At 43.6% G+C, this 144,179-nt stretch overlaps 1 protein-coding gene across 1 annotated transcript; it reads left to right on the top strand.

Annotated features, from left to right (window-relative positions):
• Positions 1–28,967: 28,967 nt before the first annotated feature.
• On the top strand, positions 28,968–138,723 carry ERP29 (endoplasmic reticulum protein 29). Its single transcript, XM_069214821.1, has 3 exons — positions 28,968–29,122; positions 99,188–99,326; positions 134,017–138,723. The coding sequence occupies exons 1-3, from the start codon at positions 28,997–28,999 to the stop codon at positions 134,517–134,519; spliced, it is 768 nt and encodes a 255-aa protein (XP_069070922.1). The 5' UTR covers positions 28,968–28,996; the 3' UTR covers positions 134,520–138,723.
• Positions 138,724–144,179: the final 5,456 nt, after the last annotated feature.

Here is a 144,179-nt window from a genome sequence, read left to right as displayed (position 1 = left end):
CCTGGCACTTGTTGTGCCCACTGAGCAGTCGAAGAATGTACAGACAAAGTGGCTGCACAGCAAGTGAAATTACAGTGTGTTTCAAAACAATGGCATGAAGAAAAAATGTGCAATGTACACCAATGCAAGGCAAAGACATTGTGATTTCTAGAGTGCTAAAAAATAAGACATAACTATAATGAGTCCATGCACAGGCCTTATGACACTGCAGGTAAGGCACTGACTCCTTCCTTCTCTACTCTGAATTGCTGGATGAGATCAACTATTTAAATTATCTGGACATATGGCTATGGCTGCCTTTTGGACGGAGGCCCTATGGGGTCTCTCTTACAAGCATTTGTTTGCCAGCCTCTTAGATGGTGCCTTCCACATTTGTGTTTCTTTACAGACTTGGAGTTCATTCTCAGGATCCATATGGGATTCTGTCAGCTGCTTCATAGATAGTATTAAAGTTTCACATGGGTGTTACATTTGAATTGGTTTCTCCTCCATGTTATTCTTACCAAAGCTGCAATTTATTGTGGGCTTGTCCTCTACTGTAATGACAGGAAAAAGGGTAAGAAAAGAGGAGGTAATGTTCCGATTACCTAACAGTAATCCAATTTTTTTAAGTTTTTCTACTTCATCTCAGGCCTTACAACCTCCCTCCTCACCTACTTTACTCTTGTACAGCTGTATCTGGAAGATGGAGGGGATCAGAGCCCTTCTATAGGGCAGTAAAGAACAGGGGTTGGTCAGTTTCTTATTCAATTAAGCCTTTAAGGGTGTCTGCAAAAATGTAGAGGCTCTTCTAATGTAAGGCCTATGACGGGGAGTAGAAAGCTGCAGTAGTAGGTTCTATATCAATACGGGGGGGAGACAGGAGCTGCTATAGAGGAGGGCTTATCCTTCTTACTATGAATAACACAACACAAAATCATGAGCCTTACTCAAATGCATGGGCCAATTCTCCCTTTTTGAGAAAAGCAAAAAGCTTTTTGTAGTATAACCCTCACCCACCAGGGTTACCCTGTAAAGGCATGCTTCATCATTGGGTTCTTTCTGTTCCGCTTCGGAACAGGGCTTGCTCCTACCTGTGTGTTACACACGAGCACTGTATAGTATCAAACCACAGAATACTGGAGAATAGGACTTGGAGCGGTTCTCTTAGGTTTAAAAATATCTGCCTGGTACAAAGTGTTTTATTCAATCCTCATGTCAGTATGGTTAAAATATGGGAAAGGAGAGGTGGAAAGTTTGCTCAGGTTTAATGACCCTGCTTTCCTTTTTGAACTTGGTCTACATGTTTCTTCCACCCTTCCCTGTGGCTTTCGTCAGGACCATGAATCTCAGTCCATGACACCACTCCTTACTGTGATTTACAGTGTGCACAAAATGCTATACAATCATGTACTTTGCGTACCAAATATAAACCATACACCTTCTTGGTGTTTATTCCACATCATCTGCAACACAAAAGGGAGAATTAGCTTACAAATAATAATTGGCACTGTATAAAATTCTGTGCACCCAAAAGCGGTGTAGCAGTCATAAAACTCCACTTTTATCAAAATCCAAAATCCACTGTATTGTGTTTTCCACTACTGCATCTAAAACAGAGCGTCCAATTGCTGTGTAAATAGAAGAATATGTGAACACATCTAGCGCATTCGCTGGACGTAACCTTTAATCAAAAACATTCACACAAAACATACTGCATGCATACTAGACAGTACAGACATAAAGAAACACTAATTAGTGCTCCATAGGTCCTACGATAACGAGGCAAGGCTGTAGTCGGACTCTGCATGTAAAGAGGGAGGGAAAATGAGTCATTAAGTATATCAAGCATGATCCTACATTGAGGATTCACCCATCTATGCCATACTTAAGCGGTCATTCCAACTTTGGCGGGCGGCGGTAGCCGTCCGCCAGGCGGGAACCGCCAATCGGCCGCCATGCGGCCAAAAGACCGCTGCCGGCATTCCAACATTCCCGCTGGGCCGGCGGGCGCTAACAAAGTTAGCGCCCGCCGGCCCAGCGGGAATGAGGATGCAACACAGAAGCCGGCTCCGAATGGAGCCGGCGGTGTTCCGGCCGTGCGACGGGTGCAGTTGCACCCGTCGCGCTTTTCACTGTCTGCTAGGCAGACAGTGAAAAGCTGGACGGGGCCCTGTTAGGGGACCCCTGCACTGCCCATGCCAGTGGCATGGGCAGTGCAGGGGCCCCCAGGGGCCCCAGGACACCCCTTACTGCCAGCCTCTTCCTGGTGGTGAAAACCGCCAGAAACAGGCTGGCGGTAAGGGGGTTAGAATCCCCAGGGCAGCGCTGCCCTGGCGGATTCGCCCAGCCGGGGCAAAAACGGCGGGAAACCGCCGGCCCCGGTTTTCCGACCGCTGCTTTACCGCCGCGGTCAGAATGGGCTTGGAAGCACCGCCAGCCTGTTGGCGGTGTTTCCGTCATTCTGCGCCCTGGCGGTCAGAATGACCCCCTTAGTCTATCAAGGTCTCGCCTGGTTTAATAACCTAGATTGGCATACCCAGTACCTGCATGTTAAACGTATGAGCTAGCTTACCAAGCTTTTAAACGCTTGTGTCATGCCGACAGCAGCAGCATGCAAATATCGCGCATGTGTCAGCTGTGAATGCTGGGTGCCGGTAGTCTAGACCTCACCCCCAGCGACAATGGCAGGAGTTAGCAAATGCTAGTGTCATGCATGCGCGTCATGCATGTGCGTATTTTGCGTGTGTCCCGCTGTTGATGCTGGGTGCCAGTAGGCACGACCGCTCACCCAGCGGCAAGGGCGGGTGTTTGTGGAATTACTTCTGGTTCCTCTCCTATTAGCAAGGCTTGCCTACACAGCAGTGTAGAGGAAATTCATTTGTCGATCAGGCATCTTGAATAAGAAGGCAATAAGCGGAAAAAAGGTTATGAAAGGATGGTGTAAATGTGAGGGCAGACCTTAAACATGTGCCTGCTTGTACCTTATTAGAACAGGTTGATAGAGGTGTTATGGAAAAATTTATAATCATATGGTCAGATAACAATGTGTGTAGATGTATATGCTTCAAAGACATACAAATGATGGACCATGAAATTAAAGAAATAATAGAGTCGATAAAAAACATAGAATAAATAAAAACCTAACAGAAAGAATGAGGGACAAAACTTGGTTGAAGAGGTGTTCAGATCCTCTTAAATAATGCATATATGGAGAAAATGACTACATATGTGAATCACATAAGGCCTATTCCTCTAGCTGTTGCCACAGTGATAGAACCCATGGTTTCAGAACCAATTTTTCTCTTCATAGATGGAATAGTGAACTGTTTATGTCATAAACTGGCCCCAGGGGATATTGTCATTCAAGCCCTCATGTGTGTTCAGCCTGGAGACCTAAAGCTGTTCTCTCATGTGTGGTCTTTGAACACATATCTGACAAAATGAACTGTGAGAGGTAGTCATGAACTGTGTGTCTTTTTTCAATGAAATGTGCAGACATCTTGGCCGTATTTTGGCCACATCTCAGATTGCTGCAATGTTCACCATTCCTGGTTTGACATTATGGGGGTCATTACAACATTGGCGGTATAAGGCGCTTACCGCCGTGCAGAAGACCGCCAATACACCGCCGCGGCAGACCGCTACAGCTATTATGACACACATCACGGAATCCTCCGAAATTCAGACACCCACACAACACCGCCACACCAAAGGTCAGCGATAAACTGGCGGAAACAAATCCTCCACCTCCACACCAACAGAAACACGCCCATGCTATTACGACCCACAAATCCACGCGGCGGTCTTTCAACCGCAGTATTCCATTGGCGGTACACACCGCCGCCCTCAAAATACACACACATATACAAAACACCGCCACATTGGACAATTCCAAATACACACACCTGATACACATACACACACCACTCCCACACACCCAACACAATATAAAATACACACCCACATCACACACAAACCCCTACAACCAGAAATTCCGAGAGAAGGCCAGAGACACAGCACAGCTATTGACAACCCCATCACACAGAGGCACACAACACCATCACCCACACAACATCCACGCACAAAACACCACATACCACTACACTCACCACATTCATCAACACATACACCACCCTACACATCACACATAACACCCCATGTCACGCCAAAGACACCCCCGCTTCTCCAAGGATGAGCTCAGGGTCATGGTGGAGGAAATCGTACGGGTATTTGGCTCACAGGTACAGCACACATCAATAGCCAGGAAGATGGAGCTATGACGCAGAATAGTGGACAGGGTCAACGCTGTGGGACAGCACCCAAGAAATAGGGAGGACATCAGGAAGAGGTGGAACGACCTACGGGGGAAGGTGCGTTCAACGGTCTCCAGGCACAACATCGCGGTGCAGCGGACTGGCGGCGGACCCCCACCTCCTCCCCCACAACTAACAACATGGGAGGAGCAAGTCCTGACCATCTTGCATCCTGAGGGCCTCGGAGGAGTCGGTGGAGGATGGGACACTGGTAAGTCAAATCTTAACTATCACATCCCCCACCCTACCTGCATGCTATCACACACCCCCACCCTCACACCCTCCCCTATCACCCCAAATCCTCACCAATCTACCCATGACACCAAGCACCCATCCCAACACCAAGCCCTGCATGACACAACTAAGCATGGGCACCCCTCACTAAAGCATGCCCACTGCACATACCCAGAACACCCCCCCAACCATCACCACACAAGCCCCCACACAGGAATGCCTGCACTGGGGATCACGCACACCCAACCACTGCACACCATTACACACACAGATGCAATAATCATGTGCTTATACCCCTGCAGGAACCCGAAGGAACGTCACCACACCAGAGGGTCCAGACAACACCACTCCACCCCCAGAAGAGGCCCACAGTGACGACAGCAGCTCTGCCCCACTGGATCCTGATGACCAGCCCGGACCATCGTGGGCCTCAGGACAGTCGGTTCCCCTTGCCCAGCCACAGCCCAACACCGAGCTGCCACCCTCTGGTAACACCAGCACAGCACCCACCGAGCCCAAACCTCCCTACCCAGGACAGGTCAATCAGCGGTGTGTCCACCACTACAGGGCACCCAGGCTAACCCACCACCCCAACAACAACAGGGACCTGGGGGCAGTGGTAGTGGGCACACGCTCCAGGGGACGGAGGCAGAGGAACACCGGGGAACTGGGAGGGCAGCTGTGCGACAGAGGGAGGACAGGCCAAGGGAACCAACTCTCCACGAGGCCCTATCCTCCATCATGGGAGCATACCACCACTCCCAGGAGACGATGGCCACGGTCCTTGACAAGTTGCAGGAGACCCTGCGTCTGCAGGACGAACTGTATTTGGGGTTCAGGGAGGAGCTCAGGACCATCAGCTCCGCCCTGGGCACCATCGTAGGGGTGCTGACGGACATTCAAAAGACCTTGAGGGACACCGTGGCACTCCAAGGGGCCCCTGACACTAGCCAGGACGACGAACTGCCCACCACCTCCGCCGGCGCTAGTGGACAGGACGCCCCGCCACAGGACCAACACACCAGCACCCCATACCCTGCAGACGGACAACCACCACGCAAGCGGTCCCTGAGATCCAGGAACAGGACAGAGCAAGATGGCAAGACCCCCGCCAGGAAATAAGACCACCCTGATTGTCCCCCCACTGTCCCACTTTGTCACCCTGTCCAGATTGGAACTGCCCCAGCTCCACTTCCAATGCCCAGATGGGCAGTGCACCTGTGAGACGAATAGACTTGACTCTGCCATGGACATTCCTCCACCATCACCCATCACAATTTTACAACCTTCCTTGATTTTTTTAGCACTTAAATAAACAACCTTGAAAGCCAAAAAAATCTTGAGTCAGTCTATGATTTGGAACTTTGTATTATCAATTACAGTGTCATAATGGGTTACCCATTGTAAGGCTAACATACCAATGTCACACATCACAAGCCCTTGAAGGATGCAAGCAGTTGACACGTAGGTTACCACACTTGTGAAACTGAAATGGAAGGGTACAACTCAATTAACAAATAGTGAGTAAAATGTAGGTACAGGATAGAGGTAGACGTGTGAAAGTTAATGTAATGTTAAACCAGAAAATGTTCTCACCTGTGTGTCACTGGAAATATTGCTGTATGACTGACTCCCTGTTGTTGTTTACTTCATCTTCAGCTTCATCCTCATCACTGTCCACTGGCTCCACAGGCTCCACAGCTGCCACAACACCGTCATATGGATCATCCTCCTGCAGAAAAGGCACCTGGCGTCGCAATGCCAAATTATGGAGCATGGAGCAGGCGATGATGATGTCGCACACCTTCTTCGGTGAGTAGAATAGGGATCCACCTGTCATATGGAGGCACCTGAACCTGGCCTTAAGAAGGCCGAAGGTGCGTTCGATTACCCTCCTAGTCCGCCCATGGGCATAATTGTACCGTTCCTCTGCCCTGGTCCTGGGATTCCTCACTGGGGTCAATAGCCACAAAAGGTTGGGGTAACCAGAGTCCCCCAAAAGCCATACACGGTGCCTCTGGAGTTGACCCATCATATCAGGGATGCTGCTATTCCACAGGATGTATGCGTCATGCACAGAGTCAGGGAACATTGCATTTACCTGCGAGATGTACTGGTCTGCCAAACAGACCATCTGGACATTCATGGAATGATAACTCTTCCGGTTTCTGTACACCTGTTCACTCCTGCGGGGGGACCAGAGCTACATGGGTCCCATCAATGGCACCTATGACGTTGGGGATATGTCCAAGGGCATAGAAGTCACCTTTCACTGTAGGCAAATCCTCAACCTCAGGGAAAATGATGTAGCTCCTTACGTTTTTCAGCAGGGCAGACAACACTCTGGACAGCACGTTGGAAAACATAGGCTGGGACATCCCTGATGCCATGGCCACTGTTGTCTGAAATGACCCACTTGAAAGGAAATGGAGCACTGACAGCACCTGCACGTCTTGGGGGATTCCAGTCGGATGGCGGATTGGTGACATCAGGTCTGGCTCCAACTGGGTACATAGTTCCTGGATTGTGGCACGGTCAAACCGGTAGGTGACGATGATATGTCTTTCTTCCATTGTCAACAGGTTCACCAGCGGTCGGTACACCGGAGGATTCCGCCATCTTCTCATATGACCCAGCTGACGGTGCCTAAGAAGGACAACAGCGAAGAACGAGTCACTATTCCTCCAGGTATGTACCCACAGTTACACACAAGACTACACTAGACAAAAAAGCCTTCCTGTATGTGTGTTGAGTATAGGCCTAGCTATGCGTGACGCAGTAGTAAATGAAGCCATGTGGGCCCCTGAAATGGCGGCTGCCTGACCTCTAAACTGGGACAATGGGATTGTGGGGTAACTGCGCTGGCGTTGCACACGGTCGCGGTAGGCGGTCGTAGACCGCGGCGCAATGCTGCATTGGTTAACATTGGACCCTATGGGTCCCAGGAGCCAATGAACAGGTGCGCTGGCGGTGATGATGCGCACCGCCGCGGACGTCACTGCCATTTTCTGTTCACTCACTAGATACCTGACCTTCGACAGGAGAGGACCTACACTGCTAGTGCTGCTGTGACCTCAGTCTGGAAGCGACAATGGCTGCTGCGTCTGGGGAAAGGACCCCTGCCTTCACTGCACAGGAGTAGGAGAAACTTGTGCATGGGGTCCTCCCCCAGTACACGCTACTCTACGGTCCTCCAGACCAACAGGTTAGTACAGAGGGAGCACGTTGTATGGGCTAGGCCTGGGTGGAGAGGGCTGGGTGGAAGAGGGAAGGAGGCAGAGTACATAGAACAGTTATGCATGGGAATGAATGGGCCACATGGCCAGAGTAGGGAGGGGGCCACACACATTGACGGTGCAGTTGGTAATGACTCTTCCTCTTTCCTTGTGCATGTCATGTAGGTCAGCGCCCACCAGAAGAGGGACATTTGGCGTGCCATCGCCAAGGAGGTCCGGACCCTGGGGGGCCACCAGAGACGGAGCACCCACTGCCGTAAGAGATGGGAGGACATCCGCCGCTGCAGCAAGAAGACGGCGGAGGCTCAGCTGGGGATGGCCTCCCAACGTGGGAGGGGTGCCCGTCGCACCCTGACCCCCCTGATGTTCCGGATCCTGGCGGTGGCCTACCCGGAGTTGGATGGGCGCTTGAGGACATCACAGCAGACACAAGGGGGTGAGTACAACCTCATTCAGCGGAGTTTGCGTGCAGTGGGGCGGTGTGGGTGGGGGAGGTGGGCTGTGGGTGTCCCTAGGCCAAGGCGAGTTAGGTAGGCAAGGCCCCTCCGTTATGTAGGCCATGTGGCACTCAACCCCACCTCAGCAGAGTGCCAAGTTGAGGTATAGTTGCCCCTGTGGCATCAATGTGTGCAGATTCCCACCATTGCCATGTAGGCCATGTCCCAGAAATTGCATGTGCAGAGGTCAGGAGAACGGCGTAATGCAGGGGGCTGCTGCGTCTGTCTTGTCCACCAACGGTAGCGGTATGCCATGCACTAAAACTCTCTTTGTTCTGTCTCCCCCCCTTTTCCTGCTCTCCCTGTCCATTTGTACATCAGCATCATCAGGCGGAGGTACAGTGGCACCGGAGCACGAGGGAGCTGCATCCCACATGGCCATGGAGGGCCACACCACAGACTCTGAATGCACCAGTGGGACGGAGGGCGAGGGGAGCTTCACATCGGCCACCGGATCACCAACCAGCGACACGGACTCGTCCGCCGATGGGAGCTCCCCTGTGGTGGCGGCACCACCTGTGCGCCCCACTTCTACAGGTACAGCCGCCACCCCCCCTTCCAGCACCGCCCTCCCAGCAGCCCCTCAGCGTTCGCCCCGTGCCCGCTCACCCAGGAGGGTGGGCATCACCTTCGCCCCAGGCACCTCAGGCCCTGCCCCAGTCACCCCTGCTGCCCTCAGTGAGGAGGCCATTGACCTCCTCAGGTCACTCACTGTTGGGCAGTCTACCATTGTGAATGCCATCCAGGGTGTAGAAAGGGAGTTGCAACACGGTAATGCATTCCTGGAGGGCATTCATTCTGGTCAGGCTGTCCTTCAGCGAACCCTGCAATCTCTGGCCTCAGCACTGATGGCAGCCATTGTCCCTGTGTCTAGCCTCCCCCCTCCAACTTCCTCCACCCAGACCCAATCTCCTGTACCCCAGCCCATCCCAAGCACACCTACAGACCAGCATGCACACAAGTCAACACACACAAGTAGCTCAAGCAAACATAGGCACCACACACACCACAGGCACTCACGCAAGCCTCACCCACATACAAACACAGCAACATCCACTGTCTCCACTGTGTCCCCCTCCTCCTCTTCTCCCTCCTCCCTCCCAGTCTCGTCTACACACACACCTGCATGCACCACATATACAGGCACTAGGACTCGCACCAGGACACCCAGCACCACAAGCCGCTCACCTGCACTCACCACCTCCACTGCCATTTACACATCCCCTGTGTCCTCTCCCAATGTGTCTGTGACGCCCCCTCCCAAAGTACCCAAACGCCAGCAATCACTCACCCAACATCCATCCACCTCACGACAGCCTCCAGTACCTGCACCTGCACCCAAAACACCTAAAGTGACACCTCCTACAACCACCTCCTCTTCCTCCACTCCCAGACCCCCTCCAGCTACCCATCCCAGTGTTCGTCAGAAACTGTCCATCTGTCAAATTGACCTTTTTGTCCCCCCCACCCCTCCAATTCATCAGTCCCGTCGTAGCGCCTCAGCCAAAAAGCCTCCAGTACCAGTGGTGCGTGTTCCAGGTTTTTGGAGTGCACCGGCCACCAGGGCAGGCAGTAGGACCCAGAGCCAAGGCAGTGGCAGCCCACCCCCTGTAAAGGCTCTGAAAATGGAGAGTGGACGACGGGACCGTCTTAAGACTCCTGGTGGGACAACAAGTGACATGGGATCGAAGGCGATTGGTGAGTCAGCTGTAACTCCAACAAAGGTGTGGAAGGTCCAGAGGAAGTCTGCCCAGCCTGTTGTGAGTGTCACGGCGGAGAAGTGCGCCATCATATCCGGCGGTCCAGACACAACCGCCAGCACCGTCGTCACTGGTCCAGAGACCACCGCCAGAGTCACAGCCCAGGAGGGCCCAAGTATCGTCACTGGTCCGGAGACCACCGCCGGAGTCACAGCCCAGGAGGGCACAAGTATCGTCACTGGTCCGGAGACCACCGCCGGAGTCACAGCCCAGGAGGGCACAAGTATCGTCACTGGTCCGGAGACCACCGCCGGAGTCACAGCCCAGGAGGGCACAAGTATCGTCACTGGTCAGGAGACCACCGCCGGAGTCACAGCCCAGGAGGGCACAAGTATCGTCACAGGTCAGGAGACCACCGCCGTAGTCACTGCCCAGGAGGGCACAAGTATCGTCACAGGTCAGGAGACCACCGCCGGAGTCACTGCCCAGGAGGGCACAAGTATCGTCACAGGTCAGGAGACCACTGCCGGAGTCACTGCCCAGGAGGGCACAAGTATCGTCACTGGTCAGGAGACCACCGCCGGAGTCACAGCCCATGAGGGGCCAGGATGCCACAGCCCCGCTGGGCAATGATGGAACGTCATGCCACACACCAATGCCCATTGTAGAGATCGTCATGCCACACACCAATGCCCAGTGTAGAGATCGTCATGCCACACACCAATGTCCGTATCAGAACCGCCATGACAAAGCACTGCTGAACAGTCCTGAAACGCCATGTCAAAGCACCGCTGAACAGGGCAAAGACCGCCATGGCAAAGCACCGCTGAACAGTCCTGAAACGCCATGTCAAAGCACCGCTGAACAGGGCAAAGACCGCCATGGCAAAGCACCGCTGAACAGTCCTGAAACGCCATGTCAAAGCACCGCTGAACAGGGCAAAGACCGCCATGGCAAAGCACCGCTGAACAGGGCAAAGACCGCCATGGCAAAGCACCGCTGAACAGGGCAAAGACCGCCATGTCAAAGCCCCGCTGAACAGGGCAAAGACCGCCATGGCAAAGCACCGCTGAACAGTCCTGAAACGCCATGTCAAAGCACCGCTGAACAGGGCAAAGACCGCCATGGCAAAGCACCGCTGAACAGGGCATGCACGGTCTAGGAATGAATGGACCGCCACATCAGGCATCCTTATCCCATGTGCAGCTGGGACAGTGACAGGACAGGTACTTTCACGTGGAGACTCATCCAGTATGGGCACCAGTCCCCCTCCAGAACCAGTGGAGACCTCCATCTACTTGAGAGACTGTGGCTTTGCACTCCCCAGGATGGCACAGTGGGCAAACCACCCACTGTAGTGACTTGAGAGACTGTGGCTTTGCACTCCCCAGGATGGCACAGTGGGCAAACCACCCACTGTAGTGACTTGAGAGACTGTGGCTTTGCCTTCCCCAGGATGGCACAGTGGGCAAACCACCCACTGTAGTGACTTGAGAGACTGTGGCTTTGCACTCCCCAGGATGGCACAGTGGGAAAACCACCCACTGTAGTGACTTGAGAGACAGTGGCTTTGCACTCCCCAGGATACATCAATGGGCATGGAGCCCCGTCGTGGATCTGGCTTCGCATTCATCTGGCTGAGGTGCCCCCCCTTCCCCCTGAGGTGCCTGTAGTGTTTCTATCTGATGCCCCGGCAGTGTTCGCTCCGATTTTGGTCAGGTATCTATTGTGGGCCTCGCCCATGCTTTTTTGGACTGTTGGTGCACGGACATTGTTGTGTACATATCTGCACTACTTCTCGGATTGTATGTGTAAATAAGAGTGATTTTGAGATATGTATATCTGTATATTTTTGTATGACATGTATATTGGCACATTACAATGTTTGCCCGATTTTCGCATTGTCTTTGCATTCTTCCGGGGGGATTGTGGGTTGTTACTGTGATTTTTGTGACTGCATTGGTGTGTATGTTGTGATATGCGAGGGTGGGGGTGTTTGGTGGGTGTCCCCCTAACTTTTGCCTCCCCCCTCCCCCGTGTCGTAGGTGCAGTACTCACCGGTATCTTCTGCACCTACGTAGCTATTGGTCGTAAAGGAGCAGAAAAACAAAGGCAGGTAGGATTTGTAATTCGGGCTCCATGGTGTCCTCGTTCCTCGTGGGATGTGTTGAGGTGAGCGTTTTCCCATAGCAAACGCTGTTTCCGCCGTGTTTTTATCCGCGGTGCATCCGCCCCGGAAAAGGTGGCGGATTGTAATAGTGTGGGCGGTACATTGTCTCCCGCCTGTCTGTTGGCGGTAACCGCCGCGCTGCTTGTCTGTACCGCCGTGGCGGGCGGTGTGTTAAAGTGGCTGTCTTTGTTGGCGGTTTCCGCCAGGGTCATGATTCCCTTTTTTTGTCCGCCGGCCTGTTTGCGGTATTACCGCACCTTTAACACCGTCCGCCAGGGTTGTAATGACCACCTATGTGTGGTCATTCCTATGTATCGAAGATGGCAAGGGCATGTGACCATGTATATAACTCTGGGAGCATTGCAATTTGTGAATTGTCTTAGTTTCCACTTGCTGTTGTTGCTGAATTCAATATTTTGGTGTTTTTTTTTCAGATGGCATATCCTACATCTTCCACAGGGATAATGACCCACAACCTATAGGGAAGACCATTGAATATCATCATTGAGTCCTATGGTGTCAGCATGTAATCTCCACACCCATCTCTGTTGGTAATATAACAGTTCTAGTTTCATGTTTGTATTCGGGCTGCTCAATTTGTCTATAACAACCCATCCCATATCATCGGGGAATGGTTGCGCCGAACGTAATGATCTGTTAAACGGGTTGCATCCCGTCGGCATCTGATGGTACTTCTATGTTCGCATTTGCGTGTGCCCACTCTCCTTGTAGTCATGGCGATATACATGAGCTGGCAGGGGCATTTAATCATACTGTATAGATGACATTTCTGCTATTGCAGTTTGAGAGTGTCCTCAATTCCAATGGGGTCTTGTAGTATGCATAGGAATGTAGAACTCTTGAGAGTGAATTGGAATCTGGTGATGTCATGGCTGAGGTGAGACAGAGAGAGCTTGGTGAGGAGAGGCTGACAGTTGTATCTTGGCTGGATGGGACCTCCTATATATTGGAATAAAGCTTCCTTGTGACTACATGCCGTTGTACATCTTTATTTCATCTGGAAGAACATCTTGATTCATTACACTGGCGACGAAGGATGGGATGGGTTTCTTTTAGCCTTCTACATCATCTAAACGGCTGGTTACATGGAGGTCTCAACAAGGGATTTTGATTCAGAACTCAAGGAGTACTAACGGGAGAAGGTGACTTTTGTTTTTATTGTTCTCCTGTTTTTCATTTTGTCCTTTGAACGCTTGTTTGTTGAGAGGAAGGACCGTGCGCGTTGACTCCCAGCGTGCGTTGTTTTTTTTCTTTCTTTCTTAACTAAACAGCTGAGTGCGCGCCGGCTCCACGCGAGCGCTTCGTTTGATCTAATCAGCTGGCCTGTGTACGCGTTTCTATAGAAACCGTACAGCGGCGAAGCTTTGGACCTGCACATGAGCTTAACAACGACTGTAACGCACAAGCACTGCGCGCCAGTTTCTTCAAGATATAAATATATATAAACATTTGTATCATAGCCCTAATCCTACGGAGTTATCTGGATCGGATCAGCTCATATTAACTATAAAGCAACCAGTCAGCTACACGGCAGCTTAAATGCACACACTTCCGCGTCAGTTGTTTCAAGCTCACCAATAGTTTGGCCAATGTATAATGCAGCTATTAAAAGATTTTAAAAAAAAGGAGACGATTTTTTTTCTACCAAGCACAAAGATACGTTTAATATAACTATTATAACGAACTATTTAAGACCTTAAAATTAAGGATTCAGAGACAGGAGTTTGTGAGTTGGAACACACAATTATGCAGAATGTTACTGCGCCCTCGTTTTTCTTGGCTTTGCCAGGAGAACCGCCTATAAAATGGCAAAAGTGGAAGAAAGTTTTTGAGAGGTACGCAAAAGTGTGTGGTGCATCACTTAGCGTTGAAAGGAAAACTGCATTATTGTTACATTGTTTAGGATCAGAAGGTCAGGAAGTTTTTGATAATCTTCCAGACATATTTGACGAGAACCTAAATGAATATGAGACGTGCATAGAAAAGTTGGATAGACATTATCTTCCAAAGGTTATCACCATACACGAGAGATACCACTTTGGCAGGAGAAACCAGGAAGAGTGTGAAACCGTAGAGAGCTATATTACAGCCCTTAGGAAACTGGCATCATCATGCAAATTTGGGCCACTTTTGGATGAGAGATCAGTTTATGCTGGGCTGCAACATTGAGGTCAGAGAGGAAATTTGGCAAAAGGATGATCCGACACTAGATGAGGTTGTAATACTGGCAAAGAAAATTTAACATTCCCTCAAATGTGTCGAGGCAATTAAGAAAGAGGAGAACAAATGTGACTCTGTACATCTCATCAAGAGTCATGGAGACAAACATGAAATCTCTCTGAAACAAAATTATAGAAAGGAACAGAAAAACTTTCAAGGGAAATGTTTTCGTTGCGGTAAGCAGGGCCACATGGCGAATGATAGAAATTGCCCTGCCATTAAAGTAACATGCAATTTGTGCAAAAAGAAAGGTCATTTTGCCAGTGTTTGCAGAACCAAAAGTAGGAAAGGAGGTATCTATGAAGTTAATGATGATTCAAACAACATGGATGGAGATGATTTTGAGTGTGGCCAAATTATTTTCCAAGTCGGCAATGGGAGGCGAGGGCCCATTGATGGAATTCTGGTAGATGGTGAAAGAACAAAGGTTCTTTTTGACTCTGGAGCGAAGATTACCATCATATCAAAAGAGTTCTATTTCGAAAAACTCTTAAACAAAGTTAAGTTATACAAACCTGATATCACTCCTCGTGCGTATGGTGGAAAACCTATCAAACTGTATGGTTACTTTAGAGGTTTACTGGAATTCAAACACAAGTTGATCAATGCAAAGATCTATGTTTCAAAAGAAGGAGACAGTATCCTGAGTTGGTTTCATCAGAAAGATCTTGGAGTGATACTTGATCCTAATAGTGATCCTCCTGTGAAGATCAAAGATCAAGATGAGATAAACAAAATTAAGGAACGTGATGAATCTGTTGTCCAGGAAATTAAAAAAGACAATGACTTTGTGGAGAAACTAAAATTGAAGGTTCCTTTCGTGTTTCAAAACAAATTAGGGTGTCTTCGGAACTATTCTCATCATATACACCTCAAGGAGGGAGCTAAGCCGGTGTGTAGTAAAGTTCGTGGTGTACCTGTGGCCTTGTGTGAAGAAATGAAAGTAGAACTGGAGAGACTTCAGAAAGAAGGAATTATTGAAGAAGTTGAAGGAACTGAATGGTTGGCACCAGTCGTTGCAGCCAGGAAGGCGAATGGCAGTCTACGTTTGTGTGTGGACTTGAGAGAACTGAATAAAAATGTGATTGTGGATAGATATCCCCTACCAAACATTTCAGATATGTTAATGTTATTGCAAGGAGTGAGGGTTTTCTCCACCATAGACTTAACATCAGCATATCATCAAGTCAGACTAACTGAAGAATCTAAAAATCTTACTGCCTTTGTAACTCCATTTGGAACATTCAGATACACAAGATTGCCATTCAGGCTGATTTCTGCAGCGTCAGTCTTTCAAAGAATGTTGGAAAGGGTTTTGAAGTTTGAAGGGATTTGAAGGTGTAAGAATATATCAAGATGATGTTTTAGTTTTTGGGAAAGATGATGCTGAACATGAAGAGAGGGTATGTAGAGTTTTGATGAGGCTGGGAGAGTGTGGTCTAAACATAAAAATGGAGAAGTGCAAATTCCAGAGGGACTCCATTGAATACTTAGGTCACATGGTCACAGGAGAAGGCATATCACCGAAGAGAGAACTAGTAGACACCATTAAGAATTTGCAATCTCCTTCAAATAAGGAAGAACTGATGAAGTTTATTGGAATGGCTGAGTATTATGTAAAGTTTATTAAGAATTTTTCAGATTTTTGTGTGAATATGAGGAGGTTGTTACGAAAAGGTGTGGAATTTGTGTGGTGTAATAATTGTGAAAGATAATTCAGAGACATCAAAGAGAAGTTACTTTGTGCTCCTAAGCTAAAAAATGTCAACCCTAATCTTCCTTCAGTTCTGATTACTGATGCCAGTGCGAAAGGTCTTGGGGCTGTGCTTCAACAAGGTAATCATAAGTGTGAGGAAGTGGTTTTATTTCTGTCACGAGCTTTGAAAAATGCTGAGCTGAATTACTCTGTTATAGAGAAAGAAGCTTTGGCAGTGCATTGGGCAGTGAAGAAACTAAAAAATTTATTGTGGGGCAGCAAATTTGAAGTCAGGACAGATCATAAACCACTTTGTGAGATATATAAGAGGAAAGGGGTTGATGCGATATCAAGCAGGATCACAAACTGGGTGATATCGTTACAGGATTTTGATTTTGAAGTAAAATACATTCCTGGAGTACAGAACATGGTCGCTGACACATTATCAAGGTTGGTACAGTCTACTGGTAATAGTCAGGAAAGAGAAGGAAGTGATGATGATTCAGACGGTGAAGCGGTATGTGAAATAGAAGGCAGTAGTTTTGATAACGATGTGGTCACAGAAGAGAGATGGAGGAGAGAATGCGATTTGGATAATACAGTAATAGAAGTGCTTTCTTTGCTAGAGAAAGATTGGTGGAACAAAAATAATGGGAGTGCAGAGACACAGACGTTTTGGCATGTAAAGGGGGAATTATCGAATAGAGACGGCCTACTGTTTAGGGGCACAAGGTTAGTTCCTCCTACCACGCTTAGACAGGAGCTTATTTCTCTTGCCCACTCGGGTCATCAGGGAATTTCTAAAACCAAAGGGCGTTTGCGAATGACATATTGGTGGCCAGGAATGGATAGGCAGGTGGAGAGGACCATTAGGGAGTGTTTGCAATGTGTGTTGAGTGAGAAAACAGTCAAACCTAGAGTTCAACCCATGGAGATTAGAGAACGCCCCGCTCAACCCTGGGAAGAAGTTGCATTAGACATTCTGGGACCCATTCGTGGAGGGGGTGTGGACGTATATCTCCTGGTGCTGGTAGATGTTTTTTCAAGGTGGCCGGAGATCAAATTTACCAGAGGTATTGAGACGAGGCATGTAATTGAGTTTCTGAAGGAAGTGTTTGGGAGAGAAGGGTTTCCAAAATCCATCCTCACCGATAATGGTGTGCAGTTGGTGTCTAGGGAAATGGAACGGTTTTTAGCAGACTGTACCATACAACACAAGAAATATGCACTTTACCATCCAGAAACCAATGGCATGGTAGAGCGTTTCAACAGAGTTTTGAAAGAAACAATTGTGTTGGCCAAAGACAATGGTATGGATTGGAAAAAAAGAAGCAATTAAAAGGATTGAGGCATACAGGGTTTCCCCGCACTCCACGACGGGAAAAACACCTTTTGAATTATTTAGAGCCAGACACCCAAATACCTTAGTAGCTCCCAGTTGGGTGAATGATGTGGAATCAAGATCAGGAATGATTGTGTCAGATGACAGCTGTAGAGAGTGTGAACGAAAGAAAGTAGAAGGTAGGAAGAGATATTTCGACTCAAAAAAATCAGCACGAGTAACCAAAGTTAAAGTAGGAGATTGGGTACTTATTCGTGGCCCGGTCAACAAAGGCAGAAGTACACATAAATCCAAGCCTGTAAAAGTGGTGAAGTTATTTAAGAATGCCGTAAGAACAGAAGATTCAAAGATGTGGAATCTCAATCGAGTGGTGGTTCTCAAATGTAATATGTTCAAATAGTTTTTTGGCTCTTTCATTTTATTTTGCTCTCTTAATGTATTTTATTGTTTAATTTTTTTTCTTTGTTGTTGTTTGTAAAAGGGGGAGGTGTGTAGTATGCATAGGAATGTAGAACTCTTGAGAGTGGATTGGAATCTGGTGATGTCATGGCTGAGGTGAGACAGAGAGAGCTTGGTGAGGAGAGGCTGACAGTTGGATCTTGGCTGGATGGGACCTCCTATATATTGGAATAAAGCTTCCTCGTGACTACATGCCGTTGTACATCTTTATTTCATCTGGAAGAACATCTTGATTCATTAAAGGTCTGTAGTCCCAGTTCTAGTTTGGTGGCTTTTTTTGTGAAGCGGCAGACGCAGCAGTTGCCGCAAGGAAAGTGCCCAGTAGGGGGCGTTATCTGCCATAGTGTAGTTTGTTTGTTCACTGGGGCCCCAGCACCTGGGCGCATGTGAACTACCAAGTCACAAATGCTTTTAGCTTTTTTTAAAACATTGAGCGGGGGATCCAAGGGTAGCCCTCCAGATGTTAGAATCTTCCAGTCTTCATTAATTATCTTTTTGACTGTATTAGATAATGGGTTAAAGGCAGTTACACAGATTAAGCTGTCATTCTTTTCGGTTCGTTGGGATGGTTGCAGCAACAGGTCCCTGTGGCTGTAGCAAGCTCTTTTCTCTGCTCTTCTAGTTGGGTGGGCTGGATAGCCTTTTGCCCGGAGTTTGTTAGTGAGCTTCTTGGCATGTTTGGTGTAGTCTACCACCTCAGAGCAGTTACGTCGTAAGCGGAGAAACTGACCCACTGGCAGGTTCTCCTTCAGGGAGCACGGGTGAAAGCTCTGAAATTGGAGAAGGTTATTCCTGTCTGTAGGTTTATAGAAGACTTCAGTCTTCAAGAGGCCATCCTTTTCAGATATAAGGAGATCTAGGAAGGAGAGTTCTGTACCATCTATAGTTGATGTGAATCTCAGGTGCGGGGTTAAGGCATTTAGCCATTCCACGAATGTTGTTGCATCATCTCTTGTTCCTGTCCAAATCAAGAGGACATCATCGATATAACGTTTCCATAACTTAATATGTTCATAGTAGGGATTTTCTTCATTCAAGACTTGTTGTCTCTCGAAGTGGTCTACATAGAGACAGGCCAGACTAGGGGCAAATGTACTGCCCATCGATGTTCCGTGTACTTGTAGATAATAATTACTATTGAATTAAAAAAAGTTTCTCGTAAGTGCTGTATGTGCAAGGTCTAGAATAAACTCTGGAGGTGTTTTTGAGTTCCAAGTGCTGTTTTCGAAAAGTTCACAAACCACCTCAAGGGTGGCTTCCTGAGGTATGTTGGTGTACAGGGACTTAACATCCAGAGTTATCATGCACTCATTTTCCCTATCGAATTCCAAACCATTAAGCAGGTTGAGTACATCTTTTGTGTCCTTTAAATAAGTTGGTATCTTTTTTTACAAAGGGTTGTAGGAAAGAGTCGCAAAATTGTGAGAGGGGCTCCAGGATAGACCCAATCCTGGATACTATTGGTCTCCTGGGAGGTGGGTGTTTGGTTTTGTGTATTTTCGGCACAATATGTAAAAGTAGGGTGTTTTGGGATTCTCTTGTTTTAGAAAAGCTGCCTCGTGTTTAGTGAGTCATTCATTTTCTTGTCCTTTTCATATTAAAAAGGCTATTTCTTCTTGGATCTCAGAGGTGGGATCTCTGGAAAGTTTTTTATAATGATGGGTATTCCCAAGTAGGCGCAAACACTCCTCATTATACATTGTTGTTGGCATTATCACTGTGGCACCACCTTTATCTGCTGGTTTAACATTTATCGTGGTGTCTGCGGTGAGGTCCCGTAGTGCTGTTAGTTCCTTGGTTCTAATGTTCTGGAAGTTATCTGAGGGGGTCACACATAGGTTGTCAATTTTACAACTAACTGATTTTTCAAAAGCTAAAACCTCAGGTGGCATTTGGTTGCTGAGAGGAGTGAATTTGGATTGGGGTCGTAGCCCCGTATTCTTGTCCAATCCAGTATTGGAGATAGGGTGTTCAATTAAGAAGGTCTTGAGTCTTATTTTCCTGAAAAACTCTGCCAACTCGATTCTCAGTTTGAAGATGTCTAATTTTAGAGTCGGGACGAAACCAAGGCCCTTCTCTAGGCCTCCTAATATATTGTCCTTTAGCGTTCCTTTGCTTAGGTTGATAACAATGTTTAACCCGTTTGTCAAATCTTGCTTGTACTGGGGGTGTTTTCTTTGTGGGTTTCAGTCTGTACTAGTTCCTCTCTTGATCTCCAACTGAGTCCCTTCTTTTTCCCTCTCCCTCTTTCCTGGACTCTTTCTAAAAAAGGAGCATTGGGATAGGCCCTGGGTGCAGGAGGCAGAGGGTACATAGGAGGTTGAAGGTGGGTGGGGGGCTCATAATGGGGGGGTCCATCCAAATGGTTGATTACTCATTGGAGGGAACTGAGGCATCATATGTGGGTGATTCCATCTACTCCTTCGAGAGCCCCGCAGACCACGTCTAGGGCGCGATGTTTGGGCGGAGTCGATGTCTGAGTTGGAGCTCGTATAACCTCCTGAGGATGTGTTGGAGGGGTTAGACGATTTAGGGACATAGTCTTCCCTAGTGTAAGGATATATTCTCTCAAGCGAGAATTTTTGCAGGTCCTTTTGAAATTTTGCGTTGTGTTAAATATTCTTTGAATTCATTAATAGTCTTATTTGTTTCTTCTAATTTTAAAAAAAATATATAATGTCGTTAGTCCTGCTTTGAGGTTATTTTCTGCTGTCTTTATCTGGATTTCTAGGGCCTCAGATAATTATTAAGACAGCGACCAGATTAAGATCAACCAGTCTCGTGTACATTTCCAGGCTATCATAGACCAGTCTTTTCTGAACTCCCGATCTTCCATGAAGATCTGGGGTTCGGTAGTCCATTGGGTGCCAAATTGTTACGCAAGTATACTGTCAGGATTGCTCCGTGGAGAATGGTTTTCCTGTGTCCTTTTTAGTTCTAATAAGGCGTCCCAATCACCCATTTGGGCCATTGTCTTAGATATTGTGAAGTCTCCTAACATGGACAGTTTCCCCCCCATTTGTTTTCCAACTTTCACCCCCTTTCTCCATTCCCTTCATCCCACCCTTTTTTCTCCACCCTTTTTTCCCTCCCTTAACCCACCCGTATACCCCTAGTTCATGTTCATCGTCCGGCACCCACACCCAGCTGAGGACTCAGCAGGCTGCCTAGTGCTCAGGAACTACAGTTCCCATGAGCCTAGGCGTCAGCGCGCGGTCACCGCGACGCGACTATGCCTGCAATTAGCTCTTCAGCAGGTGAGGGGCACACGTGATTTCAACGTGGCACAAATGATCCCACAGGGATCTCCTACTTAAAGATCACTGCGCCCCGGCACTGCTGATCAAGCGGCTGGGACGCAGACCACGTAGGTGAAACATTGAGATGCCGCCTTTGGAGTAGTAAGTTAGCTACTCCCCTTAGTGGGAGTTGTTTGATCCACCACTAAGATAAATACCCCTATATGTTTGTTAGTCTGATACATGAAAGTTTCTTTGTAATGTCATCACCTATTTTCACTCTGAAAAGGATGTCATAAAATCTATAAGTACCATTTGTGTACGCACTGAACTACCTAAACGTATTGTCTGAGTCTTTGCAAGCCCTCCAATTATACCTCTCTAGCCTCTCTTAAATCTACTTTTCCCTCATAGAGTGTGACTACAAAGGGCAACTCCCCTCCGCTTGTCGCCAGACCAGAGGCTACCCGCCTTGTTTATATAGGGTAAGACAAACATGAGCCAGCAGCCCATGCTATAGACATTGTAACATTTGCATGTAAGTATGTATTACCCACGGCATGAAGATTACATCTTTGTGTGCAGTGTTTTGGAGTGATGTGGCACATATATCTCACTTTTTTTTAACTCCGATCTCATTTCTCTTTTAGGCCATACCTCTAGAGCATAACCAGGTAGGCCCCTCGTTCCTTTGAATTTCCACCTTTTTATTGCTAGTACAGCACTCTAGCCCCACACGTATTAGGGATCCTTGACCCTGAAGAATGCCCCAGACCGATTAGGCTCTTAGCGCGGGCAGAAACATGTTGGTCCCCACTTTTTTAGACACAATGAGTCATTAAACTCAAAGGTGTCCTCACATTTCTTTTAAACCTTACCTAAAAACACCTATATTAAATTCTTATATCGAACAGGTGATTTGTAAGGTAATTTCATTACCTATCACAGTTTTCAACTGGATCCCTTGATTTATCCAGCAAGATAAAATCTCAGCACTCCCTCTGAGTTCTTTTAACAATGAGGTTGAGACCACCCAGGTAGTATCATCTTACCTGGGTGGGGCTAGGTGGTCATATGAATAAGCATGATACTATAATGTGTGTGAGACCACCTAGTCCGTAAAGGTAACTCCCTCACACACCCAACTGCCACTCCCGTCCCTCCATGTCCACGAAGGCAATCGCCTAACTGGCGCACACTGAATACGCTATAAGAGACCTATTCCCTATACCCCCACACACTTTTTGTGTCTACAAAGATCCTACGTACTGCATACTAAGCATTGTAAGCCGCCTTGAGTGATTAGACAGAATTGTCTCAACATGAGAATTTCTACTTAACATAGAAGACTAAGTGCACCAGGTACTAAGCTATGTACATGTGCACATTTTCCTTCAGAATACGGCTGCAGGTGGTATGATCTTTAATGCCTTCAGGCCTTGCTTATTTTAAGTGTACAGTCGCACTTTGGACAAGTTTTGCACAGAATGTACACTGTACTTAGATACTTTTTAATACTCCATGGTGTATTTCTTATGAGAGTTTTACTGTCTGCAAACAGTGTGGTATAGAGCAAACTCTCTCCATAGAGTAAAAGGTGGTAACAGTACCCACTTTTCTACTCATATCCACTTCCTTTCTCAGTGTACATTCAGTGACTGTCAGGAGTTTGATACAGGTAAAGACTGTCTGTAGTAATGCATTACTTATGTAACAGGGCTTGGGTAGCTGGAGAAACTTAGTTTTCGCTGAACAGTTATGTACAGATTGAACACTGTGCAGATGATAGGTTACATTACCTATGGCTGTCACCAGTAGGTAGTTATATTTTAAACCATGTTTCCATAGAAAAAGTGTTTTTTGACTTGCCTATATCTTTGGCACCATTTGACGAATCTTCACGAAATTCTCCAAAAATAAGTGTGCCGGTGATTCTTGTTATGCAGTGAAACTTTTGAGGTGATCCGTGAAGCGGGATGCGAGAAAAGGGGGGGGGAGAGGAATCAAAAAAGTTAAGTTCCCCTCTGTTAATTCCCCTAGGATCTTTCAACGCGACTACAGCCCAAACCACTGGACAGAATAACACCAAATTTGAAAGAAAGCTAGCTCCCAATACGTAGATTGTGCTTTTACTTATTTGGTGTAAATCTGTTCAGTAGTTTTTGAGAAATTAAAGGCAAAATAAATTTGGATATCGCTGTTTGCGACAACATCGCAAATAATGACGAGCTTGTGCAGGGAAATGCAGAGCTCTGATTGGCTGCCAACACAAGTGGCCAGGGGAGAGTCACCCTGACCCCTTAGCTCTGGTGTAGGCCCCCCAACCCCCAGGTTAAAAAACACTTTTTTAAAAATTGCAGCTATTTTGCGACGATGTCGCAAATTTGTGGAAATTACAAAACTTTTTTTTTAAAACAAGCGCGGGCTCCCGTGCTTTGTTTTTACAAGTTCCCGACTCCACCCCCGCGGCCCTGGGAACCGCCACATACAAAAACATAGAAACTCACCTGTTATAGTTAGAGTTATCTCAAATAACTAGAACTCGTGCCCTAGGGTAACTATAACTTGTGCCCTTGCCATGCACTGCTAATTACCCGACAAATTATGGCGCTCATGACATCTTTGATAGGCTCACATTTTATTTATTTTATTAGTGATGTTAACTATAACGTCCCTGTAACCTTTGGTTTTTTAAATGAATTTCTATATTTTTTTTATTCTATTTCCTAACTATGACGTCCCAGTAACCTTTGTTTTTTTCAGTAAATATATATATATATACATATATATATATATATGTATATATATATATATATATATATATATATATAATAATAATAATATGTATGTATCATTCACATCCGCTCCTTAATCAAAGAAGGAAGCAAGCACTCTTGGTTGTGTGCATATTGTGTGTTTATTTTGCGTTTTATATATATATTTCCTGAAAAAAACACAAGGGTAAAGGGATGTTACAGTTAGGTGAAAATGTCAGTTAAACTTAAAGTTTAAAACTTACAAGACCACTGAAATTCACCAGTTATAGTTATCTCAATTTAACGCATACCCTAAAGTAACTATGCCTCGTAACCCTGGCTATTAGGTGCCTATTACTGGGGACTAAATTTGATTCTGCCAGACTGGTGACATTCACAGTGTCACAAACCAATACTGCAAACATTCCACTTGACAGCTGATAATGCTAAAGATTTTGTTTTGTGCTGAGACCGCTCAGCTCTTGATTAAATCTTTCAAAATTACTTACAAATATAAATTACTTTATCTCTCGGTCCAGTGACCTAGAAGCTAAAAGTCTTTTCTGCTGGTCTTCCTAAACCCCCACTCCCCTCACACACCTTTCCCAACTGGGACCTCACAAACAGTCTCTCCAAAGACTAAACAAATCTAAGAAATCACAGGTGAAACAGGATTCTTTGGAGGACCTAAAAAAGGCATACATAGAAGCCCTAGTACACAAACCAGATGAGACAGAGGAGGAAGACATGACAGATAGTGTAACCTCTTTTCCAAACGTTGTTAAGACAGGCTGGCGTCAAGCGTGATGTCTCTGAGGATGAAAATTTTCGTTCTTGGCTCCCAGTACCCAAAAAGACAAGACATGAAGAAAGAGAAGAATTACACTGGAGAGGGTCATTGCAATCCTCCTTCACACCTCTTGAGGGAGGGGAGGCATCTGACCCCGAAAAAATAATTCATCCATCTTTTCCAGAGTGGATGCTGTCCCCGAAGACCTCTGCTTTTTTACAAAACAGATTACACAAGCCATATCTCAAAGAGGTTTGTAGTAAACTCAGGTCTTCACTTCTCTCTACCAGGTAAAATGAGCATGACCTCAGGCATAAATTCGAAGCTATCTACCTCTTTAAGGAAGTTCATAAAAGACCCCAAAAAGAGCATTTACAGGTCCTAGAAAGCTTGTCGGGATTAACTACTGGTCTGTCAGGACCCCTTGCTAACATACTGAGGAAAAGCATGTACTGCAAAAGAACAAAATACTCCTTTTGATCAGGTTATCCTGACAGGTTGGGATCAATGTGACATTTGTCTCCTTGGGAATGCAAGCTGTGCGTTGTCATCCGAATGTCACTGATTCATTCTCCTTGATCCGGATCCTAAACTATGTGATTTGGTGACTGGGCCAGGCCTGTCGGCTGATGGTCTGTTGTTTGGCAATTCTTTTGTAACTAATTTAGCTTGTTCTTTTAACACTTTTACATCACTAGACAAAGCCTAATCGGCACTGAAGAAGGTTTTCCAGCCTCACCTTTCCTGCAGCGATAGCAGAGGAAAGGGCTGCTTCACCTATCAGGCTCCTTCGTACAGAGGGAACTCACAGCATCAGTATGGCTGGAATGATAATCAGAAGGGATCCCCTTCTTTTCATCAAGAATCAGGGATTGTAGAAGCCCTTTCCAATGCAATACCACCTTTCAGGATAAGTATCTCCCTTCTTTCAATCCAGAGTTGGGGGAGGGAGGATACAAAACTACTTTTATGTTTGGAAGCAGATCATACAAAATGCATGGGTCCGGGTTTCCACCTAGGATTTTATGCAAAACCCATTTAGACATCCCCCCTCAAACAGATTATAACTGTATCAAAAAAATAAACTGCTCATAGATTAATAGATCTCGTCTCTACTCCAAAAACTAGCCTTAGCTACTTGTCACCCCATACCTGGGGTTTTCTAAGCAACATTTTTCTCATAGGCAAACAAGGCAAAGGCTCTTGTCTACTTATCAACCTCAAGGAGTTCAATGCCTGGATCTTTACAGGCAGTTCAAGATGGAGGGAAAACAATTGTTGAGAGACCTCTTAAGGGAAGCTGACTTCATGTTCAGGCTAGACCTGGAAGACGATTACCATCAGTCACAATTTTAACTCCTTATCGCTGTTTTCTCCAATTCAAACGGCAACAGACTCCATACAAATGCCTGGCATTGCCTTTTGGATTCTCTTCCTCTCCTTCGTAATTTACCAGGTTGCTCAAAAATGTAACAAAGTGTGTACGAGCCAGAGGTCTTCACCTCATTATCTACTTAGACAACATCCTTCTCATGGCATCAGATCCCCAACTACTAAAGAAACAACTAGCTCTAACTACTCTCTTGGAGGGTTCGTCCTAAATTACCCCAAATCAGTTTTAAATCCTTCCAGGCAAATTACCTTCCTAGGTTTTGCAATAGACTCTGTCTGTGCCAACCTAGCTTTTCCAACATACAATCTCCAAACCATCAAGAAAGAGATTCTCAAAGTCCTGAAAAAAACAATCCTCTAACCAAACAATCCTTTCGGCCCCACTACATTACTGGGCTCTTCAGTGGCGCAAGATACACCAGTTATAGAAGGGACTTTCTTACTCAGCCCAGATTCAATTTACCACAGAAGTGAGACAATAACAGAAGTGGTGGCTCAATCACAAGGATGTTGGAAAAGGAGGGACATTTTCAGTCTTATTCCGTACATGGTGACAGAATCAGACACAAGTCACATTGGCTAGGGCGCGAGGTGTGGAGATCTATTCACAGGAAGCAGGTGATCCAAAGAAGAACTTTACCTGCCTATTAACTGTCTCAAACTTTTAGCAGGATCTTTTGAGATCCATTCATTAGCTCCTCAGTGAAGCAGCTGTTGCATTATTTATAAGTGTGCAACGTCTTAGTGGTCTACTATGTCAGTGGCCTTGGACAAACAAAGTTCTGTCTGCCAGCAAAGATGATCAGACTTCTGGCAATACTTCCTGACTCACAACCTCCTGATTGTAGTTGTGTATCTCCCAGGCAAAAATAATTCTTTGTCCGATTGGAATTAATTTTTCCTTAATTATTCCAGTGGATGGAAAATGAATTCATCTTTGTTTTCCATGATAATGTTGAAATGACGCACTTGTCGTACACACCTCTGTGCATCTCGACTGACTTTCCAGTTACTTCTGTTCTTCAGTTGTAGATTGTATTCTCTGGGAGTAGCAACAGATAACTTTCAAGGGTTGGAAGGGTTTTGAACTATGTCTTCTCACCCTTCTCCATGATTCTAAGGGTAGGGCTCATAGTCAGGAAACAACAAGCAGAACTGATCCTGATTTCACCATCGTGGAGAAGACAGAGTTGGTTCACCCTTCTCCTGGAGCGCTGATGCAACCTCCTGTTATTCTTCCATATCTCCTTCTGGATTCTCTAGGCCAGCCCCATCCATTGGTCAATCATCATTAGCTGACACTGGGGCTTGTATGCTGGAGACTTTCCAAACACATTGTCAAGTCCCAGGATTTTAAGAACAAGCTCTTGAGTTCATTGATAAGGCCTGTTCATATGCAACTCACAATAGGTACAAATAATTCTGAAATAGGTGGTCTCGCTGGTGTGTGAAAAGAAGTTTGGATCCCATGGCAGCAGATATAAGTGCTAATTCAAATTTCCTTGTGTCCTTACTATCAGAAAGACTATCCTACAGGACTATAAATTCCTATTGATCTGTATATTTGCAGGCAAATTCCAATTGCTAACAGACCCATGGGAGACCACCCTTTTTGTGCCCAACTTTAAAGGGTATCACATTTTCTGCTCCTCCTCAACCGAAATACTGAGCATATGGGACATATTGTAGTGTGTTAATTTCTTCAATTGTTGCCTTACAATAGTCTATTATCTATCAAACAACGTTCTGCCAAAATGGCTCCTTCAAGAGAGTGTTGAATGTTTGAGCACTAAAGCTTCCAGGTAGGTCCTTCACTCCAGAAGGAGTTTTATTTATAATTCCCAAAAAGACGAAATCAACCTCGAGACATGTCTTCCTTTCTACCCTTTTAGGAGACCAAGAACTATGTGTACTTCATTGCCTAAAAGAATATGAGAGATTCGCTTCACCTTTCAGAACCTTTCCTTCTGGACAATTGTTGATCAATACACTGCAGGGGCCTGTTTCTTGTCTACCCCTAACTCTTTGGTTTTGATGGATTTTGGATGAGGCGGGCATTGAAACTTTAATGTTCGTTTCCCACTCTATCAAGGAAGATATGGGTTCAAAATCTCTTAATATGGGAGCTTGATCAGAGGATATCATACGCATGGCAGATTGAGCTTAAATTCACTGTTTAAGAAGTTATGTTTAAAGTTAGTAAATAACCCTTTTAAAATGATTGTTGATAAGCTTTGAACTGGCAAGATCGAAAGCCTGCGGTCCTGACATAGAATCAAAAATTTTATCCCAGAAATGAACTAGAGTATTCAAATCTACTAAGAACAGGGAGGTGCAAATTATCGCACCTGTATCTGTTAAACTGAATTTATGGGATATGTTGTTTTCTTCTTGCACACCCTACAACTACCACTGTAATATCAATATTGTTGAATGGTCACAGAGTTTGATATTTCTCAAGTTTTAGAAGAAAAGCAAGAATGGTTGGTTTATACAAAGAAAGACTACCTTGCAGTACGAAGAGGCGAGTTACATAATGTTACAAGTGTTGTTTATACCAATATACTGTCCTTACTGATCCTAGATCTTATAGTTTTGTTATCAATGTACCTTAGGTACTATAATCTGTACATGTATTTTTCTATGGCTGTGTTACAAAGCCTTAAGAATATAAGAGAATGCATCCTCACCTTTATGGATTGCTGTATAAGGTGTGTCGGTATGCTATCCATGTGGAACATGAAAATAAAATGGGTAAATTCCGTTTCTTGTGATTTCACAGTTTTCTTAGTATTCTAGTAATATAATTGTAACTCATGGTTGACAACTGTCTTTCTCTGCATGGTTGCTGAGAGATCATAGAGTTGCCGAAAATACATGATGCACGCGTGATGTTGCCCATCCTCCCACCCACCAGGCATCGATCTGCTCATGTGACTCATTCTCGCCATGGCTGCGTCAGGCAGAGGTGCTGCTGTGTCTCTCGCGCTACTTATATTAGCGTTATGTTTCAAAAGCAGCTTTGCTCTACATACCAAGGGAGCCTTGCCTCTAGACACCATCACCTTCTCAAAGGTAAACGTGCCGAGATAATCCTTAATTGTTTCCGCCCTTCCTACTTAATGCTTTTGTTTTCATCGCAATCGGTTTAGGTTTGTGCGTCACGGCTCTTGTTCTACCTCACACCGTTATAAAAAAATACTGATTTAAATTCACTCCTTTCTCACGTTGTCGCCTCACTCTGCTTAGTGAGCTGCCTGCTGCGGTTGCGCTCATGTTTTAGTACAAAATGAGTTGCTTAAATCTTGCCGCTCATTCTTGACTGACAACTGAGGCGGATTCCCTATTAAAATAACGGTCATTGCGGCTGCACTGCTGCAGTCATTTCTTCCGCTATAAATCGCTTATTTCGTTGGCCGCTTTTGCTACCATTAATAATATTTTATATATATATTGTAAATCACCTGCTGTAGCTGAGAAACAACCAATGCGGAAGTGACGGATTAACGTTGGTGCTGATTTTGACCAATCGCGTGAAGACAAGTTTTCGGGTTTCAGAAAGCGTCTCTGGAACTAAAGAGGAAGTGAATGTGGCTCCGCTGCGCTAGCTTTTCATCTAATTGGTCAGTTTGTGAGGGGAAGCGCGAACGCTGATATCTGCGTATGTACATAAGCAGAGAATCTGCGCGTGCGCACGAGAGAAAGACTGCCACTCCGAGCCCTTCCGTTAACATTTGTCAGTTACACATAAGGCGAATGTCTTCCATTCATTTTTCATGGCTGTGATCTGAAGTGCAGCCCGCAAATAGATCGGTTGTGATTGTTACAAGCAGTTTCGGAAATTGTTTGATGCACTTGTGTTGCTCCGGCATTTTCTCCTTTGGTTACAAACAGAAAATATTTTAATATGGCTTAGGGGCTCTGACACGTGTTGCGGAGGCGGAAGTGTGTCCCACAGGTCTCCTGGTACACCACGTGTAAGGTAGGGTCGGTGGTTAATGCACTTAACTGGAGCGATATGTGCGTAATCTCTGGTCAATGGCACCAGGGCTGGTGGCGCTTGGTGCAACAGTCCTTTTTTATGGGCGAGCCCCGTCCATAAAGTAACCTCTCTTTGGGCTTCAAACTATGCCCATGGCACCTCAGTCTCTTTCATTGGTTCCTGGGCTACCTCTTTAAAATCTGCTTGCCTTCATTTGTGAAAGGCATGCATACATCATGCCTTTTCCGGTGTTTAGCCCACCTACACAGCACCGGTAAACTACTAGAAACATATGAGGCGCGATGTTTTGAGCCTGGTTTCTGGACTACTTTATCTGTTAATTTTCCTCGCAGCGCGATCGCGCTGGGGTTTACATAGCGCAATCGCGCTCCGTTTTTTCGTTTTCAATTTCAGTGCGATCGTGCTGGTTTTTTTTTCTTTTAATTTGTGTGTCAAGAAAAGTTAGGTGAGGAGTTTACAACGCAAATAGCTCCAACTCGAGCAAATGCGAGCCCCGTTGCATTGAAAATGCTTGTTTTTTTGTTGTTGCACCCAACCCTTACCACTTTCGCTGTGGATTCCCTCACTACCACTCTGTACCAGTGCCCCCCCCATATCTCTATAGCCTCCCTCTGATAAAAGTTTTATTTTTTAATAGCTCTATTCATAGTTCACTAACAGTTGCACAGTACACGTTTTTTGCAGCAAACACATTAACCCTCTGCATTACTTTATTATGAATCTAAACTATCACTAGACAACATTTGATTTCTCAACAGTGGGCACATTAATCACCGGAGTTATTTTTATTCTTGCCTAAAAACTGGTGGACCAAAGTCAGCGCCACATGCTTTTGCACCGCCCCAAAGCCAGCCCTAAGTGGTGTCAGTCATTACAAAAAAAAGTTCAGAAGAGGACTCAACTGACTATTGCTTTTAACATGTAAGCCAGTGGTTTCCAACCTGGTGACGGGGACCCCGGGAGGTCCGCGAAGCCTCCTCAGGGGGGGGGGTCCATGACAGCTTAGAAAATGAAATAATATTAGAAAATTAATAAATTGTTTATAATTAAAGTGGCTAAATGTACAATTGAATTTTAAAACCTACTGTAAATTTCAAGGAATTTGAAATTGGAGGCTGAAAATTAAATGAGTGTCCTCAGATTGATTCTTGGGAGCAATGAAGGTGCATCAAACAAAATATAGTAAGGATGATGTGTGGCTTCAGCTGAATTTAGAAAAGCTCCAACCTCCCTAACAAAATTATTTTTTTATTTATATTTATTTGCAAGTTAAATACAATGTTATCATTTGTGTATGTGTTTGAATGCTTGTTTCTGTATTTTTCGTGTATTGTTTTGGATTTCAAATCAACAGTGTTTAGACTGGGGTCTTCAGCTTTCAGTAATGACTCAGCGGGGCGTCCCCAGAGTCCACTAATGATTTAATGGGTGTCCCGGGTACCAGTAATGATAATGTGGGGATCCAGAGAAGTCAGAAGGTTGGGAACCACTGATGTAGGCCACAGATTTGTGTTTTTTGTAATATAGCATGGGTAGTAGAGACTAAAGGCCACATTCTGTGTAACCCAGGTAATCCAGATGGAACTAGATACAGGCATTATCAGCCCTATCGGGATTATGAGATGTGCAGTTTCTGATGAAAATCTTGAGATGCGCTGTTTCTGATGAAAATCTACGGGTGAGATACTGGGCAAAAACATGCAGGTTCCTGTGTGAACAATCATTGGCAAACCTAATATGTCTTGCCTATGTGAGAACTATTGGCTTTGACAAAGTCCTGTATTTGTTGTACAGCAGTGTGACAATACAGCGTGGCTAAAAGTTAGAAAAAGAACAATATGATGCGGCCTGTGCTGGCTGAATCATAGCATTTTTTTTTCTTATGGTAGGTAGGAGAAGAACGCGACCAGCGGAAGTGAGAGGGAGGGAATAGGAAACATGGACAACATGACGATAAAAAAAAGTGGTATGATGCAGCCAGCACTAACCACGTCATAGTGTTATTTTTCCTTATGGCGAGTGGGAGGGGGCATCAAAAACAATGGGTTAGGGGAAAAGGAACACTGAGCATGGGAGGTGGAAGGAAAGAAGCGACACAGACAATGGAAGGGAAGAAGTGACGCAGGCATTGGGAAGGAAGAAGCAACACAGATGTCCAAGAAGCAACACGGACTATAGGAGGGAAAAAAGACACAACAGGAGAGTGGGAGGGAAAAAGCAACACATACAGCAAGAATCAAAACGGGCAATGACCACAGAGGAATAAGAAAGAAAACATGCATTGGCATAGCCAATAGGACTCGCTTTTGGAACCTTATGTGTTTAGCCAGAGCCATTGGCTTTGCCAATGTTTTTAAGATTTGAAGTAGAGCAGTGTGGGTGCTGTGCAGCATGTTGAAAAGTTATAATAAAAGTGTTATAAGCATTTTTGTTACCTTATATATAACTTAAAATACACTTTTATTTAAACTTTGAACAAATGTTTTGAATCGTGGTTTTTGCATGTGTTTAAATAATTTTACAAAATAAAATGTTTTCATAATTTCTTATTTAAGACCTCTGATTTCTTGACGCTTGCAAATGAAATGAAAAGCAGTAGGCAGGCTATAAGCCCACAAAGAAATATATACAACAGGTCTCTAAAGCTCGACCTAAGTATTGGCAAAGCCAATCGGTCTCATCTATACAAGAACTATTGGATTTGGCAATGTGTTTTTGCCATGTTGTACATCAGTGTGGCTGCTATTCAGCATGGCTAAAAGTAAGTGGTGTGGAGTGTTGTGGGGTGGGCAAGTAAAGTGTTGTAGAGTGGAATGGGGGAGTAGAGTGTCGTAGACTTGAGTGGAGGAGAGTTGAGTTAATTGGTAGAAAGTGTTGTGGGTGGAGTGGGTTGGAGTGGATTGAGGTAGTGGGATGGAGTGGGGTGGACTGAAATAGGGTGAGATGGATTGGAGTGGATTGGGGCGGGTAAATTGGGCTGAAGTGATAGCACTAGGGTGAAGTGGATGGCATTGGAGTGGTTTTGAGTGGGGTGTATTGGAGTGGACTGGAGTAGGGTGGATTGAACTGAATTGGAAAGATTGGGGTGGGGGGAATGGAGTGGGGTAGATTGAACTGGGATATGGTGGATTGAAGTGAAGTAGAGTGGGGTGAATGGGACTAGAGTGGAGTAGGATGTATTAGAGTGGGGTTGATTGCACTGAGGTGGGGTAAATTGGACTGAAGTGTAGTGGATTGGGCTGGATAGAATGGATTTGACTGGAGTGGGATGGATTGGATTGATTTGAGTGGGATGGGCTGGATTGAGTGGAATGGGCATGATTGGGGTGAACTGAACTGGAAAACAAAAGGCCGGAAGTGGCACCGAGGAGGGGAAGGAAGGAGGGCATGGAGAAAATGGTGCCAAATCAAAAGGGCGCAGGGCGTGGCCTAGAAACATGGCCAACAGGATGTGAGCTCCTGGCCAGCCACTCTGCAAAATCATTCACAATCGTGCTAAACTATGGCCTTGTGAACCTTCGAGTTGTAGCCTCCTCGTGATTGCACACAAAGGGCCTCTCCCGTGATGGCGGTGCAAAAATGGAAGACCGCACGTTCAAGTCTTCCCGGAGCTGTGTGGAGTTGGGCCTCTGCTTGCTGTGCAGCGCTTCACTGGCTCACGGTTTGCTGCAGGGCCTGAGTGCGGCGTCCCGACACAGGAGAGACTGCGTCTACCAGCTGTACCAGGTATCGGACTGCTGTGGAGGATGCCATCCCAATGAGATCGGAGACCTGAGGCGGGACTGCCACGCCCCGTCTCTTGAACTGCCAGACTGACATGCCCTGCTACTGGTGTCTTCACTGGGGAAGTGGCCGGAGCAGGACTTACAGCACTGATAACGTTTTGTTGGCTGCAGGAAAGCGCATCACTGGGCGCTGCCCCACGCGGCACTTACTGCTGTAGGACTGATTGTCTCCGGATTCGGCACTACCTATATGGCCGAAAGCACTGTTTGCCCCCAGGTGAGAAAAAACTAACAATTATCACCCAGTAGGAAGGTGAAACAGCCAACCTTCTGGCTTGGGCTGCCTATTGGAGACACAGGGCGTGCTCAGCAATTGTGAACTGACTGTGCGCATCAACCTGTTGGGGCTGAGACTGCAGGGGCCTGCCGTGCGGCCAGACAGGGCCTTGGCTTGTGCAGTGATACTGATTGCCTGCGGCGGGGGTTGGCTTGGCATGGTGCGCTGCTGAGGTACACAGATGACACAGCAGTACCTCAACAGGGGTGTGGAATTTAATAAAATATCTACTTGTCCGTGGGACAGGTTGCTTCTTAAATCTACTTGTCCCTTTGGTGCCACAGACTGCGGCACCAAATTATGGCAGCAATCTCATTATGTAAGAGCTCTAATAATAGCCTCTCTGATTATGCCAGGACTAATACTATAGTAGGACTTGAATACTAGCAGTTTCAAGCCCTACTATAGCAATTTCCTTATTTTACCACCTTTCCGCAGATCTACATGCTGGGGCTGGAGGAAGCTGTAAGCAATAGTTCCAGGGCTGGAATGCCTTTGAGTCTGTACAAACTACTAACTTACATGTTTTAAGGATTTTCACCAGCACTCCTCTAACCTTTTCCAAACTGAGAAAGGTTGGAAGTTTATTCCTGACAAGGGCAGAAGCAGAAGTCCTTCCAGGGTTGGGGAAAAAAGTGGTTGTGAACTTGTAAACGCTCAATAGATTTTTGCATGAGCAATTCTACACATATATTTTTGCTCATGTTAAAATACAGTTGACAAATATTTTCTAGGAGTACAATTTCCTGGTCTATTTCTGTAAATTCTTGTGAATTCATGAAAGACACAAATTCAAAGACATATACCATTGGTGCACTTTTGTGACTTTAAGAATTGGGCCCCTAATTAGGCCTGACGTTGACCAAGACATTTTGTTTTTATTAAAATTCTATTTCTCTATCTATCGGCTGGCTTTACTGTGAGTAATAGTATTCTGCTCTTCCAGAAGGAGCATATTCGCACACAAAGTAGTTTTGTTCAATGCCAGGAACTACTTTGGCAATGTGTGCTTTTTGTGACCAAAAAAAACTTTTTTTTTTTTGCCAAAGTTTGTTACAATGGTGAGGGCCTGGCAGTTCTCACAACAATGAAGTGTTACAAAAGCCATGTCAAAACAAGACACGCATTGACAAAACCAAAAGACTGACAACCAATGTTTGATCGGTTGGCTTTGCCAGTCTTGTTTATTTTCATATTTCCCATAATCTTGTTGAAAACGGTTACACTGATTTTCCATTATGAATATTTTTTTAAAATACTAGCATGCAATAACACATTTTACGAAATGATGCTTCAAAGAAACAGTACCTAAAATTTCAGAGTAATTTAGCAAAACTTTTTTTCTACTTGCATTTTTTTCGAAACATATTATTCTGAAAACAAAGCATCGTCAATCTTGCTTACAAGCTTCTGCAAACATTTGCATCTAATCAGACAGCATTTTGGGAGCATTTTACATAGCCTTGTATCGTTAAACTTTTCAAGCGTGTGTGCACTTTTCTTTTTTACTGGAACCACTGTCTAGTAGTGCAGTGTGATCTTACAACGTTTATTTAGAGTGCTCACCCTAATAATATTGGCTTTGCATCAATGAACCATCAATGCAAGTTCAAACAACATTAACATATGAACACAAATATTAATTCAACTGCAGACAGTTCCCTTCCCTGTAAATTGACAGCCAAAGGGTTTGTGCTGCAGGGGGTTGGGCCTAATTGTCCGAAGGGAAAAATAAACATGAAAACTTGTTGCCCTTGACCCCAAACAATATGTCCTGGGCAACAGGAATTCCACATCCCGGTCCTTATTGTTCTCTCTTTTGGAGCTGGTCGGAATGGCGGTGGAACAACTGCTTGATGTGGGACTGTGCTGAGAATTGTCACATTTCCGATATATCGGTATCAAGGTAGCCCACACCAAAACATTGCAGCTACAGCACAATATATAGAAGGTTCTAGAGTCCCTGATGTGGTCAGTGTCCTTCTAGAACACACTGCTTAGCTCTCTGAGGGGTAGACTGACCATAACTGAAATTATGATGCTACTGGATGTCTGTATGTTTTACAGAATTTATTGTACCCGTTACCCACTAAGGTATATAAACAATTAGACTCGCTGCTCATTTTACTAATGTGGGCAGGCAGTCATAGCAGGGTAGCATTGTTGACGCTGAAGAAACTGTATGAGGATGGGGGTTGGAAATACAGTGGTTTGACCTCTAATACAAAAACACACACACACACACACACACACTCTCTCTCTCTCCTCCTGACCTGCAGAGCAGGCTGTCACTTGATAGTTCAGTTATACAGGGCCATGCACACAGATGCCGTGGCATCGTCCCTTGCAATCTCAGGCTGCAAGGGACATGGACTTAGACACTCCACTGATTGAAGGGTCAGTAAACTAACGCAATCAGTCTTGAGTATGCCCGTTTTAAATTGGTGCACTACAATTCCCTTCGTAGGACTTATCTCAACGTAAAGGCTCAGCACCGTATATTCCCTGCACACACAGATAGTTGCAGCAGATGCGAAGAGTTGGGGAACAATTTCTTACACTTAGCTTGCACAGTGCCAGAGGGTGCAGACCTATTGGATGCAGGTGGTTAAAGATCTCAAACGAGACACACACATTAACACTGCTCCTACCCCACGGAGCTGTTTATTGGGTGACATTGAATGACAGAAGGGCAGGAAGATGACATAAATTCTTGCAGCTTGCTCTGGTGATGGTAAGGCACAGGATAGCCATCACATGGGTGGGGCAGAGGTCACACGAGAGAGATAGCTGGCAGTGATGTACAGGAATGGACCTTGGCAGAGGATATCCACATGAGGATAACCAGGAAATATGATAAGGTAGCTGAGGACATTGGGAGGTGTAGGACACTATGCAACACACTATTCAAACCCAATGCTGAATTAAGCTTAACTGACAGTTCCGGCTCAGATGCAGACAGGGATGATGACTCTAATGTAGAGAGGGGAACAGCCCTGTCATACTAAAGTATGCTGATGTATTGCACATACCCTGGGGGTTTTTGAGAGAATTTATTTGGTTGGTGGCCACAGGGACAAAGGAACTTCAAATTGGCTGAAAATGCATAACTTTATGGTGTAATTGATGTACATTCTTTCCTAAACTCCACGGACTGCTTTCTGTATTGTGTTGCATTTGCTAACCAAAATGAAACTAAAGGGTTAAATAAAGTTTTTAAAAAAGGATGCAAATCCCGCCAGACAAAGGCAGAGCAGGCTTAAAAATTACCCGGGGGGAGGGGGGGCAAGGGAAGACCATTTTAAGCACCCCTGCTGCTGGAGTCCCACAGTAGCTAATGGGACGAATAGCGCAGAAGGGTGACAATCACACCAGGCAACAAAGAGGACCACAGAAACTCATTTAAAGCTCCAGCTGGCGAACATCAGCAGCATAGAAGAAATAAGGCTCCTGCTGGCCTTACCTGCCCGTCTCGACCTCGAGAGCCCTCACACCCGGAGAAGGCCAGCAGGAAGACACGCTGAGAGCTTTGCAACCCACCCCAGATGCCATAGGAAGGAGGCAGCAATCGCCACATATAGAGGTGGGACCGTAGCCCCATGTGGCCGTCTGCATCAGTGCTTGAACGTTGCTACACTTCAAAGAAGAACTTAGAAGAAATAAAGCGCCCGCTGGTCTAACCCCACGGCAAGGCCACATCTGCCACCTTACCTGCCCGTCCCGACCTCGAAGGATGCAACATACCTGAAGAAGTCCAGCAGGAAGACACGCTGAGGGCCGCCACGCCCACCAAGACACCATAGGAAGCCCCGCCCACCAAGACGCCGTAGGAAGCATACAGCAGACACCGAGCACAAGGGCGGGACAGAAACCCAGCGTGGCTATCGGCACCATTTTTGAGCGAAGGCTGCTACACAGTTCTTTTTGTTTAAAGAGACAGCTCAATTGCCCATAACAACGCTAATAAACACACAGGGACAGACCGAGAACGGGTTATTTTGCCCGACTGGCACGGTGCTGAAACGTGAAGGCGAGCCTGTGCTGAAGCATGAAGCGCCCGTGTAGATTAAAGTTAGGCACACCGCCGCCATGGTGAAACCTGAAGCTCGGTGGGTGTGAAGGGGCGCCTTGCTGGTAAAATAAAAGGTGCATGGTACATGGAACAGAACACAAGCAGTGTCGGCAAGTAGCGGAATGCAGAGGTGTGGGAAGCATGGCAGCAACTACAGGGGAAGGAGGGAGTGAAACTGAACACGCACCCACAGTGTAACAAATGCAGGGAAGAAAAAAAAAAACAAGCATTTGCAATGCAGTAAGTCTCACATTTTCTTGAGTTAGAACTATTGGCATTGTAAATTTATAATTGGACTTTTCTTGCCACATAAATTGGTCAGCCCTGCCTCATAATTTCATCTTTTCCTGCCATATAATTCCAGTGGCCCAGCATTTAACTAAAGCACTTCCATTTACCTTCTTCCGCTATCTTAAAACGTAGACAATTATCATATAAACCTTTATCAGAAAAAAACTTTTGGCATTAAAGTGTAATGCTCAATACAGCATAACAAAAATATCATTTGGGACGGATTGGAGGGTGAAAAGAAAGAGATAGGAAAGAGATAGTCGGGAGTAAAGATGGAGAGGACAAGTGGTGTAGTAACAGTGTCAAGGGCCCTGGAGTAACAAAGGAAAGTGGTTGACTAGAATTCCGGTAGGAAAATAGAGAAGTTATTAGAGTTGAGTGAGGTGTGTAGGTCTCTGGGGCCCGGTGCTACTGCACCTGTTGCTCCATTGATAACTAGGCCTCAGGAGAGAAAGCAGATGGGGCAGAAAAAGAGAAGCAAAAGGAATACAACAGACTAAAGGAAGAAAGAGAAGGGGTCGCAAAGAAATAAAAAAAGCGAAAGAAAGAACGAGAAAATGAAAACGCAACTAAGAAGAAATAGAGCAAACCTGTGAGACAAAAGAAAGAAGGGAAGGGTGCTAGCGAACGAAAGATAAAGAGAAAAAGATAATGAAGTGTGAAAAGAAAGAGAAAAATGAACATTAAAGAGAGAGATGGTGAGAGAAACAAGCAGTGAAAGAACCAGGGCATGTATATACTGACACATTTCCCACAGACACAGAATGGAAAAAGCACTTTGATTCTTCAGGTCCCGACAAGTAACTTGTGGCTTCCACATACAGTCGGGGGGAAAAAGGGATTTATAGTAAAACATGAATTTACAGATAAAGATAAGAAAAACATCTAGAGGAAGGAAGAAGGATTAAAAAAAAAAAGTGAAAGGACGCATACTGAGTCAAAGGAAAGAGCAAATAAAAAGGGTAAAGAAAGAATGAAGGGAAGAGGAAAAAATAATGAAAGAATGAACGCCTGATGAAGAAAAAAGAGGAACGACACAAGGAAAAAAATAACTACGTTTTGCGAGTTTGAAAGAGGGGAAATAAAAAAAAAAAAAGGGAGAGGAGTAGAAATAAACAGTTAAAAGAGAGCGAAACTGTTAACGTGTGGATTTTAAGAGCTGGAAAGAGAAAAGCGAGGGAGACAGAAAACATTGAGAGTAAACAGAGTAAAGGAAAGAATGGAGTGAGATAGGTGGAACAGACTCTCCCAAATAAAGATGGCAGCTAAGAACAGATTTATTTGGCTTCCCCACGTCCTCAAACAGAAGTCCGTGTGGATCATCACGGGCACTGCAGAACAGCAGGAGGTGTATTAGCTTAGATGTATGTGAACTCCAATACAGTAATATTGGGGCACTTCAGATCAGGATTGGGGGTATAGACAGAGCTGTGTCCCGGCCCAGTGCTAGAATAACAGAAAGGCAGCAGGTGAGGAATGAGAAACGTAGCGCCGTGTAATTCCTGGTATTGGATTAATGGAGTGCTGCAGGTTAGAGTTGAGGTGCACTGACAGAGTTCTATGTGGGCTGCAGTACTTGGATAGTAACCGGCACACAAGGTCAGAAACGAGGTATGTTAATGGAGCTATGTGTGGTACCTAGTATTGGCGTGCCAGTGTTTGCGAGTTAGCCTGGAGATACCCTGGTGAAGCTGCGAGTGGGGCCCAGCATGGGAGTGGCTTTGGCTCTGAACCACAGAAGCGAAGGGGAGTCGGGTGGGGTTGTGTGTGTGTGTGTGTGAGCCTTAGTTCTGAGAAGAAACTTGAACTGAATGTTAGAATTGATGGATTCTGGAGGAGCTGTGATAGTTCCCATCAGCAGTTGTGTTGGATGTAAGTCTTGAGATGCACTAGCTGAGCTGTGTTTTTGCTCTTTTGGGTCCACTATTGGCTTGGCAGTGGGACTTAGGGCTTGATTACAACTTTGGCGGAGGGTGTTAATCCGTCCCAAATGTGACGGATATCCCGCCCACCGTATTACGAGTCCATTATATCATATGGAACTCGTAAGACAGTGGGCGGGACATCCGTCACATTTGGGACAGATTAACCCTCTCCGCCAAAGTTGTAATCAGGCCCTTAATATTATAATTGAGCTGCTGTAACGGAATTGTATGTAAGCAGGGTCTCAGTATAGGAAAGGAAGTGACCTCGCCAGGGTAGGACTGAGGTGCACTGATGAAGCTGCGCCCGAGGTCACAGTACTCGAATGGCAGAGTGTACTGACTAAGAACTGAGGTGCTCTGACAAACAGCATCTGTAGGGTTCTGCCACGGGCTTGGACTGTGTGAACTGAGGTGTACTGATGGAGCTGCACCCGAGGTTTGAGTACTGGAACAGCAGCTGGTGCTCTGGCAGACAGAGTGTGTAGGGTCCTGGCACACCTGAAGGATTTGGAGTGTGTGAACTGAGGTGCCCTGATAGAGCTGCACCCGAGGTCCCAGTACTGGAACAGAAGTGTGTACTGACTAAGAACTGAGGTGCTCTGACAAACAGCATCTGTAGGGTTCTGCCACGGGCTTGGACTGTGTGAACTGAGGTGTACTGATGGAGCTGCACCCGAGGTTTGAGTACTGGAACAGCAGCTGGTGCTCTGGCAGACAGCGTGTGTAGAGTTATGGCACGGCTGAGGGGCTTGGAGTGTGTGAACTGAGGTGCACTGATGGAGCGGCGCCTGGGGTCCCAGTACTGGAGCAGCAGAGTGTACTGTCGGCAAGAACTGAGATGCTCTGGCAGACAGTGTGTGTGTGGGGTTCTGGCACTGGCACAGCTGAGGGCTTGGAGTGTGTGAACTGAGGTGCACTGATGGAGCTGCAAGTGGGATCCCAGTATGGAGCAGAAGTGGGCACTGTCTCTAAGGATGACGGAGCTCTGGTAGAGCTGGGTGCCTAGGCTATAAGCAATTACAAGCAATCCTTTGCCTTGGGGTCCAAAGGCAGACACACATGGTAAAGCAAATCCATGCTAAGGAAGGGCGGGAGCCGGGCAGCGGAGAGAGGTTGCAGAGAGCCCACAAAGACCAAATGTGACTAAGTTAACAGCCTGATTTATAGCCTTATTTACATCTAAGCTCAGAGCAAGAATGCTCTGCAAATGAAAAGGGAAACTTCCCTCAACAGGAGCAGGAAACAAAAAAAAAGTCCCCTACAGACCAGATAAATGAGACGAAGTGTAAGTATACAGTAGTTGGTCCCTGCTCCCACACAGAAGGAGGAGGGACAAAGAGGCATGGCTGGCCACTTGCAAGCAAGGATTTTTAAGTGACACTGAAACTAACAAATGAAATAGCTGGAAGCCCACAGAAGAAGTATACTTAATAGTATACAAGAGGTCTACGCTTGCGCTCGACCTAAAAAAAAATATCCCCCCAAATGAACAGATAAACAACCAGAGCGTAAAGATACAGTACTTGGGGCCTGCTCTTTGGGAGGAAGTGAAAGACGAAAAGGAGAGACAAAGAGGAAGCATTGAGCATTAGCAAGCAAGAAACAAACAAATGAAAAGCAGTGGGTGGGCTCTAAGCCCACAAAGTATATACAACCGGTCTCGAAAGCTCGACCTAAAAATAGTACATCCATCGCAGCGGCAGGACACTAATCAAAATGAAGCAGTCATTACTTGGTCCATGCTCCAGACGGAACAAGAGGTAGTAAATCCGGCACATACTGGGCAATTGGGAGGTTGCAAATAACAATGAAGCCAACAAATGGTAAGCAACATGTATGCTCCAAGCCCCTTGTAGTAAACGCATGTGCTGTCTTAGGGAAGACCAAAAATGGTTTTGATTAGGTGACATTTCCATGGAGCACACAAAGAACTGCATACCTTACATAGATACAGAGCTTGGCAAAGTTGAAAATATTTCCATATCCACTTTTATCTCTTGACATTTTGAGACATAACATGCTCCGTGTCATACAGTTTGCAGGGGACTCCATTTGACATCAAACTACTGCTCCTAGCAAGGGCACACTTCAAACAAGCATTGACAAATTGAATAGTTCTCACCTTCAGGACCTATTGAATTTGAAAATGTTTTTTGCTATGCTGTATAGCATTCTCTGTGCTATACAGGACAGCTAAAAAAGAAGAAGTAAAGTGCATGCACCAAGTATTCACTCATCTACAAAATGACACAAATGATTTTATTTTTTGTTTACTGATGTGAGTTGGATCAGTAACCAAAAAGAAGAAAAATCGTACTACAAGTGGATGGGGGAAAGTAATATGGTTGGGATGGAAGCAACACAGTATGAGGTTGGAGTCATGGACAGTGGGAAAAGAACAAGAGGGCTGTGGCAAGTGGTACAAGGGCACGGGTGGGTGAAGCAATACAGAGGACGTGGGAGGGAAGCAAACAGAGAGAAAGGAACCTAGGGGAAGTAAATGGACAAGAGAGAGCGCAAAGTATAACGAAGGGAGAAGCACACCGGTGAGAATGCAAAGCAGAGAGAGAAAAGCACAAGTTGGCAAGGGCACCAATAGTGAGGGGGAAGCACCCAGGCAGAGTAAAACAAGCCCAGAGGAAGTACACAGGGGAAACACTTCATAAACACATGCACTCCTATTGAGTGCTTAAAGAAAAAAGTAGCATCTGAAAAGTGAGCAGTGGAAGGATACAATTGTTCATGCTCTAGGGGACTGACAAATGCAAGAAGAGGTAGTAAAGCCAACAGAAGCTGACAAATAAATAAAGCACAAACAAATGAGCGTGACAATGAAGCCAACCAATGGTAAGCAAATGGCAGACTGTGAGCCCACTGCAAGATTACAATATGTCTTACAACAGACAGTAAATGCACTTTCTGATGGATACAACTACCTGTGGATTCCTCACCTCATGAATACTCCCATGGCGCCAGCATTCGACGGAAATCTTCTTCCTAGTCTCTGCACGTCGACGAGGACGTCACTCTAGCCCACGCGACGCCGTCTGACGTCATACAGGCAATAAGAGGTCCTCGACGACGTGCGGACGTCAGTTCCCTTTTTTCCGTGCATTCGAAACGGTTATCTTCGAGGGAGCAACTGTTACTCTTGCAGTTACAGTGTATATCTTACTGCGTAGTCTTTCGCTGTGGAAATAATGTTGCAGAGGAAGTCTGGATTTAAGCCTTGTCGTGAGTGTGGAGGCAAGATGTCGGTGACGGATCCTCATTCCGATTGCCTTTGGTGTTTGAGCTCCGACCACGACGTCTCGACTTGTGATTCATGTCAGCACATGAATCCAAAGGCCCTCAAGGAACGTGAGGCGAAGCTGTTTATGGCCAAGTCAAAGGGGAAACATCACAAGAAGTCTTCTTCCCCAAGACATCGGCGTCATCGAGACTCCCGGCGCCGTAGAGAATCTCGGCGTCATTCAAAGGAGACTCGTTCCAGGTCTCCGGATCGGCGCCGAAGGACATGGGAGGTCAGTCCCACGGTTACGCCGCATCCTTCGACGCCGTTGCCCTCTCCGGCGTCTCCAACTTCACCTGGACAGGCGTCGGTGATCGAGGTATTGGAGCCTCAAGTGTTTTCTCCGGCGCAGACGCCGAGGCCGGCGTCGGGGTCGCCTCCGAGACAGGCACCCCAGTATCCGGCTTTTCCCACCCCTGGAGCCGATAGTTCCGCATTCTTGAATGCGATGTATGCCATCTTCCAACAGATGGCTCCAGGGGGTGCTCCGGCTGGGCCTTTGGCCTTTTCTTTGGGTGATCCTGCGCCTCTTCGGCCGGCACCCTTTATGCCCTTTCTCCCGTTTGGGAACGTGGGCTCGGCGCCACTGTCGGCGCCGGTGGCCGCTCCGGTGGCTTCAGAAGGATTGGCCCCGGGGATTTCCATCCCGTCGACGTCGGGATTTCGGCCTGTGACTCCGGTGGGTCCATCTGCTTCAGCTGCTCTTCCGTCGGCGCCGAAGTTACCTGTGGCGCCGGATGCGGCATCGGTAGCTTCTGAAGATCGGCGCCGATCTTCGACTTCGGCGGAGGCATTGTCGACTCTGCGTATTGAGCAACGACTTCATTCAAGGAGACGTGCTCTCCGTGTATTAGAAGAGCAGGAGTACCAACGAGCCCTAGAGGAAGGAGAGCTAGAGGACTCGGGTGATGGGCTGCGTGGACTGGAGTCGGCCAGTGGGCTGGACACTTCCCCTGAGTGGGACCTTTCGTCCCCGGGGGAATATACTGAGGAGGCTGCTTCCTTTCATGCAGTGGTACGGAAGGCAGCTAGTTTTTTGGACCTGCCTTTGCCGGTGGTGGAGGCAAAACAAAACCTTTTGACAGAGGTGTTACATCCGGCCTCAGCCGCGGCGGAGCCTCTGTTACCATTTAATGACGCTCTGCTGGATCCGGTGTTAGAGGTGTGGAAGAGGCCGGCATCTTCCCCAGCAGTTCACAGAGCCGTGGCCAGGAGGTATCGGACGGCTCCAACTGACCCTGGTTTCCTATCTAGGCACCCTACACCGGAGAGCTTGGTGGTGCAGGCCTCCTGTTCGTCCAAGTCAGCGCCTGGTTCTTTTCCGACGGTGCCTGGGGACAGGGATTCAAAGAAGCTAGAGGCGCAGTCGAAGAAGATTTTTTCATCCTGCAGTCTGGCGTTAAAAGCCACCAATGCAACCTGTATCCTGGGGAGGTATATTCATGCTCTGATGGATGACATTTCCTCTTCGTTTACAGAGCTTCCCCAGGGTCTTTTGGATCTTGTCTCAAATGCCCAGGCTGCTGCGACCCAAATTATCCAGACGGGACTGGATACCACCGACTCGGTAGCCAGGGCAATGGGCACAACTGTGGTGGCAAGGAGACAGGCCTGGCTCCGTAACTCGGGCTTTTCGGCAGATGTACAGTCCACATTGTTGGATCTCCCGTTTGATGGGGACAAACTGTTTGGGGCTAAGGCTGATTCGGCCTTGGAACGTTTTAAAGAAAGCAGGGCCACGGCTAAGTCGTTAGGGCTCCAAGCTCCTTCTTCCACGGCCTCTTCCAGATTCTTCAGGAGGTTTCGTGGATTTGGGCGTGGCTCTTCCTCCTCTTCCTTTCGGGGGAGAATCAGCAACCTGCTTCTTCCCATCCCTATAGATCTTTCAGGGGGAGAGGTAGGGTCCGCACCAGAGGAGCCTCTCAGCAGCACTCTGCCTCTTCCTCATCCTCTGGCGGGGTGCAGCAGGGGAAGCAGCCTTAGGCTTCCACCATTTCCCACTCACTCCTCTCCTGTAGGGGGAAGATTACAGCATTTTCTCACCAAATGGAAGACTGTTACATCGGACACTTGGGTTCTCAGTGTTGTGGGAAAAGGCTACACCCTTCCCTTTCGGGAGTTCCCGCCCCTCATCCCGCCCCGCCCTTCGTATTGTTCAGAAGAACACCTCCTGTTGCTAGAACAGGAGGTGCAAGTCCTCCTTTCAAAGGGCGCGGTGGAGTTGGTCCCGGAGCAGGAAAGGGGTCGAGGAGTTTACTCAAGGTATTTCCTGATTCCCAAGAAGGATGGTCGTTTGAGACCAATTCTGGACCTGAGGATCTTGAATTGGTTCCTCAAGCAGGAAAAGTTCAAGATGCTGACCCTAGCACAGGTGCTTTTGGCGTTGAACATGGAAGACTGGATGGTGTCTGTCGACTTGCAGGATGCTTACTTTCATATCCCGATACTCAAGTCACACAGGAAGTATCTCCGGTTTGTGGTGGGATCGCAACACTATCAGTTTGCGGTCCTTCCGTTTGGTCTTACTTCAGCACCTCGAGTCTTCACGAAGGTGATGTCGGTGGTTGCGGCAGAACTCAGAAGGAAGGGGATAGCAGTATTCCCTTACTTGGACGACTGGTTGATCAAAGCCAAGTCCCCGGAGCTTGTGTCGCATCATCTGCAGTCAACAACCCAGTTGTTGTTCGACCTGGGTTTTTCGGTGAACGAGCCCAAATCTCACCTAGAGCCCTCTCAGCGCCTCCTGTTCATAGGGGCAGTACTGGATACAACATTGGGTCGGGCCTTTCCTCCGCCTCAGCGGATTCAAGATATTCAGGATTTGGTTCCAATGTTTCGAAATGGAGCGGTAGTTCCAGTCCTCAAGGTCCTTCGTCTGCTCGGTCTTTTTGCCTCCTGCATTCTGTTGGTCACGCATGCTCGCTGGCACATGAGGGCTCTTCAGTGGTGCCTCCGAAGGCAGTGGTCTCAACACAGAGGGGATCTAGAGGGTACTGTCAAGATCTCCAGAGATGCTGCTGTGGATTTGAAGTGGTGGATTGCAAGCAACAATCTTTCACAAGGAAAGCCGTTCCAGCAGTCGCCACCAGTGACCACAGTCATAACGGATGCTTCCACTCTAGGGTGGGGAGCTCATCTGGGGGATCTGGAGATCAAAGGTCTTTGGTCTCCAGAGGAACAGATGTTTCACATCAATCTGTTAGAGTTACGGGCTGTACGTCTGGCTCTCAAGGCCTTCCTCCCTTCCCTTCGTGGTCAGTCGGTACAGGTCCTAACGGACAATACTACCACGATGTGGTACATAAACAAGCAGGGAGGAGTGGGGTCGTACCTTCTCTGCAGAGAAGCTCTTCGACTATGGTCCTGGGCAAAGGACCATCGGATTTGCTTGATAGCAAACCATCTGGCCGGAGTTTTGAACGTGCGTGCGGACAGTCTCAGTCGCCACTTCTCGGCAGACCACGAGTGGCGTCTCCATCCAGATCAAGTCCGTTTAATCTTCCAGAGGTGGGGGTTTCCTCGGGTAGATCTGTTCGCCACTCGAGAGAACGCGCATTGTCCTTTGTTCTGCAGCCTTCAGTATCCGATGCAGGGAGCGTTGGGGGACGCGTTTCAAATAACCTGGTGCGGCCAGTTGCTTTACGCGTTTCCTCCCATACCCTTGATTCCTCGAGTATTGAGGAAGATTCGCCAAGACCGGGCTCTAGTAATCTTAATAGCTCCAGATTGGCCAAGGAGGGTGTGGTACTCTGACCTTCTCCAACTCTCAATGTGCCCGCCGCTCCGTCTCCCTTTCAGGGCAGACCTCCTCTCGCAGTCGCAGGGGCAGGTTCTACACCCCAACCTCCAGAGTCTGCACCTACATGCCTGGAGATTGAACGGGGCAACCTGAGTTCCTTCTCTCTCCCGCCTGAGGTAGTGGATGTTATATTAGCGGCCAGGCGACACTCCACTAAATCTATCTACGCTAATAGGTGGTCTAAATTTGTTGCGTGGTGTGGAGAGAGGCAGATTGATCCTTTGCATGCTCATCTATCGGACGTTTTGTCTTTTGCTCTATCTCTGGCGCAGAAAGGTTGTGCAGTGGCTACCATTAAGGGTTATTTATCGGCCTTGTCAGCCTTCATATGTCTTCCAGACCAACCATCTTTATTTAAATCCCCTATTGTTATCAGATTCTTGAAAGGTCTTCTAAATCAATATCCTCCAAAGCCATTCGTTATGCCGCAATGGGATTTGTCCTTGGTCCTGACTTTCCTTATGTGGTCCCCTTTTGAACCTATGCATTCTTGCCCCTTGAGGTATTTGGTTTTAAAAACAGTCTTCCTGATAGCTATAACATCAGCAAGGAGAGTGAGTGAGTTGCAGGCCTTATCAGTAAAGCCCCCTTATACAACTTTTTATGGGGATAAGGTGGTGTTGAGGACCAAGGCTGCTTTCCTCCCGAAGGTTGTTTCACCCTTCCATTTGGCTCAGGCAATTACTTTGTCCACGTTCTATCCTCCACCTCATCCTTCCAAAGAGGAAGAAAGACTGCACCGTCTGGATCCAAAGAGAGCGTGGAGCTTCTTTATTGATAGAACAAAGGATTTCAGGCTGGAGGATCAGCTGTTTATTGGATACGTGGGCAAGAGGAGAGGAAAGGCAGTCCACAAGAGAACACTATCCAGGTGGGTTGTTCTTTGCATTAAAATATGTTACTCTTTGGCAAAGAAGGATCCTCCTGAGGGCATTAGAGCTCATTCCACCAGAGCTAAGTCGGCCACTTCGGCCTTGGCCAGGGGTGTTCCTGTGGTCGACATCTGCAAGGCCGCAACTTGGTCGTCCCTTCACACTTTTGCCAAACATTACTGTTTGGATTCTGAGGTTAGAAGGGACGGCCATTTTGCACGGTCAGTGCTGCAGGATTTCTTGGTTTGACCATTTAGGCACCCACCGCCGGGCGTGGTACTGCTTTGGGACTCTATTCATGAGGTGAGGAATCCACAGGTAGTTGTATCCATCAGAAGAACGAGTTACTTACCTTCGGTAACGACTTTTCTGGTGGATACATTAGCTACCTGTGGATTCCTCACGGTCCCACCCGCCTCCCCGTTGCCTTTCTGGTCTTGCCAAGTAATCCTTGAGTGCGCTCCTCTTGGTCTTTGAGGGTGCAATAGATGTGTATATAATATATATTTATATATATATGTATATATCTTTGTGTATATACTTGGTGTGTGTATATATTTTAAAAGAGAAAGTTTTATATATATATTTATATAAAAAGATTTCCAGTTATTCATACAATGTTGTGTGTTTTTGCAATATAATGGGATGTTGCCTTGCTCTTTCATTGCATTGCCTGGTTGTTCTCATGCACGTAAAAAATGATTGGTACTGACGTCCGCACGTCGTCGAGGACCTCTTATTGCCTGTATGACGTCAGACGGCGTCGCGTGGGCTAGAGTGACGTCCTCGTCGACGTGCAGAGACTAGGAAGAAGATTTCCGTCGAATGCTGGCGCCATGGGAGTATTCATGAGGTGAGGAATCCACAGGTAGCTAATGTATCCACCAGAAAAGTCGTTACCGAAGGTAAGTAACTCGTTCGTCTCGTAGTCTAGACCTAGAAAAAGGAATTATTTATTGTCCGTCAAGGGAACTATTTACAGACGGATGGCGAGCCAGAGTCAAAAAGGAGTCTCTCATTCCCCTTACTCTGGGGGTTGCAGATGCATTGTACACATTAAATGTGTGCAAGAACTAATGAATGTGTGTCACAGTGTTGACACACTATACTGGGGCAACTTACTAGAACTCTGGCCTGGCTTGGTTTTAGCTGCCGAAATTTAGGTAGTTTTTACTCCCTGATTACATGAGCCAACATGATCTGACCTGATACACATTCAAAGGAATATAAGAAGTGTGTACTATTAGAGCAATGCATTTTTTCATTGGTACAGAAATGACCACTATTTATGGCATTAACAGGCGTTGACTACCTTATGTTTGTGATAATGTTGTGTTTTCTTTAATTCAGTAAGCTTGTGGTTATTAGTATTTGTATCTCAATGTTTAATAGATGTGCACCTTTTAATGACCTATATTTAAAATATACACTCCATTAGATTAGCACAAATATGTTGCTTAAAACTCCATTAGATTAGCACAAATATGTTGCTTCTTGGTTTCAGACCTTAATTGCAGCTTAAAACCAATGATACTGATGTAGAAGAGTGGCTGCTGGCATGGAATTAATTTGTGCTATGTCTCGAGATGCTCCACATAAGGAACGTCCCCCACCCTCTGCCAGTTTCCCAGCTGGGAAATTCTCCACTGCTGTCCCTGGCTATTTTTCTTATTTCCTTTGAGAAAGGCTTCTTCCACAAGGCTAGGTCTCCATTTGTTTCTCTTGCATTTGTATTTTTTTTTTTCACCTTTCCATGTTCACGTTCCATAACATTGAAACAGAGAAACTGGCCTCCCTCCGTCTTGTGGGATTGGTGGACACTAGTAGATAAAAGGTATTCACTGTGCACTTAATACCTACCATTCTTCAGTGTGGCAGTGATATATTTTTATTTTGTTGTGGTGATGTCTACATCCAAGTATGCACTGCTGGGATGGTGGGCAAAGTGGGACAGGCATGTAACGACTCTTCCAAGTCTCTTGCTTTTTTGGAGTAGAGGTATGCATGCTTGGTGGAGGGAAGGTGGGAGCTAATAAGTCCTGTAGAAGAATACAATTCTGCAAGCGCTAAATGGAAATCAAGGGAACAGATTTTATTCCATCAGTTTCCTCCTTTTGAAGCAATTGTGGGGGGCCAGTGGTAAATTTCAAGAGACTCAACAAATGTATTTGGGAACGACTAACAAATGCAAACCCACTCATTTCTCTAGGTGATTTTCTCTGTACACTGGGCTTGCATGATACCTACCTGCATGTATAAGTCCATCTGTTGCTTCTGATATTTTTGCAATAGGCTGTGCAGGCGATATCCTGCAGTTTTCAGATCTCCCCTACATTTAGTCGCTGCATTTTGTTTTGGAACATTCGAGTAGGCTGATGCAGTTTTGCTCTTATGGTGCGTGACTCATTGCCAGAAGCATGTAACTTGCTGACTTTATATATAGTTTGCAAATACAAGCTTTGAATGACTTAAGTACTTGAGTCTTTTTTTTTGCTCGAGAGAAAATCAGTATGTTTTTCAATTCAGTAATCTCTGCCAGAGGCTTGAGAAAACGGGTTTCATTTGGCATCTTCCCATGTTTTAAAGTTTTTTTTCTATGTAGGCTAGGTTTACGAATACAGCTTTTTTTTTATTTTATTTTTTACCTATGGTCCTGTCTTATTTTTATTAGAATCAGGAGATTATGGGCCTGATTACAACCTTGGAGGAGGGTGGTAATCCGTCCCAAATGTGACGGATATACCACCCGCCGTATTACGAGTCCATTATATCCTATGGAACTCGTAATACGGTGGGCAGGATATCCGTCACATTTGGGACGGATTAACACCCTCCTCCAAAGTTGTAATCAGGCCCTATGTTTCCAGAATTTCTGCTACGTACATTTTCTTAAAGCGGTGCACCTCCATCCTCTGACCGCAAAGAGAGTTGTTTGGGTTTATTATGCCAGCGCAGACCCTTTGCAAAGATCCACATCAGTGTTTGCAAGTTTTGGGTCTCCTAAATAAGGGGTGAAATCTTTCTCAGCAAACCGCCTGAGGAAGATTAGGTCTCCAATCTTGGAGGACTACTCCTGGGCTTAGGTTCAGTTTCCTACCTTGGTTTGTGTAGACCTACAAAATAGAAGGCAACCTCTTGCACCAAAATGGAAGATGTCCTAATTATAAATGTCTGCACAGAAGCCACCCTGGCATTCCTCACAGTTTTACGATGCATTATCATTTGCAAATGTGAGATGCTCATTTTCTTTATTTTGCCCTACGGGCAATTTAATATATCAGAGCCCTACTCTTTCTTGTCACAATTCTTACAACCCTTTGTTCCTCATCATCATCTCTCCTGATCTGATCTGCCATAAGGCTGAGTCTAGGTACTGATACTGGAGGACCAAGCTGCAACTAATGTCCTCATAGGGAAGATGGTAGACAAAGTGGTTGATGTTCTTTTCCCAGAAAAGTTTTTTAGTTTCTGAATGAAGACAGCAGGATCCTGGTCTGCGAGATGTGTGATTTGGGAGTGTGCTGTCCGTCTGAGATAAGAGAAGTGCCTTGTTGAAGAATGAAGGCTCAGAATCATGGAGATCACCAGTAAGTAATTGGACTCTTTCAAATCTCTGTTACTTCAGGAAAATACTTTTTTTGTTTGATCATTTTTTTTATGGTAAAGTGGTAAACTTTGGTTAAGTTGTGTCTTTTTAAGATTTTCCCAAAAAAGGGGGTCATCTATGACCTATTCCCATTGATATACTTATTCGGATTTATTTCAAATTCTAGAGGTAGCATTGCATTGTTAGAAGCTATTGGGCTTTTTTTGAGAACCAGTATTAAATTTATCTCTAGGTGTAATTACAGAATGTTTGGTGCAGACTTGGTATATCTTAGCATTGATGTCTGCTAGAATCTGTGAAATGAGTACTTGATCTGGTATAGTGTTTGATATCTGGACTTTGAAAGAGATTTTTTTACCTAAGGAATACCTGGGTGCAGGACAGATCTACGATCCCTTTGGGAATGTCCATGAATACAAATTCAGTTGTGGATATTTAAATTATGGAGAATTTTGCCAAAATAATTATGTAATAAGCATAAACCTATGCCATAATCCATGTTTGGCAAAGCCAAAACATTACCTAATCACACACAATCAAATAGAAATTTTCTATAAGCAGATTTCATGACGAGTTAAAATTTACAATTCAGGCTATATCATTGCCTCTTTTTCACAACAGGGAAAACTAAACTGGGCATCCTCAGTTTCTTGCCGTATACAAATTGTGAAATGACGTGAACCAGGGCAGCTTTTTTTGCTACAGTAGTGAATTAGATGATGGTGCAGTGCTCAAACAGGGACACCGGAATTGCTACAAGTGATCAGCACACCGAAGAGCAAAGTTTGGCAATACAGTGTTTTTTGTAAACAAAAGTCTGATTGAGCATGTTTAAGGTCTTGGAAGGATAATCACAAGCTAGTGTCAACCTAAAGTACATAATTAGTCAATGTCGACTAAATGTATAGTATGTACTGCATCAATCGCCATATGACAGTTGCTAAAACAAATTCAGCTTTACTCACATCTAGCAGTGCCAAGAGACCATGAAAGATATCATCAAAATGCTAGTGCGGCCCTGCGTAAATATCAAACCAGAACTAGCGCAACACTGTCAAACCGAATTCAGTCACTGCCACCATTGTCTTCTACATCAAATGAAGTGGTTGTTGCTGGAACCTACACCTTGACCAACACACTAAAGTTGCAGTCAAAATGTGGTCATTACAGCTACACCTGCTGTGAAAAGCAAAAACAGACATTCTGGAGAATAATCTTTTCGCTTCCATGCATGCAATCACTTTTGTCAGATTGGACCATGGGCACTTGATGCTAGCCTGCCTTGCAAAATAACATGCATACAACACTCAGTTGTTCAGCACCTAATTTCTGATACGCAGAATTAGGAACTGAGGAAAACTATACAAGCAAGCTTACTCAAGGAGTTGGTGTGGGTTAGACACTCATAAGAAAGTAGAACACTGTGCCCCCTAATAACTGTATGCCAGTCAGTGCCCTACTTTGTAAAAAGAGAAGTACTTCAATAGATACAAAAATAAATTCTATGCATACAGTGAAGATCGGCAAAGAAAAAAAGATGTCTTTTGCCTCTTTCCAGACCAGGGATATGAGTCCAAACTTTATTACAGTACCTACGCGCTAATCACTAGAATTTCCTATAACATTAAATCTGTGGTCAATGTGAAAACTGAAAACACTTTGCAGACCAGCTATCAAAATTGCAGACCAGCAGTGAAATGCACCAAGATAAGGTTCTCACTCAATATGTTTCAGCCGCCATTTGTTCTGGGCAATACTATTCAGAAGGAAATGTTTCAGCGTGTTTTAATTAACTGGGCGATCGTGCACCTCTTCAAAGGTTTCTTTGTTTTTGGGTTTCTGTGTTGTAACACAGAGACCACTTGGGCCCAGTCTGATATGCCCACCCTACAAATAGTTAAAAGGTTAAAAGAGTCCTCCAAGATTTGGGGCCTGGTTACGATATTGGCGGATGGAATACTCTGTCACAAACATGATGATGTTCCGTCCACTGTATTACGATGTCCATAGAATATAGCTAAAACGGTGGACAGGATATCCCTGTCTGCCAAAATAGTTATCAGGCCCTTGGTGATGTCCATGTAAGAGGACTGGCGGGCCTCAGTAGAGGCATATTTCACAGGAGTCCATGATGTTGGTGGACAAAACTGCCCATCCACTGGCAGCTCGATGCTGTAGGTGACTTAACTGAAAAGCTCATCATCTCAATTTTGCTTGCGACTGGGTGTCCATCTAATGCAGTGACACGGACTTCAGTGACGGGGGGGCAAAGAATTTACAGACCAAGGTTTCAAACCTCAGTATCTACGTTCACATAGTGGATTTAAATGCATTTTTCAGCTCTTTAAACTGCACACCCTTGCCATCTCTCACTCTATGACTTCGTTAGGCATGGAAATTGAATTGAGGGATTCCTGAGCTCAGATAGGCGCAGATTTCTCAGTGGCACTGGCAGGTTTAGATACAAAGGGGGGTTGGGGGCTCTTAAAATAGAATGAAAGTGATGAACCTTCCCCTGGTCTATAGACAATGCTGATTGTGGTTGTCCTGCACTTCAATGGGTCACCCTTGTGTCTTAGGGCAACAGAGACCTTGTGATGGCTCCCAGAGGTCCCCAGGCAGCTCCGCTGATGAACATCTTCAAAGTAAGCTCACCTCTATAGAGTGTAGTCCAGTACCTCCGCTCATATCAGATATGGTGCTTCTCTTTGCAGGGAAGTTCAGCAGCCCTTCCTGAATGTGACCTTGACGTAGACCCTAATCAGGTAGGAGAAACAGTCGGACAGACCCTTTTGTTGGAACTCAGCTTTTCCTTAACTGTACTGGAGAACAGCTCCTTCCTTGGGCATTAGGGATCATGGAACAAAGCGCTGGTTAAAATGCCCAGAATTTGTCCCCCGAGTTCACCAGTCAGCTAAGGGCTCATTTTATCAATGCATGACTGAAACATGGACTGGAGGTACCCTGCACTAAGCTGCTTCCATCCAGCTCAGGTTGAATTGATTATTTTAACCAAAGAGCAGGCCAAAGTTTTTGTGCATGAAGAACAAGCAGGAAGAGGGCATAAAGCAGGAAGAACCCAGCAGGCAGGGGCACTGCGATCAAAGTAAAAAAGTGAAATCTGACACCCCCACCAACAGGACAGTGGGAGAAAGGAAGAAATGCAAAGATGTAAGTTCCCAGTTTAGCAAAGACCGGGACAGTTTTGGAATGAACAGAAGTTTGATAGGAATATGGAATCCAGGCCCACTTCTACAAACTCTTATGAATTCTTGAAATTCATAAATCTGCATCAATGCAAGAACATGAATCTATATGCAGGTGCACTTTTATGACCTTCTTTAAGAATTCAGCGCCTAATGTATTTTCATGTTGTCCACAATGTTACCCATAATGGTTTTAAACTGATTCTCCATTACGGATATATTTTTTAAAATATTGGCATGCATCAAACTAATTTTACTAAATGATGTATCAAATAAATTGTATTTAAATTTGCTCTATAGTTTAGCAAAAAAATTTTTTTTGAAGTTTATATTTTTTTCTGCACTTTTTAATTTGAAAGTAAGCAACCAACAGTTGTGCTTCCAGGCTTCTGCACAGATTTGCTTATAGTCAGGCAGGGATGTAACTATCAATAGTGGAACAGGTGCAGTGGCACCAAGGCCCAGCACGGTGTGGTGCCATTTGCACCCCAGTTATGGATTTTTATCCCTTTCAAACCGTGGGATAGGGGCCCCATTACCTCCGCTTGCATTAGGGTGCATTAAAGTATACATAGAAGTAATGGATGGAATGCTTAAATTAATTTCAGCCACTGGTAATTACCCGAGCACCATCACTGTCCGTTGTTATTTTGCTATGTCACCATAGTTTGGACCCATATGCAAAGTAATCTTGGTCCTGCTTCGATGGGAACAGTCTTGCCTGAACTACCAGGCTAGATCTTTCCTGAACACAGGCAATCCAGGACCGGTTTCACACTAGTTAGAGCTCATCAACCAGATATGGCTTGTCTCCAGTGTTACAGTGTGCACGGAACCCACATCTTGGCAAACCCATCCCACTTAGGGTGGCACACTATAGTATACAAAAAAGCGATGGAACAAATGATTGAATTAATCTCAGCGACTGGTAATTAGTCTAGTCTAGCTGCATCCCAGTCCATTATTATTTTGCACACCATGTCTCGTCAGTTTGGGCCCAGCCATATGCAAATCCCTCTTGACCCTGCTCCAACCGGAACAGTTCAGCCCGAATTACCAGGTCTTCCCTGAACCGGAACACAAGCAACCCAGGACTGGTTTCACGCTAGTTAGGACTACTTACCAGATATAACCTGGCTCCAATGAAAGTGTGTACAGGGATCATGTCTGGGCATACCTTTCCACTTTGGGCTAAAGTGTACAAAAAGTGATGGATAGAATGCTTGAATTAATCTCAGCCACTTGTAACTAATCAGGGCTGCTCCTTAGTACATCATTATTTTGCACACCATGTCACCTTATTTTGGACCCAGCCATATGCAAATCAGTCTTGACCCTGCTCCAATGGGAACAGTCTTGGCTGTCCGAACTGCCAGTACAGATCCTCCCTGAACCACATCTAAGCAACCCAAGACGGGTTTCACCATACTTGGCGCTTATCAGCCAGATATATTTTGGCTGCAGTGACACTGTGTACATAGGACCTACGTCAAGGCATGCCTGTCCTGCTTTGGCGGCACACTAAAATATACAAAAAAGTGATGGATTAGTTTCATGTTGTCCATAATGTTGCTCAATGTGGTTTTTACACTGATTCAACATTACTAATAATTTTTTTTTAAATATTGGCATGCATCAAATTCATTTTACTAAATGATGCATCAGAGAAATGATATTTAAATTTGCACTATCTTTTAGCAAAATATTTTTTAAACTTGAATTTCTTTGTGCATGTTTTACTTTGGAAGAAAGCAACCACCAGACTTGCTTTCAGGTTTTTGCATGCATTTGCATAGAATAGACAGAGGCTTCGCTCTCAGTTGTGCAGCAGGTGCAGTGGCACTGAGGACCAACAGGGTGAGGGGCCCTTTGCATCCCAAGTATGGCTGTTTTTCTCTATCAAGCTATGTGATAGATGGCCCATTTCTCTTGCTTACATTAGGGCCTATCGTACCTTTTCTACACCACTGTGATCAAAAAGCATTCTGAAAGTGTTATAAGTAGCCTCAAATTGTTAAATTTTGCAGACCTATGGACCCTTTTTTATACTGAAATCAGTGTCATAAATGCAATCTGAGCTCAAAGTTTACTTCATTTCCCTACAGAACTCACCTTAATAGTAAAGGATTTGCATTGAAGGACCATTTATGAAAGTTTAAAACAACTTATACATAATGGATATAAATCTTACTTCAGTTGCGGACAATCCTCTCAAGTTCATACTGTGGTACTATAAACTAGCAGCCAAACAGTTGGCCCCAAGCAATATGTCCTGACAGTTGGGCAATAGGAATTCTACACCCCTGCACTGTACAAATGGGACAAAGCACAGGACAGAACACACTCTCCATAATGACACATGGTATCTATGTTCCAATAGTGTTTCTTTCGTTTTGCCCCTGAAGTCTGCAACTTCCTCTAAGCCTGATATAATCTATATTTTCTTTGCTTTAGGAATGAGTTAAAAATGCTTCTCTTTAGTCCTGTCTCACCTATTAAATTTCAGTTGGCAAAGTCGTATTTGAGATATCAGCCTAACATTGGTGTGAATCTGCAGTCATGCATGGACTTATTCTTCATGTAATTTGGCCCTAATTATTGTTTCATTTTATAAGCTTGATCATTGTTTCGTAAGCTTCTTTCATTGTCTGGATGTGGTTATAAAGATACACCAAAACTGATAATTTGAACAGGCATGAGTTTTAGACATAAAGCAATATATGCTATTTAATTTATTAAGGTTGTCCATATATAATTGACCAGGTGTGTAATTCTTTTAAGTATGTGCCCCATTGAACTACTGCTATTGTACATGTAGAATGTAGCTTTACTGTTGCCTTCACTAAAATATTGTTCAGTGCTGAATTGGCTCTAATCATTTTGATAGTACGTATGTACCAGACATAACAAACACATTGTGCCTAGCATGCATTATGTCTGAAATTGTTTATCACAGGTCTGGCAACATTATTCAAACGTATTTCATGCTAGACCTTTATTCTGGTAAACAAGGACTTGGGTTTCTTGTCACTTTTGGTCTACCCCAAATAGCTAGAAATAAACTGTGCCAGGACAGACTAAAATATGCACCTCGTAGACTTCATTGTCAGAAACAGCTTGCAGACCTCATTGTCAGAAACAGAGAACTTTACTTAATGTACTGTCACTGTGTTAGGATGTTAGGCATGGCCAGACTGGGGAACCAGACGCAACCCTGGCAAAAATGCTCAACCAGCCCCAGTGCCCTCCCTTCTTGTCTCTAGCTCTATTTTCATCTATCCATTCTCTTTCTGTCTCCTTTCTTCTCTTCTCCCTCTGGTCTCCTACTGTCTTACCCTCTGCATCTCCTCCTCTTGATGCTCTCTGTGCTTACTGCAATGAATCCTGGGGTGTGGTGAAAGGAACAGGCATGTGCGGCTGCCCCTCTATCTTAAAAATGGTCTTCAGTGGCTTCCGCCCACTGGGGAAATTTCCAGTGGAATAAAAGCTCAGTCCAGCCCTGTATTTTCACTTAAAAGTGCGCGATGTGTTTGACTGGAGCACATTTGTTTATTCTGTCACTTTTTCCAGTGCTGTCGTTTACCACTTGATGAAATAAACTGTCCAAGTGTAGTCAGCCAAAAGGCGTGATTTTCCTTTTTTGTACGTTCACGCTGTAAATTCCTTTTAAGGTGGATTAAAGGCCGATATGATCCAGCAATAATAACCAAATGTTTTGTGTAAAGCAAGGTGTAAGGCAACGTCATCGACCACAGGCAAATGTTCAAATAACATAGTAATTTCTTGTAAGTCTCATGTATTGCTTTTCTTGTACTTTCCTTACATTAAAAAAAGGATTTTTCTTGACTGGCGAGTTTGTAGTTCGCTAGGTAGGGCGGTTAAGCAATCGCTGGCGACGTATTCAAACAAATGAGTCATTAAGCTATGTCTGCAGTGGCAGCAGGGATGCAGACGTGGTTTGGTGAGCACTCTTGATATAAACCCGGCGTCCAGTTTTCTAAAAATGTTACTGTTCAGGGTAAATTGAAAGGGTTATTTTTTCTTTCAGGATTAGCAGGAATAGAGGAGTTTGGAGAACAACTATCGATGGAAGATTGCTTCAAAGGCATTAGAGTTTGATTTAGATTTTGAAATTGATTTTAAGTACATCAAACGCTGGGTTGGGGGGCGTGGCCGGCGACCAATGGAGCTACACACGTAGCACGGAGCTCCGAACAGCGTCCACCGGGCCTGATATTATCCTGACATCAAATAGCCTTAAATCAACTGCAGAAACAGAGTTCCAATAATCGGAACATCCAGAGCATATACAAGGAGAATGACACACCCAAATAAGTGCTAAAAAACGGAGAAAACCAGAAAAGAAAATCCCGAGCGGCAAATCCAAGATGGCGGCCGCAAGTCCACGATGAAAAAAGAAAAGTCCCCATGGCGATCAGAGCGGCGCTGGACATCCCCCGAAGCCCTTGGTGAGTGCAAGCCTCAATACACCCTCTCCCCCAACCCTTAAGAGGAGAGGGGGCAAAAGACTCCGCCGGGGGCTCGGGGAAGAGGTGAAGCGCAAACAGAGTGCGGCTGGGCCTATAAGGATTGGGGAGGGAGCGGTGAAGCCGAACCGAGACGGCCTCCATCGATTCTGGCGACAAGAGGGGAGGTGGAGCGCTGAAGAGGCTGCCCCAGAGGGAGAAGCAGGAGTACTTTACAGCAACTTAACACCCATCACCTAAAGAAGTAGTATACAACTGAATAAAAGTAACGAAGCGCTCCAACACTAACAACGAGTACTCCCTGAGCTGAAATTTACAAAACGATCCTATCAAGGGATCGAATTGGAGACGAGGAGCGACTGGATATGAGAGAGCCTGGGGAGGAACAGAGAGACCGAAACACAGCGGCCCTCCTTGATCCTAGCGATACGAGAGACGGGAGAGCACTGTAGACCCTGCCCCAGAGGGAAAAGTAGGAATACCTTATAGCAACTTAACACCCAGCACCCAGGGAGAAGTGAGAGAGTCGTAAATAGAGTGCGAAGAGAGCAGCTGAATCTGAGAGAGTCGAAGGAGGAACGGAAAGACTGAAACACAACGGTCCTCCCTGAATCCGGCGATTCCAAGGGTAATGGAACTCTGAAGATCTTACCCCAGTGGGAGAGGCAAGAATATCTTACAGCAGCTTAACACCCAGTATCCAGGGAAATAGGGTACAACTAAATAAAAGTTGCGGACTGATCCAACACTAACAGAAAGAGTCCGAAACGCAGAACGCCCACGGACTGTCTCCGACCTACAGCCCTTACACTAACAAATTATAGCACCACCAAGGGGAACCTAATACTCAGATACACAGGCACCCTAACCAAAACAAGCGGGCTCTGAACGCTACAAAATGGGTAAACCCAAGAAAAGAGAAGGTCCTGAACGAGAGGAAACTGCATTGCTACAACCCGCATTCCAAACACAAGCAGGAAAAACAAACATTGACTCTCCTTCCAAAGAAACCACGATGGACACGATACTAACAGCGATAAATGACTCCCGAGAAGCACTAGAACAAAAAATAGACTCTCTGACATCGGACCTCTCGCTTTTAAGAGATGACCATAGAAAACTATCAGATAGGGTAAGTGCAAACGAGAGAGCACTGGAACAAATGATTCCGGATCAAAAATCCTACACCACCGACCTGAACAAACTAACAACTAGAGTGAGGCAGCTTGAAACTAGAGCTGAGGATGCCGAAAACCGCGCCGGAAGGAGTAACATTTGCATAGTAGGTCTCCCTGAAAAATCAGAACATGTGACACAAGGCATGGAAGCGTTCCTTGAAGACTGGATAAAACAAATAATCCCGCCAGAATGGCTGTCCCCATTTTTCGCAATCGAAAGAGCGCATAGAGTGCCAACCAGACTCCCCCCTCCAGGAGCAGGTCCAAGACCTGTGGTGGCCAAACTACTGCACTTTAAAGATAGAGACTACATCCTTTCACAGGCAAGACTCAAAGGGGACATCATGCTTGATAATCAACGACTAATGCTGTTTCCAGACTTCATCAGGGAAACTCAGAAGCAAAGAGCATCCTTCAGAGATGCCAAGAAACGACTCCGAACCATGGGAATCCAATATGCCATGCTCTTCCCAACTAAATTAAGAGTGGCACACGGAGATAGAACTCACTTCTTCACTTCACCCCAGTTGGTGTGGGACTGGCTGGAAACGATGGAACAGCCCACACCCACTCCACTAAAAAAAGACAAAACGACGGCCATATAACAACGGAACGGTGCAATCATCCGCAACCCAAGAAGAACACCAATGGACCAGCTACCATCTAAAGAAAGACTATAAGCGGTATCTAACGTAGCTATAATGAGTGGAGGAGACTTGGCCACCACGAGATCATTGGAATCACTATCTGACCACGACTCTAACTCGGGCCACACATCCATTTCCTCCCAAGGCACTTCAGTCCGCATGCCAAAAGTAACACCAAAGTCCTCAGAAGAACATTTTTGATCTTTTATCCTCGAAATATCAAGAACTTGGGAGAAAATACAAAAATAGAGGTCACCCAGATACCTCCAAAGAAATGAACAAAATACAGGAACCGCAAGAAGCAGATGAGAACTCCAATTTAAATACTAACATCACCTAATGACTCCTAGATTCAGCAGAATGTAACATTCTCTGCGAGGGAACTTAATACTTAGAGTCATTGACCTAAATGTGACAAGTACTATGCTTGAAAGGTTTGAGCTATAATAGAATATACATGGCCCGGAGGCCCAACCTAGAGATAGGTTTTAAGTCCCTGGTACACTGCCTTACCCAATAGTTATCAATCTTAGATCCAAAAGTTTGGACGGGGATAGTTCTAAATACCGGTCCTGGGTTAGGGAGGGGGGGAGTTGGGGAAATTCATGTTCGAATAATAGGGGAATTACATCCAGCACCAATATGCTAATCCCATTGTACCATATGGAAGCAAGAAGAAAGAGGTCCCTGGGAGACGATGAGAAGGGAGGTCACAACACACATCACTTTGACTGTGTAATATGGATTCCCCCCTGAAATACAAAATTCTTACTTGGAATGTTAGAGGCCTGAACAATATGAACAAAAGATATAAAATTTATAACCAACTTAAAAGGAGAGGCGCCAATATAGCAATATTACAAGAAACCCACTTACTGAAACAAGAGATTAACGCCCTAACGAAACGATGGCGAGGCCAGGTTTTCGCAACATCCTATTCAGCATTTGCCAGGGGAGTACTGATTTGGATACGCCCAGGAGTCCCCTTCCAAAAAACCTAAGAGATACTCGATAAAGTGGCCCGTTATGTCCTGATCACTGGAAGATTAGCGGGAAGAGATATTACAATAGTAGGGGTATACGCCCCAAATAAGGAACAGGGTTCCTTCCTAGCTAGGATCTCAAGGGAACTAGGCTCTAACTTTACCCAAGCCACCATAATAGGAGGAGACTTTAATTGCATTGCGAACCCTGTGCTTGATAGATCACACCCCCCCCCCCCCCCCCCCCCCCCCCTTACAGGGATCACCAACCATTAAAACTGCTAAACAATTTGCGGAATGGCAACACCAGTGGGGATTTAGTGACTGCTGGAGGCATGTCCACTCCATCTTTAGAGATTACTCATTCCACTCTACAATTCATGACCTACATGTTAGCTTAGAACAATTTGGCCACAGCAAACAGAATGTATTGTCCAATAATATGACAAGGATGAATATCCCTGATGGTGTGTTGTAGGTTGGAGGAAGTATGAGGTTGAAGAAGAGTCTCAAGTCTTGTTAGTAGATGATGCCTTTATTCGTGGGTATTAGAGATCAATGTGCCATCATAGATATACAGCCAACACGTGTTTCGTCACACAGGTGACTTCATCAAGGCTGGGCTGTCCGGCCAGAGTGGTAGGTAATAATCAGCTAAGTGGGTTAGGTGAAAATGATCTTATTAGATTAGTAGACCTGAGAGTAGTATGGCTGCCCAAGCAGCAGCAGGTGAACAAGGTATTGAGCACGTAGGTTAAGACAGGTATAGAGAGCCCTGATAAGCTTTGAGTCAAAACCTGAAAAAGCCGATTAGAGACATGTTAGATTAGACACAATCCTAGCCTCCCCCGAGTTACAGGGTGGAGTGTGCTCGGCAGAGTATCTGTGTCGTACTCTGATCATAACTCATTCTTGATTTCACTGTCCTGGGGGAGGGAGGGAACCTGCATTCCGACGTGGAGACTAAGGACGGAAATGCTGGAAGATGTAGCATTCAAAAGCTCCATATCAGAATCCATCGAAGATTTTTTCAATATCAATACGGGAACAGCAACTAGCAGGGCGATTGATTGGGAGACTTTTAAGACTGTAATCCGAGGGAAATGTATAGCAGACAATGTTGGGGTGAGGAGATCACTGGAACAAGATATCCAAAAATTCGAGAGAACCCTTCAAGAACTAGAGCGCCAGAGACCTGAACACCCAGAAATTGCCGCTGACATTACATCTACTAAGGAGAAAGTAGCGGAGGCCACAGAAATACTATGTAAATTTGACTATAAGAAATATCTAGATAGACAACACAGAAGGGGACAAAGCGAGCTCACTACTGGCTTGGATGGCGGCACCCCCGAGACAGCAATCAATGATAATGGAAATAGAAGACAAAGATGGGGGCCATTTATTTGAACAAAAAGCAATTAATCAAAGATTTGCAAACTATTATGCACAACTATACCCCCCCCCCAGAACTGCTAACCTTCTCTCAAGTGAAATCTCTAGAAGATCTCGACCTCCCACAGCTAGAGGAGAGAGAGACACTAGCCCTAGCTGAACCTATTTCGATACCCGAGATTAGAACTGCAATACAAAACATGTCCAGAGGGAAAGTACCTGGGGCAGATAGACTCCCAGTGGAGTTTTATAGTGTATTCCTTGAACAACTTGCCCCACAGTTATGTAACCTATATAAAGAAGCCAAAGAAAAGAAGGCCCTCCCTCTAACCACCAATGAGGCGATTATGATCCCTCTACTAAAACCCAATAAACCATTGAGAGACGTTTGTTCATACCGCCCTCTTTCCATGTTAAACCTAGACTACAAAATACTTAGTAAAATATTGGCTTCCCGGTTGCTACCCCTTATGTCACAACTAATCCATAAAGATCAAGCTGGATTTATTCCACAGCGCAACACCGCGCAGAATATACGGAAACTAGTATCAATTATCCAATCTAGTTCACCTTCCCTACAGCGGGCCGCAATAATTTCTGTAGACATAGAGAAAGCATTCGATAGTCTACGATGGGACTATCTGGAAAAAGTAATGCTGAAACTGGGCCTCGGGCCTGAGTTTGTGACATGGACGCAACTGCTTTACATGAAACCTACAGCACGAGTACGCACGGGCAAAATAATCTCAGACTCCTATATAATTGGTATAGGCACCAGACAAGGCTGCCCACTATCCCCATTACTCTTCGCCATAGCAGTGGAACCACAGGCCAAAATGGCCAGATCAGGAGTACACTATGGGGACTTCTACTGGGAGCACAGAGACACCATATTGCATTATATGCGGACGATATGCTAATTTTCCTTGGAGACAAAGACAAAGAACTCCCCGGGGCGATGGCCATGTTAGAGAGCTTCGGCGAGGCATCAGGTCTAAAGATAAACTGGAAGAAATGTTCAATCTTCCCGCTAGTGGAGGGAGTTCAATCGATGACTGATACCAGGGGCCTCCCCTGGACTCCCACCACATTCCGATATCTCGGCGTCAACATATATCACAAACCCTCAGACCTATTAGATGGGAACATATACACGGCAATCAGGAAACTTAAAACTGATATACAGTTCTGGAAGACACTACCCCTGGCAGTTGCGGGAAGAGTAGCAATACTAAAAATGATAGTACTTCCAAGATTTCTATATTTCTTCTCCTCCATTCCCCTAATTATACCCAAAACAGTATTTAATGACTTAAACTCTATCATGTCTAACTTCATATGGGGACCGGGCAGGCACAGGCTAGCTACGCTCAAGAGACCTACCCTAGAGGGAGGACTTGCAGCCCCTGATATGGAAACCTACTACTGGGCAGGCCAACTACAATGGCTGGCAAGGTTCCTAAACGAAGATGCGTCAATTTTGGAATCACAGAATAATACTAGATCGTTATCCCATACACTATTGGAAGTACTAATATCCCCAGGAGGGAAAAAAAATATCACTGCCCCCAGACTGGCAAGCAGTCAAATTCTCCTGGGAAAGAGTAGTCAGACGCTCACATCTACACACTCCATACGCACCTGACATTCCAATAACGAGCCTAGTGAGCCTGTTGGGAAACCACGCTTTAACCGGCTTAAATAAACTAATCAGACACAATATCACCACACTGGGAGACTTATACCAAAACGGGCATCTTAGGACCTTCGCCGAATTACGTGAGCAATTTGATATTCCACCAGGAACATTCATAATATACTCGGCAATAACTAGAACCATTCAAAGAACATGGAAACAGGGAACACAAGAACCACCCATACATGAGGGCTGCAGAGTTATTTGTACCCGAGGTGGAGATAGAGGCTTGGTATCCACACTATATAAAACACTACAAAAAGACACTCTTACCCAACTAGATAGCCTTAGACTAAAATGGCAAACTGAACTAAAGACCACGATAGAACCACAACAATGGGATAGAATTACCGCACATATATACCCAGTATCTAGAAACGCTCGTTTGAAACTAATAAATATGTATATTTACCATAGAGCCTATCTCACCCCCCGTAGACTTGCAAAAATGTTCACCTCCAGCGGAAATGACTGCCCCAGATGCAAGGAACCAGAAGCAGGCCTGGAGCATATGCTTTGGAAATGCCAGCAGGTAGTCCCATACTGGATAGAAGTATTTAAAACCTTGGAAACGATAACGGAACGCAGACTGCAACCTTCCCCGATGTCAGCACTGTTGGGGGACTTTCCACGCCCAGCTTCCAAAAAAACAACTAATAAACAACTTATACATTTATCGATTTAGCATTACTGCTAGCTAAAAGAGAAATAACGAGTCACTGGAAAGCATCGACCGGCCCTTTTTGGATTTTAAGAGCTGGAAAGAGAAAAGCGAGGGAGACAGAAAACATTGAGAGCAAACAGAGTAAAGGAAAGAACGGAGTGAGATAGGTGAAACAGACTCTACCAAATAAAGATGGCAGCTAAGAATAGATTTATTTGGCTCCCCCGTGTCCGCAAACAGAAGCCAGTGTGGATCATCACGGGTACTGCAGTACAGCAGGAGGAGCATTAGCTTTGATGTATGTGAACTCCAATACAGTAATATTGGGGCACTTCAGATCAGGATTGGGGGTATAGAGAGAGCTGTGTCCCGGCCCAGTGCTGGAATAATAGAAAGGCAGCGGGTGAGGAATGAGAAATGGAGCACCGTGTAATTCCTGGTATTAGAATAATGGAGCGCTGCAGGTTAGAGTTGAGGTGCACTGACAGAGTTCTATGTGGGCTGCAGTACTGGAATAGTAACCGGCACACAAGGTCAGAAATGAGGTATGTTAAGGGAGTTATGTGTGGTACCTAGTATTGGTGTGCCAGCGAGTTAGCCTGGAGAAGCCCTGGTGAAGCTGCGAGTGGGCCCAGCATGGGAGTGGCTTTGGCTCTGAACCACAGAAGCGGGGGTGGGTTGGGTTGGGGGGGTGTGTGTGTGTGTGTGCCTTAGTTCTGAGAAGAAACTTGCACTGAATGTTAGAATTGATGGATTCTGGAGGAGCTGTGATGGTTCCCATCAGCAGTGGTGTTGGATGTTAGCCTTGAGGTGCACTGGCTGAGCTGTGTTTTTGCTCTTTTGGGTCCACTATTGGCTTGGCAGTGGGATTTAGGGCCTGATTACAACTTTGGCAGAGGGTGTTAATCCATCCAAAATGTGACGGATATCCTGCCCACCGTATTACAAGTTCCATAGGATATAATGGACTCATAATACGGCGGGTGGTATATCCGTCACAATTGGGAAGGATTAACACCCTCCTCCAAAGTTGTAATCAGGCCCTATGTTTCCAGGATCTCTGCTGCGTACATTTTCTTAAAGCTTAAAGAGGTGTACCTCCAGCCTCTGACTGCAAAGAGAGTTGTTGGGATTTATTATGCCAGTGCAGACCCTTTGCAAAGATGCATGTCAGTGTTTGCAAGTTTTGGGTCTCCTAAATAAGGGGTGAAATCTTTCTCAGCAAACCGCCTGAGGAAGATTAGGTCTCCAATCTTGGAGGACTACTCATGGGCTTAGGTTCAGTTTCCTACCTTGGTTTGTGTATATCTACAAAACAGAAGGCAACCTCTTGCATCGAAATGGAAGATGTCCTAATTATAAATGTCTGCACAGAAGCCACTCTTGCATTCCTCACAGTTTATGATGCATTATCATTTGCAAATGTGAGGTGCTCTTTTTTTATTTTTCCCTACGGGCAATTTAAAATATCAGAGCCCTACTCTTTCTTGTCACAATTCTTATAACCCTTTGTTCCTCATGGTCATCTCTGTTGATCTGATCTGCCATAAGGCTGAGTCTAGGTACTGATACTGGAGGACCCAGCTGCAACTAATGTCCTCATAGGGAAGATTGTAGACAAAGTGGTTGATGTTCTTTTCCCAGAAAAGTTGTATTTTCCGAATGAAGACAGCAGGATCCTGGTCTGCAAGATGTGTGATTTGGGAGTGTGCTATCCGTCTCAGATAAGAGAAGTACTGTGTTGAAGAATGAAAGCTCAGAATCATGGAGATCACCAGTAAGTAATTGGACCCTTTCAAATCTCTGTAACTTCAGGAAAATACTTTTTTTGTTTGATCATTTTTTATGGCAAAGTGGTAAACTTTGGTCGAGTTGTGTCTTCTTAAGATTTTTCCAAAAGGGGGGTCATCTATGACCTGTTCCCATTAATATACTTATTCTGATTTATTGCATTGTTAGAAGGTATTGGGATATTTTTATTTGTTTGAGAAACCAGTTTTAATTTTATCTCTAGATGAAATTACAGAAAGTTTGGTGCAGACTGGATATATCTTAGCATTGATGTCTGCTAGAATCTGTGAAATGAGTACTTGATCTGGTATAGTGTTTGATATCCGGACTTTGAAGGAGATTTCTTGACCTAAGGAATACCTGGGTGCAGGACAGATCTACAATTCCTTTGGGAACGCCCATGAATACAAATTCAGTTGTGGATATTTAAACTATGGAGAATTTTGCCAAAATATTTATGTAATAAGCATAAACCTAGGCCACAGTCCATGTTTGGCAACGCCAAAGCATTACCTAATCACACACAATCAAATAGAAAGTTTCTATAAGCAGATTTCATGACAAGTTAAAATTTACAATTCAGGCTATATCATTGCCTCTTTTTCACAACAGGGAAAACTAAACTGGGCTTCCTCACTTTCTTGCCATATACAAATTGTGAAATGACGTGAACCAGGGCAGCTTTTTTTGCTACAGTAGTGAATTAGGTGATGGTGCAGTGCTCAAGCAGGGGCACCAGAATTGCTAGAAGTGATCAGCACTCCTAAGAGCAAAGTTTGGCAATACAGTGTTTTTTGTAAACAAGTCTGATTGAGCATGTTTAAGGTCTTGGAAGGATAATCACAAGCTAGTGTCAACCTAAAGTATATAATTAGTCAATATTGAACCAAATGTATAGTTTGTACTGCATCAATCGCCATATGAGAGTGGCTAAAAAAAAATCCGCTTTTCTCACATCTAGCAGTGCCAAGAGACCATGAAAGATATCAACAATACGCTAGTGCGGCCCTGGGTAAATATCAAACCAGAGCTAGCGCAACACTGTCAAACCAAATTCACTCATAGCCACCATTGTCTTCTAAGTCAAATGAACTGGCTGTTGCTGGAAACCACCCCTTGACCAACACATTAAAGTTGCAGTCAAAATGTGATCATTACAGCTACACCTGCTGTGAAAGGCAAGAAAAGAATAATCTTTTCACTTCCATGCATGCAATCACTTTTGTCAGATTAGATTATGGGCACTTGATGCTAGCCTGCCTTCAAAATAACATGCATACAGCACGCAAAGATGTTCAGCACCTAATTTCTGATACCCAGAATTAGGAACTGAGGAAAACTATGCAAGCAAGCTTACTCAAGGAGGTGGTGTGGGTTAGACACTCATAAGAAAGTAGAACACTGTGCCACCTAATAACTGTATGCCAGTCAGTGCCCTACTTTGTAAAAAGAGAAGTACTCAATAGATACAAAAATAAATACTATGCATACAATGAAGATCGTCAAAGAAAAAAATATATTTTTCGCCTCTTTCCAGCCAGAGATATGAGTCCAAACTTTATTACAGTACCTAATCACTAGAATTTCCTATAACATTACATCTGTGGTCAATGTGAAAACTGAAAACACTTTGAAGACCAGCAGTCAAAATTGCAGACCAGCAGTGAAATGCACCATGCTAAGGTTCTCACGCAATATGTTTCAGCTGCCATTTGTTCTGGGCGATACTATTCAGAAGGAAATGTTTCAGCGTGTTTTAATTAACTGGGAGATCGTGCACCTCTTCAAAGGTTTCTTTGTTTTTGGATTTCTGTGTTGTAACACAGATCACTTGGGCCCAGTCTGATATGCCCACCTCACAAATAGTTAAAAGGTTAAAAGAGTCCTCCATGATTGGGGCCTGACTACGATATTGGCGGATGGAATACTCTGTCACAAACATGATGATGTTCCATCCACTGTATTACGATGGCCATAGAATATAATAAAAACGGTGGACAGGATACCCCTGTCTTCCAAAATAGTTATCAGGCCCTTGGTGATGTCCATGTAAGAGGACTGGTGGGCCTCAGAACAGGCATATTTCACAGGAGTCCATGATGTTGGGGGACAAAACTGCCCATCCACTGGCAGCTCGATGCTGTAGGTGACTTAACTTAAAAGCTCATCATCTCAATTTGGCTTGCGACTGGGTGTCCACCTAATGCAGTGAAAGGGACTTCAGTGACGAGGTGACAAAGAATTTACAGACCAAGGTTTCAAACCTCGGTATCTGCTGTCACATAGTGGATTTAAATGCATTTTGCAGCTCTTTAAACTGCACACCCGCGCCATCTCTCACTCTGTGACTTCGTTAGGCATGGAAATTGAATTGAGGGATCCTCGAGCTCGGATAGGTCCAACAAGGAGCGCTCACAGATTTCTCAGTGGCACTGGCAGGTTTAGATACACAGGGGGGGTTGGGGCTCTCAAAATAGAATGAAAGTGATGAACCTTCCCCTGGTCTATAGACAATGCTGATTGTGGTTGTCCTGGACTTCAATGGGTCACCCTTGTGTCTTAGGGCAACAGAGACCTTGTGATGACTCCCAGAGGTCCCCAGGCAGCTCCGCTGATGAACATCTTCAAAGTAAGCTCACCTCTATATAGTGTAGTCCAGTACCTCCTCTCATAGCAGATATGGTGCTTCTCTTTGCAAGGCAGTTCAGCAGCCCTTCCTGAAGGATATGTGACCTTGACATAGACCCTAATCAAATAGGAGAAACACAGTCGGACAGACCCTTTCTTTGGAACTCAGCATTTCCTTAACTGTACTGGAGAACAGCTCCTTCCTTGGGCATTAGGGATCCTGGAACAAAGCGCTGGTTAAACTGCCCAGAATTTGTCCCCTGAGTTCACCAGTCAGCTAAGGGCTCATTTCATCAATGCATGACCGAAACATGGACTGCAGGTACCCTGCACTAAGCTGCTTCCATCCAGCTCAGGTAGAATTGATTATTTTACCCAAAGAGCGGGCCAAAGGTTTTGTGAATAAAGAACAAGCAGGAAGAGGGCATAAAGCAGGGAGAACCCAGGCAGGGGCACTGCGATCAAAGTACAAAAAGTGGAATCAGACACCCCCACCCACAGGACCCTTTAAGGCTTTACAACAGGACAGTGGGAGAAGGGAGGGAATGCAAAGATGTAAGCTCCCAGTTTAGCAAAGACCTGGACAGTTTTAGAATGAACAGAAGTTTGATAGGAGTATGGAATCCAGGCACACTTCTACAAACTCTTATGAAATCTTAAGTCATAAATCTGCACCAATTCAGGAACATGTAGCTACATGCAGGTGCACTTTTGTGACCTTCTTTAAGAATTCAGCCCCTAATGTATTTTCATGTTGTCCACAATGTTACCCATAATGGTTTTACACTTATTCTCCACTACTGATATGTTTTTTAAAATATTGGCATGCATCAACCTAATTGTCTTAAGAAATGGTATTTAAATTTGCTCTATAGTTTAGCAAAATATTTTTTTGAAGTTGATGTTTTTTGTGCACATTTTAATTTTGAAAGTAAGCAACCAACAGTCGTGCTTCCAGGCTTATGCACGGATTTGCTTATAATCAGACAGGAATGTAACTATCAATAGTGGAACAGGGGCAGTGGCACCAAGGCCCAGCACGCTGTGGGGCCATCTGCACCCCAGTTATGGATGTTTATCACTCTCAAACCATGGGATAGAGGCCCCTTTACCTCCGCTTGCAATGGGGTGCATGAAAGTATACATAGAAGTAATGGATGGAATTCTTCAATTAATTTCAGCCACTGGTAATTACTCAGGCCCCATCACAGTCCATTGTTATTTTGCCATGTCACCTTAGTTTGGATCCATATGCAAATTAATCTTGGTCCTGCTTCGATGGGAACAGTCTTGCCTGAACTACCAGGCGATATCTTTCCAGAACACAGGCAATCCAGGACCGGTTTCACCCTAGTTAGAGCTCATCAGCCAGATATAGCTTGGCTCCAGTGATACAGTGTGCACGAAACCCACATCTTGGCAAACCCGTCCCACTTAGGGTGACACACTATAGTATACAAAAAAGTGATGGAACAAATTTTTGAATTTATCTCAGTCAATGGTAATTTCTCTAGCCACATCCCAGTCCATTATTATTTTGCACACCATGTCTCCTCAGTTTGGGCCCAGCCATATGCAACTCCCTCTTGACCCTGCTCCAACCGTAACAGTTCATCCCGAATCGACAGGTCTTCCCTGAACCGGAACACAAGCAAACCAGGACTGGTTTCATGCTAGTTAGGACTACTTAGCTAGATATAACTTGGCTCCAGTGAAAGTGTGCACGGGGAACATGTCTGGGCATACTTTTCCACTTTGGGATAAAGTGTACAAAAAGTGATGGATAGAATGCTTGAATTAATCTCGACCACTTGTAATTACTCAGGGCTGCTCCCCAGTACATCATTATTTTGCACACCATGTCACCTCAGTTTAGACCCAGCCATATGCAAATCCGTCTTGATCCTGCTCCAATGGGAACAGTCTTGGCTGTCCGAACTGCCAGTACAGATCCTCCCTGAACCACATCTAAGCAACCCAAGACTGGTTTCACCATACTTGGTGCTTATCAGCCAGGTATAACTTAGCTCCAGTGACACTGTGTACATAGGACCCACTTCTAGCCATGCCTGTCCTGCTTTGACGGCACACTAAAATATACAAAAAAGTGATGAATTAGTTTCATGTTGCCCATAATGTTGCTCAATGTGTGTTTTACACTGATTCACCATTACCTAATCATTTTTTTTAAGGAAATATTGGCATGCAGCAAATTCATTTTACTAAATGATGCATCAGAGAAATGATATTTATACTTGCACTATCTTTTAGCAAAATATTTTTTAAAGTTGATTTTTTGTGTGCATATTTTACCTTGGAAGAAAGCAACCACCAGACTTGATTTCAGGCTTTTGCATGCATTTGCATAGACTAGACAGGGGCTTAGCTGTCAATAGATCATATGTGCAGGAGGTGCAGTGGCACTGGGGACCAACAGAGTGAGGGGCCCTTTGCATCCCAAGTATGGCTGTTTTTCTCTATCAAGCTATTGGATAGAGGGCCCATTTCTCTTGCTTATATTGGGGCCTATAGTACCTGTTCTACACCACTGTGATCAAACAGCATTAGGGAAGTGTTAAAAGTAGCCTCAAATTGTTACATTTTGCAGACCTATGGATCCATTTTTATACTGAAATCAGTGTCATAAATGCAATCTGAGCTCACGGTTTACTTCATTTCCTTACAGTACTCACCTTAATAGTAAAGGATTTGCATTGAAGGACCATGTATAAGTTTAAAACAACTTATACATAATGGATATAAGTCTTGATTCAGTTGTGGACAAACTCTCAAGCCCATACTGTGGTACTGTAATCTAGCAGCCAAAACATTTGTGCTGAAGATGTTTAATGCACTTCTCCAGTGGACTGGACAAAAGAACATTGAAAACTTGTTATCCTTGACCCCAAGCACTGTGTCCTGACAGTTGGGTGATAGGAATTCTACACCCTTGCACTGTACAAATGGGAAACAGCACAGGACAGAGCACGCTCTCCACAATGACACATGGTATCTATGTTCCAATAGTGTTTCTTTAGTTTTGCCTCTGAAATCTGCAACTTCCTCTAAACCTGATATAATCTATATCTTCTTTGCTTCAGGAATGAGTTAAAAATGCTTCTCTTTAGTCCTGTATCACCTCTTAAGTTTCAGTTGGCAAAGTCGTATTTGACATATCAGCCTAACATTGGTGTGAATCTGCAGTCATGCATGGACATTCTTCACTTAATTTGGCCCTAGTTATTCTTTCATTTTTATAAGCTTGATCATTGTTTCGTAAGCTTCTTTCATTGTCTGGATGTGGTTATAAAGATACAGTAAAACTGATAATTTGAACAGGCATGAGTTTTAGACCTAAAGCAATATCTGCTTTTAGATTTATTAAAATGTGTGTCCATGTATAATTGACCAGGTGTGTAATTCTTTTACGTATGTGCCCCATTGAACTACTGCTATTGTACATGTAGAATGTAGCTTTACTGTTGTCTTCACTAAAATATTGTTCAGTGCTGAAATGGTTCTAATCATTTTGATAGTACGTATGTACCAGACATAACAAACACATTGTGCCTAGCATGCTTTATGTCTGAAATTGTTTATCACAGGTCTGGCAACATTATTTAAACGTATTTCATGCTAGACCTTTATTCTGGTAAACATGGACTTTGGTTTCTTGTCACTTTTGGTCTACCCGAAATAGTAAGAAATAAACTGTGCCAAGACAGACTAAAATATGCACCTTGTAGACTTCATTGTCAGAAACAACTTGCAGACCTCATTGTCAGAAACAGAGAACTTTACTTAATGTACTGTCACTGTGTTAGGATGTTAGGCATGGCCAGACTGGGGAACCAGGCGCATCCCTGGCAAAAATGCTCAACCAGCCCGAGAACTTTCCCTTCTTGTCTCTAGATCTCTTTTCATCTATTCATTCTCTTTCTGTCTGCTTTCTTCTCTTCTCCCTCAGGTCTCCCACTGTCTTGCCCTCTGCATCTCCTTCTATTGATGCTCTCTGTGCTTACTGCAATGTGTGTGGTGAAAGGAACAGGCTCGTGCGGCTGCCCTTCGCTCTTAAAAATGGCTTCAATGGCTTCCGCCCACTGGGGAAATGTCCAGTGGAATAAAAGCTCTGTCCAGCCCTGTATTTTCACTTAAAAGTGCGCGATGTGTTAGAGTGGAACACATTTGTTTATTCTGTCACTTTTTCCAGTGCTGTCGTTTACCACTTGATGAAATAAGCTGTCCACGTGTAGTCGGCCGAAAGACTTGATTTTCTTTTTCTTTTTATTTTTTTTGTACGTTCACGCTGTGTATTCCTTTTAAGGTGGATTGAAGACCGATATGATCGAGCGATAATAACCAAATGTTTTGTGTAAAGAAAGGTTTAAGACAACGTCATCGACCAGAGGCAAATGTTCAAATAACATAGGGGGTTATTCTAACTTTGGAGGAGGTGTTAATCCGTCCCAAAAGTGACGGAAAAGTGACGGATTTACCACCAGCCGTATTACGAGTCCATTATATCCTATGGAACTCGTAATACGGCGGTGGTATATCCGTCACTTTTGGGACGGATTAACACTCCTCCAAAGTTAGAATAACCCCCTTAGTGTCATTTCTTTTAAGTCTCATGTATTGCTTTTCTTGTACTTTCCTTATATTTACAAAGGATTTTTTCTTGACTGGCGAGTTTGTAGTTCGCTAGGTAGGGCGCTTAAGCAATCGCTGGCGACGTATTCAAACAAAGGAGTCATTACGCTATGTCTGCAGTTGCCGCAGGGTTGCAGCCGTGGTTTGGTGATCACTCTTGACATAAACCCGGCGTCCAGTTTTCTAAAAATGTTACTGTTCAGGGTAAATTGAAAGGGTTATTTTTTCTTTCAGGATTAGCAGGAATAAATAGAGGAGCTTGTATAACAACTATGGAAGGAAGATTGCTTCAAAGGCTTTAGAGTTTAATTTAGATTTAGATTTAGAATTTGATTTTAAGTACATCAAACGCTGGCTTTACCAATCAACTCTAAAGCTAAATTAGTGGGTGAGCGATGGTCCTGCTAAATATTACAAAACAAAGTAGAAGTTTACGTAAAATTAGCACTAAAATAATCTTTTTTTCCACTTGTGAGGAGACATGTGTCCTGCACGTGACTCATCAACCTGTCAAGAGTTTTAGACAATTGTTATTTACAGTGTTAAAGAAGCACTTGCAATGCCATGGGTCTCGCATTTGCTGGAGTTAGAACTATTAGCGTTGTAAACTCCTAAACAGACGTTTCTCGCCACATAAATTGAAGATTAAAAGTAAAACAGTTTTACATAAGTGAGCCGAATCACGCCATGAGCATCAGCGTGAAACCGAGACACACAATGGAAAAAAAGTTCGCTCGCAGTCAAACTTATCGGCAAAAGTACAGTTAGCCATGTAACTGGGGCATGTCCAAGGCGGTAGCAAAACCTTCCCACGGAGGTACAAACGAAAACCATTTACCAATGTCATCAAAGGATTTTTGAAGGGCAAGCCCCCGAAATGGGCGTGAGGTGGGTGTTGTTAAAAGCCCAGATACAATACCGACACGTTCGACTTAAACAAGGTAACCACGCGCAGACACGTAACAGCATAATGTTAAAGTAAACTAGAGCAGCAAAAAATGATGGGAATTTACTTTTTGTCTGTGAAAACTAAACTCCATCCAACAACCTAATAAACTCCACAAAACATTACAAAGTTCGAAATTCCAATCCTGTTTCTTTTGATTAATGTGAAAAACAAATTTACATTTAGATGTCTCTCATCTTCAAAAGGACTGGATGACGTTATTTAAAAAGTCAAAAGCCTCTCCGAAATTCCATTATTTGCAGCTAAATGAAGGAAGGAAGGTGCTTACAACAAGGTAGACCCCTGACAGCCCCTACCATCGAAACTCAACCTCCTAGAATTTATCAACCTCCTCTATCCATAAACAAACCCCAAAACTATTCCAAAACAACTGAAAAAGCGCTTCTTCATAACATAAAAATAAAAGGTAGTAAGTGCTGCTTATGAAGGGAACCTCTGACAACACCTACTACCTTTAAAAAAGATATATAAACTCCGCCATCCATGTGTCAGTCAGGACCGAAGTCCTGCAATTTGTTAAAAACAAAATAATATAAAAACATAAAAACTTTCAAAATACACAAAATATTCCCCTAAAGTCATCTCTACTCTCTCTGCACTAAACATACCCCTCGACATGCCAGTAATAGCTAAAAAAAAGAAAGAAAGGAAAAAAAAACGTCTCTTACCTGACCGCGGTATCACTACCCTTCTATTTGTCAGTTCAATGCACTGACTGAAGAAACGGGCAAAATGGCTGTAAAAAAACAAAAGAGGACAATGCACACCATGGAAACCAGTAGAAAACTAGGAAAAAGAAGAATAAAATGTTTAAAATGTATTAAATTTACAATAAATCCGAAAAACGTATCCATTTAGAATGAATAACAAATATTGTTTTACTTGCTTTTAATGATTATGAATATAAATATATTTAAATAAGGATACTTCACTGCTCATACTAATATTAATAAGTAATATATTTTAAATCACTGCATTCTACTGTTTAATTTAATATTTGAAAATTTGACTTACCTCAATGCGAAGTTATGGTAACATACACTTTTGAGTGTGAGAGGGAAGCCTACACTGCCACTGCCTGGCCCACCTGTTTTTGTTTGGAGAGAGAGGGAGAGCGCCCGGTCGCTTTTGGATACAAAGCCATATTGGCCTGCCCTCTGGTATGACCTTCAACAATTGCTGACATCCCCCTGAATGGAGCCGCCGTTACTTATGAATGATATGACCGTGAGAATGAGACCGAATGGGGACAACACAGAAACAGCAAAACGTACACTGAGATGGAGAAATATACCACATGGACGGCAAACACAGACACTGGGCCATGGAAACATTGGCAGAGGAATAGGAAACTGAGTAGGAACAATACATCATGGATATGGGACAAGGGCAACACATATTAAGAAAGGGTCCAAAATTACAAATACAAGTGCAAAGGTACCTGTCGAGTTCTACGACTCTCTCTGAACGTAGTTTTACACTTTTTTGTCGCAAAACAGAAGTAATGGTATACCTGGAAAGTCATATCAGGCCCAGGTTTCCAGGCGTAGTTCTTGCACTTTTGTTTGGCTGCCTATTCCCTCTGAGTGGAATTGTACATGATGTACAGTTCTATACAGTGGGAAGAGCATCAAAAAATGCAAAAATACATTTTTATAACTTATTTTTCTCTGCTTGGAAAACACTTTTCCTCATGGAGTAAGCTCTACACTTCCAGCAAATCTGGTGGTGGCCTGTCTCCTTGTCAGTGGAAGCGACTCCACACCTTGGCTAGAAAAAACCTTCCAACCCCTTCCAGTGTGGGAAAGGTCAGAGTTTGTGAAAGCCCACAAATGTCCATGCCTGTGAGATGTACTGCTGTGGATTTCTCTGCACTAGCGTTGGAGAAATCCGCAGCAGTAAACCATTTCTGCCTGCAGCAGTCCTGTTGTGAATCTCTAGCAGGAGTAAATGAGCCAAATTAAAAAGCTGGTGAGGCACAGCTCACAATGGTGATCACACTATTTAAATACCATAACCGTTGGGGACAGTAATCGAAAAGAAGCATGAATCGAGACAATTAATAAAAATACTGATATATTAAAGTAATGCAATCCACATGTCCTACATTAGCTACCCATCTACATTTATAAATGTTTTCTGAAAATATTTTAAGGAACAGAGTCCGTGTGTTGGAGTTTGTGGCTTCCAGGCAACCTTGGTGATTCAGCAATGGGTTATTCTGGAGGTTGCCCTAACGTAAAATAAACTAAAGTGCATTCCACAGGACTCCTCCTGCCCTTCCCGACCAAGTCACCACTTGGCTTATCTCCCGAGAAGTCACATTGCAGCTTTGTGAAGGCAAGAAGAGCTTCCTAGGCTCTTGAATCCATTGCTTTGATGTTGAGTATAGTATTTGATTCGACAATTTCCTGTGGGAGGAGGAATAAAATTGCTGTGCTTACAGAGGGATTTATTTGTTCATGCTTCGGTTTTCTCGTTTTCATTGAAAATGTGGGTTTTATCTGACTCACCTTGCAGGAGCTGTATGTTTCCTTTTCTCAAAGAAAACGATTTTTCTAAATGAGCAAGTGCTAAATAAGAGGCTGCAGTCGAGTAGCACGTTTATATAATTATGTGGCATCCTACGATGTTTGTTACACTTTAGGTTGCGTTAAAACATGTCACCGGAGATAGTTGTTTCTGCTCATGACAGTCGCACGATGCGCCTGTTGACCATCCTAGGTGGGTCAGGCAGACAGGGCTAACAAGGACTGGTATGGTTATTAACTACTATAAAGGTTTAAGATATTTTTCCTCTGCAGATCTATTTTTCAAGAAAACAACCTTCCAATCTCTATATAGAGCACAGGTTGTGTCTAAATTGAGAAATGTTTTAATTCTGTAATTTTTGCAGAGGTGTTAGAACTCACAACAGCTTACTAGTGTCTATAGGAGATAAGACGGCACACACACCCTCCAGCTGTATCAGACCCCAAGTATCATATAATACACCTCCTATTTTAATAGATTTATTGATGTTATTTACATTCTTTTTAGTACAGAAAAACAAGCAATGCCAACACGCTTTCCTCTAAATTAAACCAATGAAGGTAAAATACATTTTTTTTATTTTTATATATATATATTTTTTAATTTAACGATTCTCAGTATCATACTTAAGTAGCAATCATTATGTAAGATAGAAGGGTACATTATGAGTGTCATTATCACATACAGTATACACTATCAAGTTATGCAGTTCAGTATACTAAGCAATGTGGAAGGACCACTTGTGGTAGCAGCTCTTGCTCCATTAGTATGGGAAAGAACCAGTACAGAGTGAATGACACCTCTTACCATGACTGCAGTTGGGCGACACCAGTAAAACAACTAAGAAGACATAAACTAGGAGGGTGAGGGAATAAGTGTAGATCATGTAGTACTACACCTCTCTTACATAGAACTGGAGAGACACAGCAGAAGCAGAGAGTAAACGTTGATCTAGTAGAGGTCAGCCATTATAATGCATTCTTGTTCAGTAGAGGGTGACAAACACATTAAGAACTGCCAAACCTAGAAGTGGGGATAATATACAGAAAATGGATCTCTTAGTAAGAATTTCAATACCGCATGTAAATGGATGAAGATTGCAAGAGCAAATCCTTTGGCAGGCTGGGTTAGCAAATGGAGAAAAAAAAGAATACATCGTCAGAACAGCATAAGTTAGTGAGTCTCAAATTTCAGAAGTTGATGTGAGGAAGTATTAAAGAGCCTTAGTAAGCCAACAATATCTAGTGGAATCCTTTCATTTGTGTTCCTATTTTATAACTTAAAGGGGAACAGCATGCCAAACTGAACAAGGATTGGCGAAGTAAATAGGTCTCGCCTATGTATTGGCTTTGCCGATGTTTTAGCCGCGACATGGCTAAAAGGTAAACAAAAAAAAGTGCTGTGACGCTGGTTTAGGGTTAAATTATATGAGGAGGGCTTAAAGAGCTAGAAAAAAGAACTATTTTACTAACGTAATTCAATCTTGCAAGCACAAAAAGTGGCATCTGTTCTCAGATACTGATTCACATTAGCGATTGAGAAACCTTGTAGTATCTATTAGTGTTCCAAGCAGAGGGACTGCCTACTTGAGCCTTAAAAATGTTGAGCTTCACAACTTCCCACCTTTGACCACTGACCAAGTGCTTGAATTTATCAGTCATGCTAAATCAGGAGCCCCTTCGAAACCAGCCCGCCCACAGCACCAAAGGACAAAGACAATAAATTAGCTATGGTTCTTACCACCTTGTTAAATATTATTATTAGTATAGGTATCTTCCCCACGAAATGGCAAAAACCCTCTATTCTTCCTTTGCTGAAAAAACCTTCACTTGACCTCAAGGAAAAGAAAAACTATCAAACCGTTTTGCATCTACCATTTCCGGCGAAGGCTCTTGAGAAGCATCTTAGCAGTACTCTTTCACAGTATTTAGTAAATAGCAAGATTCTGGATGAGGTGCAGTTTGGCTTTAGATCAAGCTACAGTACCGAGTCAGCTCTGGTTGTAGTTTCCGAAGGGATTAGACACATCATGGATAACGGCAATAGGGTTGAGGTGTATATGTTCCCAAAGGCCGTCCCAGGTTTTAGTCTTGGGAATCCCGTCAAGGCAAGCAGCAGCCTTAAACACCGTGATCCATGCAGTCCTCCTGGAGCGCCTAGCAGAAAATGAGATAGCTGGATCGGCCCTTGATCTTCTCTTCTCATTTTGAACAAGTAGAGTGTAGTCTGTGGCCCATGAAGAGTATATTTCAAAATCTTTCTCTTTGCTATGGTATCCTCCAGGGTCATCACTGCGTCCAAGGCTTTTTACATATGTGTGGCCCCCTCAGCTAAGTTGATTTGTTCCTTTGATTTTACCACATTGTCTTATGCCGACAAGACTCAAATTGTAGTTTCGATCTCCAGCAATGTTGGCGAGGGCCGCTGACCGTTTTAGCAGATGCATGTGTGCAATTGTTAGCTGGATGAGTAGCAATTGGCTCAAGTTGAGCTCTGGAAAAAACAGAGCTTCTATTATTTGGGAAGTACAAATCTTTCTGGAATCAATCTTGGTGGCCCGGACTCTGGGTCTTCCCCCTTTTGCCAATACACCAAGTTAGGAAATTAGGGGTAATTTTAGATTCTGAACTGTAATTTACAGATCACATTAATACATTGATCTTGTTCTGTTTCTTCTTGTTGAGAACTTTGAGGAAGGTTCTGCCTTTCATTCCTTGGATTACTGCAATGCTTTTTATCTGGGTATAAAACAACTCTCTATACACATGCTTCAGACTGCAGAGCGCAGCCGGTCTCCTTCTTAAGAAAATCTCTCTGAGGTGCCTTGTCGGAGCTTCGTTATCTTCCAGTTGAAAAAAAAAGTGGCCTTTGAGGCTCTCTGTTTGGCACAAAAAGCACTTTATGGCTCCGGATCTGAGCACCTGAGCACCTGAAAAGACATGTTTGTGGTACACTCCTACTAGACGTTTGCGATCTGCAGTTTCCAAAACAGTCATTGTCCCAAAAATCAAGAAAGTCTTTTGTGATGGAAAAAGCTTTGTTAACTCCATCCATTAACTTTGGAATCGACTGTGACTAGCTTTCGGAAATATCTGAAATCCTGGCTGTTTTCTCTGCCTTTGTAGTCCTTATTCCTCCCACAGATTCAGGTCATGAAATTGGTAAATATTAGCTTTTTAACATATCAGTCAATCTTAACTCCCTTTCAGCCTTGTTTTTGGATGTATGTGATATTCCTAGAGCACAAACATAGGCAAAAGGCTGCTTGCTATATGAATAGTTACCTTCAAATACAGAGTTTCTTGTGATGTAGAGGTACGTACCTCCGATGCAGTACTTACCTGCAAAGAAGTGACGCCTAATATTGTGGACTTAATGATGATGTTTTACAGTAATACAAGTGGTATTACTGATAGAGGTTCCATGCAGGAATTATGCGTGCTAGCAGTCAATAATAGTGAGTGCTAGAGATACTTTTGTTTTGAGCATGAAGTATGAGATTTTAAATACATTATGTTTTATGTTATTTTCCATCATGGTTCGTCAACTTTATAACTGACTTTCTTCAGCTTTTCTCTGAATCGCCGCTTGGAGTTTCGCCTTACTATGCCACTCAACTCAACTCTGCACCACTGACCTCTGCATCACTCAACTCTACCCCACTCAGCACGCACCACTCTATGCCACTGTAGTCTACTCTGCACCACTGCACTTTACTATGCACCCCTCTGATCTACTCCACTGCATTCTACAACGCCTCATTGTATGCCGCTGAATTCAATGCCACCGCACTCTACGCCACTGTACTCTGCAACCCTCTACGCCAATGCACTGTACACCAGTCCACTGTACTCTACGCTATTCCAGTGAATGCCACTCTGTGTGACTCCACACTATGCCACTCCAATACACAACACTCTCTTCCACTTCACTCTACTCCATTCTTCATCAATACACTCTACGACAGTGGTTCCCAACCTTTTGACTTCTGTGGACTCCCACTTTATCATTACTGGAACCCAGGGACCCCCACTGAATCATTATTGGAATCTGGAGTCCCTCCACTGAGTCATTACTGAAAGCTGGGGACCTAATCTGTAAATATTTTTGAATTTTCTAAGCAGTCACAGACCCCCTAAGGAGGCTTTGCAGACCCCCCAGGGGTCCCTGGACCACAGGTTGGGAACCACTGCTCTACGACACTCCACACCACTCTCCTCTATCCATTTAGCCGTGCTGATCAGAAGCCAAGCTGGTGAACAGCATGGCTAAAACACATAGACAAAGCCAATAGCTCTTGCTTAGATGATATCTTTGGATTTGTCAGTGCTTTTTGGGATAACGAGACGGGATAAAAATCATATGGTTCTAACCTATACTTTGTGGTTTGTATGCAGCTCTCTTAATACACTTCATAGCTCACTGCGCTATATTAGGACGGTAACATATGAAATGCAAGTAACAATTATATCTCTTTGACAAAAGAAGTAACCGACTGTGAGCTATTTGGGTAAAATACAATTCTGTGATCTTCATGGTACAGTTCCCAGCAGCAGACCTATTACCCTCTGCTCTACTTTATTATGAGTTAAAACTCACACTAGACCAAACCACATCTCTCTCCAGCAGTTACATTAATCACCAGAGTTATCTTGGCATTTTGTTGCCTGAAAATTGCTGGAGAAACAAGAAACTCTGCAGCAGGTGTTTTTCAACCATCAAAAGATTTCAAAACACAGTACCCCATGAGTTTGGCACCGGTCACACGGTCCTAAAGCTGGCCCTACCGCCATCCTTGCACATAACAGCATTGGCGGGCAAGCTCTAGTATTTGCACCTTTTACCCATACGGGTGGACTCGTGGGGCCTACTGATGTAAGTAAACGGCAATAGTAGGTTTGTGTATGTTGTAGGGTGACTAGATTTTCAAAACGAAGAACCGTGACAGTCCACTTAAATAGATGTAGGACTACAATGTTTCGTCAACCGAAGGGCACATAATTACTTGAATGACAGCACTCACCAAGATATAACACAGGCGATTCAGTACTAAAGCAGGGGTGTAAAACAGGCCCCTGTGGCACAGAGGTACCCCTCAGTCCTTCAAGGGGCGCCCATTCATCCCAAGATCAATGAATAGCTGTTAGGTGTGGGAGACTTAGCAGCCGTCCTTAAATTCTGCAGGGCGACCCCGTCATATTATGTCACGCCAGTGCCCTAAGGGTAATTAAATAGAACATTTACACATCTGTAGTAACCACATTGCTTTCTGCTAAGGGGTACTAACTGATGCTGCTCTTGAACACACGCACATCCTGGCTCCCTCGATCCCCAGTCACCCCTCTCTAAAAATCAGGACGTTGAAGTGTGTGTTACTCTTAAGCGTAGGAAGGAATAAGTTATGTCCCTCAATGTTTTAAATTGGGGCTGTGTTAAAAAGGAATCTTTAGGATGGGCATCGCTCATTCGAGCCAGTCCCAAAAGCACTATGAGGAGGCATCTCTTCGGTTATGAAGTAAGTGGAAGACCTGTTTATGCTCCAGTATAAGAGTGGGCGAGTATAGAATTTTAGAACCATTGTTATGTTTAGCCAAACCATGTCAGGCCTGCACTGTGCATGTACCCATGTTCACCTGGTATGTGTGCCTGGGTAGTAGTCGGCCTCTGTTCTCTTCAGGGGCACAGAGACACAGCCTCAGTCACAATATGAGGAAAAAGAGGCACAACATGATACTGGTAATGGGCAAAGTATGCCTGTTCCTATAGCTGGGGCTGCAAATGCCCCTCGCCTAAAAGGTAATATTAACAGGTGCCAACTCAGTTGAGGCTGTCTACCCGCCGCCCCAACCAATGATCATCATCGTGTAGAGTTTTTAAAAAGCTCTGTACAAGGGGTTAGAGATATTAAATAGTTAAAGAAGCTTGATTAGACTAATCATTGTAATAATGGCTATTCTTCAGCATTGTATACAGAGTGCTAATGCAGAGTTCAGTCCACTCCTGAATTTTAGTCATCAGTGTATCATAATTCTCTCTTATCTCTGCATCCACTTCTTGGTGTATCTTTATCCCCTAAATAGCTTACTGAGGCTTCCCGGCACCATAAGGAAAAGTCAAGCTCAGGCTGGGCAGTGCCCAGAGTCAGCTGAAACATCTCCGATTTGTTCCAGTTAATCCGGAGGCCAGACTTCCCACCAAGGCCAATGATTTCCACACAGTGGGGAATAGGTTTTGGTCCAGCTTCTTTGCGCTTATTAGAATCTTGTCAAGAAAGGAGAACAGGATCCCTCCAGGAGTGATGTTTTCTAAGTATACATGCTACTTTCTCAAGTGCAGTATCATACAATAATGGGATAATGGGCATCCCCACTAAGTGGCCCAGTATTTTTCAGTTCATGGCAACATGCAGCTTTTTTATTTTCACGTGTGGCTTATGGGCCAAGCATAACAACAAGATTCTCATAATAATAATCCTCACCCAGGCTGATTATACCGAGAGTCACAAAAAAGAAAAATCCATTCAAGGGAGGAAACGCTTTTTCAACAACAAAGTATACGGCTGGGAGTTTAGGAATAATTTATTGATGAAGTATCAGCCCCCTTATGTAAGGTAGGAGCTTTATAGATCTAGTTTTCACCAGTATATTAAGGTTTATATTCAAGAAACAGATGGGACGGTTCTTGTTGCCCAGTTTAAGTGGTGTAATTATAAGTGCTTCACACAACATTGTGGGGAAAAGTCTCACTTCCACCTATGCTTCTTCAGACATGGTCAGAAGGTAGGGAGCCAATATTTCTCCATGCACTTTACGACATCTGACTTAAGCCATCACTACCTAAGACTTTACCTCCTGCCATGGATTTGATGGTCTCCTTGACCTCGGAGATCATAATCGATTTCAACAATGGCTCTCCTTCCACCCAAGGCATTCTTTCTCCAGATAGAATGTGATGTATTTTTCCCAGAAAGCAGATTCAAAAGAATAAAGCTCAGTAGGGTACTTAGCGAAAGTCGTCCGAATTCTAGGGATGCCTCTCAAAGAAGATTCTTTTGTCCTTATTTTCAATCACCTTCTGTGACGGTCACTGTGGATTTATCAGCCTAGCTTTGGTCCAACTTGCGAGCACCCCATCATAATAATGCCTGGTAGTTGCATATTTACTTAAGTATTTAATTTCCCTTTTTGCTTCCTCAAAACATTCCATTAAAACCTTATTTACCTTCCGTCTCTGCTTTCTGCAACTGGATATATTCACCTTTCAATAGTTGGATCTCCATCCGTTGACTCGAAAGGATGTTAGGAATAGATTTAAGCATACCAGCTTCTTTAGTGATACATGTACCCCAATGTAAGCCTTGAATGCTCCCAGATTATTCCCAGAGTGGACTCTAAGCCCACATTTTGCTGGAAGTACACCATGACAACTGTCTGGACTTCAGCTTTAGATAGCATATCCAACAGTGCCTCAGAGGGGAAGCTCTATGTCCTTTGACTGTTGCCATGTAGGCAGGGCTGGTGTTAACAGCACAGGGGAGTGGTCATACAGTGTACAGAGCTGAATTTCAGTTTTCATCCTCTGGTTGAAGGCAGCATCTAGAATGGCAAGCTAAAAAAATATATATTAAACAGAGCATCGGGCTCTGAGAAGTAGTATGTATTATCCCCTTTCATTGGATATCTAATGCCAGATATCCACCAGCTCATGTTGCTGCTTCATAGTGGACAAAGCCTGTGGCTATACTGATTATGGGTAAATGTACAAATAAAAATCCCAAATTTTGCTTACCTGCACCTTTCCATTTGCTCAATATCAACCCAATTAAGTCTTTGCAAACCACAGTATGTCCTGCTTCTCACAATTTTTTCACAGATGATATGTTATTCAAAATGAGACATGGGTTTCAGCATATCTTGGCACCAAATATAATTTCAATTCTATTGAGAATGTGTGACCACTATTATAGCATTATAGTCTGTGTCGAAGGCTGTAACAGGCCACAAGCCCAATTGTTTGGGCCTATAATGAAGGTGTAACCCTCTAGCAACTGGTATATCCCTAGGCAGAAGGACTGCAATGTTATTGGAACATGCCACCCATTGGAATAACATGTTCTAAATTAAAAAGTGAGAAACAGAAAGACAAACATTGGAATGTTGAAGAAGTTCACTACCAAGCATTATTGACCCTGGGCCACTTTGTTGTCTTTAGTGAATATTCTAACGTTCCAGCATTCAAATATAGTCCTCTAGCCACAACTGGAGGCTATTCTGGCTGTTAAAGGACCTGAACCTGAATGAAAGGCCCGAGCCAAAAGCTAGAGCCTATAACAAGGGAAAGGGTCTTTAACAACCAGTATAGCCCAAGGCAGAAGGTCTATAAGGCTATTAGAAATTCCACTAACTGATGGTAGAATGTCCTAAATTAAAAAGGGAGAACCAGAAATACAAACATTGGAATGTTGGAGCAGAAGGCTTATAACAGCCATTATCATGCTCGATTGAAACTGAAGTTGATTCTCTCCTCTCTGGATGCTATGTGATGACCTGAGTTGTCTGAAGAAACCGAGCTTTTGAGAGTCATATCTGGGCGTGTTTCACTGGCAGGACAGAACATTTTACAGCAGACAGAGAATATTTTCTTCTATTAATTCCATTGTTTCTCAAGTTTCATTTTCATATCTCGGATTTGTTGATGTTGTAAAAGTCTCTCGGAGACCATATAACAATTTACCCAAACCCAATTGAGTTTCATGACATACAACTAATCCATCCTTTCTGCAAAAGATTTTTATCATTACTGCTAATACAATCATTGCTTTACCTGTATGTTGGTATAAATATAAATTGAGTTTTAGAGAGTTAGCCATTAATAACAGTTTAGACCCAACAGATTTGAAGGTGAATAACTTTTGCCTCTCTCACGCAAATTAGCTTATGACAAAGTGCTAAATATCGTGTTATTCAAAATATATTCTTCAAATACCAACATTCTCAGCAGCTCTGACACATTTAGGGCCTGATTACGACCTTGGCGGATGGGATACTCCGTCACTAATGTGACGGATATCCCGCCTGCCGTTTTACAAGTTCCATAAGATATAATTGAACTTGTAGTACGTTTGTGACTGAGTATCCCATCTGCCAAGGTGGTAATCAGGCCCTTAACCTATTCACACAACACCTTCAGCCCTATAGAAGAATGAAGCCAGCATCCAAAAAGTCTTGCAGCTGGGTAGCTAAATTGGCTTTACTTGTTGGATTATCAAGTCTTCCGAAGGATATCAATGGCTTTGTATCTGTCTTGTAAGAAGCTGATTTACAGAGGCATTCCACATACACTATGGGCCTCATTATGAGTTTGGTGGGTTGCAGAGGCGGCCCGCCAAACTCCTCACAACATTAGGCCGCCTGTGCGGCCTAACCCCGCCCACCCATCCGTCCTGCCAGCCTTGCGGTGAACAAGGCCTTAACATTGCAGCCGGCTCCTAATGGAGCTGGCTGCAGTGTGGCGGTGTGGCGGGTGCAGCAGTAAACCCACATTGCACATTCCACTGTCCGTAATTCGGGCAGTGGAATGCACGACTGAGCTGTGCATGGGGGCCCCTGCACTGCCCATGCCAAGCGCATGGGCAGTGCAGGGCCCCTCGAGTCTCCGATTCCGCCAGCCTTTCCATGGCAATGCAAACTGCCATGGACAGGCTGGCGGATGGGGACTCGTACTCCCCAGGGCCTGCCGGACTACAACCGCCGGGGCCACCAGGCTCCGCTACGGTCATAATAACGTGGTCGGACCGCCACTTTGGTGGCAGTGCGACCGTGACTCTGGTGACTGCTATGGTCATAATGTGGCCCTATATCTGGACCAATAAATAAAATACTGCAAAGTATAAACACAAACACAAACTTTGGCAAAATTAGTTTTGAGAATAAATTATCTTTAGTAACGTGTAATTTGAAATAAGCTAAATTTAACATTAAACATTTTCAAACGTTAGAAGTAAAGGTTATGCCAGGGTAGGTAAGTTCATCACGAGCCAGTCAACCCCTATTGTTCACAATGACTCCTGACAGTATTTCTTGAGAAAGAAATGTCATAGACATGTTCCAAATAATTTTGTGGTCTTCAATTAAGAATCGCTCTATCAGGAGGAGGGATAGAAGACTGGCAAAGTCAGTAGCATATCATTACTAAATACTAGAAGCTTCACTTTGTTGTTTCTAATTGCTTGTTGGTGATCAGCCAGGAGTTTCCACACTAACTAAGACAATAGTTGGGAAAGTGGACAGCTTCGCGTTGTCCTTTCCCTATTGCAAAACTATCAGAAATGTAACTATACTCAATTACTTATAACTGATGTATAGAGCTTCAGGGCAGTGCCCAATGTACTGTTCATATTCATGTTTTGGAGAACTGCAAATAAATAGCTCCACTGAATATTGTAAAGTGAATGTTGTGCAAGTAAACCTTTCAACAAACAGGAGTTGTTTGAAGTTATAAGCTTGGGTATTGTGTAAGACTTGACATGTGTTTTCAAATGTATTTGGCCTTTTAATAAGATGACCTTGGTCCTTCTGTTCTATACTTGTAATCCGGACGCTCTTACTTTAGCTATAGTCCTAGTATTCGTATTCAGTAGGGAAACAATGCAAATGTTTTGTGCAGTTTAAGTGATCACAAATTTCCCTAGAAATTACAGTGATATGAGACTTTTGTTTGGCACTGGGAAAATAGTTTTCAATGAATACATTTTAACTTTAAAAAAAAAAAAAATGTATAAAGTATGCATTGTACAGTTGAGCCGAATGGGTGGTAGCCAGCTGTGCAACGTAAAACATGGACATTTTATTAGTGCCAGAAGCCTTGCCAAGTTTTAGCAACCTCCTAGTGACAGAAATACCAGCATTGGAAGCATTGTGGTTAAATGTTGCCTCAGGTTTAATGGCTGTGTGAGGCATGGTTAGTTGTTCCAGGAAAACACTTTGATTCATAGCTGAGGACGGGGCCTCAAAAGTGATTAGTACAAAGACGCAAAGTCAGCATTTTGGTTGTGTCTTTAGTCAGAATATCAGCATTTACATTTGTAATGGCTTGTTACAGTTTCTTCTTGTTAATCTGATCCAACTCCAACTCGTGCTACAATGCAGGAGTCAAAGAGAATGCTTTGGGAACTTGTGACTTAAGTAATTTTAGTTGAGTTTCTAGATGTCTAAGCTAATGTTTACGTTTTCATGTTGGTCGGAGATAAGTAAAACATGAGCAAAGGCCTTAAGACTTTTCAAAACAAGGTTTGAATCTTCTTTGTTTTCATAACCAACTTTATTCGATTTAGTATACACCATGACAACACATATTTACAAGTAATCTTAGCCAAAGTTTCTGCACTATTATCAACACTCGCCCCCAACCTCCCTCCCTCATCCCATTTTCCCTTATGTTCTTCAGTGCACATATGTAGTCCAAATCTTGTTGTGCTTCTTTCGGAGATCCTCTGGCTGTATATATGGGTTCTTCTGTCATAGCAACCAGTCCATTACCGAGGTCTATTTTGCCACCACAGAGGCAATGTAAGCACTATGCATTTAATTAAGTTGGATCAAGCCTAGGCTGGATGGAATGGCTGTGGTGCGGGGGGACATACAAGTGTCTCTCCAATCAGCCTCCTTGAGGGTACCCACCCAGGATTCCCATTTAGTTTTAAGCAAGTCAAGGGTGTTGGAGTTAATTCTAAGCATTTTGTAGAGTTGGGAGACAACACGTTTCCCAAGCCGGCCTTGGAGGACTTTGGCTTTGAGTGGGTTACATTTTGGGAGGTTTACCAAGGTAAAGCACAGGAGAGGCATGCCGCAGCTGTAAATACTTATGGCATTGGGTCATAGAGAGGGAGTATTGGGCTTGTAGATTGTGAAAAGACAATGATGGAGCCATGCCAGTCCTTTCCCAAAAGTGTGATCCTTATTTTGTCCCAAGTGACAAAGCCAGGTCTCTCAATTAGAAAGCTACTCAGGCATCCAGGCCACAGTGGGGTTTGCTGAGTGAGTCTGCCATACCAGTCCATCTTTTCCATTGCAGCCCGCCATGTTTGGACAACCACTCTGGTGGGCTCTGGCAGGTCTCAGTGGAGTGGAGCCCAATAGGGGAGATGGAGAACCCTGTCTAAACCCAGTTGGCTCAGTTCTAGTCTATATGCTAGGCCACCCCATCCTCCCGTCAGTTGTTGATCATGAGTTAGCAAGGAGGTTCAGTAATAAAGGCACATGTCAGCCATGCCCATGCTGCCGTCATAGGGCTGTTGTCCGCTTTTTTGAAAGGTTGTCCGAGGGGGTTTGCCTGCCCATAAGAAAGAACGGGTCTGTGACATCAGATTGCTGAACCACTGCGCTCGTACTGCTGAGGGGAAAGTTGTGAAGGATATAGAGAAAGTGCAGTAGGCAGCCGCGGCCCGTCCTTTGGGGTTGAGGGGCCACGCTCCCTCACCTTTTGCCCCTCATGAAGAGTGCCCGTTAGGCTGAGCAAACGTCACCCCGACAGACACCATTTATTTTCAGATCAGGCAGCCAGGAGCTAGACATGCGCGATTTGCGCAGGCTCCTGGTTGCCTGAGGTGAACTTTGCTGGGCTGAAGAGTTCACAGCTCCTATGGGCGTGACTTCCTCAGCTCAGCAAAGGTGCCTCGAGGCCCTCCCCCTCGGTGATGAGGGATCATTTGACTGACCTGAGCGCTTCAGCTTTAAGCCCTGAAGCGCCCAGGGCGAGGGTCAATCTGTGACACCTTGTCACAGGGTGGGGTGGGGTTAGCAGTGTTACTGACCCCATCCCACTCTGTGAGGAGGTCAGCCAATGAGGAAAGGCAGCAGTCCCAACCCTCCTGGGACCTTCGAGGCTGAGCTGAAGGTAAGTGTGTGTGTGTTTTTAAACAAATGGTGCGTGCATGTACGTTTGAATGTTTGATAACGAGTGTTGTGAATGGATGTGCAAGTGTGCGCCGTGTATGAATGGATGAGTGTGTACGTGTGTCCCTCCTGCCCCCCTCCCTCCTAAAATAACAAGCCACCACAGGCAGTAGGATCATCATCTTGAACAGTGCCACTTTACCAAGGATGGTAACACCTTCCAGCTCTGGAAATCTTGTTTTATGTGCACTTCCAAGGGTGTTATGTTTTGGGACCAAGAAAGCTCCGGGAGCATCGAAGGTTTCCCGATGTAGGGACCAAAGGGGATTTGGCCCAGTTAGTGCATAGATCAGGAGCCGGAATTACCGAGGCCTCCTAACTGAGGGATGGCTTACATATAGGAGCACTTCATCTCCGTAGAGGGAAATGTGATCCTCCACACCAGCCCCCAGCTCCAACCATGTATTTTGAGCATTGCAACGAATGAGACAGGTCAAGGGTTCAATTGGCAGAGTAAAAATTAGGAGCATCAGGGGCAGCCCTGTCTTGTATCCTGCTTGATCTGGCTCTGATAGTATGCCATTGGTACAAACTTGCGCCTCCGGTGTAGAATAGAGAAGGCAGACTTATCCACAGAATCTAGGGCTGAAGCCCAGGCTTTCCAGAACTTCAACTAGAAAGGATCAATGTATGGAATCAAATGCTTTTTCAAAGTCTACTGGAACTAGGGTGCATGCGTTTGGTATTTTGGACTGACACGCTAACGCAAGATAGAGGCACCTGAGACAGTGACTGGCATTGCACCCTGGCATAAAGCCACTCTGATCCGGGTGGATAAGATCTGGAAGTACTCTAGAGAGCTGGGATGCCAGAGCTTTGGCAAATATCTTGAGTAATTAAGAATATAGGTGTATACGAGGCATAATGATCAGGGGTTCTCTGCTTTATGCACAACCACAGCGATTGCCATTAGTAGTTGTTTCTAGGTAAAGGTCCAGCAATCGAGGCGCTAATAGCTCGCGGAGCCTTCAGCAGTATTCACTTGGGTAGCTATCTGGCGCAGGATGTCTTGCCTGCATTCAAGTCTGTCACAGCATCACCAACCACCTCCAGCTTAAGTAGGGAGGCAAGATCTTCCTTTTGCAAGGGAGATAGGGATGGGAGTGGAATATTAGGCGGTATGGGGTTAGACCGAACTAAGGAGAGCAGAGGGCTCAGGGCACACAAGTCACAGTAGGAGTCTGTAAAGCTTGCAGCTGTCGGAGGCCTTGCATCTCCAGATGCCCCTGTGGTCTACAATCTCTGGGACTGCTTTCGAAGTCATGTAGGACACATTGGGCCTGATTCCAACTTTGGAGGAGGTGTTAATCCGTCCCAAAAGTGACGGTAAAGTGACGGATATACCACCAGCCGTATTACAAGTCCATTATATCCTATGGAACTCGTAATACGGCTGGTGGTATATCTGTCACTTTACCGTCACTTTTGGGACGGATTAACACCTCCTCCAAAGTTGGAATCAGGCCCATTGTGTTTCCAGTCAAAGGATCCACGCCTCTAGGTTGGCCATCTTTTTTTGTTTCTTTTTTCTGCCTGGCGCAGAAGTGATTTAGCCACACCTAGTCGTGGCATTGACCACCAAAGAGTGCCAGCAGATGAGACAGAGCCCTGATTAGTCTTGAAATAAGTTTATATTTTGAACTCTAAAGCTTCAACCTACTTGATGTTAGAGAGGTACCATGCATCAAGGTGCCAAATGGGGCATGAGGTGGCTGCGGAAATCCCTAAGTGTAGGAGAACTGCTGAGTGGTCAGAGATGCTACACAGGAGGATGGTTACTGCTGTGGTGTGAAGTGCATCGGTCGCAGGAAGCATAAAAGGGTTAATCCGGAAGAGGGTGTTACGCACTGCAGAGGTGTGCGTGAATTCCTATTCCTGGGGATGCCAGATCCTCCATATGTTGTACAGCCCCAAAGCGGACATCAACAAGGTAAAGGATTGCGAGGTTCCCTTACAGTGTGTTGTTGAAGTGAGGGTGGAGTCCCAAAGGGGGTTCAGGACAGCATGAAAGTCACCCTCTAAAATAGTGATTCCCAGGGGGAATCCTGGAACTAGCTGTTTGCAGGCTTTCAGTGTCATTTGCGGTGCATTGGATGGGACGTATGTAATGACAAGACTGCAGCAAAGTCCTTCAAATGTGCCCTTGATCCCTACATCTGCCAGTGGTTCTAGGCTAATGGAAGCCACCACAAAGGGGAAACTTCTATTTAGAAGTCTGGTTCCCCTGGAGAAGCCCACATTAATCACCCCATCATACCCACAGCAGCCTAAGAAAGGGCATCAAGTGTCTTAAAGGTGAGTTTCTTGGAACATAAGTACAGAGGGAAAGTGTCTTTTTTCATTTTGGAGTACTGCTGTGTGCTTAATGCGGTCTAGAAGGCCATTTACGTTTGAGGTTATGATTGTGAAGTTAGCCATGGCAGGTCCAGGGGTTCCAGGGAAAGCAAAAAGCATGCATGTGTATGGGGTCAACTATGAGGAGCCCTGGTGTATTGTGAGTGTTTGTATGCTAAAGATTGTAACAAAAACTTAAAAGCAAATAAAAAACAGTTCCCTTACACCTAAACTTGCCCACACCCCATACTTCCTAAGCACCTGTCGCCCAAACCCTACATAGAAAAAAACAGAAAAGTCACTCCTGGTTGTCAAACCTGAAGAGGGGGACCTCCACTGTGGAAGGACAGTTGCACATATGAAGACTGCGAAACAGTTATTGTCTAGACCTAGGTCCAGAAGTCAGGGTCTCAGAAGTCTGGTTCTAGCCAGCCGCCTGGGAACCCGTCCTCGAGATTCTTTAGTTTGGGGATCCTCCTCATTTCATCAGTCTGAGGAGGTCACAATGAAGGATGGAGAGAGTTGGGCTCTGTGCCCAAGGGCAATAGACTTCCATCCATTTCAGACGAGTCCGATGCCCAGCTGTGAATGAACCTGCTCCTGCGTGTTCTGCGTTGTGGCTGGGTGGTGTGGAAATCTTGGGTGTAGGCCACCGAGCCACACAGATCCTTGGTTCGCACACCCAGAGGATGGGCAGATAACCTTCTGTTTCTGTATTATTTTCAAGGTTGCAGGAAACATCACCTTGTACTACAGATTCATTGGTCTTGAGAAAGGATTTGCACTTCTGCTGTACATTTTGGGAGTAATCTGGAAAGATCATAATTTGTGTGGACTGAAAAAGAGATCTCCAGCTTTGCTTGCTTCCTGCAGGATACTGTCTCTGTCTCGGAAGTTCAGGATGCAGGCAATGAGCCGTTGAGGAGAGCGCCCAAGGGAGGTTTACTGGCCAAGGATCGTTGTGCACGCTCCAACACAAACCACTGAGAGAAATTGGCAGTGGGCAACCAGGGCTTCAGCCAGGATTTAAGGAAAGTCTCCGGGTGCGATGCCTTTGCCCTTTCTATAAACCCCACAAAGTGCAAGTTATTACATCTAGAACGATTCTCAGCACCATCTGCTCTGGCTTCCAAAAGGTTACTAGTAGTGAGTAGTTTGTTAACTGAGGATTTGAGTGTATTGATGTCATCTTCCAAGGTACCAACCATGTCCCCCCCTTCCCTGACAACAGAAGAGACACTGCACCGATCTTGGCGGAGCGGGATCCACCTTGACTTCCTCAATTTTGGATTCCACCATTTCTTTTGATGCTTGGATTGCTTTTAAAATAATGTTTGTGTCTTTAGGTTTTTTCTGTATAGGGTGTCAGTAGCCCATATTCGCAAGGAGTGCCCGTAGATGTAGGAGCCATAGTGAACCAGTTAATTCTTGGTTGGGTCTGGGAGGAAGGACCTTTTTTAGCACCCCATTAAGCAGGTTGGATCTGGAGGCCTTAAAAGTACGCGTCACTCAACCCAGGAGGGTTAGACCTCATCAGTCAATGTTGGTCAGCCTGCTTGCCCCTGAAAAGAAGGTCCAGAAATGCTGCAGATGGCTGAGGTGGCAGCACAAGTAGTTGACCAACTGGCTGGTACGAGTAGCAAGGATGCAGCACACACCCACTGCAGAGCATAGTCTCTCTGGTCTGTAGCCAGAAGGATCAGTACCATACAAGTGAGGCAGTCTGCGGGATCCCACCGGGCCTCCGATGCACATCGAAAGCAGGGGAAGTTGTGGCCAGTGCCCCAAACTTTACAGGAGGCCACATTTACAGGTGTTTTTTTTCTTTGAGCTCATCATTAAATATTGTATGGATGGCCACTGGATGGTTTGACATATAACTAGATTAAAGACAGCTGTAAACTTGAAAGAGATAAAGTTAGTTGTAAAATGAAGGGCTTTTTTTTTTTATTAAGGGCAGAGTCATCTCTAGAATCATATAAATGTGAAGATTGGTGAATCACACACCAGGCATTAAAGAAATCAGAACAACTCTGCTCTTCTGGTTTCTTCCTTGGGTGAAAGGTTCGACAGAGACAATGTTGAAGTCCCCACCTTAAAAAAAACTTCCAAGGTGTAGAAGTTGATTTTCAAAGAGACCCTTAGCAATAGGACTTTGGCCCTCATTACAACCCTGGCGGGCAAAGACCGCCAGGGCTGTTTTGGCGATTGCACCGCCAACAGGCTGGCGGTGCAATCTTGCCTATTTTGACCGCAGCGGAAGCGAGGGGGTCGCACAGCGGTTGCACCGCCGGGACCGGGGGTTTTCTGCCACGGTGGTCCCAGCGGTTTTAATCAGAGTCCCCTTCCAGCCAGCCTTTCCATGGTGTTAGGAACCGCCATGGAAAGGCTGGTGGGAAGGGGAGTGCAGGGGCCCCCACACTGCTTTTCCAGACAGTGAAAAGCGCGATGGGTGCAGCTGCACCCGTCGCACAGCTGCAACACCGCCGGCTCCCATGTTGTGGCCCACATCCCCGCTAGGGGCGACGGGCGGAAACTCTATTTCCGCCCGCCGGCTTAGCGGGGATGTGCGGCCGCACAGCGGTTACAACTTGGCAGGCGGCAGTTGCCGCCCGCCAATGTTGTAATGAGGCCCTTTATCTCTTATGAATGAGACTACTAACACCTTTTGACATAGAAGAACTGAGGCTATGTACTTCCAAGCCAATTCTATACCTTGTTAGTCTCATGATTTTCATTGGAACTGTGGTTTTCTTGCAACTGAGGCATCATTTTGCTCTTCTTTTCAGACAAGATAAGACTTGTTGGCTTTGGATGTGGTAGTGAACTTTATTTACATTTTTAGATGCACATTTTATTATTAAAGTCATTTTCCACAAGACCAGTATGATGCAACTGAATGCAATATTGTACTTCAAGGTGAATTTATGCATGCTCCAGATAATGAGCAAAAATAAATTACATTTAGAAAAATGATTAGCCCCCACTGTGGAACTATCAACAAACACTATGATGTTCATCATTATAACCATATACAGTGTCCCAAAAAAAGTGTATGGACTTCATAATGAAATAATGTGATTCCGAACCCTAACTACTAATGATTCCTATACATGTGTAAGATGTAACCAAGCGTTAAATAGTACCTGGGCATCCATTTGCATTATCAGTTCCAATACAGCAAAAACCTTGAAACCTATACGTCAAAAACATATAACAAAATTGAGAACTTAACTGGGGGATTCTTGAGGCAAAGTTAGTAGCATAGGCAGACCAGACACTTAGAAGACATAGTGAAATGTCAGGTATCTAAACCTAGGGAAGATGTCTGAAGACTGTGAACGGCCACCAACATATACAATATTAAATGTTGTGAGCAGAGATACCATATCATAGCAATCTAACAAATTAACAATACAATGCACTGCCTTTTCAAAATATTGTGATAAACCCATGAAGAACAACCCAATCACTAAGAAGGGAGGAAACAGAGGTTAGTAAAGCTATGAGGTAGGATTCTGACACACTTCAATTATAGGCCAATTCAGATGTTAGGAGTACAAAAATAAGACATTCGCATGCAAACATAATAAACAAGCAGACTTGAATATGAATATTACAGTGTATTGTTTAGTCAAATTATTGTGATACTTTGGTCAGCCCTCTTCAGTCATTGGGTTTAGTGTTATTTCATAGTTTGCTTTGCTTGGATAGGCTGTCCATCAAGAAATGACATGGAAAATAGTATGCTAATGAAGTATGTACAATGCTGAGATAATTGACATGCATTCTCTTAAGTATTATCAAAAAGTTAAAAGAAATTATAAAAAAAGACAAGCTTGGACCCAGTTTTCTTTAGATGACATGAAAATACTGTCTCTGTCAATAGTAACGTATATGCACATAATTTGCTGTTTAGAACTTTTACGATCACCACACCAATTTCATGCTGTGACTCCTATTCACTCTTCTTTCAGGGTGCAGCCTAACTCTAGATTCGGGAAAATATGATTTTGCCGTTTTTTTCCCTTTTGGTTTCACTGACAGCACCAGGTATGGCCTGTCTAGTACTTCAACTTTGTGGTCCCGATTCACAAAGCCATTTATGGGTGTGAACCTACTTTTATGTACAGAAATGGCTCCTTTTCCACTTGTCACATAATCACAAAAGGATGGCTCACAGGCATAGATGTACAACCCTGTTGTGCGCTGTTAAACATCTAAGCTGTGGAAGCAGGCAGATTAATGCATTGTTTAAAATGAGAGTTTGTAAACGCCCACAGATATGTCAGTTAGTTATCATGCACAAATCCTCTTTGACTTTGCACGTGGTCATTATGGCCGGAGATAGGGCATGTTAGTTCAGCAGATGTGTTACTCGCTCACAGATGTGACAAATATCCTGTCCACTGTTTTGCAAGTGTCATAGAATATAATTCCCTTGTAATAAAGTGGACAGAATATCTGTCACATTTGTTAGAGTAACCCACCTGCCAAATTCCAAACCAGGTCCTTAGTTGAGTTACAGAATGTTTTCCCTTGGACAAAACGTGGTGCAACTATACAGTGGGGAAATAGCAAATATTAATTCTTGACTGACATAGTCTTTTAAACCGTGTCCTAGGTGCAGCAGTTTATGATTTATAGTTTTAAATTTACAAGTATTTTTGTGAAATGGGCCCTTTGAGTCTTCATCGTATTTACAGTTCCCAAACCAGTTTGCCTACCCTCTGGTTACAGGTACCACTGTGGGTATATTTCGTAGCTGCCGTTGTATTCACTGCACAGAAATATCCATGGATTCTGATGTTCAGGATCTATGGTTTCTGAGCTAAGATTCCACCTTAGGTGCACCTTTCATATTTGCATGTATGAAAGGCCCGAGTTTCTGGTGTTCCCTGTTTGCCCTCGCAAAGGGAAATAACTCATTTGTTTGCACTGATAAACTTTGAAAGAGTTTGTGATACGCCTGTTTGTGTTTGCCGTTGGCAGCAAGAAGTTCCTCTTTGTAATTTGAGTGAAAACAAAATGTGATTCTTTTCAATAATATGTGGCAGTGTTTTGAAATAGTCAAACTACTATTCATTAAACATTGTCCTCTTTTAGGTGCTCACTAAAAGTAAGTTTGTGCTGGTGAAATTTGACACTCAGTACCCTTATGGCGCAAGTCAAGACGAATTTAAAACCCTTGCAGAAAGCTCATCTTCAAGCAAGGAACTTCTTGTTGCAGAAGTTGGGATTTCAGGTAAAATATAAGTAGAGCATTTTAATAGTAAATTAATGCTTTTAATATTGGAGAATCGTTAACACTGTAACAAATCTAAAGTATGTTTTTGTGTAGGTATTGGTCTGTCACAGCAAGAATAAGATCTGGAACATTTCTCTGACTAATTCAGTGGGAGCAGCCACAGTCTTGCAGTCCATTGCTTAGTTGGCCAAGCTCATCTAGATTAGTTGTACTTAGAATCCTAATGCAATCAGTAAGAGGCCATGAAGAATCCTGGTGGCCTCCTACAAATTTGATTACACATTGGATGATATACTACCTTTGATTGGCTCATTACAGTTTGAAGTAGTCTTTCCATCCTTTGATGTGCTACAGAAATTCAGTTGTAATTGCTGCAGAATCATTACTTTGGACAGTGCTAATGTGACACCCTGATTTACTTCTTTCCAGTCATTAAAGCCTTGATAAACTCAAGAAAAATAGGAAACCTGTATTGGCTTCTCAAAAGATGTAACTCATATACTTATGGCCCACCAGAGACTACAACACTACCTATTATTTGTACTCGTATGTTTTTTTGTTATGCATGTGTTATACATATGTGGATTACACATAATGTGCTAATAAATGTGTGGTATCTGTCTTAAAAGATATTTGATGTTTACACCTCATTTTATCATGCACTTGATCTGACAGATCCACCACGACTAGATGCTTTCTATGTATATGTGAATTGAACCACCTCATATTGGCCCCTCAAACAAATGAGAGGTCAAACAACAGCATGTTTACAGACCACAGGAGCGACAATGAAGGTGTGCACAAGCAGAGCCACGGCTAGTCTGTACTAGTTGGTGAAACAAATATGCCATCTTTTGTAATGTTAAAAGGGAGGGAGGATTCTAGTGTGGTATGGATTGGTGATTTTGAGGGAAACAAATATGGTGAAGGTAGGATTCAGAGACCAGCAGGGAGGTCTCCTCATGCATAGGGTCATCCAAGTTGTTCTTCTGTTGTTGTATGTATGGCATTCATTCCACTGTTAGACATCTGGAAAACATAAGTGAAAATAACACTGCAAAAATAAAATTCAATACAGAGTCATTCTATTTTGCAAGGTAATAAAAAGCAGCTTTGGACCTCTGACCACATTCTTTCCCATTCACAGTCCAGAAACTAATGCTTCCCATATTGCCGTCCCTGTAACTTTTTCATTTATCACCATGTACAGAAATAAGTATTTTGATCATTGTAAAAAAAAAAAAGAAAAAAGGACTTGTTGCTTTTGCCAAGGTTTCCATCTTTGATCAAAAACCTCTTCAATTAGGCCACCAATTCTATGAGCTAGATTAATGTTGTCACTAAATTGTAAATACTTTATTTGCAGCTCTGAAACAAATCCAAACTGAATAACCAGTTTGACTAATGGCAGTAACAGAGCTATTGAATCTAAAATGTTCGATATACGATAGATCATGATTATAGCCCATATCCTAACAGTCTACAAAGTCAATTACATTAATTCATTATACTTTGAAAAACATAGAACACTCTAACTGCTCTTAAAGCTAGGATTCCAGCAGATCCAAAACCATAGAAAAAAGGGAAAGAAAATTTAAAATCCAGACCAGCAGGTATAATACTCAGAGATAACGCACAAAAATGTAACCAGTAATGTTATGTCTTTGTTTTGCACAAACTGACAAAAAGCAAAGCACACTGGATGGTGTCCAACCTTTTTTTTTTCAAGACATGCCAGAGAGTAAATACGAGTATTCTAGATGTCTGATTTATCAGACAGATTCACCAACAGATGCTTTCAATTACTTAAGAAGTACATTGAAATGATGCACAAAGAACTGTGTGAAAAAATCAGTGTTAATTTTATGTAGTTAATGCTGCCTTAAACTGAGCAAAGATGTGGGTTAATTCAGGAGGCCAGGTTGGATTTGTGTTTTTACAACTAATGAACCAAAGATATCCTTGGAGAAGTATGAGATGTCTAACGAATTTTCACAGAACTTTTTTTAAAAAGCTCTCATCCACCTCCACTCCTTCCTGGAAAGTTTCAGGGTAGCTGGTCAAGTGGGAGCAGAGAAAAAGTTGCATCCTTAAACTTGTTTTCCCTATGCAGTTTTGCATAGGAAAATTGAACAACGATACAGCAAACATGGCTAGACAGAATTAAACCAAAATTGGCAGAAAGCTAGATCTTGGTCCAGAAAGTGTGCTTTTTCTGTTTAGGTGTACATCTATTTTGAAGGTTTTGGGAACTGAAGTTTCGAAATGTACATTTTATGCTGTAAAGGATCCGCAAACCTAACAGAGCCAAAAATAAGATCTGATTGGCTGCCACCAGATAACCTGATGTGCTGGTAACCATTTTAGGATATGGGGACTCAGTCCCCTATCCTGAAAAAATGTGAAAAAATATATAGGGGCATTGGGTGGGGATACACCCTCTTCCACCTACCCCGCCACCACCTCCCACGTAGGCCTGGCTGGGGGTATTCAGGGTCAAAAACATATTATTTTGTAAACAGGACTGCTAATCCGCAGTCCCCTTTTTTTTTTTTTTTAAAAGGTGCTGGCTGCTGCTCTTTCATTAAATAAGCCGTCCAGGGCCCGGGCGAGGAGGTGATGGAGGTCGGTGAAATTTTTTTTTTGTGGGCAGGGGTTGTGCGGCCCTACCTACCAAGCCTTTTAGAAACCCTGGGGGCATATGGCTTCCCTTCCCTGCCCTCATAGAGGCACCAGAGCCTCGTGGGTCCCTGTACTGCTGCAGTGTCCTATGAAAAAAATTTAACTGCTCCCTCAAATCCTGTGGGGGCTTGTTAGACATGTTTTGATGAAGTCAGTAGGTCTGCTTTATATATATATATATATACTGAAGTGCTGACCCCTCGATAAAGCCAATAAACCCCCCTTCTTTATACATTTTGATGTTTTGAACATTTGACAAATTCAGTAGATCTGCCTTTCTTGAAATTACACCGTTTATCACTCTTGCATGCACTGATAATTACCTCCCATATTACATCAGTCATGACATGTTTTAGGATATCATTGATGACATCATTGCAATATCTGAAATGGCATAATTAATTATAACACTGTGCATGGCAGGTGCGCGAGTTATAGTTAATTTAGGGCATGATTGAGTTAACTATAACCGGTGAATTTCAGTAGTTTTATCAGTTTTAACCGGTATATTGTAACTCACATTTTCACCAACTATAACCCCTTCGCTGCCAGGCCTTTTCCCCCTCCTGTGTCGAGCCTTTATTTGGCTATTTGGGGCAGTTCGCACTTAGGCCCTCATAACATTTTGTTCACATAAGCTACCCACGCCAAATTTGTGTCCTTTTTTTCCAACATCCTAGGGATTCTAGAGGTACCCAGACTTTGTGGGTTCCCCTGAAGGAGACCAAGAAATTAGCCAAAATACAGTGAAAATTTAGTTTTTTTCAAAAAAATGGAAATAAAGGGCTGCAGAAGGCAGCTCGTGTTTTTTTTCCCCTGAAAATGGCACCAACAAAGGGTTTGCGGTGGCAAGATCACAATCTTCCCAGCTTTCAGGAACAGGCAGACTTGTATTGGAAAACCCAATTTTTCAATACAATTTTGACATTTTACTGGGACATACCCCATTTTTACTATTTTTTGTGCTTTCAGCCTCCTTCCAGTTAGTGACCAAAATGGGTGAGAAACCTATGCTGGATCCCAGAAAGCTAAACATTTCTGAAAAGAAGACAAAATTCTGAATTCAGCAAGGGGTCATTTGTGTAGATCCTACAAGTGTTTCCTACAGAAAATAACAGCTGAAATAAAATAATATTGAAATTGAGGTAAAAAAAACAGCCTTTTTTCTCCACGTTTTACTCTGTAACTTTTTCCTGCGATGTCAGATTTTTGAAAGCAATATACCGTTACATCAGCTGGACTCTTCTGGTTGCGGGGATACATAGAGCTTGTAGGTTCATCAAGAACTCTAGGTACCCAGAGCCAATAAATTAGCTGCACCTTGCAATGGGTTTTTATTCTATACCGGGTATACAGCAATTCATTTGCTGAAATATAAAAAGTGAAAAATAGGTATCAAGAAAACCTTTGTATTTCCAAAATGGCCACAAGATAAGGTGTTGAGAAGCAGTGGTTATTTGCACATCTCTGAATTCTGGGGTCCCCATACTAGCATGTGAATTACAGGACATTTCTCAAATAGACGTCTTTTTTACACACTGCCTTACATTTGGAAGGAAAAAATGTAGCGAAAGACAAGGGGCAATAACATTTGTTTTGCTATTCTGTGTTCCCCCAAGTCTCCCGATAAAAATGGTACCTCACTTGTGTGAGTAGGCCTAGCACCCACGAAAGGAAATGGCCCAAAACACAACGTGGACACATCACATTTTTTCACAGAAAACAGAGGTGTTTTTTGCAAAGTGCCTACCTGTGGATTTTGGCCTCTAGATCAGCCGGCCCAGGGGGGCAGAAATGGCCTAAAACAAATTTGCCCCTCCAACCCCCCCCCCCCCCCCCCCCTAATAACAATAGGCCGATCTGCCCCCAGGGGGGGGGCAGAAATGGCCTAAAATAAATTTGCCCCCCGCCGCCCCAACCCCCCACCGGGGAGTGACCCTTGCCTACGGGGTCGCTCCCATTGCGTGAAATTGGGGCAAAAACAAAATCCCCAGTGCCTAGTTGTTTCTGCCCCCCTTGGGGGTGATTGATCTAAAATCGGCTGATGCCCCTCCAGGGGAGCGACCCTTGCCTAAGGGGTCGCTCCCCATCTGTAAAACAACAACAACAAAAAATCCCCGGTGCCTAGTGGTTTCTGTCCTCCTTGGGGGGCAGATCGGCCTAATTAAAATAGGCTGATCTGCCCCCCAAGGGTGGCAGAAATGGCCTAAAATAAATTTGCCCCCCAGGTGAACGACTCTTGCCTAAGGGGTCGCTCCCCTTGCGTGAAATTTGCGGGGAAAAAAAAACTCCCTGGTGTCTAGTGGTTTCTGTCCCGCTTGGGGGCAGATTGGCCTCATAAAAATAGGCCAATATGCCCCCAAGCGGGGCAGAAATGGCCTAAATATAATTTGCCCCCTATGGGAGCGACCCTTGCCTAAGGGGTCGCTCCCCACCTAAAAAATATAAAACAAAAACAAAATACTCCCTGGTGCCTAGAGGTTTCTGCCCCCCGGGGGGGGGGGGGGGCAAAAAGGCCTTTAAAAAAAAAATGCCCCCCCAGGGAGCGACCCTTGCCCAAGTGGGGCAGAAATGGCCTAAATATAATTTGCCCCCTAGGGGAGCGAACCTTGCCTAAGGGGGTCGCTCCCCATCTCAAAAATACAAAACAAACAAAAACCCAAAACAAAAACAAAAAAATGATCCCTGGTGCCTAGAGGTTTCTGCCCCCGGGAGGGCAGAAAAGGCCTTTAAAAAAATGCCCCCCCTGGGTGCGACCCTTGCCCAAGGGGTCGCTCCCCTTACGTGAAATTCGCGGGGAAAAAAAAACTCCCTGGTGTCTAGTGGTTTCTGTCCCCCTTGGGGGCAGAACGGCCTCCTAAAAATAGGCCAATATGCCCCTAAGCGGGGCAGAAATGGCCTAAATATAATTTGCCCCCTATGGGAGCGACCCTTGCCTAAGGGGTCGCTCCCCACCTAAAAAATATAAAACAAAAACAAAATACTCCCTGGTGCCTAGAGGTTTCTGCCCCCGGGGGGGGGTGGCAAAAAGGCCTTTAAAAAAAAAATGCCCCCCCAGGGAGCGACCCTTGCCCAAGGGGTCGCTCCCTCATGCCAGTTTCATTTTAAAACAAACATCCCTGGTGTCTAGTGGGCGTTTTGACAGCCGGATTGCTTGCAATCCGGCTGCCAAAACACTGAGAGAGACTTCAAAGGGAAGGAAATAACTTTCCTTCCCTTTGAAGTCTCTCTCCCTCCTCCATGTGATCGGAAGAGAAATGCTTTTGCAAAAATGCAGTTGATTTTTTTTTTCAGAGCAACTGACCTATTTACCGACCATAGCATAGAGCTTGACCTTTCCCAAATATGCACTAAATCCAAATTTGGAAAAACTTCTCCCCATTTCTTCTCGAGAACCAAAGCCACTGAGTCTGGTGCATCAAGCAATGCCTGATAGCAAACAAAAACGTCTTTATGTACCAAGGTAGAGGATAATTTTACCTCCCAAGGATTATACACTCCCCTTTCTCCTGAAGAGATGCCGCCCAGCGCGCTAGTTGTACATACTTAAACCTTGAAAGCTTATAATCTGTTAATTCCTCCAATTCTAACCAGGGGACCGGCTTTGCATCCTTCAAAAGTTGTCCCCACTTTGTCACCCCTTTTAATACCAAAGCCAGTCTGTCTAGAAGAAACTCAGGAGTGCCAGGGGAATCCCAAACCGGAGCCCTAGGACTATAGTAATTAATATGAAGAGCTTGGCGAACCAACCACCATGCTCTAGCAGCATCTTTAAGAAGCTTCAATCGAATCTTTTTGAAAAATTTTGGGTGACCAAACTTATACAGAAAATGGCTGCCAGCCGCCGAAAGCTCCTGAGTCGCTGCACACCAGAATGACGTATATTCAGACCTATCCTGTAATAGGATCCTAACATTTTTCAAATGAAAAGCTAGATAATATTTATAAAAATCAGGAGCTGCAATCTCTCCCTTCCCCTTGGGCCTACATAGTTTCTGCCAAGCAATCCTAACACCTTTTGAGGACCAAACAAACAAAGTCAAGTCAGCTTGCATCTTCTGAAACCAACTCTTCTTAAATTCCAAGGGGATTGTATTAAAGAGGAATGTAAATTTAGGGAGAATCATCATTTTAAGAATATTTACTCTGCCTATGAAGGACAGAGGGAGCCCCGCCCAGGTCTTCAGTAAGTTACGAGTTTCTTTGCAGATTTTGTCAAAATTAACCCAAGCCAATTCATTAAGATTGGAAATAACTTGAATACCCAGATATCTAATCTGTTGCTTGATCAACAGACTATCAAAGGTAGTGTTCCAACTCATGATCTCAGTTTTCTCTGGATTAACAGCATAGCCCGAAATATCTCCATATTCCTTCAAACATGTTAAAATTCGGGGAAAAACCTGCGTCAAATCGCCTGAATATATTGTAAGATCGTCAGCATACAGAGCAACCTTCTTCTCCCAACCCATACATTGAAAAGGAGTGATCGCTCTGTCCGCCCTGATTTTGACCGCCAGGGGCTCAATATATAAATTGAAAAGAAGAGGAGACAATGGACACCCCTGCTGTGTCCCTCTTTGAATACTAAATCTGGAAGATAACTTTTTGTTAATCAAGATACGAGCTGATGGATCTTTATAAATAACCTGAATTGCCTTTATGAATTTCGGGCCCACCTCAAAAGCCTCCATTACACGTTGTAAGCAGCACCAATTTACCCGATCGAAAGCTTTGGCAGCATCAAACGTGAGAACTGATAAGGGGACTTTTTCGGTGATAGCCAGATCCACTGTCCCCAGTAAGTCATGAGTAAATTCCTGCAAGTATCTACCTCTGACAAACCTTTTCTGGTCTTCATGGATTCATTCGCAAATCACACTCAGATGCCTGTTAGCCAATATATGTGTGTAAAGCTTATAATCTGAATTCAACAGAGAAATTGGTCTATATGAGCTACAAAGGACCGGGTCCTTCCCTGGTTTCAATAGGAGGCTTATAACTGCCTCACTCCAGGACCTAGGCATATCCACCCCCTCCTGTAAAAGGAAGTTAAACAACTCTGTCAAAATAGAAACCAACTCCTCACAAAGATTACCATGTAATTCGTTTGGCAGACCATCTTGACCCGGAGCCTTCCCCTTCTTTAAATTCAAAATCACCGTCCTCACCTCCCCAGGATCTATTTGTCTCACAAGTTGGTTCTGTTTTGATACTGTTAACTGGGGAAGATGAAGCGCTTCCAAGTACCCCTTTACAGACATTTCAAACATTGCATCAGAGTGCTGATTTTCCATATACAAATTCTTAAAGAAACCCACAAAGGCCTCCTCTATTTTGGGATTAGTTAAACAGTCAACTCCCGTAATCTCTGATTTAACGAATGAAATTACATTCCTAGAACGGTCTGATCTAGTTTTCCATGCCAAAAGCTTTCCACAGCCTTCCCCATATTCATAATGGGCAAACCTACTACATTCCCATGCCCTTCTCGCTTTCCCCTCTAAGAATAAATCCAGCTTCGACCTAGCTAATTCTAACTGAGCATTAAAGAAATTGGGACAGTAATATCCAACAATGGTAAACCTGATACCGTGTAAGGCGGCTTCCAAAATCAGCCATCTCCCCTTAGGATCTTTCTTAATATTGTCCAGCTTCACTCCTACAGACATCTTTATCAGAATTGCCACCCCCTTAATCGTGCACGATTGATTGGTGAACGCAAGATAACCCACCCAATTCAAATTTTTAAGATATACCTTCCATTCGGTTTCTAACAAATGGGTTTCTTGTAAGATAATTACCTGCTCATCTGCCCTTTTTAAAAACTCACAAATTCTCCTCCTCCTCCCCGGAACCTGTAAGCCATTTACATTCCATGATAAAAACTTCAAAGTAACCCCTGTCCGGTTAACCATTGATAATCCTAAAAGAGTTATTAACAAAAAAAATCAAAAAAAAGGTCAAGGCCCTTGTACAGACCCATAGCACACTACTGAGGACATTTTCAAACACTGCATATCTCCCCCCCCCACCTGCTAACCCCCCCCCACCCTACCCCCACCTCACACCCCATGTGAAAAAAACCCAAAACAAAACAAAAAATCTCCTAACTTGTACCCAAACACACCCAATACCTCCTCCTGCCATGGGAACCCTCCCTCGACTTCAAGGGCGACTATGACCGCCCATATGAGCTCAAACCGGCTGGCTTTTTACCCAGAAACTGTCAGCCTCAATTTTTTATTTTCTCAATTAACGCCTGGACTTCTGCAGGTTTCCTGATATTATACATCGTATTATTCCACATAATCTTCAAAAAAGTCAGGAACCTCATCTGAACTGTTGCGCCAAGAGACCTAAGATCTTGCATATACTTCCCCAATTCCCATTGCCTATCTAATGTTGTTTTAGATAAGTCCGAACGAATTTGAAATGACCATTCACCCATTGAGAATCTACCCACCTTAAGAGCTTCAGACAAATTCTTTCTTTTACAGAGTAAGTGCCAAAATGAACCAAAATCTTCCTAGGGGTCTTCCTATCAGGCTTCCTCCTGAAAGGTTCCTGATGGACCCTTTGTATGTCTTCTCTCAGCTTTGTCTGATCCATTGTGGGGAAAAAAATTCTCAAGCAAAGTTAACACAAAGGCCTTGATATCCTCGCCTTCCAGCCCCTCAGGTACATTCAGGATTCTAATATTGTTCCTTCGTAAGTTGTTTTCCATCACGTAATAACCGGGAAATACCCTGAGTGTTGGACAGTACATGGGCTTCCTGCTCTGACACCACCATTTCCAAATGACTTATCCTCTCCGTCAAAGCATTAAGTTTAGTCTCCAGGGCAGCGCAGGACTCTGATTTTCCCTTGGTTAAACTCAAATACCTCAAATTTACCCCTGATCTCCTCAGATAAGGAGATCAAGAGGTTCTGTACCGCAGAGTCATGTGCAGGTGAACCCGACTCTAGAGCCTTCATAACCAAGGTGCCCTGCGCCCCACCACACCCCACTGCTTGGATTTGCGCAAACTCATTCTCGCCTGCCTGCCTGCCTTCCGAGACCGAGAGGGGAGGGAGCCTTCTAAGGACTGTGGGGGCTGCATCGCTTCACGGTGTGAGATATTTCTCAGAAAAGGTGCAAGGGGGAAACCAATTTTTCTTCCTCAGAAAGTAAACCTTGAGCACCCAGTGCCTTGCTGATTTTACCAGATCTGTTGTTATGCCTTTTTCTGGGCTCCAAACCAGACGGGGGGTACAGACAAAATCCCCTTATTGGATTTCCCAAACCCTTTCGCTTGCGCCCTCTTGCTTCCAGATCCCCCCTCTTTTCCCTTGCTAGAGCTTTGCAGACAATTAAGAGTATTTTTCTGGAGGGCCTCCTCACCTCTCCCAAGGCTAAGCAGAACTTTCTGGCTTTGCAACAACGGGGGGCCCCTAGAAGACGCCCGTATTTTCTCAATTTAGCCGGCGTCATATAAGCAGAGCCTCCCCAAACAATAAAAATATACTTGCTGCGATCCTTAAAGGTTTTGGTGTCTCCCTCCAGGTCCGTCCTGTGAGTGCAAAAAGTTGTTCCCAAGTGTGGCCCCCGGAAGCAGCTGTTAAATAATGAACGTCTTCTTTGGCTCAAAGATGTTGCAGCCTCCAGGAAAAACCCTATAAATGGAGCGCCGATCCTTGGCGTCTCCGTAGCAGAAAACGGCCCCTTGTTCTGCCCTGAATCACCCAGAGGGCGGGGGCGTAGCGCGAGGCTCATCCGGCTGAAGCGCGGCGTCACAGCGTCAGGCTGGGACGAGTACGAGCGCCGGCCGGGAGAGAGCTCGCGACCGCGACATTACGCGGCCACCATGTTCCCTCGCTGTCGATCAGCCAATCGACCCTGCATTCATCATAACTTTCATAATAAACAGATCAGGCTTATGGGATTGAAAACATTTTTCCCAGTGAACAATTGGGTCTCTAAAAGTTATCACTGGCTTCTCACCATAACCAACTGAGGCCTCTTGTACTGAGCTTAAACTTTCCTACAAGGCAATCATTAGGGTTACAGTCATAATCTTCCATAGTACACAAAAAAATGATCATTGGCAAAGCAAAATACTATCTCTCCTAAGAGGGCATAACAAGGATTACAACTGTATCCATGGGTTTTCAGAGGGGGTAACCAGCACCAAAAACTTTGCCTACCATGGTAAGCAGTGAGATTCCATATAACAAAAACAATTTTCTGTAGGTTTTAATACAAAGTATTACAAAGTAATAACAATAACACTCTACCCTTAACTAACTATAGCATTTAACCTATGCTTTTCACTATCAGTATGTAAGGCTTACTCCTGTTATTGTAACATTTTATTATAAAGTATCTGGCCCATTAGCTTTAATATTGGCTTGTCACCGGAACCAGCTCAGACCTACTGTGTTGTTTCCCACAAGGCAACCGTCATGTATATTGTAATAAAATGACTATTGTATACAAAATACAGTTGTCAAAAATATAGAATCCCTACTAATAGAGCCTATCGAGGATTACCATTGTGCAAATCCTGTATCCCATGGTTGTTTTGGTAGGTCACCAACACCAAACCTTTTGCCTAGTTCGGTTATCTTTGAAATTCTACGTAACAATATAACCTGCCACCAGGTTTTAGTGCAGTGTAATAACAGTAACCCCTTAAAACTCTCTTGTTTTTTTACACGTGATTTCAACAATAAGTAAGTAATCCTACTTTCTGTGTAATACTTTTTTTTTTATTATAAACGGATCACACCTAAGTGAACTGATAAGTACCTCTAGCCTTTACAGATGGCTTGGTGCTGAATATATGGCGGGCCTACTGAAGTGCATGTAAGCTGGCAACCATCAGGCATACATTTATAAAATGACAAGTATGCACACAATTACAGTTGAAAAACAATATTCAACCCCTCACAACATTACTCATTAGAGTGAAATTCTACTCCTATGTCTTGGCCAGAGTGGGTGGCCATCACCAAAACCCTCTACTCCTACTTTGATTTGTGAGATTGCATGTAGCCAAATAACTTGTTGCAGCCAATAGCATGAAGTCCTAACATTCCACTGTTAGAGGTCTATTGGCTTTACCATATCCTTTTAATAATAAATAAGCTAGGCCTAATGTATTTGTAATATTTTGTTCATAATAAACGAGCCAGACCTATGGCATCTGGCACAACATTTCCCTGCACCTGTCAAGGCTATAGTTTTTATGGTAGGCATGTTACCACCAACTAAGATCTACTGTACTGTGTGCAAGATTTCCCACAAGGCAACCATCTAACATAGTCATGAAATGTCAATTGTATACAAAATTACAATTAGCAAAATAAAATACTATCTCTTCTAACAGGGCTTAACAAGGATTGTCGCAGTGCAAGTCTTCTATTCTCTTGATATGTCAGAGGGGCTGACCAGAACCTTTGCTTACTGAGGTAATCTGTGAGATTACATGTAACACAAACCTATCTGTCGGCTTTAATTTGGAGTAATAACAATTCTTACATGCTTACTGACTTTATCACTTTTTTCACAATCAATATACAAGGCCTACTGCTTTTATCATAACTTTTCATAATAAACAATCGGGACTATAGCCTTTCTCATTGGGTTGTTACCATAACCAACTCAAGCCTACTGCACTGGCAGTAAGCTTTCCACAAGGCAACCATCCATAATGCACAAATGTATACTGAGTTATAGCTGGCAAAGCAAAATACCATCTCTCCTAAGAGGGCTTAACAAGGATCAATATAGGGCATATCTTCTATCCTCACAGTTTGGTCAGGTGGGTCACTCACATCAAAACGCATGCCTACAGGCTTTGTCTCAGTATAATACAATCCATCTTTAAATGCCTTTTGGATTTAACACATGCTTTTCACAGTAAGTAGGACAGGCCTACTGTCTTTGTCGTAACATTTCATAATAAACAGATTAAACCTCTGAAATCTATTCTCAATTAACTAACCAATCAAGGATTTGTAGAATGCATCAAATCATCCGTGAGGGTCTCAAGGTTGCTGCTTGCTTTGTGATGATCTGTTAATTCGAACAGCCAGGTCTTAAGTCCTGTCCTGAACTGCTGGAGCGACGATTGGGTGGTCCTAAGATGCAGGGGAAGGCCTCTTCCAACTCTATCCGGCAGGTGTGAGAAGAAGTGTCCTCTGTTGTTGCTTTGGCGGATCCAGGGAGTGGGGGAGGAGTCTGCGAGGAAGAGGAAGGTGGATCGTAATTGTCTGGTTGGTTGGAATGTCAAACGGTTGTTGATGTAGGCTGATGAAGCCTTTACCCTTTACCATTGGCTTTAGACCTTACCCAAAACCAGCGTATTGAAGTGCACATAAACTGGTAACCATAATGCATAGTTATAAAATGACAGATATGTAGAACAATACACCTTGCAAAACAACATACAACCCCTAAAAAGAACGGATATGCACTGGGATATCCCAATACAAATTTCTAAATACAGTTGTGTCAGTAAATTACATCATGAACACCTCTGCACCCTGGGGGTTCTTGGATACCGGGCACTTAACGGGCACTGACAGGGAGACATTCCAATGTCTGCTACAAGAATATCTTGCTATGGAGAATGTCTTGGACTACACTTTTGTATCTTTCCCTCTTTTCATTAAGATTGTGGGTTTCAATATAACTGCACATTTTTGGCATCAAAAACTCTAACGAGCTAATACAAGCATACAGTGTTATTAGCACACGAGATGCAGTCTGCCACTGGCAAAGAGTCAGTTGGAACAGTATCTCGTCTGCCCGTTATGAGGAGTGGAAGCAGACCAGTACAACATCAAACTGGGACCAGGAAAACCCAAATATGGCATGGCAAAAGATACTAGATAAACTTAAATCATATTTCCTACTGCTCAATAGACAGTCCCTGCCGATGTTACGGCCAAGAAAACAAAAACAAATGGTACTCGAGCACACTCAAGCTTCAGCTGAGGAAATTGAAATGAAGGCCATTAATCTCCACCCAGATTCTGCATGTCCGCATGAGACATTTAGAAAGCTATCAAAAGCCTTTAAAAAGAAAGTCTAGGCAGCAAAAAGGACCCAAACCGCCCAGGACAGGTTAGACATTCTGCAAGCCTGCAAAAGCAATAATAGAAAATTGCTCTGGTCACTAATAAACCAACTTGCTAGAGATTCTATGGGCAGTAATGTCACACAAGAAACATGGGTGATGCATGTAGATTCCTTAAGCAATAGCCAAGATTTAAATCCTCTTCCTATACACAAAGATCATCTTACATCTCTTAGAGAGAAATCAAAGGGATGGCGCACCCGGTCCAAATGGGTTTCCTGCAACGAAATACAAACAAGATTGTGATTTCTGATGCGCCCACTTTCACACTTTGTTCAGTTTCTGTCTATCTGCGGAGGTCATACTAGAACCATGGAACGGCTCTATTTTTGAACCAATCTACCAGAAGGTCTCCTGCGCCTCTCCCGACAGTAATCAAATGATTGCCCTCATGGATGCAGATTCAAAAGTCTTTGCTAGTTTGCTCAGATCTGAATTGGAGGATTGGATGTCAAGAAGAAAATGTAATTGCATTCAAACAAACCGGCTTTTTAGCTAAATCTAGCACCATAGATAACTTGGTCGCACTCTCAATGATTGTTGAGAAATACTTTATCAAAAAACAACTTTTATACACCTGTTTCGTGGATTTCTCTAAGGCCTTCCACCATGTTAACTGAAATCTGTGCAGAAAGCTGGCCGGCTGGAACATTCCTACAAACTTATTACGTGCCATCCAACTATTATATTCATATAACTGGGCAAAGGTTAAACTTTGCATCAATAAAGGATTGTCATCCAAAATAGCAGTCAAGATGGGCTTGAATCAAGGGTGTGTCCCGTCCCAATGCTTTTCAGTCTCTTTATATCAGACTTAAGTTCACATCTAGATGCAGCTAATTCACACCCACTAAGATTGGGGCACCGTCGAGTAGTGTCTTCACTGTAATATGCAGATGATGTAGTTCTTATGAACTTGAGTGGAATTGTGCTACAGAAGTTATTAAACAATCTTCACGCCTACTGCACTGAAAATGAAATGGCTGTGAACCTAACAAAAATTCAGGTTGTGGTGTTTGGTAGGGGGGTTGAAAAGAAAGGAGGTTGGTGCCTGGGTGGTCTTCCAGTTTCTAGAAGCTCATGTTATGATTACCTCCGAGTCTGACTGCAGGCTAGCTTGTCTTCTCGTTTATATCTCTAAGCACTAAGCACTAAGCCACGGACTGCTTCCTTGATTGGAGCATTTCAATCCTTGCACCGCATAATGCAAAGCCCATCTTCGGCGCCTCTTCTCACAGTGATAAAGGCCAAGTTTATTCCAACAATCAGCTTTGGCAAAGAAGCTTCCCTGGGGAAGTTTGGGTTGCTTCTCAGTTCTGCGCAAGGCAAGGTATTTCGCCTCGTTTCGACTAGAATTAGTTCACCATGGCTCCTTACTCAAGTATAGGTCGCTATTAAGACTTTCAGACCAGGCGACATTGCATTCCCTGCTATGGAAAGAAATTCAAATTCTCATCTCGACAAAAACAAACAGCTGGGCGCAGGCCTTCTAGTTGGCCTTGAATGATTTAGAGGCAAATGAACTATGGAAACTGACACTACCGCATGACTCCTTTGAAACAGCCCTAGAGGAGCAAATAAAGAGTATTAATGGATCAGGGACAAACGAGATTTCAGCTAAAGAAGCCATGCGTGGATGATTATTTGCTCCTATAAACAACCTGGTTCGCAGTTGCATAGAACAGTTCTACTTATATTATTTTATAAAATCAAGTTGCTTCACCTGCGCTTTGGTTTGTATCAAACTACAGACTGCCTGCCGGAATGGTTCTCGAAAACTCTTTTCTCCAAGTGCAGACTTTGCCACCAATAAAAGGAAAGTTCGACTCGTTGTATCAACTTGTTCTGAGCTTGTAAACAAACTCAAGACTTTGCTGCGCCATGAAAACTTGTTACTCCTTTGCTTAAAGAGTGAAAGCCCCCAAGTGATTGCAGCGTTAATAAAATGTATTATGAAAGCGGACACGTTATTAACTGCCAAAGGTCCTGCAATAGCTTTGGAGATATAAAGGGAGCACAAACACATGTACATGACCATATTACCTGCCCCAGAATTCCACTTTATCCTTACACTGTATAATGAATTTTGCACGACACATCTGCACTTTATATCGGCACTGGTGAGAAACGTCTTTCTCACGCAAGGAAAAAGGTAATATGAATGGAAGCTCATCTTACCACCTACTCCAGAATACGACTCTGTTCCTGCACTATATAGGACATTTTTGCACAAACATTTTTGCACTTTAGTCTGGCAGCATGGAAGGGATAATATAAGATGCTGCGAGGAACCCCTAAAATGATTTTTAAAGGATATGAACATCATGGAGCCTTGTGGCCTGCAGTGCTAGCCGCTCATGACTATCTGCTCTGGCACTTTATATGAGCAGTTTTGCACCAATCCTTCTGTACTGTCGCAGACGGAAACCAGGACTTCTGGGGTGGAATGTTCAACAGTACAATTAAATTCAGAAAACCAGCTCCAGACACTTGCCTCAACTTTACACCGGCTTTTATGTTTAAGTTTATGAAAGCCCCTGGGCATTGCAGCCCACCATTTTTATGATCTCTATTTGTATATATGTTTTTCATCTATTGTACTGTTGTATAAAGCTATCGTTTTAATTAAGTGAAGTAAATACACTTAGTTGCTTACATACAGCCTCCTTGAACGTTGTCTAACAAGAAACATCCCAGTGAAAGCCCATACAGGGTAGTGCTTCCCAAACGTTCTAGAACCATAGCCCACTTTTTAAAAGGACCATCTTTTGAGACCTGCCTAGCGTTAATTAAAATGAGGCAGGCAATTTGTGAATGTAACTAAAGCATCATGTGGTAGTGCATTGCCATTTACAGACCGCTTATTTTCCACTGAAATAGCCTCTATATTTGCACAGACATACAGTTTTACTGAGACAACTATATTGCACACTAATGATGATGAGTGGAAATCAGGTTTAAGTGAATACTTATCATTTGTGCATCATGAAGTAAAGTGTCTCGATTTTGTTGTGATTCTGTTAAAATCTTTCCTTCAGTCACACTTGAGAATTAGAACAAATGCACTTCATTTTTCTCTCCTAACTCCTGAATATGTACAGTTAGTTTACAGATATTTACATTTGGTTGTGTGCTGCAAAACACAGCATCCTACAACCTTTCCTTTCACACTTTCTGGACCCTAGCAAGATTGTCACATAATTCACTTTACTTTTCTTTCTTTGAGTGTAAAGTGAGAGGACTTTGTAAACACCAGTTCCCATGTTGATATAAATAAGCACCAACTTGTCAGAAGACCTAGCCTGACCTTCTGTCTTTTAAGCTTAGAAAATATGGCACAATAAATACAGAATCAAAAGGCATCATTATTTATTATTTGGACTTTCACAGCCCACCAGAAATCTGCTAGTGACTTTATTGTAAGTTTTCCCGCTATATCGAGTATGAGCTTTGCCACAAGCCAAAAGGTGCAATAAAAGCAGTCTTTTTAGTGGAAGCACACAAATTCGGCAGAATCAAACACTGAACTCAGGGCAGCTTGCATGTCGATGGAGCCTAAGCCCCTCTCTCAGTAGTACTTGGAAAATGCTTTTTTTGTTGACCACATACTGTCAGGCAACAGTCAGTTGCCCTGTCAAGCCAGACCGAAAACCCCTGTAGATTAGTGTAGCCAATGCTGCCCCCAAGCACAAAACTGCACTCGGAAGTCTAAAGTTAATGATAGGTGGGAGGGAGCTGTGACTGGAAAACAGCAATACCTTCCTGGGTACTGCCTTCCACACCTCTGTGCTGTTGCCAGAGAAAAACAAACAGTGTAAATTATCTAGCTATCTAAGACACCTTAACAACATTACAGTATAGTGTGTGTGCCCTGAAAGTTCAAACTCGGGCAACCATACCCGCTGCTGGCTTAGGCAGCTGGATAAAAAATAAAACTAATCACAGCTGCGTGGAGGTAAAGCTCTTTTTTTCTGTGGTAGCAATTGCCCAATCAAAACATGTACACCTGGCTACCAACATGTGGGTGGAGCCAAAGCCCCTCTCTGTGATACTCCTGAAAGCTCTTTTTAGGTTGATCACATTACGTCTGGCAACAGCTGCACTGTCAAGCCAGAATTAAAAAGGCAGTATGAAAATTTCCCCAGGCCTTACCCTGGAAGAAGGAGCCTTTATTGATGGCGTGAGCTCAGAATTGCATGTACACAATAACACTGACGTTTTTAAGTTGCTAAAAGCTGCTGGAGCCTCAATAAGGCAAACATCTCATCAGATGTTATTCTGAATTTACTCCGCATCTTTTTTCTCCTTCTGCATCCTTTTCCTCCTTCTCTATAAGTCACTAAAGATTTAAAGTTTTCACATTTTTGGCAGGGGGTGGGGGTACCAGATACCTTAGATATCAATCAATGTGAAGGCCACCCCTACACAGAGAGTCCGTCCTTCTTTCTCCAGCAGGAAAAGTAAGAATGGACTCCCTCTGTGTGGGGGTGAACTGGGGGCTTTATAGTTTATGGTATGTAGTATGTGTGGCGTGATGGAGGTGACCGTGAAAAATAAGGGACAAATGGGGTTGTGATTTTTTTTTTTTTTTTTTTTTTTTAAGAATCAGTGATGCATGTTGAATAGATGGGAATTTTTTGTAAATGTTGTTTGATTTGTGTTAATCATTGCTAATGCCTATGTTTTATGTGATCATATCAAAATACATTAGTAATTAAACATAAGAGTTATGAAAATTGCTAAAAAATAAAAATTGAAAAAAAGCTATGATTTTTGCAAAATGATAGTGTAAATTGGGTTCTTCCACTTTGGATTTATTCCCAATGTAAAAACAGACCGGCAAGCGGAATCCCTTTTTTTAAATATTGCCTCTCTGCTGCTTGACACGAAATGAAAAATGTCATAGCTATTATAACAAAAAGTTTTAATTCTATTAAGAACTCGGAGGTGAGGACTAGGCTTAGATATCTTCTTTACTTGTCTCCGTACCGAGTGTATCAGGAATAGAATAACTACATTTCCTATGAGGCGAAGAGAAAAAAGAACAGTCCAACCAATCATCAACCACCAAGTCCATAAAAATCCCCTCTGTTTTCATACACCCCCTTTCTTCCTACAACAGGTGCTGTTCCATTTGTTGGGTTTATTCCTGCTTAGACGAATTAGATCCCAGGAAAATAACATATAAGATGTCACTTCCAACAGAGTCGCTTTTAATGTCAAATAACCTTCAGTAAAACTGTGTTGTACATATATGAACCATCAACAACTCTCACCATGTCATTTAAACTAGTCAAACGGAATAAAACTGACACAATATAAAAACTTAAAATACTTACTGAAAATGCAGAACACACTCCTCATGTTGAACCCCACAGGTGGGCAGATTGTTGCCGATCATTGGGAGGAATAATTTTATCTCCGAGCCCTTAATAGGATTGAAACTTTCTGTTACAATAGCTAGGAACTTTTTCATTCTATATCAGGACCAAGGGCAGGGATATTGCTAGTTTAAAGCTTATTCACTATCCATGCTGCAACATTCTTCACCGGTTTAAAATAAAACCTTTTGAACATAAAGTCCGTAGACCTATTGTTAGTGATGAACAGAAGTTGCAAATAATCGCCCTCTTTACCAGAAGGGCTACTTCTTCCTGAACAGGGAAGCCTCCTGTTGAGAAAAAGAGTGGCCGGGGATGACAGTGTTGCCAGGGAGTCCCTAGGAATTCTATATCAAAATATTGGACAGTCTGTAGAACCCACGTGTCCGATGTTAGGAACAGCCAATTGTGTACAAAAGTCTGTCCCCTACTCTTATATGGGAAGAAGGGTGGATACTCATCTGCGGTAGAGGAACCAGCAGCACCTCTGCAGAAATGTCCTCTGCTGCTTCTAAACCTTTGAGAGACTCTTGAAGGGGGAAAAACCTCAAAATCTGGGTGAGTCTTCCTACTGTCCCTGAAGGACTTCCTGACCTCTGGGGATATCTTGGTGGGGAAAAATGGCTGCAAAAAGCTTCAGGTTAAAAATCCTTTTCATAGACGTCTGGGCCTTATCAAGGAAGGTGAATGTGGCCACAGATTTCCGCAGCTCTTTAGTAAAGAGGTCTCCAAACTAACCCCCTTCGGCCACAGGTCCAGCCTTGGAAGAATATAGGTAACCTAGCTCTGGGTCCACCCTGATGAAAAGTGAATGACATTGCTTCACGGACAGTGCACAGTTTGCCTTACCCAGAAAAAAGATTGCTCTTTGGGCCCTTCCTCTTTCGCCTCCTTTGCCATATCAAGAATCTTAGTCAGTGGACCAGAAACATCCATTTACTTAGCACGACCGCCATGAGTGGTGGATACATTTCTTTTGGGTCACAAATATATTTTGCTAAGAAAGTGGCCATATGAGCATCAGTTTCTGACATTTTCACCCAAATATATTTTGCTAAGAAAGTGGCCATATGAGCTTCAATCTCTGCATTTTCACCACCTTACCATCCAATGACAAATGGGGACACTCAGCCCTGAGTCGATTACGCACCTCTTTATTTAAAGTCTTACAAAACTGACCAGCCACATAAGAGGCAACTTTTTCCCATGGAGTCCAGTCGCAGGAGCGGGAATTAAGAATATCATCAAGATCTAACAGATCAGAAATGGACTTGATTATTGTTAGTAGGAACCACGTACTCTGAAAAAAACACAGAGGTAGGACGCAATAGTCTATCATGCCCTATGTGACCATCGGAGTCCCCTGGAGAATCATCACCCCCCAAACACCCCAAGGCATCTGGGAAAGAACCCCATTTGGTCACATCATATGTATTCTGGTTTCCCAATGAATGATCTGCCCCTCATTTATCTTGTGATGGGAATGACTGTTTTAATTGCACAAATGCATCCAAATCAACTCCCTGCGCGTGTTTTCTTTTGACACCAGTTTTCTTAGTAGCTACCTCCCCGATTGCTCTTGTGAAGGGCTTTTTGATGAGGGACCAGGTAATTCTTCACAATAGAAAAAAGGTTCTTTACATATTTTCTCTAATTTTTGTCATTTTTTTTCTAGGGGCCGTCCTGGCTACAGCTTTATAAATTGAAGCATCTGCTTCTTCAAAAAAAACTCATCCCCCCAGGATAGTCCTTCCCCCTCCAGCTCCTGTTCCTGTGAGCTTTGCATAATGAGGAATCCTACTTTAATAGGATGAGCAACCAGCTGTTCTTTACAGCCTTTAAGGGGGTTTCTAGGGACTAACCGACAGACCCCACGCCCTTAAACATTCACTGGCCAGCCCGCTGGGTCGGTGTCCTCACAAGCTACTAATTGTACAGACCCTGGGCCATGGCATGCAGTCGGGAAATAAACCTGTAACCCAATAGGGTGTCAGACTCCAGGGGCAGGCAGAGTTAATACTCAAAATTTTGCTACAGTGGTCGGCCCGGGGCTTCGTTGGCTCAAAATCAGTTGATGCGCAGTGGACCCACCCAACAGAAAAATATGTGCACAGGCCTCGACTCAACTAATGTGCGTGACGCCCTCTGGTGGTCGCAAGACCAACCTGCGCACTACTCTGCCAACCAGACAAAATGCAAGTTACGTCGCAAAAGGAGAGCTGTACAAGCTCCTGCAAGCCCAGTAACACAAATATAATGAAGGTTACCATAAACAATATACAGTAAAATTCCGACTTTAAAGAAACCCCGTTACCCAATGTGGTGACTAAGAAAACGACCTTGCTGCTGGAGCAGCGAAGAATTAGGGGACATGAAAACAGATGGGGGATTTTGATGGATTTAGTTAATGATTGGTCGGACTGTTGTTCTTTTTTACATTTGGCTCGCGGCAGTGCTTTAAATGGGCCGGTACTGAGTACCGGCACTTTTTCATTTTGAGAGGGAGAGTGCCTGCACTTCGCAAGAAAAACGTAATACTTTTCATTTGAGAGTACCAGCACTTCTCAGAAACAAGCAGGTAGTCTGGTATAGAGTACCTGCACTTCTGTTTTTCCATCTCAAGCACTGGCTCGGAAGGTAGTTGTTATACATTGCATTCACATCGCTGCTGGAGACAAATAATCAAGAAAAAAAGCATAATCCTCGCCTCCATTCCTGACAATTATCAAGATAGATGAATAATAAAATGAATACAAAAAGTAAATCACATCAAAAAACAATTTTAAAGCGAACAAATGAGGACTTTCATTGCTAGAATACGATAATATTCTTCCAGATTTTATAAGGAACATATTCTAGAAAGTACACTTTGTGGTAGCACGCAAACGGAGAAAACACAGAAGTCTTTAAGCAAGTACTTTTAAAAAATACCTGGGAAGGTAAACTCCATTTTATAGCATATACACACACAAAGCATTGTAGAATCACAAATATTTATTAATTTATTACATTTGATTGTCATTCTTAGAATGCTCTTGTAGCTAGAAACAAGTGTCGCAAAGGGGTATATGATATTGCGTATACCTGCCTCCAAGGAACATTGGAGTATGGGTTCTTGATTACAGAATCAGTATGTGTGATTGGCAGAGGGGGTTGGAAATTGTAATTGGCACACTGTGGTGTTTTTATGCTATATTAGGCGTATTTATACAATTGCACATACATAATTAGGGGAAGCTGTAAAATTCAGCCTAGAACGGAATAAACACGGACTCCGCAGCTGCCCGTGGACTTGATCACAGCCCGTCATTGACCGGGCTCAATAAATACCACTTGACCGGGCTCCTTTTATTGCTCTTCCCAAAAACCCAGCACGTCCGGCCATACCACAGCACGGACGCACGCGGGTGAGAGCTGCCAATCCCCCCTCCCATCTGTGGACACATGGGGAGGGCCGCAATGTCAAACAGTACAGAAGCACATGAAGACGCCCTGAATCGCACATAATCACACTTAAAAAATAAATAAAAAAAAACATGCAAAGGCTTGATTAGAACCCAGATGGGCAGGTTCTACATTTCGCAGCTTCTCACTAGTCCACACCCCCCTTCGGTTCAGTAAAATAACAAGGTCAACAACTCAGGACCCAGAGCCCGAAGCAGCTTCTTATGGTGAAAGTGAAAGCAGCGGAGGCATTAACAGCACGTCCGGTATAGGATATTGGATAGAGTGAGTTCTTACAACGGAATGTGACTTCCGGAACTACCTAAAGGTATAAAGTGTGCAGTGAACCTCATGTGACTGCTTCTTGCAAAAACAGGGAAGTTCTGATTTAAGGGCAGCCGAGGCTAACCCAAATCAGACACACAGAAATAGGCCAAACAATTCAAGTGAACATGTTAGGATCGGAGGATTAGTGTTTAAAAAGCAGGCAGGTAATCAGCACACATTGTTATCTGACTCCAGGACGTCTATCAAACCGTGTGTTCTTTTGGTAAAGAACCTGTTATCGTGCCAGAAGGCGACAATGTCAATCGGGGTTATTTCCTCCTGAAAGCACCTGCCTTGGTTAGGACATTTATTTTTTTATCTTTAAAGAAATAGGACAAAAGGATAATTGCACAAAACATGCCAGTGTTTTTAAGTGCGGAAAGTCAGTTCTTCTATAGCGTATATTTTTTTAAATACTGTTGTGACAAATCAGGCGTCTTCAAAATCGAATCGGATTTTACTTTCGCCTCAAAGAACACGAACGAGTAGGAAACTAAACACTTACTAAATCTCCATCAGCCATACAGAACAAACTAAACCTTCATAACCAATGGATGGAAATCGGACATTTCGCCGAATTTTACAAGAATAGACGTGGTTGCCCTTGGAGAGCAATGATCTGTAAATAACTTTTGAGATATGAAATTGGTATTATAAATGAACATTCTAACCTGGCATCAGGCTGTTTACAGAACTTCTTACCGGCATAGCTATTCCTAAAAGCTGTTCAGAGTGGTCGTCCTTCCTGAGGCGCACATGATAAAAGTGGCTTCTTTCAACTGAAGTCACAGAATAACACAGACTTGTACACAAAAACGCCTGACCCTCCCACTGTTTCAACATACTTGCACGTAACCAGTGGTGTTTTACCTCCTTTAAAATACTGAAACAGTCACCATGTTCTCCCTCGTATCTAGGTACTTGTCAATTTCCTGTACTGCCAGGACTGGAAAAAGCTTCTTAAAAAAAAACACTGTTGCTTTAGAGGAATTTGGGTACCTGTGTGCGAGTGTCCCCATGGGTGTAGCCTTCATTGGTGCAGGAGGTGCAGTGGGATCAGGGGCGAGAGGGGCTCGCTGAACCCTGATTATTGGTTGTATGTTACACTTACTGGCTACGCCACTGAGTATCCCTATGCATGTTCCAATGCCTGCTCCACCCTGTACCAGTGAATTAGTAGCAACACCCATCTCCTGATAATTCGATAGGACTCAGCAAGGTCATCTGCCTTCTCCTTTTTGAGTGGTTTCGATTCATTCTTCTGGTGTCTTCAGTTTTAGGAATAGTGTTTTTTGTGTTTTATATTTTGATTGGGAGTTGCTCAAAGACCGTGAATACCATTCAACCATTTTGTATCTGCAACTTGCTCCGTGTTTCACTTCTGGGGTGTGGGTACCCTATGTGTATACCTGTGGCTTCTTCACTGATATTCATCTGAGGTCGATGAGGATCTTTCTCCTTTTGATGTACAGGAGGGGACCTGGACTAGGTCTTGTCACTGAGTTAGAATTGACTGTCAGTACAGGTAAAAGTGTCCCATACACCGTACCAGGGATCTCTATCACTGTTAAGAAGGGGAAACATATGAGTATGATAACATGCTAGTACTTCTAGAAGAGAAGGCACTGAATCACAAAACCTGGGATCCTTTGGTACTGGACAACCTTTACTACTCAAATCCAGTTGGAAACGTTTCACAGCCCCTGCCTGGAGTTTTCACTGAAGTGGACTAGATCATCCAGGGGTAGACCAGACTGTTGGAGTCAACTCTCCACTGATGGTTGATGCTTTTCGTCCAACTGCCTTATTTCGAAGTTTGAACATGCATTTCTTAAGGTACTGTGGTACGCTTAATACTGAAACCACCCCATCCTACTCTTGATTTGCTAAAGGAGACTGGCGAGTATTCTTCTGGTTAAAAAAAGAATAAAGTAGCATCAATTGGTAACAAACTTGGTACTGGTACCTACAGATATTGGTGTGCAGTTACTTTGGTACCATAGGTTGTTTCTCATTCTCCAACACAATTCAGTTTAGAGGCAAAATATATTTCCTCTGACGATAAGTTTGATGAAACATAGTATTTACTGTAACCTCAGAGCTGTAATCCTGCCTGTCGCGTCTGGCCGCCTAAATTTTGATGCCAATAATTTACATTCTCCAAATATGGGTCAAAGTCTAAATTCTTTCAGCAGAGCATTTGCCCTCCCAGCTGCGAGTCAGGTCAGGGCCCACTTGTTTTTCTGATGGTCTGTCATATTTATATCTTAATAAGGTACCATTTATACCAGCTCTTTCGCTCCCTTGGTTCTCCACCACATCTGGTCACAAGACTTATGGCAACAACAACATTGTCCTTTACAGGTGAAACTGAGAGAGCTGCTTCTCTAATAAAACACCCCTGAAAGTTCTGTATAGTCCCTAACGCAACTGTGGTCCCTGTTGGCTGGATGTTTCCCTTGATCCAACCGGGGAACTTCGACTTGGTACACACACAGTGGTGGCACCCTATCTGGGATGCTGTGGCTATGTTACAGAAAGCTGTGCTTCTCTTCACAGAGGAGGCACCTTTCAGACAGAAATAGTAAAAAGTTTCAAACATGAAAGGCAATCTCTGCTCTGGCAGATGTACTCGGCAGTCTCAGTATCATAGACCCTGACCACCAGTATGGTGTATGTTTTGCCTGAGAGCCTCACCCCTGACATTTCACTTGGTCTCCGTCATCCTGAGCTGCACAGCTAGCCATGGGTGTTAGGAGTGGTTAAACATGAGTATGAGTGTGGTGGCCAGTTTGTAATGAGTCCAAACATTACATCCTGCCAGGCCTCTGCACATCTAAACAAGTTATCAGATCGGTGGGAAGTCACGGGTCATAGGAATACATGCCTGGTCCAAAAAGTCTCAGGGGCTGCAACCGAATAACACGCGAATGCTCACTTAAAAAGTTCATGGGAGTCAGAGGGATGAGCTGATGGCACGCCTTTCCAAAATGTGTGTGTTCCTGTATGCAGGTGTAAGAGGGGTACAGGATCATAGCAGCAGGAAACCTCTCCTGACATCTCCCAATGACTACAACAGAGGCAAAGCAGCAACACCCCTTCCTGGCTCCCACCAGGCCATTTCCACACAGCGAAGGGAAAAGAAAATTACCAGACCCAGAGCAGCGCTAGGACTACTCTGGCCTCATTAAAAACACCTTATTATGTTTAGTAAAGAGGTATGTTACAAAAACCTTGTGGCTATTGCTAGGTGAAGAAACCTGTTGAATATTAAATCCACGCTTGATGACAAAACATCTTCCCCACCTTCACTTTTGGAACTTTTTGCATGATGCCCTATAGTTGTTAAACATGTCCTTGCTTATGGACAGGAACAATAGCCATTTGTGTTGGGTCTCAATTAGGAGTTATTCAGTTTCCGCTCTCAGCATTACTTGCTCTCTGCTTCGCCAGTATTAATATCTATACCTTGTTGCTGGTGCTTACATACTTCCTGCGGTGTGGCATTGTGGACAGTGGTACCGAGGAAGCTAACACTTGCATCCTTCTGCATGTATACAGTGTGGGATACACATGGCACCTATACTTGCTGTTAAGACTAATTTGCTAATCATCGGAAGGAAGACTTCACGCCTCTTCCCTCGAATACTGGGTTAATATTCGCCGTTGTTGACGCTTGGGCAGTCCTTGTGGTTTCTTTTCTTCTTTCCTGTAAGTCCAGGGGGACAAGGTGGTATAGCTGACCCAGTGTGCGCCTCTTGTATACCTCTTATTAGAAACTTTATTTCATATTCTGCTTGCACCCTGTAAATGCACTACTGATTAGAATTTCTGCTTATTTAATTGTTCTTTGCCCCCACTTCCCAAATCACAGTTTGGTATCTTCACCGCCCGACACATATTTTTTGCTGTCGTTTTTCAATCCCAAATTACTTGTTCCTTGATTATTTTTTTCGTGTTGCATTATACTCCTCCTCACTAGCCTTCTCATCTTTTACCATCACCACATTATTCGAATTCCCCTATTCTCCCCCTTCACAGCAGAACTCTTCACTCCATTTTCCCTGTGAAGTGCTGAAAAGAGAACCCCTTCCTGGTCCATATTGCCTTCCAGCTCCCTACTTGAAAATCACTTCGTTTCAGCGCTTCTCTGTTATCAACGAGATGCTTGCACCTGCCTCGTCTGTTTCACATTTGAGCTCGCAGCCATTTACGTTCCACTCTGACCTTATGTTCTGCATTTCCGTAGCCAACAGGGTTATAGCCATAATCTGGCACTGCTCCAGGCAACGCTGATGGATTAAGAGTCCTTAAGCCCTTGATGTCTGCTGCACCTTCCAACCCTCCTCGGTTGGTTCTTTCTTCTAACCTGTTATATTCGTGAGAACACAAGGGCCTCGTCTTATGTGTGATCCTGGCCTTCTGGAAAGAAAATCCCTTGTTTTCTTCAGAGTGATTTCTACTGTGTTGTCAGAAATTACAAAGTTCCTCTCAAGAAAATGTCTTACGAACTCGAAAAACACTGTCAGTGGTAGGCGAGTTCAAGAATTTTGTACTTCTCTGCTTTGAAAAATGATTCAGCATTAACAATTACAAGTTAGTGGGACACCCCAAAACTTTAAATGTCCCAAGCAGTAAATTACTCATTGTTGAGGTTTGATCCATGTTCATATAAAGGCAAGTTGTGCACAGCAATTGCTTGGTGGCCACAGTCCTCAAATGTCCACTTTGTGTGTCACCTTAATAGCTATAGCTCTTCAATCTGTGGTTGAAACACATTTATTAGTTTTTAATAATAGAGGATCCTCATATGAGCGTGTCCAAAAACATGCAACTCTGGCATCAGTCCCCTCTCCCTTGGCCAGCCACCTACCGCGAAAACATATCATTTTTTCCAAATCTTGTTCACCTTCGTAACCATTAATTGATTTCTTGAACCTATAATTAACACAAACTGTCCATTTGTTTCGGTATTAGGTGCCGTTCCTATCACTTGAAGCAGATATTCCTTTGGTTTAATCCCCTCCTTAGAGATTTTATGCCCAAAATACTCAAACTCACCTCTCTCAAAATGGTTCACACTTTCTTTTTCTAATGTCTTCTTATGGTCTTCTGTCAGCTTTGGCACACATCGGGGTGTCTGTCAGCTTGAAATACCTTACTCCCTTTTCTGACCCTGAAAAACATTATCATAAACTTTTAGAGAACGATTGCAGCAGTCACTAATATAGATGGGACTCTGAGGTATTAGAATACCTAGGTTTACTTACCGGTGATCGTCATTACTCTTAGCCCGGAAGTCCTTATACCAGTCCTTATACCAGTCATTACTCGCGAGATATTACTTCTTCAAGTCAGGAAACACAGATCAGGGCGTGTTATGTAAAGAAGCCCCGCCCACTTCCTCCTGGGTACCAGTAAAGCTTGGTTTAAAAAAGGCGAACTGAAATCTGCCAAAACTTCTAACTAAATGCCTTCAGCCATAGCATCAGAGTTTATACACTGTAGTGACTTGTGTGTACTGACTTAACTTTCTGCAACAAACCACATTTTTCCACCTAGTACTAAATTAATTCACTGACTGCAGTTCCGTCTCCTGAATCAAATTGACTTTGCCGCTCTCACTATTAAACATATTGGCAAAGTGTCTCACTTTCCTGCATTTCAAGTACTCTACTTATGGCTCGGCAATGCTTAAAATTAGAAGCGTGATCTATAACCATACTTGTATTTCATACAAGATCTTGATCTCATCCTTACTTTTATCTCTTCCCTTGGCACTCTCTTCTCTTGGTTAACTATTATTGCAATGGGACTTTCTCACTGAGAACATTTATAGATCTTATAAACCTCTGGGCACCCTTGGCTATGCCAGGAGTATGTTCAAAGACAGATTTGTCTGCCCCGGTAACCGCGCCTGAATCTTAAAGTTAGATCATTACAACAACCATATGGTCTTTCATATATATCTCCAGCTAGCTGGAACTATTAAAAAACCTGTGAAATTTCAATGCTTTCATGGTATGGTAATGGCTTGAATGTAACGTGTGGCGCCCCATTACACACTACATTACATGTCATGACAGGGTAGTGATTTTTCACTCAGCCTAAACCTTATAAACATTTATTATTGTCTCCTGCAGCTGTTTCAGAAGGTGGAGTATTTTATCTTAACAATCTTAGAAAATTGAACAGGGGTCTTTGTTCTGCCTCAAACGTCTTACCACTGTCTGTTTATACCAAATAGTTATAGAAAACCCTGAACTAGCCCTCCCATTCCATTGTTGGTTCTTCAGAACTTTGTGAAAACAAGGGAGGCCCATTGCAGTTCTGTGTTTTGTGCCAACAAAGGTTCGCCAGAGAGAGAACAGAAGAGAAAACAGCAAGACAGTGTAAGTGTAAACCTGTAACAAAATAAACAAGCATTTTCAATGCAACGGGTCTTGCATTTGCTCGAGTTAGAGCTATTAGCATTGCAAACTCCTAACAGGACTTTTCTTGCCACACAAATTAAAAGAAAAGAAAACACAGCGCGATCCCACTGTGTAAAATGCAGCGCGATCGTGCTGAAATTGAAAACGGAAAAAACTAGCGTGATCGCGCTATGTAAGCCTCAGCGCGATCGCTCTGCGTGGAAAATAAACAGATAAAGTAGTCCAAAAACCATGCTGAAAACATCGAGCCTCGTATGTTTTCAGTAGTTTACCGGTACTATGTAGGTGGGCTAAACACCGGAAAAGGCATGACGTGTGCATGCCTTTCACAAATGAAAGCAAGCGGATTTTAAAAGGCAAGCCCACGAACCAATGAAAGTGACTGACCTGACATGGGCATGGTTGGAAGCCCAAAGAGAGATTAGTACAGGGGACGGAGCATTTTGCACTCACCCCTAAAAGTGACTGGTAAGATATGGTGAGAGGAAAACACATCTTAAAAATTCTTAATAGTTAAGGAAATCCTAGGAATTGGAAAGTAGAAGCAGCACACAAGCAGAACAACCATACACTCATAGGACCACCATTATGTCTCCCAAACAGAGAAGATTTCATCCGCAGTAGGCTCTCCTGTGGCAAAACCAGAGAGAAGGATGGCAAGTGGCAGCTCAATCGGTTGAAATGGGCACAGAGTTCCTACACCAAATACTCTTTGCAGAATCCTTGAAGCCAGCAAAAGTTGAGTGGCAATGTTAGCCACAAGCTGGTCTGTTGACCCCTTACCAGTGTGAGCACTGAAAGACTCTGCATCCTGCCACTGACTGTAGAAAATGTCATCCGTGTAGGAAGATGCCCCATAATCAGTGATAGCTTGAGGATTCTTCTCTGCAGCAGGTGACTTCCACTCACTGTAACCACTGATCTCAACCCAGGCCGGCACACCGCCTGCGCCCAGGCCGACCCCAGACACATCCACGGACCTTTCACATGCCACTCATGCCACTTCTCTTGCACTCACACCAACAAGCGCCACAAAAACACCAAAATCATCTCAGCTGTATCCTCCTCAACACCCGCTCCGTCCACAAGCACACCATCGAGCTTTGGGACCTACTCATGTCCAACTCTCCCAACATTGCCTTCCTCACTGAAACATGGATGAACCCCCTCATCGGAGCCCGACATCGCCATAGCCATCCCGGAGGGATACAAAATCGCCCTTAGAGACCGTATCAACAAACCAGGAGGAGGAATCGCCATAATACACAGAAACTCCATCAAGATTTCCACCAACTCCAATGACATCCTAGACGCCGCAGAACACCTGCACTTTCAGGTACACATCAACGACAACACCACCCTACGAAGAACCCTCGTCTACAGACCACCAGGACCCCGCCCCCATTCTGTGACTCCATCGCTGACGCTATCAGCTCCCACGCCCTCGCCACTCCTCGGTGACCTAAACTTTCACCTGGAGAACACCAATGACTGCAACTCCGCTGCCTTGCTGGACAACCTCGCAAACCTCAGCCTCAAGCAACTAGTCACCTCACCCACCCACTCAGCCGGTCACACGCTGGACGCCATCTTCTCCTCCAGCAGCCACATGGCCTTCACTCACACCACTGAACTCCATCGGACTGGCCACCACTGCGTCCACTTCTCCTTCCTGAAACCCACCACCAACAATATCCCATCCCCTACCGCAAGTGGAACAAGATCTCCAAGGAAGAACTGATCTCCAACCTCGCACAAGCTCCACCTCCCAGTACCAACGACCCCAGCACCGCCGCCCTCAAGTTCACACGATGGCTCGACGTATGCGCTGACTCCCTCGCCCCACTCAAAAAAAACAACAACACCTGCACCAACAAGACAGCCCCCTGGGTCACCACAGAATTTCAGACTTCCAAACGAGAATGCCGAAAAATTGAGAAAGCCTGGCGCCAAGAACCATCAGTGAGCAACTTCTCCACCCTCAAATCAGCCATGCGCAAACATCACCAGCTCATCTGGACCACCAAACGATCCTTCTACAAAGAACGCATAGACGACAACGCACACAACAGCAAGGAACTTTTTGCCATCCTTAAAGAACTCACCAAACCCAAATCCTGTGGCACCGACCCTCCACACTCTTAAGACCTCTGCAACTCCCTCTCCAACTACTTCCACCGCAAGATCGCAGACACACACGAAAGCTTCAGATCGTCGTCTCTCACCATTACCACCACTGACACAGCCAACACCACAGCACCCTGCCGCGCCAACGCACTGAACACCTGGACCCCCACCAATGATGAAGAAACCATGAGCTCCTTCCACTCAGGCTCCCCAACAGACCCTTGCCCCCACCACATCTTCAACAAGGCTAGCCAAATCATCGCTCCCCAACTCAGGGCCAACATCAAAATCTCCTTCGAGACCGCAACCTTCAATATCTACATGGCTTCGCTCGCCAGCATCGTCCACCCCAACGGCCTCAACCTCATTTCATATGTCGACGACACCCAACTCATCCTCTCCCTCACGAGGAACCCATCTACCGCCAAAAACAACCTAAACGCCGGACTCCTCGCCATCGCTGACTGGATGACAACAAGCCACCTCAAATTGAACTCAGAAAAAAACGAGATCATCATCTTCAGTCCCAACAAAACAGCATGGAACGACTCTTGGTGGCCCGCCACCCTAGGATCACCCCAACACCCACGCACGCAATCTCGGCATCATACTTGACTCATCCCTGTCCATGACTCAACAAATCAACGCCATATCATCCTCCTGCTTCAACACCCTTGCATGCTACGCAAGACCTTCAAATGGATTCCATTAGAAACCAGAAAAACGGTCACCCAAGCCCTCATCAGCAGCAGACTGGACTACAGCAACGCACTCTACGCAGAGACCACAGCCAAGCTTCAGAGAAAACTCCAGCGCATCCAGAACTGCGCTGCACGTCTCATCCTCAACCTCCCTCGCCACGAGCACCTCTCCGCCCACCTCAGATCCTTACACTGGCTGCCCATCAACAAAAGGATCATCTTCAAAATCCTGATCCACGCTCACAAAGCCCTCCACGACACCGGACCGGCCTACCTCAACGAACAAATCAACTTCCACAACCCGATTTGACAGCTCCACTCCGCCGACCTCGCCCTCGCAACAGTCCCCTGCATTCAACGAACCACCTCTGGCGGCAGATCCTTCTCCCACCTCACCGCCAAAACCTGGAACTCCCTCCCCACCAACCTACGCTAGACCCAGGACCTCCTAAATTTCAGAAAGCACCTTAAAACATGGCTCTTTGATTAGTAATTCCCCCCCCCCCACCCCACCCCAGCGCCTTGAGACCCTACCGGGTGAGTAGCGCGCTTAAGAAATTTGATTGATTGATTGAGTGATGGGTCCCTGTAGGCTCCTCCATACAATTTAGAGCTACATACTGGAGCACAATTATTCCTCAAGAGGGGGTACGTCTTCTGGTTTTCCTCCCATACTTTCACCTCTCTTGTGTAGGGGAAAACAGGCCACACGCTTGTAGGCACTTAAAGTATTCTTCCTAGCTTGCCATAAACCTTCAGTCATTGACGGGCAACAATAATGGTTGTTGGGTGGGAAGCAGCTGCTGGGCTTCAGGTTCCTAAAGGTAACTTCTAACCAAAATGTAGATGGGGCAGGGCTAGAAATAGTTATAAAAGGCTTTATGAGGGGCCCACAGCAACATTACCTGCTCTGTAAGAACTAAGAATTCTAGACCAGTTTGTACAGCATAACAGAAATCTGCACTAGACAGTCAGCTGCTTTGTGCTATCATAACTCTTGGAGGTAAACACTTCATGAATGAAAAGAAACCATGCTAGTGTTACTACAGCTGTGAATAGCTGCACCAAAAGTAGTTCCAGTTAGAAGGTCCTTGATGAGAAGAAGAGAGTAAGTAGAAACACTTCATGAATGCAAGGACGATACACTCGTGTGTCACTTCAGCCATGAATAGCTGCATCTGACTTCGATACAGGACTAGAGGAGAATAAGGAAACACAGAGGGATACTTCATGAATGCAGAGAAGATATACTAGCATGTTACTATGGCTATGAATAGCTGCATCAAAAGTAGTTACACCTAGAAGGACCTTGATAAGATTAAGGGAGTAGAAGGGACAGTTCATAATTGCAAAGAAGGCAGACTAGTGTGTTACTTCAGCCACGAGTAGCTCCATCTGACTTAGATGGCGTCAGGGTGAAAGTCTGCACATCTACAAATCACCGCTGCAGATAAGAGCTTCTCTGGCAGGGTTGTCTGATTCATAACACTCCAGATCTAGAGGAGCCTAACTCGACACAGGGAAGAGTCAGAGACACCTGTCAGTTTTCCTCTTCTCCAACGTGGGGGTCAATAAACAAGATTCTTTGGATACTAAGGAATGCTTTCTGGGTGTACCCTTCGATTTTGGATGTTCACAACAACAGGAATACATAGAGTGGTAAAGGTTCCAAGAATTAAAAACCTTATGTGAGAGATAGAAGGGTGTTTAGACTCAACTGGCGATAGTGGATCTAAATCTGTTAGCTTTCTATCTATTTGACCCATATTTGCTCTATTAAACAACATGGGTCCCTATGTAATATTTTTGTACAAAGTGTTTATTGTTGGAGGCACCACCAAAAATTAGGGACTTTGTATTCAATATCCACATCCATCTTGCACTGTATAAAGCAAACATTGGTGACCCACTGCCACATAAACCCCTATTTGGGGGTAGTCCTCTACACACCATTCATGTCATAATTACTCTTACCAACAGTGTTGTTTTTTATTTATATTTAAAGTACTTTTATCTTTTCTGTCACCAACTACTATAAATCATGGGCCACCTGAAGTTGGTCTTTAAAATGAAGCAGCTTTTAAAATAACTAGATGTTTCCAAGAATGTGCATCCTTCACAGACAACCTTGACACTGCCACCGAACGTCCCTATAAACCTCAACTGCTGTTCCTTCTTTTTCTGCCCCGAGTTTGAGTGCTGGACCTTTGGCCATTTTAATATTTTGACAAGTTAAGGGGTTAATACCTGTGCTTTCCAAACATTTGTTATTGCTGATTAACTTAAAATGCAGTTTCACAATGCTGAGACCTTTAAAAGCATGCAATTGTTGTCATTAAATAACAGAAATGTTAGACTGCAGTAGAACATTTTGTATTTTCTCTTCTAGCTTAACAATTTTGCTCTATGCAAAATCAGTTTTTGTACCTAGGCTGTATTTATTAAAGTGTGCTTTTCTGTTTTAGATTATGGCGATAAGTTGAATACTGAGCTGGCTGAAAAGTATAAGATTGAAAAAGAAAGTTACCCAAAGTTTTATCTTTTTGTGGATGGAGACTTGGAAAACCCCTTTCCATATGTGGGCGAAACAAAGGCTAGCGCCATCCAGCGTTGGTTGAAGAGTAAAGGTGTGTATCTTGGCATGCCTGGTTGCTTGGAAGAATACGACATTCTGGCAGCAAAATTTGTAAGTGCTGTTAGTGAAGAAGAACGTCGCAGTCTGCTGAAAGAAGGACAGGACCAGTTTAAAAAAGTGGAAGAAGTAGACAAGAAACCTGCAGAGCAGTACCTGAAAATCATGACGAAGATGCTAGAGCACAGCATGAATATTCCAGTTACGGAAACCGAGAGAATCACCAAAATGATTGAGAAGAACGCAATGAGTGATGCAAAGAAGGAGGAGCTTCAGAAAAGGCTCAATATCCTCAGCTCTTTCCAAAAAATTGGTTTAGAAAAAGAAGAGCTTTGATGAATTCTGAAAGAAAAAGATGATAGTGTTTTTACTTTATACATTTTTTTACTACTTGAAATTGGAGTTAATTGATTAATTATGCCCAGTAACTTCTTAAAGAAAAGCTTTCCTATAATCCTCAGTCTTCAGCCTCCAACTCCCCAGTTCATCTTCTTAATTTGAAATTTCCATTCCCAGTTTCCAAAAAGTGTCTCCAAATATACAACCGTGTGCATAGATCTATTCACCAGACATCATTTATGTGGTACGACAAGCACATGTTTGGCCTTTAATATTTCTGGGATGAGATCATGGTCTGAAGAATAAGTAATGTTAAGGCTAGCCCATAAAACTAAATTACCCCAAACTTGATCAGGTAAAGCCGAAGACTGAAAGGGCTGCTTCCTGCCCTCTTTCTCAATATTATCTCACTCTTCCTTTGGTTATTTACCTTATCCACTCAGCATCCTGAGCTAAGAGGCAAACAGTAGACTACAGATATAACAGTAAAGTATAAGTGTGACAGATATTGAAATGTTTGAATTATCAATGTTGTGAAATTCCCACTCAAATCTGATCATAAGAGTAGTATTTAATCATTTGTAGCACTTACAAATTAGATCATTTACTTCTGGGGAAATACTTTTACTAGATCATAGCTTCATCAGCCTATATTTAAATATTGACAGTTTAACTAAGTTTCCAAAATTACTCTCTATAAAAAAAACTGTACAGAAAGCTATTTATGCAGATTATTCTAAAGCAAATCTTGTTTTAATATTTTCACATATAGAGTACCTCCTGAAGCTTGTGATTTGCAGACAGTTTATGGAAGCCTCATTTAGCATCTTTTAAAAAATTATAGCAGGATGCTTGTGCTCTGTCAAGGATAAAATTCCTGGAGCCTCAGTGATTTCTTTCCTTTCTAAGGGCCTAATTTAGAGTTTGGTGGAGGGGTTACTCCGACAGAAACATGACAGATATCCCGCTCGCCGTATTATAAGTTCCATAGCCTACAATGGAATTGTAATACGGCGGACGGGATATCTGTCATGTTTGTGATAGAGTAACTCTCTCCACCAAACTCTAAATCAGACCCTAAATGTTCAAAAGGAATACCAATATCTAAGCTCTCGATTTCAGTTCATCTTTTCAATACGTTTGGGAAAGGATCTCTTTTGTTTCACGTCTTTCAAAAGAAATCTTCATATTTCTGCCTATGAAACAGAAGAACATTTTCCTGTTGACTTTCTAGAGGGTATATTTACTTAACATTCTCTTTTTATGAGACCTATTATTACACCTATGAATATTCTACCCTCTTTCACAGAAGAGAATGTCTATCCCTCCAGTGATGAAGCAATTCATTGTTTATTGGAGCTTGTAGCATCAATAGCCTCCTTTATTCCAATCAAATTACGATTGCATTAAATTTGCTCATGGTTTACTAATTACACCCAATATTTACATACCTCGATTATAAAATAAACATAGATGAAGTGAATTATTTTTGTCAACTGTTGAGCATGTTGAAATGATAAAAACATGTTTGACTTAATACCAAGCAAGTTTTAAAACATTTTCACTTTAGTCATACTTTTATATACCTGGCAATATAGTAATGTAAGCTTGATATTCATCTGCCATTAACTCACCTATCACATCCAGAATGTTTGCACTTTAATTTAAAACACATAGGCCTTGATTACAAGTGGCAACACTGGCAGTTAAAGTGTCTTGCCATTTACCAGGCCTTCTTCCATGATGAATCCTGATACAATTTGACAGGTTTCACCTGCCTGCCGAAATGTTTTTTTAGGGACCAATGGGCACGTGATAACTATTGCACAGCTCAGATTTCTCATCCATGTACAAACCTTTGGATGCAGAGATATTTGATTTTAGCTCCTCTCCTTTGTATCTAAAGCCATAGATTTTGAAAAAATGTATTACATTCCTTTATAGACCAGAGACAAACCAATAACAGTGAGGAACCTTATCACTCAATATGAAGTGACATGTTTTCTTTCACATTATACTTTGCACAAAAGACATCAAACAATTATTGAGCAGCATTTTGAAGTTTAGTTCTGAAGCAGGGCTTTTTTGATCTAGCCAAATCATTTTCATAGCTGGGGTTTCTTTGTACTTTTTATATAACACCAAATATTTTAGAAAAATGTTTTTCTTCACTCTTGCCATGCATGGGCCCCTTTGCCCAGTGTGCTATATGTAAAATTACTCCAATATCCACTCTGCCAAATGTAATCTCAGGTATCATATTCCTTGTTCTGTTACCAGTTGTTTTTATGAAACCATTTAGACTTTCCTTGTTATGAAAACATTAGTAATTCTCTTCCTCAATACTAATTCAAACACTCTGTGGCATTGTCATTTTAGACCATGTTTATGGAAAGTTGCACTTGCCCCCTACCTTCAGATTCAGCCAAAGACCTTCAATACCTCAGTCCAGTTTTCACCTTCGCACAATAACCCATTTGAAGCAAACTAAGGTCACTGTGGATGAAAGAAATAAGTGTTGGAAAGGCCCCGCAGTTGGCAAATCAAGCATCTCTTTCTATTAATGTGCTTCTAAGATTTATTAAGTTAAATTAGGCATGATATTCAGCCCCTCAAAATCAGAATTGCTTTTGGTTTCTGTTTTTTAGCAAGCATTTATTAAAAATCTTTCTGTGCATTTTTTTTATCTGATTTTTCCTTTTCCCCCTCAGGGCAGGCACCAATGAAAATCGGGTTTTATCATCCTAAGCAACAAATAGAGTCACCCATTTTTGCGAAAACATGTATTGTTGTCTAAATTCGATAATGGTGTATGAGATACTTAATTTGATTCTGCTAATCTGAACTTCCATAATGTATGCACGGATGTATAATATTTTGTCTCATGCCATCCAACGTGATGTGATTTAAGGACATAAATAACTGGCTGTGCTATATTTGGTTACAGCACAGACACAACAATAATGTTAAATACTGTGAGCCTGATTTCAAGTTTGGCAGACATGGTACCCCATCAAAAAGGCAATGCCAAACTCTCCTGGCAGGGCGGGGGAAGTAATAATAAAAAACAACAACCCACACACCATCAGAGAAAACTCTGTTTTGGAAACTAAAAAACTTTAATGGCCAAAACCCTATCAAACTCTCACTTTGGGAGTTTGTTTTTGGAAAGAAAAAAATGTTTGGAAGTGTCCTTCACCAATGTCAGGCACACACCAAACTTTTAAATGATTTTGTCAGGACTGCCATAACTTCGGATTCTACAAACCCAGAGAGTGCACCGCAGGGCAGGCAGTGAACTCTAAATTTGGAAGGAAGGCTTGTGGATGTAAAGTCCTCCATCACCCTGACTGCCTTTGCTCCATCCGCCAATGTCTAAATCGGAAACTGTTTTGTTAATAAAAAAGCTGGATAATCAGATTCCCATTTTTTTCAGAACTTTTCTTTTTATTTCTATGGTAAATTTTTGCATGGAGTTAAATCTTTACACACTCGGATATCCTGTAATCAATATAAAAAGATGTGTGAAACAACCACACCTTTTACAATGCGCTTCCTCATAACATAAGGTGATAAAATGGCTATCATAACTTCAGGAAAGTGCTACAACAGTATTATATACACATTAGTTTAAAGACAAGGGATCAGAAGAGTACCTTATCAGTGGTATTATAGATGACCAAATGGTTAAACTATCTTTGTAGATGTTATGGAACATCAATTCATATGTATTTATGTCCGGAGATTGTCCTTTTCTACAGTGGTCCTTGACTGTAGGGCCACGGTTTTATTTTTATAGATGTGTATGTCATGTGTTATAAAAAAAAAAGAAAATTATTCTTTGTAAAGATTTGAGTTATTATTGGAAGAAGTTATGTGCTAACGTTTTCATTTAAAAATTACATTACTAAGAAGCAGGTTTACAAAAATCTTTTATGGCTAAGAAAGTGAAATAACAACCTCATCTTATTCATTCAGTGTTTTCCCTAATTACACTGTTAATTCAAAGGCTTTCACGAAAAAGGTTGTGTGCAATTTTCTTTTTCAAATTGTTTTATAAATTTAAATAATATTGCTAGCATAAGTAATTCTACTTTTTGCTTGATTTAATACAACTGTTACTCCTCATTTGAATGGTTATGGATTAAAGTTTACCTCAAGTGAAGGAATTACAATAAAAATATGAGAAGTTTAATGTTCAGTGACTGGTTGCTATCCATTTCTTGCGCATATTAAAATTTACTGATGTCCTTCTGTTCTAAAATGATAATGGTTTAGTCTCTGAAGTTAGAAATCAACATATTTCATCCTCAAAATTGTTAATGGTTAAGAATATTCTGCTAAGTGTTTAAATTTCATTTAAAATTTTCAATCTCTATTATCATGATTCACAAAGAAGCAGTAGAACGAAATTGTGTCAACAAATGCCATGTCAAAGAATCCAAACAACCTGTTTTTGTCCAGCCCACCTCACATAAAGTTCAAAGCAATATACTCATCAACCATTTCTTGCAATGGCACCTAGCTGTGATTGACTCCATCTCTGTATGTTGTGTTATACAAGTGCATTCCATCTATTCCACAATCTTAAAGACAAAAAGACCATCATTATTATATAGATGACCAAACATCTGGATTCTAGAAGCTCTACTTTTGTGGTCTTGATTTATGGCACAATCTAACCATTTTCTGCTACCTGATTCATTCTGTATCTATCCTAGATACTACTTTAAGAACAACTAAGAAAAATACATGAAGGGGAGCACAGGAATTAAAAATAAGGATTGGCTGTGGGGATGAAAAATAACGAACAAGAAAAACTATAGCTGCATATTCCTATGAAACAAAATAGTCAAGCTATCTGTAACATCATTCCACTCCACCAGTAGACGCAATTTAAAGATAGTGCTGTTTGTTTTCAGATTTATTAAAAAATAGTCTGGTATCAGTTTACCTGTGGACATTCTCCCAAGTTTAGAAGAATCTTATCAGGTGCTGAAATTAGAAGGTAAATTTACTAATATTGACTGTGAAAGATATCTGAATTGGAGGAATTAGCATACTTATTGCATCTTCATATTTGATACATGTTGTGCTGTAATCATGATGTAGCCAGCACAAATGATGCCACACTCAGACGCATAATGTGGTCTAGTGTTGATAGCTCAAAGAATATCGAGCTGTAGCCTGCATGGCTCTTTTATATAACGGGCACCATTTTGGCCCAAACTCAGGATTACAATTCTTTGTAAATCTGAGTTTGCATCAAAATACATGGGTTGATACATAGAGATGGCCATGCTCTACCCATGTAATGCCTACCCACCATAAAGTAACGCAAGGCAGCACAAAGCGCTGCACTGCGTTCATTTGTGATTACTAGACAACACAAAGTGTCTTTTCGGGGCTCAGTAAATGCCAAAAATGATTTTGCATCGGGCTGTGCCGCAAAAGTTTTGCAACTCAGATGCAAAATCAAAGCAAATCTGAACCCTGGTATGCTTTCTGAGAGGAAAAACAGATTTTTGCTTTCAGCCAATGTATTTAAATGCCTAGAATATCATGAAATGACAATGTATTGCATTGTCTCTTTACCATTTACATCAGCTTGTAACAGACATCCAAAACAGAACTGTGACTGACTCAGCAGTCTTTTCATCCTCAATGTTTGATTTTTGATTATTTTAGTCTGCTTTTTAATTGTGAAGCTGACCCATCGAATACTAAATTTTATCAAGAGTTTTGAGTATAAGTCCATAATGGCATCACCCAGACAATCTGTTGTAGAAAATAATTATTCAGGTACATTATCATCACCTGTATTCTAAACCTTTGCCAACAACTTTACATTTTGCTCAGTATGTTATTTTAAATTAATGCTGTGTGTGTGTGTGTGTGTATATATATCAACACTTCGTCATTTGGCGATGTCGTTCCGCAGATTATGTTCAGCTGTGCCTGTTAAGACGCCTCCCCACCGCATATATCACACTCCTCCTCGCATTAAGAGAAGACAGGCACTCCGTGTGCATGAAGAAATCTTTAATGAGCCTTTACGAGAACAGAACGCGTTTCGGCAACTGGTGCTTTTCTCAACCTGCAAAGCGCCATTTTGCCATTGTTTTTAAACCCATCACATGACATCACCCCCTCAATCAGTGCAAAAACATTAATAGTGTATATAAAGTGTTTTACATTACTGCTTATCCAAAGTATGCAGAGTGATGCCTAATAGCTAGAGGAGCGAAGGTTTCATAATTCAACACATTAAATCAAGAGAACTTCATGATTTGACCCAAATTAACACATAACGACTGTAACTGATTGCAATAAACTAGTGTGTTTTCCTTCATTACTCTATTATACAAGAGTTTTCCTTGAAAGATGTTACACCTTTTCACCAATTGTCACTATTATTGGTGACTATGAAAGCATACTATAAATTAACTTGAATAAAGCCCAAGTGAGTGAGTCCCATACCATACTATAACTGTAAACACTATGAGATGAAGTAGATATCATAGTGCCTTCGTTCTCTACTCCGGAATCTTTCCCCCCCTCCAGCTCTGCAAAGAGAAATTAAAAACAATATTAAAACCAGACAAACCAACTTCCTGTGTATGCTCATATCGAGAACAGAGCTAACCAGAAGTTATTCTTTTATCAAACTGCTTGTCATTAGCTGGTGATATTTGTAGTCCCCTGCAAAGAGATACAAACTCTACTGTCTCCTTTACAGTTGCACAGGTAGTTCTTCTCCACAATTCATTGATATTCATCACAAACTCTTCAGCTATTTTCTTAAACCACAAAAATGTTGTCAACAAAACGAAGCCACAAAATTATGTGTGCATTCCACGTGTCGAATGGGGGACTGCTGAGGACCTGCTCCACACACCTGCCCATATATGCAAATTTGCATAACTGGGGGTGAAGCAAGTCCCCCATCACAGTCCACATTGCTGCTCATAGATTTCATTGTCAAACAAAAAAATATTGTGTTTCAAACACCATTCCATCATACTTAACAACATTTTGCAATGTTTATAAAACATTATTGACCAGGCCCTTAGGAAATATTTTCCTCCTCCCAGCTGATATCAAATATCCTTTTGAGGAAATCTGTAGTGTCTTTAAAATAAGAGGGTAAATCCTGGACAAGAAGTAATAAATGTATTGTGAAACATTTTCAAAAAGACTCTCTTGTGCTGCTATTATTGGTCTACCGGAGTGCTTCTGTGCATTTTTATGTAATTTAGGAATTAAATACAGTACCAGTAACTTGGAAAAATCATTACTCAAGTAACTGAATTCCTCCAAGCTTATCATACCTTGTTCTCTTCACCCCATAATGCCTTTTTCAAATTCCCGCTTTACTGTCTCATAATGGGTATAGTCTACTTTTTTAATAACACTTAGGGGTATATTTAAGAAAAGTGGTACTGCACAGAATTTTTACTCTAGTCCGGGGCTTAGCAGGATTAGCGTAAAAAATGTTGACGCTAATCCTGCAAAGCACCCAGAGGCCCATTGTAACCAATGCAAGCCTCCTTTTAATATGTCATAAGATATTGGGGGCACTGTTCCAAATGAAAGGACAGAAAAACACCTCTCACTGGAATGGAATAATACTGGAGCAGGGACCCTCATGTATCATCATCGGGCTAAGCTCCACGTCGGACTGGCGCTGCAATGTCCAACGGGGCCCTACAGAGGAACACTTAGCCATAAATGATCGTGCAGAACTCAGTACAGAAAAGTTTGAGGTTACTGAGAAACAGCTGGAGAGATAAAGATTAAAATTGGCTCAGGCACCTCCTACGTGTGAAAAAGATTTGTAATCAATGAGCAAGGGCCTGGTCAAGTTTAAAAACAAAGTTAGAGTGAAAGGGAAAACAATGGTCCCACGCTGTACAAAATAGCAGGTAAAAAGCACAATGACTTATTACCATAAAAAAGTCAACATGTTCTGCACCTAAAAATTGCCCACAAAGATCCACTGGTGCTTCATCAGGACTCCTGCATCAACTTTCTCCAGACTATCAAATGTATGAATGTACTATTCAATCAGTAAATATGTACAAGGGAAAAAGAAAAGGAGTAAAGTTTTACTCACTACAGTTCTGTGTGTATTAGCACAAAACTACAGGGACCTGTGGAGACAAAAAGAACATGTATTCCAGGTAATTACTGGATTACTACGCAAACAAAATCATAACAACTGTGGTGATGCACGTGGTTGGAAGTGCAATACTATGGCAACACTGTGCTTAATATAAATGGCTCAATAGAAAAATGCTTACCGGCCTTAGTGAGAAGAGGGGCTCCCAAGGTAGACAATGTCAAAAAATCACTTGGAAATTCTGTAATAATGTAATAAAGGAAAAATCGTCCTAGTAAATTATGTAATGTTAGAAAGAAACCTATTGAGTCATGACACTGTACATATGCATTAATAAATTGGTGTGTGTCAATATCAAAACAAAAAGAAACTGTATAAGTGTCTATATTCGTCCTATAGGCATTAATTTAGACTATAGAAAAAGGAAAAAATAGAGTGTGTCCCTTGAGGTTGCACTTGATAAAGTATAAGCAAAATAATAAGGCTCCATAAAACAACTGAACTATGAGCCTCACAAAGAAGCTTGAAAGTCGGGCGTCTGTGTTTCATAAAAATAGGAAAACTTTGCAAACTCAATAACTAGTTTAAATATCACACAGGCGCTGTCAACAATATCAAAAAGCTGTCATTGTATAGGATCTTCAGTCAAGACAGGAAAAATATACAGACTGAAAACAAAGTGTAGAAGAATCACAGCGTACTCACAGGAACACCAAGACGGTCGATATATCCATCCTCTTCTGGGCCGCGATTCCCAACCTTAGGGGAATACATGTGAACCCGGAAATATAAAATGCGAGGTTGCACGTCGAAGGACCAATTGGAGAGGGGGTAACCGGAGTCCCCGGCCATGCCCGCCAGCAGCTTTTGTCAATATAGAAGACGGACATAGAAGTGTGTGTTCGTCTTCCAAAGAAAAAACTGAAAGAACAGGACTCCTTTCAATCAGGAGATGCTCTGAAACTCAGAAAAGGACAAAGCTTTAAGCCAGAATTCCTGAGAGCCATTTGTACATATGAATGAACTGTATAGCGGTTAAACTTGAATAAATTAATACAAATAAACACCAGAGACGTGTGTGGCACCTAGTGAAGGAAATAGAAAAAGAAAATCCAGAAAAAGCGAGGTAGATTCACCAACAGTGTCAACACAAGTATATATAGAAAAAGGATAAAAAAACAATATTTATTTACTAGATTAATACCAAGAAAAAAACGAGGTAAAAAAAGGGATGAAAATAAAACCTTACTAAAAAATGAAAAGTTACTTAAACTTAAGGGCCCATTAGAATACAGAAAAGGAAATATGGGAAACTTGAATTTGAAAATAAAAAATAGAAAATAATGTCCCTATCTGAGGGTCACGCTACCCAATGCGGATGAAAATGAAATGAACAAGTTATCTCATGTAGGATTCTACACTCATCCATGGTATATCATCATTCAGTCCATGGATATGGGTACCCAGCTTGAACACCCATCATTGTTCAACTTCAAATAGAGATCTAATCGGGGATTGATAACTGTCATATAATA

Source organism: Pleurodeles waltl, chromosome 11 (assembly GCF_031143425.1).
Source record: "Pleurodeles waltl isolate 20211129_DDA chromosome 11, aPleWal1.hap1.20221129, whole genome shotgun sequence".
NCBI lineage: Eukaryota > Metazoa > Chordata > Amphibia > Caudata > Salamandridae > Pleurodeles > Pleurodeles waltl.
Note: the sequence above shows the minus strand (reverse complement) of the source record. Positions and strands in the feature narration are given on the sequence as shown.

What these genes read in the sequence shown, in the direction of transcription:
- ERP29 (XM_069214821.1), top strand. Translation starts at nt 28,997, where the DNA reads ATGGCTGCGTCAGGCAGAGGTGCTGCTGTGTCTCTCGCGCTACTTATA. An exon ending in ACACCATCACCTTCTCAAAG is followed by an intron (nt 29,123 to 99,187) that starts GTAAACGTGCCG and finishes GTCCTCTTTTAG; the next exon opens with GTGCTCACTAAAAGTAAGTT. An exon ending in TGCAGAAGTTGGGATTTCAG is followed by an intron (nt 99,327 to 134,016) that starts GTAAAATATAAG and finishes TTTCTGTTTTAG; the next exon opens with ATTATGGCGATAAGTTGAAT.